We start from the raw sequence: 142373 nt of genomic DNA on the forward strand, positions 1-142373 counted from the left end.
TTCTGGGTGTTTACGCAAGAACTCTCCCTTTACCAAAAGTACAATATAAACTAAGGCCTTGAATAGGGTTTGAACAAGCAGCAAAACGTCTCTTCTAAGCATCAGTGTGTGCTACTAATGACTTAAAAAAATGATGCCAAAACATCTTTGGGAGCTTTGGAACTGTGGCCACAGTGACATTTATGAATGCTAAACAGACCAAACTGTTGATTTAAAGTAGTTTACAATAAAGCATTGGCTTCTTGAAGACTCTCTGATCTACAAAAAAAATCTGGATCATGTGATATCTCTATAATATCACAAAAAAATCAAATAGCATAGTCAGATAAGTGTGGGACATATACACCATTTTGTGCACATATTTGAAAATAATCAAAAACTACCCAATAGCTTATGCACCTCTGAAGAAAATATGCACTAAATGAGTCAGTGACTTCATTCCACTAGAAAAGCATGAGTCGACGTTCTCATCTATTTGGAGTAGGGATGCACCGAAAATTCGGCCACCAAAAAGTGCATTTTCAGTTTTCGGCCGAAGGACTTATAGCACTGGAATAACACAGTCGAAACCAGATGTGATGATGCAAGGTGACCAGAAGAGGCGCGTCTGAGAAAGATGGACAAAGAGTTGTATTAAGATGTGTAAAGTCGCATCTGTAAGGCGTTTCACAACATGGAATTTATCACATGCTGGTAATCTTGGCTGCATATAGCACTAAAGGCGAGCTCCTGCGATTTTAAAAGTGAACAACATCCTTCTTCTTGCTCCGTTCGAGCCACTAGCCTCAGAGAGAAGGCCCTCTCTGTCTGTGGCAGACACTGTTCTTTTAATTACAGGGGACCATGGAGTGAAAACAATGACAAGTACAGTCTTTTTAGGTAAATCTGTCAACACCCACTTCATCCATTCGGGTCTAAAGTGTAGTCATCCTTGAAGTAAACACTGTAAAACGCATGTTTTTATGAGTGAACATGTTTATTCATTTTGAGAAAATACTTCCTAAAAACACTGTAAATGCACAGCAACCATGTAAATGATCTTTTCTAGGTGTCAGTGAAACTAAACCACAGGCTTAACCACAGTCTAGACCACGTACAAACAGGTGTGGCTGCAGTTGAGGAAAGGTGAATACAAACAAATTCTGTCAAGTGACTCCCTCTATCATTCCCGTGCCGGTGTAACAACCCTCCTAAAGCCCGGGGCCAAGAGTCTCTTTGTTGAGGCCACTTCATGTAATATTCCAGATGACGACTCTACACGAGGCAAGGGTCGTATCAATGTCTCAGATCAGCTTTGCGTCACTCCGCCCACAGCCATGAATGGTTATCCCATTACTCAGACAAAGCAGGATTTACTGGGATGTAACTTAGGCCTGTACAAACATGGGGCACTTTCGTCAGTCGCTCCTCGCCTGTAACCAAACTGGGCAGCATTGCTAGGATACACACCCGCACCCCACACCAAATTCCAAAGCATATCAGTTTTTGTCTGAGGCTTGTCATTCACAATTTCACATACCCTTTTGGGCACCCTTATTCTATGACTTGTAGGCATCATATGTCACCTTCCACATCATCAATCAAATATATGTCAGACTTAGCACCCACACAAACCTCAAACCACAAATCGTAATCCAGATATCTGCATTGCTACATGTATTAGCATCAGTGCGTCAGACACAGCCCTCCAACTTTTCCATTCAAGATTGCGGTCGGACACAAAACTATCCTCAACAAGCAACACTGCAGGCGGATAAGGACAAAGAGGATACCCTTTTTGAAATATTAAAAACTGCAATCTACATAAAATCCTCCAGATATTTCTTTGAAGAATAACCAGACAGACATTCTTGATCAGGCAACACGGCCAAAAACCTGTCACAGTTGACACCAAGTGAACTTTTAGAACATCACAGAAGCTTTATTTTTTGATGTTGCACTATCATTTCTTTCATTTGGTAGATTGCTTTTGTAATTTCATTCTACTCTTTGATGTCTGGACCCACTTTTATTTTTCATCTTTACTCAAACTTGTAGCGGGATCACTGTCTAGTTCATATGCTTGAGTGCATTTTCAGGGTATTTCATCTTTAAAGGATCCCTGATAAAGTAATGGAACTGTGCACAAATATGGAGTATGAAAAGACCGTATATCATCAATGAAGTTGGAATTTGAATGCTGAATAAGTGTAAAACTGTTTCTAAGTGAATGCCAACTCAATGCCGTGTTAGGAAAAGCAAACTCCTGAGGCGCCACGTGATGACATCACAAGAGGATTATGATCTGTCTGATGTCATTTCAAGCAAACTCTTTAGCTTCTGTATGAATGAAGAAACGCCAGAACACTTTTCTTCAAACAAAAACAAACGGCTGAAGACGATATTAACTCAGTGGGCTGCGATCACTGCCTTGCTGTGAGACTCTGCAGTCTTAAGAAGCCCTGTGTGTTGCGTAGTGTCTCCTCCCCCACACTCACTCACTAACAGCATGTCCACATTGTGGAATTTTACTACAGTCTGTGATATAAAGTTTGCATCCTGCAGCAAAAAAAAAACCTCATCGGGGAAGCTCGAACGATTTCAACACAATAAATATAATACACCATTTAAAGAACAAGCACTTGACAAAGTATAGTGAGTTTTCGAGGTTCACGGCAGGAAATGAAAAGAAGACAGCTGGTTCAAATGCAGCAGTGAGGCGGCAGTGAGCACAGCCAACGGGTAGAAACCCTGGTCGCACAAGCGTGACAGCTCAGGAAAGCTAAGCAAATAAGCCGTAAAATAATGAATTTCACCCGGTTAGATGACCAGCCTTCCTCAGCCATGCCTTATACTCTCGCTCACTTGATGTAAATATTTAAGTGACGTAGCCTTGACAGAGCTCCACCACAGAGTGCGCTCATATTGAGCCAAATGTTTTTTAGTTCTCCTTTTGACTGAATGTGCCCCCAAGGTGTTTTTTTTCCTCTTGAAGAAGTGAATAACAACTTGTTTGTCCAAATTAAAGTTGTTGTTTTTCACATCATGTACCCATTTTGAGTACACAGTGAAAACCAATCCATGCGATTAGTATTGGGGATCCCTAATATTAGATTAGATTAGATTAGATGTCCTTTATTAGTCCCACAGTGAGGAAATTCAACATGTCACAGCAGCCAATGACAATAAAGACTCTGACACATTCCAAATAAATTATAGGTACACAACAAAGATCAAAGACGAAAAAAAAATATATCAACGTAGCATAACGGCATGACAGTATTTATTTATGGAGTGATCTACAGTATCTTGTCAGGCTATCATATGACAAACACAAAATGTCTCATTTCATCGTTGGACAGAAAATGGCCACGTCCGAACGATGACCTCGGGTGTACAATAATGAGGACAAACCTCAAAGTGACATTTATTGGTAGCCAAATGGCAGGCACAGCTTGTGGACAAATTGTGTAGGAAAAACAGAAAAAGGCCTGTAACAGATGGCGCTTGTGACTCGGTCAACGTGTGACACGGTCGGAGAATCGCTTACAGCACATTGACACAGAAAGAGGCCGAGAAGATTCTGAAGTTTCAGCGGTGTCACATTCGATGCGTCTATACTGACTGTAACAATGGTGGGTGACACGCACATGCACAGAGGACAGTGTAACTCGACGCTGGCAGGAGAGGAGGCACAGCAGTCTGTAGCCCGTTTGTGGCCAACACAGCGCTTTGTCACACCACATTAAGTTCAGTTTTATTCACCAATCCCGCTCATAATCAGCATAAATATCATTCTGCCCCTGAAACCACACACATAATGGTCTTTATTGTCTCTGTTATCCGTGCTGCTCTTTGCAATTAAACAAATGGTTCCACCATTATGAAGCTGGAGGGGCAACAAAACTGCAAACACACCAGGACTCACCCCTGACATTCTCAGTATGCCCTCAGAAAGAAACAGAAAATTACAGTTAAGGTCATAAAACTCAACTGGATCAATACATCTTTTAGTCAAGCTGCGCTGAAGGGCAACTTTTTTCATGAGGAAACTTTATTTTGAAACCCTGCCTTTGGCTACACGTTTCCAAACGAGACATGATATTTTCCTACACATAATGGTTCGCGGCTCAATCACTGCAACTGAAGACTGCTGACAAATCATTTTCGGCAGAACTACACAATCAGGACTATTGACGGGACGAGCTGCACGAGATAAAATTGATTTTCTTTCCAAATAAATAGGTTTTAAGACGCGCAAGGCCAGTCCAGGACAGAATCCGCCTCGGCTCTGAGACATCAATGCGGATGTAGTAAGTGGGTGATCTGAAAGCAGACTTGAATTTGTGTTTTTCTTTAGACCCATGGCATCTGCTTTTATCTGTTGGATGCTTTCCTCTCTCTGTAATCTGTGCGTGCGTTTTTGCTTCGATGATTAGAAGACATCAGCGGGTGGAAAACTTTGACACAAGCAGAAAAACACATGAAATATCTTCTGCACCATCCAATAAATCATGCAGCATCAAAGTTTAAGGTGCTATCCTTATTTAATATGGGACTCATATCTAAAACACTGCACACACTAGCAAGCAAACCACTTCACACAGTAGGTGTTAAATGGAGAACAGTGTGTAAGCCCTGGAGCCAGGGCTGACAGTAGTGGGCGAGTGAGGCTCCCGATGCAGGATTTACATCTATGTCCCAGAGAGCATGAATAGACAGGACAAGTTTCATTACCTCTACATGTGTACAGCTGCCTGTCATTCTGTATTAACTTAACATTATGTTGTGTTCTACACTTTTTCGTCTGAAACTTTCTTTGGTCTGTGGAAAAATACACTTAGCAAAGACCAGTGAGAAGGTTAAAAGTCTAAATTTAATTTGAGGCGACTCTGTGTTTGGAGTGAACCTGGATTCTCCTGGAGTTTGCTTAGGTTTCACCAGGGCAACCTTTCCAGGGTATCCACCCCTTTTAACCCAAGTCGCTGGGATAGGCTCCACCCTCATGGGACCCCACGATGAACTACGCAGCGGAACATAAATGAATGATTGATTGGAAATAGCCAAGTGTGGGGACAGAGAAAAGATGAACTGGGCTGTTGTTGAAATTCAAAACAGCAAACTACAACAGGGAATAGATCTGATGCAATATCAGAGTTCACCAGAAGATGGCATACTTTAACCAAGAAGAATAATTAGAACAGTATTTAGAAAAATATAATGCAAGTACAATATAATATGAAGCCTTATGCATGAGTCTAAGACATACATCATAACAAGGCCCAGCAACACAGACTAAGCATTGTTTTGGACGCTGAGTTTGAGGTTGTCTGACAGAATCAGAACAGCCAAACAAAGAAGCAGAAGAGTCCACAGGACCAAGGACGGACAGAGTGACATCACCAAGCTGGTTCAAAGCAGGCCGTATGCTTGGCTGCATCACTGGGATGACTCTGCTCACTTGTGTTCAGATAATCTGGATCATTAAAGACGTAGTCTAGGAAGGTAATATGTGCTCTTGATTACTGAATCAAATGGATTACAGTAATCCATTTCATCTGGTCGTCTGTGCGAGCAGTGGAGGACACGCTTTTATGCAGCACTTATTGAGTCAGTGGACTCATTTGTTTTCCACTGCACTTTTCTAATCAGATTTCCCTTTTTCATTAGGATAATTACAAAGGCAGACTGGGGCAAGACCAACTCCAGTAATTCAATTCCAAGACTTTCTTATACTCAGCTAAATTCGGACAACAACTGTAGCCAATCAGAGATGCAAAGAATTGGAGGGGCAAGGACTGGAATAGCAGGACATCGGACTGCAGCTGTGTGTAAAATGAGGTCATATTATCTACCTTCACAATATTGTATTTTAGGAGCAGTCACTTCTTCACAAAGATCATTCAAAACAACCAACCACCAACAGCAATGTGTGCATTGCCTTCAAGGTGCAGAGCCTTCAAGATAAGTAAAGAGACAGAACATTCCAACAGTACAGCAAAGAAAAACAGGTATTATCATGTTTATCTTTACATTGAGGAAAACAAGTTATGCGCTCTTTCCCACACTTGCACTACGTGATGATGTCACCCATCAGGCTGGGGCTGCCACAGCAAGTCATCCTCCTCCTGTCTACATTTTGAAGTGGTAGCAGTGGTGCTCGCAGATAAAATATTTTAGTAGCACAAAGATGTGCTGCTAAAATTCAAAGCATATCTGTATGGACAGTTAAAGTTGACACTATTGGGTAGCATATAATGAATTAAAGGAGTGATGCAATTTTCCATTCTCGGGGGGCCCCCCTCGTGCCATATCAGTCCAGAAGACACGGAGCGGTCACCATGGGGCTGATCTACCTTTACGTGATTATGCTGCAGCTTCTTTCATGCGACTTGACATTCAATATAATGGTGAAATATGAATGTATGTATGCAGCAGCGCAGGTGACAGCTCAACTGAGAGGAAGTTTTGGGCTGAAAAATAAAAGCTGTGATTCATTTGGACTGTTTGCTATGCTTAAATGACAGATGCAATAAACATAGTCAAGTTATGAAGCATCATATTTGGACATCTAATTTGGGTGCGATGCTTCAGGCTGGGACTGTTTCCAGAACCTAAATGAACAGTGGCAGATGATACTTCTATTTCACATTGTCTCAGGACTTTGGCATCGATAACAGAAAAAGCAGACTTAGGACCTCTTTTACCCTTTCTTGCCTGCACAAAGCTATAACGTTAATGGAACTGCAGTACTTAGAAGGCCTCATATATTTATAATATTTACAGATTAATGCCAAGAAAAGTTGTGAAATCAGAGTTGTTTTTGGAATGATTACTTTCTTTCATGTTTATCAACATGCAATATCGAAAAACATATAACATTTTGTTTTTTCACGGTGGTAAAACATCACACGTAGACACATCCGTACACACGTATATGATGGCTACTGCATCAGTCGCCGCTTGGTCCAACAGCCATCCAACCGGTGCGTCCCTATTATTACGGTTTCAACAGCCAGTGAATGGACGAGTATCAGCAGTTACTTGAAGTTGCAGCTCCATTTTAGAGATGTCACAACTGCCTCACAGGCATGCCATGGGAAGCATAGTTCATTTTCAACAGAACAATTTTATTAGCAACAAAAAGAATAAAAATGCGGACAATATTGTTGCACAGCACAGCTTTGCCTAACTCGTACACTTTAGACCAGGTATTTTCCACACTTACATCTAAATCATTCACTAGATAACAAAGGTAGTTCACAACAAAAGATGGGAAAAAGATCACAATTTCAAAAGAGACAAGATGTTCGGTAAAAACCTTTGTACTTTTGTTTTTTTGTGGCTGAAAGTTGTAGCAACGTACTGCATCTCTTTGGTTTGTTTTGAGGAAGGTGATAACATCGTCAGCATAACATTTTTAAAAGACTGCTCAATACATTGCTTGTTCAAAGTTTGCCATCTCACTTTGTTACGTCATGTGCCATGAAAGAAGTTACTGTTTTTTAACAGATCCACATCTACAATTACATTTTAGTGGAGGACAAAGACTGCCAGTAAACTTTATGAATCATCAGCTATGTTTTGTAACAACAGTTTATTACTCTGTCCTTTCTACTTAAGCAAGCAACATCTCCTATCTCAAGTAAACAGAGGTACGGAGCTGACTTTCTAGCGGGGAGACGTGACCAAAATCCGCCACCGGATGGTGCTGTTGGTTAAATGTAGGGCATTAAACAGTACCCCGTGCGCTTCCATTAACTTTGAAGTGTTTTCTGTAAACCCTCTCGCTCTTGACAAGACTATGTTTATGGAAAGTCATGAGAGAAGACAATAATGCCTCACACCATAACTCTCTGTAACTTTGATTCTTATCTGGAAGCCAAGGTCAAGTGGTGTGTCAGAGCACGGCCACAGACTTGTATGCCATTAAATGAAAACCTTCTGACTCAATTTTCCCTTTAACAGCAGCAATAAATCAGCTGGGCAGCACTGCTGTGCTGAGCGTGCCTCTCTTTCCCAGGGCTTGCCAGTTGTTTGCAGCTGGCCAGTTAGTCCAATATTGATTCTCTGCCTCCCGGTGATACCACTTCAACCACGTGACCTGTGAATACTGCGACTACTGCAGGACAGCACGGCGTAAATGTGACATCACGATCAGGCTGTTAAAAGGCCTAATGGCAGATACAGCTGTTGATCTACAGTCAAACATTCTCACGTAATCACTTTACTTTATGGCTTACAGCTTATTAAGTCGACACCACCTTTCATAACCGATAGAGCCACTGCTTGCAGTTTAGTGCACCTGAGTCATAAATCAATGGACACATGCAGCTAATAAGGCATGACATTGGGGAACCACCCTGGGGGGGGGACAAGAACGGCAATTTAGCGAGGTCAACATGTGTTTACGCAACCTGATCTCATTAACTTTTTCCCAGTTTTTCACTGACCAGTGGCAGTTTTATTGACACACACACGAACACAAGATCAGCACTGTCCACGTCCTTAACAGGCTTTTCTGTCCTTGTAAATGCAGCGATTCTCACATTCTTTCCGCCAGCAACAAGCAATACATTTGAGGATTTATCGTTCAGCACCAAGAAAGCTCCAAGGAAGTGAGTTGTTTTTAAGACACATTAAAAGGTGGTTATATACAAGTTCATCTTTCGCCCATTCTGTTTAAGGTCTTCATGGGGTCCATCTAATGATCTTCCCACAGAGCATCACGGACCCCTGCGCTAAGTGTAGTACCTCGCCTAGTCATTGAGCTTGCAGGTTTTGTCCTTGTCGATTCTTGCAGTCATTGTATTATGGTTTTCTACAAAACTACTTGGTAATTTCAAGAATATTTTCTGTACCCATAAAAGCACCTCACATAACTATAATTTGGCTGTCCAAAAAATCCTACGCAGCAAGATGCAACAGCTTTTATAACTTTACATTCACGTCAGCTTCTCCTTCACTAGCGGTTGACTAAGCTACATTTCAGACAGTTTCTTTTTAAAAAAGACAATAGGACCAATTTATATTTCATTATTCATGTGACCCCTTTTTTGCCTGTTTGTTTATTCTGTATTCAAAGCATCATTTGCATGTGTGCTTTACCTGTCATAAAAAAAAGTAGTTGTTCAATTGTGTGTGTGTGTGTGTGTGTGTGTGTGTGTGTGTGTGTGTGTGTGTGTGTGTGTGTGTGTGTGTATATATATACACACATATTCTTCAATGACCTACTAAACGTCAGTACTTTCACCACTTTATTAAAGGGTGGATCTATAAAGGCCTTACCACCTCCAGTCCACAGCCACAAGGCTGCATAGCTTAACCTGCTGGGTCAGGTTCTTACATTTAGAAATATGATGATTAGCTCGCTCAACCACAAGGTGTGTATGCTGATGGAGTCCAAACTGTGCAGAGGTAATTACACTCCTCCACGAGACTATGAACAACTAGAGACTTGCACACCTTGACTCATTCAAATGGATTTCTCACTAACTTAGAAAAATAATTTTCTATAATATACATGAAAAGTAAAATGTAAACAGTACATTATTATTATGATCACGTGAAAAGAACCTTTTTATTGCACGTGTATATCTGACTTGAAACCTCTCATATTCAGCGCAGGTGTGCAATGTGATTAAACACTGACATTAAATCTCATTTCATGAGTCGCTTTTTTCCTGATGAGAATATCAAGTGGCTTAAAGAAGCAACACAGTAAGAGTATAAAATGTTTTCAACACATTGCTTGTAAGAAGCTACTTTCCATTGCCATCTACAATTTAGTCTGCAACAACGGGATGTTAATTTGAGCATGACCTAGAATTTGTGAGCACACCCAAGGGCAGGGATGAAAATCAACCGGAAGACAGAGTTCAGCTTCGTCACCACATATGTAGTTCAGTCCTTCAGATGTTGTGCTCTCACTTGCAAACAAGGCCCCTCTGTACTCGCCAAAGTTATGTTTGCTCCGAGCTAACACTGAACACTTTCATCAAAGGATCTCCCGCAAATCCACCATTCGGATTCATGTTTAACCACTTATTTATACGTACTCTTGTTTGAACAATTAATAGAGTTCATATTTAAAACAGAAAAAGTGTGTCATTTTGGTTTCAGAAATTTCCATCAATTAAAAAAAATATTCAAGAGGAAGCTGGACGAATATTTCAAGCATAGCTTTCTCCAGATGGACAAATGATTGCAGGAGAATTTTCATTCTTTCCCATTATATATATATATATATATATATATATATATATATATATATATATATATATATATATATATATATATATGATGAATATCAGTATGTGGACTCTGTAAAACATTCATTTACATTGTATTATTCATGAGATAAACCATTAAAAATCCACTAAGCAGTAAGAGGTCCCGAAAACATACTTCAATTTCAACTTTACAAAGAAGACATGCAAGTGAAGTAGGCCTCATTTTGAGGAATTTATTAAATCCTTCTCAGCATCAATGTGATTTAATACAAGCAATGATGTTCATTGTTACAAAACAACTTAAGACTTCTGGAATCTTGAACTATGAAATCACCCAAACATAGAAAACAGTCACAGTTCGCACCAACATAAGCAATTCTTCTGCTTCACCAGATTGTGTGCGGAATTATAAGAACCTTAACTGCAGGAACTTGATGAACATTTTACCAGTAATTGAAAGATGAAGAATTAGGCTTTAAAAAAATAAAACTTTGTGACAAAAGGATTTAAATATATATACATTTTCTTTAAAAACAAACCACAAGTTATCAGCCCTGTCCTTAATCACTTTGTTCATACAACATAAACCAACAAATCATTGAGGAAATTTTATAGTGGAACAAGTTTTAAATAGTTCCATTCTGTCATGTGGTGTGATTGACTCATCTGCCATGTGTGTCATGGTGAAACAGGCGTGTGCGCTTGGGTGCATTCGTCCTTCCAGCTTGACAGCCCAGTTTATGTTATCATAAAAACATGAAGCAGTAACTCAATGCTAAAGGAATAAAACCTGACAAGTCCCATGATCCCAAAACTGCTGCCAATTTCAACTTCATCTGGTACAGTCTTTGAAATCAAATTTCAAAAGTTAGGAATATAGATTTGTTTTTGGTGACAATTCTGACCCAACTGTAGTGCTGTACACCCTTGATCTATAGCAGTAGGAGTGACGAAGCATACAATCATTTCCATTGACATTCAACATAACCATCTCAAGCTCATGTAAATATGTCAGCTTCTAATGAACACGGTGACTTAAAAGTAGCCCATCCACACAGTTCAGGTGTGAAGTCTCGATCACTGTACTATTGAAAACAGGAGTCCTGATTAAAAACAAGAGAATGAGTCAGTGTCTCTGTTGGGCGACATTCTCTTTGTGCTGTTCAGCGTCTTGGGGCATGTGCGTCTTCCTCAAAGGCCCTGTTGTCATAGAGATGTTCTGCACCTGTTAGTGGGACTTCATACAAGGGTTCCTGTCCGGTTACTGTGATGACAGTGACCTCTGCTGGTGGTTGGACTGAAACGTCCTCTTTGGGTTCCTCTTCCACCCCGAGGGCCTTCAGAATGTCACACTTGCACATGGGGCAGGTCCTCCTCTCCAGCAGCCAGGGCTCAATGCAGGTTTTATGGAAGATGTGGTCGCACGTGAGCACCGTCACCACTTCACCCGGCCTGTAGGATTCGATGCAGACAGCGCACATGTGCGAGTCCGAAGAAGTCTCCACGTCGTCTCTCTTCAGCGTACGGACTTGTAAGCGGGCAATCGCCTTCTTTGCTTGAGATCGGACCCGCCTTTCTTCACGTCTTTGAGAACGCAGGTTTAACAGGCGGTTGGCGGAGATAAAAACAAAGTAGGCGAGTGAGGCGGCAGTCACGACGAAGAATGCGATTGAGAGAAAATACAGCCAGTAGGTGTCAATCCACGGTCCATGAGGGCTGCCGACGTTGATGATCATGTAAACCTCCGTTCCATTTTTCACCAACTCATAAAACTCCCTGCCCTTGATGTTGCCAATCATGACGGCCACAATTTCGTCGGCCTCCGGGTGCGTCATGTGAGTCGTGCTGTTTCCAGTGCCGTCCACATTGTACACGATGACGCCGACGGCCCCCTGACGTTTGGCTGCTATGATCTTCTCGCTGAAGGTGCAGTTGCCCCTTTTGACCAGAGCGATCCAGGGAGGTGAGGTGAAGTTGCGGTTGTATATGTTATACAAGCCACAGCCTCTGGGGTCTCCCCTGGGAAGCGCAATGATACCCGAGGCTTTCTCAATCATGGAGTTACGGCCGTACACCCCACACTCGCAGAACTGGTCCACAGTCTTGTTGCTGCTGCTGTCAGTGTAGCTAGACTCAAGCACAGAGGTCCAAAAAACAAAAGCCGCCGAGCACTGAACAAGCCATGACAAACACAGCAAAAGCAACAAACCGTGTTGTGTCTTCCTATCCATGGCAACAGTCTTTCCAAAGAGCAGGAAGCAGTCTTTCTGTGAGTTCTTTGACAGTCCGTTGCGAGTTCCAGTTCCTGGTTGTTTGAGCCGCAGCGATCCCAAGACAAATATCGTTTCACCCAACCTGCTCACAGCAGTAACCTGATATGAGCCTCTGGTAACACAACACAAGCTGTGCGTCACTCACTCACCTCTCGTTATCTTCCTGAACCTTGGACACTCTGCCGTCTTCACAGAGGGCAGGGTTCTGTATTCAACAAGTTGCAGTACACTAAACCTACAGAGGCAGGCAGTTTTGAGAGTCAAGGAACAATCTTGGAAAAAGGGTGCAGTGATAAAAAAAAAAAAAAGATAAGAGGTATTTAGCGAAGAGATGTCAGCAGCGCTTGTGTCATGGTGAGAAAAGCAAAACAGATGGTTTTTCCGGTTCGACTTGTTTGCTTCCTCAAATTCTGCGTCTGAGGTCAGTCCTGAAACTAAGGCAAGAAGGAACTAGCATTGCATATGGATGCCTAAAAGATAGAAATGAATCTCAACTTAAGTCACAAAGACGTCACAACCAACAAAATTGTTTGTCTTTCTCCAGCCGCTCTGCTAAAAGCATTTTGCACTACAATGCTACACGACCGTGTCAGCTGAGATGGGGTGAAGTACCGTCAAGTTTCCATCGTATCCTGTTACAAGTGAAAGCACACACAACACACACAAACACACAGAGAAAAATAGGCTGCCAGTGACAAATGAGACGGAAAGACTCCCGTCCAAACTGTTTTACCCGAGTTCCCCAGCGAACACACACCAACTAGGTCTGTTGCTAAATAATGCAGCTCAGGTATCAATGAATATAGAGCAGATTTCCAAAGAAGAAAATGATCAACTACAAAGGAAATATATGTCCACATTTTTAACAAAGAGACAAAATTTATTTAAAAAAACATATCAATAACACAACAATAAATAACTACTGCTACAAGAGATAATAGTTACAATTATCCTCAAAATGAGGCACTGAAATAGATGAATTAACAAATTCTACTTGCTTTATTGAAATACCAGCACATTCTACACATTAATCATGAATTATAACTGTAAAAAAAAACTGTTTTCTAATTCACCCTGACCTCGAGGGATGAGGAATGACAGGGTTTTCAACAATTTAATATAAAATGTAGTGAATGAAATAGCAATCATTCTGCGGAGCGACACCCTTTGGTGGTTCTAGGAAACTACAGATGTGTCAGTCAGCCAAAAACCCAAACGCCCTGCTTCCTCACTAGTTTCATGATAATTTAATCATGCTTCATTGATTGGTTTAGCTCCCACAAAAGTAGGTAAAAAAAACCTACCAGGAGTTTAATGCCAAGTCTAATGTTAATATAAAAAACACTTAAAAGAAAAGTGTAATAACATAAAAGAACAAGTCCACCTCTGTTGAGAGCCACACAAAAGCACAGAGCAATTTCAATTCAAACAAGGGTCACATTTTTGCACAAGAGTTGAACGTGCTTTTAAAGTTAAATCGGTTGTCAGAAGAAGCATCAGAAACTAAACAGACCACAGGTCAACATCTGTTCCTGAATTAAAAAATGTCAGCACCAAAAACAGACATTAAACTGGACACACCAAAATAAAAAATAGTTTAATATAAAGAAAACTCAGGTGAAGTGAGGGTCAAATACAATATATTTTTGTGAGTGAATAGGCCTTCCAGTCGTTGTAATAGTTAGATTTCAGGTCCCATTTTATCTTAATTTAAGAGCGTTTTAAAATGATATCAAGCAAGGTAATATGTTACGTCTAACAAAAGTAGAGAAATGAATGGTCAGTCGCAGCACTCTGACCACGCCTCCTTAGGCCAGAGGCTGAGCCCCACTTGTGACAGCGAAGCACTTTTTTTTTTTTTTTTTTTAAACCAACATGTCAACATGGCTGATTGTAGTGTTGTAAATAGAATACACATAAATGTAAATGTATTATTTAATTTTTAAAAAATGTGTAAATTGTAGTAAACACTCACATAGTGTTCAATGATGCTTTGAAGCTTTATATTTGAATTATAATTAATCAAATGGGAAAAGGATATGTATGAAATGGTCCCATAATGGTCAACCAGTCGCTGCAGCCCCAAAGTGGTTCAACACAGTAATGAGAGCAGAATAACTGGGCAACTCTTATTTATTGTTCCAATATTTCTCCTCTCACCTATAGAAGAGGGAGAGGCTGGCTGTTGATCATTAACAAGAAAAATCAGATGTTTTCATGGGCCGCGTCCACCGTGTCCAAAGCAGTCACTGGCAATAACTCCTTATCTCCTGTTTATTACTGTCAACAATTTCCAAAGTTGTTCAACCACATCTAACCTTCATATATGGATGTTAACTAAGCCAGTCAGATGGGGAACAACAAACAATAAGATCACCAACATTCAACCTGACTCACCCACAAACAAAAGAAAACAACTCATCCAATGAGAAACAGTACATTGACATAAAAAAAAAACCTAGAGGTGTGGTTAACAGGTGAGGACAGGGCCACTGAAAATATGTTGACTCACGAGTGATCGGAATCAGCCAAACAAGATGAAACGCCCTCTCCAAGATATGTTTGTAAACGGATGAAGATGATCCTATCTTAGGGCCCAATAATGACTCAAACAGTTGGATTAAAATGTATCTGTCCCTGATTAAGGAGCTTAGTTTCTCTAAGTTTCTCCAAATTTGTGTCCTTAAAAAATGCAAATGGGGTCACAACTGCTACATCGAGCAGCGACTGAAATAAGGGAAGACCTTCACAGCATAAATACCTGCTTACACACACTGAGCATTTGTGACCAAGTGGGCAAAGACAATGTGCTTATACTAGAAGAGATTTCACTCGACTATAAACTTGTAAAAATACTTTACTTTTGACTGAGAAAATATTGGAATTTACACTCACGTAAAGCAAAGTTTCTGCTATTTCGAAAAAAAGTGAAGAAGGAATGTTGGGTATAAAAGCAAAGGATTTGGATTAAGTTTGTGTAGGAGATAATGTACTTCACGACAGTGTCACTAGAGGGCGACTGAGGGCAAACGGACCGGTGAAACCAGTATGGTTGACGGGGGTGTAGTACTGAATAATTTTGAACAATAAGTTATTTAAGCAATTATTGGAAGATTAGCAAACCAGCAATTCAGGGGGGCAACATAAGTTGGGAGACAATATATAGGAGACTTGACAGAGATGGTTTGGACACATAGAGAGAGACATGTTGGAATGTTGGATGAAGAATCTTAGTACTGGGTCAAAAAAAACAACCATACATGAGGTTCATGGAATGGGATAAAGAAAGAGAGAGGTGTGACTAGGGTGGACACAAAAGCCTGTCAAAAAGAGATGACTGATGGGAAATGCCACATGACCAACAATATATTTTTATTAGAATTTAGAATTAATAAACGTTCAAAAGTAATGAAATAAAGCCATACTTATTAGTTAAAGTAGATCTTAGGGAATTGTTTAAATCTGCTATTGAGCTTGTTTCATGCCCTTTTCCACAATCGTCACGTATATTGTCCTTTGTAGTTTGAATGTAAAAAAAAAAAAAAAAGAGTTTACTTGTCAATCTTTAGGGTCCATTAAAGACGGTTCCGTTCCTTTAACTCACAAACTCAGCGACTGTAACCAGTGTTCGAAGTGAAGAACTTTGGAATTATATTCCTGATAGCAATCTTAATAAATGATCCAATTGAGCACTGAGTAGTGCTCATAAAGGCTACAGGAAGGAAACACAACCATATAACTATGATAGACTGAAAAATAGTGAACAAAACACATGAGCTGGAGACGTCAGTTTCCTGTCAATCTCCACAAAGTTGGGTCCTCACTGAAGAACAAAACACCTGGTCCCCCTTCTTCAGAAATGATGACTTCACACTTTAATGTTTCACCTAACCACAAATGACATCAAATTTAAAATGTGTTTTGAAACAAACGCTCATTGTGAAATGTCCTTTCAATGCCCTTTCAATGTTTTGGATCCCCAGAAAGCGCACACACAACAAACACATCCACCTTGAATCAGATACTAAAAATGCTTTAGGGGCCCTCACACACATCTTTACGTGCCTTTTATGATATCTGACAAAAACACACTGAAGCGACCATGTGACGGGCCAATGACCTGTTCAAGTCGGTTCCCCAATTTCTCCCTCATGTAGCTAGGACAAGGATGGACTACGGGGTGGGAAAACAATCTGGGTATTTTAGGCCTAAGTCATGTCATTTAATGTGCACACATGCACAATACCATCAAGTGTCAACTAAGATGTCGCCCCCAGGGTCTGGAAAAAGAGCACCAATGCTAGAAGACCTGCTGACTATACATGGTCATAGAAAACAAACACAGCGATCATACATGTACCTTGAATCAACATTCTGTCAATATTAGTGATCTAAAATGTATTCATTTGTAACTTTAATAGCGCTGACAACGTGAGACAGAGAGCGACGGGTAAAGGGTTGTGCATCTCTTCGTTCAGAAATGAATATTTGAACTTATTAAATCTTATGAATACAAGTAGATATGACCTTAAAACACTCGGTTTCATCCCGAGAATGTTTGGACACCTGCTTGCAGGACTCGAATGTGTTTCATTCACCACCATAACTGGGTCTGTACCGTCTGTACCGTCTCTTACCTTTCTCCGCCAATTTAGACAATTGATCGCAGCTGCTTCAGGTGTTACAGGCCACGTGAACGAGTGGATTTTTCACGTATTGAACAGTATTTTACGGCAAGAAGGCATCAAAAGAGTAAATGAAAGGGTCCCACCTGAGTCTTCGAGGTGTCTACGAGGAGCGTGGACGCGAGTTGTGGGTGACTGGGGTGTTATTGAGGGTTTGGGGGGGAAACAAGCCCTAACATGCCCGACAAACCCCACTGCACCTGTAGCAGTTGCTGTTGGGCTGAAGTCGTCGCTGTTCGACTGCAGCAGGAATTTTAAGCGACTGTTTTTCTGTCAAGTGCCTTTTCATAAAGTTTCCGACTAGCAACAGTGTCACAACAACATATCAACGTAACGCTGCTAAGCTAAGTGAGCAAACACAATAGTTGGCTGCCGAAATATCACGAATCATTTTCTTGTATTTGTAGACATTTTTCACATTAATATTTATTCATATTTAACTATTTAATAATTAAGTAGCTCATCCAACCTCTCAAGAGGAACCTTGAGGCTTGAGCACGTTTTAGTATTTTAAAATAGTTTTGTATATTTCTTTACTAACTTAATCGTTGTTGGTGTTATAATGTTCATTCCGAGAAATTAATTTGCATTACATTATCTAAATAATTTAGAAGAATTAACTGTTTAACACAGTTTAAATATATATTGTGCATGTATGTTCGTGTTTAACAACTTAAAGCATCAATAGTTACAAAAATAAAATAGCTCTGTTAGTGCAAACAAAAAAAAAATGTGCCACAAGCAGCTGAGCGCAGCTGAAATGAAATCAGTTGGATTTTATGTTTTTCACATTGGATTATTTTAATAAATGGCTGGGCAAAGGGAAATGAAAAAGAAACATGAAGGAAGGAGAGGCAGTTTTCATGATGATCCACGTCTTCGGAGACTAGGATAAATGACTAGACCTGAAGACAACTGCCCTTCAGTTCTGAGATACAATACCTTTACACAGGCTCCAGAGTGGTCTGACAATCCTCAAGATGAGGTGGTCATGTGCTGAATGTAGACATCATCCCAGCCCCTGGCTTCATCACGTGGCCTGTTTCAAGCCTCCTCATTCAGCGCTGTAAAATAAAAGCAATTCAAAAGAAGACGAAACTGCTGCTTTTACCTTTCTTAACTCAGTTTGTTCCATTCAGGATTAGAACGTCCCATATTAACATGTTTTCAAGATCAGCCGTACAGCTGTGATGGGAAAAAAAGTAAACTTGCAACTTATAAATCGATTTTAGAATCTGACGTTGTGTACATACATTTTTATTACATTTTATTTTAAGAGTAATATGTTACCTAAAGTCACTCCACATGAGAGTTTTTCTTGAGCTGGTGCGGAAGAACATTGAATAAAAACAATTAAGGTCATACAAGGTCAAGACAAATAAAAATAATCTGCTGGGGATCCTTGAGATTAGACTGGAGTGCATCTGTCTTGATGTATAATATCCTTTTGCTTCATGTACAGCTTGTTTTATGGAGAAACGTGAACTGAAGCTAGAAATCTCTACACTACAAATCGTGTTGATCATGCCTCCATCGAATGCGTCGCGACGACTTTGAGCCTGGAAGCTGTTTTGACAGTGTCGCGGTCACGCTTAATCCAATTTCACTCTTGATCCAGATCCACACAGAGAACAGCATATCACTATTATTGAGCTTGCTGGGAGCAGAAGGTTGTGAATTCCCGCTGCTAATGTAATGTAGCAGGTTTGATTTCTCCACACGTCCATTCAGCCGGTTAAAGACAATGAACCTGTAACACTGCTGGGCTGATTTATCACTGAGTGGCTTTGGCAATTCATTTCCTCAACTCAAACAGTGTTAACAAGCTGTTCATGAAAACTCAAGGATTAATATCTTTAAATGTACCAGACATTTCATCATCACTTGATGGTATAGACCACCACCTACTAACACGTAAACAAACAAATTGTCATCCAGAAGTCCAACTGGCAGCAGAATCAGGTGCAAGTGATAGTCATCAAATTTACTGAAGAAAAAAGAGGGAAAAAATACACTTGATGCAAATGGCAAATGCATTGAAACTGAACGTCTCACTGTCACTCACAGCCCAACCGTGGGCCTCGGCTCTCTGGTTAACAATCCCTGGTATAGAGCATAAACCATTAGTTCCCCCTAAATGCGCTCAAATTGAAATGATGATTGTAGGGCTTGGGGTGTTTGAAAGTGTATCAATCGAATTCACCACATGCTGTAGCTGACATTTCATGGATGATGTGCCTCAGGCGTGAGTGTACTCAAGTGGAATGACTTGCAACTCGTGATACCCCCACTCTTTAAAGACTTTCCCTTCAGCCGTCTCTCCCTCTCTCTGGTTCTAGTGCGCTGAGGGTTTTAGATGTAGAGCTCCGACACACTTCTCATAGTTAGTTTATTTATTAGAGCCTATGATTCCAAGGAGGAGCGGATTATTCCATCTATTTGAGACAAATGGCCACATACCAGCTTGCGTCTATGCAGAAAAAGAAGAGGAAAGATTTCATCCCGTACTTCCTGGGGTTTGTGTTATTCTTGTATTGCACCGTCCATCTTGTGTCGTTCACAGCTAACACAGCTCAGGAAAAGCATTCTGCAAGGGTCCGCCGAGCCCTGGGTGAGTACATGTAACTTTCACTCTAAAGTCGGGTGATGTGTAGCATGTGGTGACCCAAGTGTGTAAATGAGCTGGAAACTAACAGAAAAGAGCGTAACTAAAGGCGTGTCATTTGAGGTGATTTTTTAAACCTGCCGTTTCAGAAAATGAGACGGAATGCATCAGACCTCAGTCTTCAGAGTTCCCTGAGGGGTTCTTCACGGTGCAGGAGAGGAAAGATGGAGGGCTTGTTATTTATTTTATGATCATTTTCTACATGCTGCTGGCGGTGTCCATCGTCTGCGATGACTACTTTCTTCCTTCACTGGAGGTGATCAGCGAGCGTAAGTCACGTTCTGTGTGCGTGAATTTTAGCGAGCTGTTCGTAACATGAAGTTTGTTTGGAGCTGGTGCGACAAATAAAAAAGCAAATACTGTTTGTCATGACTGAGGGTAGCAAAGTGCACCACACGTTATGTTGCCATAGGTCAGGCAGAAACCTTGCAAGAACCAGGCCAATGGAAGCCATATATGTAAGTAGTATAAAACAGTATGTACTAGCATCTTAATAACACCATCTGGAGTCTCAGCCACAGAATAAGAATGAGGTGTGTTTTACCCTCGACTTAAAGGCAATTTTTTTACATGGAGAATTGAAACACAAATAAAATCTGAATATTTTTTTTCCTGTTCTTGCTGATCAGAGCTGCTGTCCATTCACCTTAAAACTCAGGTATCAGTCTTTTGGGTGACACAACAGTGGGGCGGAGGGTTAAATATGAATACTTATTGGAGTATCAATGTTTTTGACAACTGTGCCGTCGTGTTAAAGTTGTGCTTCAATGACTTGTCAAGAGTGGAACTGCCAGAGCAGTTTACAGACCTAACTAATGGAAGCCCTGAGTAAGATTGGCGGGGTGTTATTTCACATTCCAAAGCGGGACCAGTCTGGACTGAGATTATGTATATCTGATGGAACACCAGAGTAATTCCCAGAGGAAGAAAAGCTGCTGTGGTGAAATGAAAAATACATCACTGTTGCTCACTGACGCATAAATAAAACACAGTTCGGGAATTAAGTTGCCATGACATTTTGGTTACTGGTGGAACTGCTGTCCGATGTAAAACTTAACATCGCTTCTCTTCAAACACTTAATATTTGAATGAAATTCAGTGTCATTTGAAATGAACAGCTGTGTGTTGTTGTTGAGCTGTTTGTGCCAGTCTTGTTTGGACAGGTGAGACACAGCAGCCCTGATTTTAGCTTCTTATTTTAGATGACTTGTAGAGATTATTTGGTATTTTCATTCTGTATTCATCATGATACAATTTTCTTGTTCAGCAGAACTTGGGGCAGGATTATTTACGTTCACAATTGAGGCAGATTATGGGTGTCTTTGGCCTCATATAGTGATGGTAATGTATAAGGTCAAGTCCACTTTTGAATCTGTATCGAAACATGGAACAAAAAAAAACACCCATGAGTATCATCATATCCAGCAATAAAATTAAAACTGCTTATCTCCTCACCGCTATCATGAAGTGAAACACCTCTCTTAAATTGTAAAAATATAGCACCAACAGTGAGATTTATTGACTGTTATCAAAACCCCCTTCATTCAAGGGGGTCACCGATTTAGATAAGATAAAATGTTAATGATATCATGGAAAGGAAAATCATGACGTGAAGACTGATACAAAGGTTATTACAGAGCAATTATCAAATGACACGTGTGGACGTTACACCGCCACTGGGTGAAAAAACGCTCTGAAATAAACAACATTTATTTCAGCGCACATTTGTTTTGTGTTTGGCTTCAGGTCTCGGACTCTCGCAGGATGTGGCAGGGGCCACTTTTATGGCAGCTGGGAGTTCAGCGCCTGAACTCGTCACCGCGTTCTTAGGTACATTACTGCTTCATATAAACCTACAATCATGCAGAGTACTTAGGTCATTGTCCTTTCAGGTGTGTTTGTGACCAAGGGAGACATTGGGGTCAGTACCATAGTGGGATCAGCCGTCTATAACCTCTTAGGAATCTGTGCGGCATGTGGGATCTTGGCGCCAATGGTGAATTCGCACACTCTGCTTATGTTGATGCTTATGTTATCGCCTTCTTTGCATGACCTACCTTTAATGCTATGCTTGCTACAAACAGATGCACACTTACTAACTAGGTCAGTGCTGGTAATGATTGTGTACATTGGGTTTTATCACCTGTAGAACATTTATTTTTGTTTCCTCTATCAGGCAGGTCGCCTCACTTGCTGGCCTCTGTTCAGGGACTGTCTGGCTTATGGCATCAGTGTTGCCGCTGTTATTGCTATAATCGCAGATAACAACGTGTACTGGTGAGTTACGACGCAAATAGAAAGTCAACTTTGCACTGTCATCTAGCACAATACTGGGAAAGGCAAATTAATGTGCTTTATGGCGTCCTCTTTGATCCATTGTCTTGCGACTGGAGATGGAAATAAACACTTGCAACACCAGTCCACTGACATCAATGCACAGACTGTAATGTACTTTAGTTTAAGACTCAAACTCACTGCCCTCGGGCCACATGAGGTCCTACATTGAATTACTCCTCTGATTCGATTTTTATTGTAAGAGTCAAAAGACGCCACTTATGAACCAACCCATCCTCAATCCCAAGGCGTCCTATACTGACGAAAAAGGTAGCCTTCAGCGTTGCATACTGACACATTGGCAGCGTGACACATGAAAAAAAAGTAGGGTGGAGTTCGGGTAAGCTATGAGATGGTGCTCCATTTGCTCTAGGTTTAAAGCCCATAAAATGGCCGTGCGTTGTGGTGCACTTCACGCTCCGTGACATGCAATCCACCCCTGGAGCTACATGGTAGCACGATGGAACGCACGGATCCATGCTGCCCCGCCTTTTACGCTGAAAGCTGCCTTTTTCGTCAGCATAAAGTCCACCTTCCCAACATCAGTGTATTATGCGATGAGAGTGAGGATGGGTTGTATGAACACGCCATCGTGGCAGTTGTTTTCAACAAGACAGACGGCCAACAGAGCGGCATGGTTGACAGACGGTCCACTTCACCCGCAGGTACGACGCTGCCAGCCTGCTGCTGGTCTACGGGGTCTACATTGTGGTTCTGTGTTTCGACCTGCGCATCAGTGAGTTTGTCCTGAGGAAGCTGAGCCCCTGCTGCACCTGCTTGGGCAAGGGCTCCGGAGAGAGGACGGAGAGGGAGCCTCTCATGGGCTGGAGCGATGACACGGGTCTTCGAGTCCACAGTCGATCCAGGACTGACAGTGGGATCTTCCAGGATGACTCTGGGTACTCGCATCTCTCACTCAGCCTGCATGGACTCAACGAGTTACCTGAAGGTAAAACACCACTGACTTCAGGGGGTCACACAATCTAAACATGCAAATATCATTGGTGGAAAATAATATGACATCCATGATGATCACTTGTTTAAATTCTTTGCTTAGCCACTGCACTGTTTATTATTCATGCTATACACATCACTGCCCGTGTATAGGGAATAGTGTTGCAGTCAAGGCCACACCAACCAAGAGACCAAGACATTATCGAGAAGGGAACATATCGAGACCGAGATAAACCAAGAGAGTGAGACGAGACCAAGTCGGTGTATATAAGGAGTATGAAAGTGATCCACAAATGAGAGGCAGTGGGTGCAGGTACACATTGGTGAACCAATCAGGTGTCTGCTGAAACAGCACCAGACAATTACCAATCTTCACTTAACTGGTAAAAGTTTGGAACAAAACATGCTCCCATTGTGGCCCTCTCATGGATTACTTTGAGACCGCAGATAAATATCGAGAAAAAATCGAAATCCATAGGCTGCACATGTATTTTGTATTTCAGATAGCACCCTGTGTTACGATCAAAGGCAAAACACGACATGAGACAGTTGCACTATAGGTATACTAACTCATTCATAAAACACACTACAGATGTGGCTTTTAGCCAGAACGACTTCTGTTTCGTCGACAACACGACTGTTTCCTATTGCGTTCAAGTGTTCTTTGAGAGCAGTCTATCCTACTCTGACACGGTTTTAACCCCCACAATAAAGGAGCCTTGTTTGTGTGACTGTTGCAGAGCAGAAGAGTGTGTTTGCCGTACCGGAGAATGACTTCAAGAGGATTCTTTGGGTTTTATCGCTGCCCATTATCCTCCTGCTCTTCCTGACCGTGCCCGACTGTAGAAGGAGGTTCTGGAAATCGTGGTTCATGGTCACCTTTTTCATGTCAGCCGTCTGGATCTCCGGCTTCACCTACGTCCTGGTGTGGATGGTCACTGTTGTTGGTAAGAGCCAGACTTCAGAAGCTGCCTGCTGTTCCCCTTCACCATGGTCTTGACATCAAAGTGGTTGTGTTAGCTAGGGATGCACGAGTCACCTTTGTTTTTAAGTTGAGCTGCAGATCATGTAAGCGCTTTGAGGATCATGTTGTGTGAAACTTGTGAGAGAAATTCTCAGAGTAGAATCACATGTTGGTCCGCTGGGTAATTCCTGAAATGCCATTGTCCTGAACAGTTAAGACGGGGGCTTGTTGTAGGTCCAGTGGGCCATGTGTTGAACCAGCCGCCCCAGGATTACAGCTCTGAGTACAGTCATGTGATGGCACACGGAACATCCACAGGCAGAATAGCACAAGCCTCCAACCAGACAAGTGAGATGGAAGCTAGGATTTGAGTCCAGTGCAGCCTTGTCATGTGACGCAGAGCAGAGGTTTACTGAAGAATCATTGTTATCCGGCGTGCATCACGCAGTCTCATGGGGCCGGCCAGTACATCAAGAGGGCAGGTGAAGTGTGATCATTTTCTGCAGCGGACCTGAGGTTTCTAATGAGAATGAAGACACAAATTCATATGTACACTAGTAGACTTGTATATTGCTGATGACATTTCGCAGTGACACTTTCGGTGATGGTTTGATTCCTATGCGGTCACAGGAGAGACACTGGGGATTCCAGACACCGTGATGGGACTCACCTTGCTAGCTGCTGGAACCAGTATCCCAGACACTGTTGCGAGTGTTTTGGTGGCCAGAGAAGGTATTATGATAATACAATAATTGAATTATCTAAGAGGAATTGTTCCATCTTGTTCTCCGTATAAGATAAATAAGGCTTGAGTTTATTTCATCTTAAAAAGACTGTAAAAACTGAATTCATTTTCCCTCTCCTACAGGGAAAGCCGACATGGCAATGTCCAACATCGTGGGTTCTAACGTATTCGACATGCTGTGCCTGGGCCTTCCGTGGTTCATCAAGACGGCCTTTTTGGACACAATTAATCCGGTGGAGGTCAACAGCACTGGATTGGTCTTCATTTCCGCAACACTCCTCTTTTCCATTGTCTTCCTTTTTGTTTCCGTTCATATTAACGGTTGGAAATTAGACTGGAAGTTAGGGGTCTGTTCTCTGGCCTTCTACATTCTTTTCGCCACACTGTCGATCCTTTACGAGCTGGGGATTATTGGAAATAATCCCATTAGGCTGTGTGGAGACTGATCCCCAACAAGTCCAGGATCTAAGACATGTTACAAGGAAACAACATAACTTCTGGAGCACAGCACTTTTGAAGCCGGTTTTCAGATTCTACAGAAGAATTTCTGTCAATACGGGTCTGCTCAAACAACCCACTACGTTTTCGCAACACACAATGTCATCTACACACACGGAGGTGTACCATCTCAACTCTAAAGCACAAGACCATTCTTACTTTGTTGAGGGAAGTAATAAAGTTTTTAAGTCAGCTTGTTTGGTCTTGATATTTTTTTCCAGGTGAGCCAACATGAACAAGAAAAAGGGATCAACGTCACTGATAAGCGTTTACGGGCAGCAGTTGACTCAAGCCAAGGAGGCCGAAGCCATAAATACCAAGGCACAAAATTTTCCACTCTTTTCCCTCTAAAAACAAAACCTCAATGATCAGGGAGGACGTGTGACTCGTCAACACCTGTTAAGCAACAAGTTTACAGATGAACCCGCTGGTTCCGATTCACTCGGGATTCAACTCAAGAGATGTCAGCCAGCAGGTTTAAAAATCAAGCTTTTATTTGTTCAAATAAACTGCCCTGCAAATTAAAAATGGTTTACAAAACAAACAATAAAAGCAATGCAAAGAATATCAACACAAAAGACAGACTTCATGGATGGTATGTGTGGTGTTTTTAAAACAAAACAAGAAATCACTGGCAGAAGGGCTGAATGTACAAGTGTGTCTGACACGCTCTAAAAAAAGTTTCACGCGTTGCGATCGAGGCGCACGTCCACCTCTCGGCCGTTGATCTTGGTGCCGTTCATCATCCGGCAGGCTTTCTCTGCGCTCTCTGGACAGTCAAACCTGACGGTTCCACAGCCCTTGGACTTGCCGTTCTCCATCTTGATCTCCGCATACATCACATGGCCTGCAATACATATCAAGTAAGCATCTCGGAAACGAAGATACAAACACTCAACCCAATGTTTTGCTGAAAAGAAGAACCACCTACCACATTGACTAAACTTCTCCTTTAACTTTTGCCAGGTCAGGTCATAAGAAAGCTGCAAGCAAAGACACTTTAGCACTGAAACAAATCCAAGCCTTCCATTCCTTAAGAATTGATGCTGAGTGAATAAATCAAATGTTTCAACAAAACAAATCTCGCTTACATTTCGCACAAAGATTTGACAGCCTCCTTTGGAGCCTCCGCCCATGTGGCCCCCTCCACCGCCTCCGAAGTTCCCAAATCCACGGTTCATGTCCATGCCCCCTGACATACCCATCCTGTCAAAGCCGGAGCCCATCCGGTCCATTGACATGTTGCCCATTCCCCCACCTGCAATTAATGCAGACAAAACCAATTCTAGATACAGAAAGAATATTAATCAACATTTTAGTAAATGAAATGTAAATCTACATGATGTCTCGAAACAATGCTCAGGTTTTGCATATATCCATTTTTAGTCGTTCATCCCATTTACACCTGCCATCAAAGTCATGCTACAATCCCAACCGCTGGGGCCTCTACAAACCTGCTGACTGTGTGAAACAATATTCACAATACAGGTGACTTAACAGACATGGCCTGTTCTGTCGTACATGATACTACTACTAATACTACTGATAAATCAGTCAATGTAATGACTGCATGTGGCGGGACAACAGTGGATGGTATGTACAACATAGTACCTACATGCTAACATCTATCTGGATACACTGGACAACCAGCAACAAAACACGACGGACAGTAGTGTCTGAGCGGCGACCGATGTATGTTTGAACGTCACAGTGTTTCATGCCAGTTGTAAATGGGAGGCATTTGAACATAGCTGAGACCAACTCTCTGACAAGCAACCGATTTTTCCGGCCTTCTACTGAGCATTGTTACGAACATTCAGAAACTTAAAAGGTACAACAGCTAATAGTGAAATTTAGTTACCTAAGCCAGCGCCCATGTTGCCCATGCCTCCATTACCCATTCCTCCTCCAAATCCACCACCTGCAACAACGGAAAGTCAGTGATGGTGGGACAGAAAACCCATTACACATGAAGGCGAAGAAGTGCTCAAAGTAGTCACCCATTTGTCCAAAATCTCCATATCCTCGATCCATCCCACCCATGGCAGAACGGAACATATCTTCAAAGGACAAAACAAAAAGGATCAAAAGGATTGTGGAGTCTAGTCACATCTAGATCAGGGGAGGGGAAACCGGTCCTCAAGGGTTTCTGTTCCAACCAAGCAAGTACACACAGTTTACCCAATGAGCAATCAGCCCAAACAAGAAACACCAGACTGACAATCAATTGACTACAGTCTTCAGACACCTGATGGGTGATGCGGTGTGTGCTAGTAAGGTTGCAACAAAACCTGCATCTGCACCACCCTGGCCATTTGAGGACCGGTACGATCATCCCTGATCTAGATGGCTTTAACTGTGGATTGAGATCACTGTCGTACCTCCCATTCTACCAGCACCCCCCATGTCTCTGCCTCCAAAACCACCCATGTTCGACATGTTGTCCATGCCGCCGAAGCCACCACCACCACCGCCGCCGCCACCTCCACTCATTCCTTCCAGGAAAAGAACATAGTCAGCACAGTTATCAGGACTCCATGAAAGGCTTCAGCAGATAGGTACCTCCTCCTCCTCCTCCTCCGAGTCTCATCATCCCACCAAAATTTGGACTGTCCATTCCTATTGGACAAGGCATTCCGTCATTCTCCATCACAAGTACAGGTTTATACAAAGTCCTTTTGCATGTATAGATCGCAGACATCCTGTCAACTTCTCAAGCATAATACTTGGCGAACATCTCAGTCACCCGCGGGTGACTCCAATGAGACCACAATCACAACAGGATCAAGGTCAGAAAGACAACTACCGCTTGATTCAGAACACAACTTCTGAACATTCCAATATCTTTTCATCTTGATCATGGCATTACATTCACCATCCACATGCATTAAAGGAGAAAGTGCATCTGAAATATCAACTTATAATCAAATACAATATAGATGCAAATGCCTCTATTTAGCAGGGATGCTGCTGTCAGGATTTTTGCTGCCAATTACATGGATTGACTATGAATTTGTGATCAAAATGATGAGTCCTTCTGTGGACATGTGAAAAAAATGCACTGTGAAATCATTTAAATTCAGACACGTTTTTATATAGCTCTTAAAGGAGAAGGAAAAACAGAAAAACCTTGCAGAGTGCAGCAACTATTCTGTCAAAAGGACAACTGAAAAACATTGAATTTATGCTTTGCTATTACACAAGATGGTTATGAACTGTGAGGAAGTCTCTGCTCCTGAGTTGCTAAAAAGGCTCTCAGGCTACATTCATACTGCAGGACTTAATGCTCAATTTGGATTTTTTTGAGAAATCCGATTTTTTTCAAGGTCGCTCACATTTCTAATGAAAAGTCATACTTTCTTGTATGTGTGAACTTTATATGCCTCTTTTATTACTCTATCGTCTGTTGGCGTTGTATTCGACTGTTCACATTCACATACATTTTTATTATTATTATTATTATTTTTAAATCAGACATGTAGCACAGTGCTAAAGCTTCCACTGACAGAAAAATGCCACTGACCTCCAGGACCACCTGAATTCATATTTCCTCCACCACTCAAGCGATTGGCGTTTATGGGCTGTCCACCAGGTCCAAGTCCCATTCCAATACCACCTAAGCCACCTAAACAGAGCAGACGAGCCGTTATGGAAATGCAACACTTGACAGGAAAACTGAAAGACTGAAAATTTGAGGCCATGCTTACGTGGTAGCTGCGGTGTTTTGTCACCTGAACGGAAATCATCAAGGGGTTGAGTTTTTTCATCCTATTAAGACAAAGAATCATGTTGCAGAAGTCACATTTCACTTAAAATGAACCGATTAGAATTAAAAGAACTCACCATTTTCACATGCATTGGTCGGTCAAATAGCATCTGCCCATTGAACATGGCTTTTTCCAGAGTCAAGGTAAACCAGACAAATGGCTGAACTGTTAAGCATGTGTACTTGGAAGGGCTAAGTATTGAACTCAAAGGATACATATCGCCTGCACAGCCTCGAGAGGCTGTTCAAAAGTCACAGTTCCCATCCCACGACTCTTTCCATCTTTATCCTCTTTCACATCGGCACGTTTAACCACACCGGCCATGCTAAAGACCTCCTTTAGCTTCTTCCAGCCCACCTTGAAATCAAGCTAAAAAGAAAAGACCGCATTTTAGTTTCCATGCTTAATGCGCACAACATTGATTTAGAGAAGTGTCTTCTCACATTGGCAACAAACACTGTATTGCCCAGACGCCCGGCTTGCAATCCCAGAATAATTTCTGGAGGGATGTTGGGATTATTCATGATGGAAGGGGGGATATTGATGCCTCCAGGTCCCATGTCCTGCATGCGCCCCACTTGTGGTCCACCAATGCGCTGCAGCACGCGACGAGCGTGTTCGCCATCAGGGTCCTGAAATGGTGACAACGTTGACACTACTGGTTGGACTTTTGCAATTCGATGATGCAGTAATGACAACGGTTTTCAGCACAATGTAGCAAAAGTGTACTACTTAAAGTCTGTGGTCTTCAAAGACAAATGAGCTTCTCCTGAAGCATGTGAATTCACAAGACTGTTGTTTGACATACCTCCTTGATGTAGAGTGGTCTTCCACTGAGATCATGCTTGTTCATTGTTTCAATTGCCTTTTTCACATATTCTTCATCTTTAAACTCCACCACACTATGGAATCAAAATAAAAAATTTCAATTAAACCAGTGAATTGGTAAACCTAAATGAAAATAATTATGTGCCATCTCTTACCCACAACCCTGAGGGAGGCCACATCAGGACGCAGAAGCACATCCAAAGAACAGGGTGCAGATGAGAGACAGTTAATAAACACATCCACAACTGCGGTCAGGTTGCTATTGATGTACTCCTATTTCACATCTACTTTGTTGGCCATAGTCAGTCCACTGGTGGGCTTTGGCCAGCAGTGCAACACATGCTTAAAAACATGTTCTCTGATAAATATTTAACCAGACATTGGTTATACAAAGAATTTTAACAACTGAAATCAGACGGCAGTGATAAAATTATTAAGCATTTTTCATAGCACGATAAAATTGTAACATCAGGTTTTCCATACATTTGTAAAAAGATATCTGGCGCATCTCAAAAATGCATGTCAGCTATTATATGTGTAGGGAGATATAAAAAGACAGACTCAACAATTCCATTTGGGAAATGGCCAAAGAAACAAAAAAGTACACCAATTAAAAACACAACAACAAAAGCTAAACTACAGTCTTGCATTTTAGCTTTCCAAAAATCAACAGGACATCTCCCTTGAAAGTGAATATCAATCATTAGCCAACTATCAGGCTCTAACAACATAGACTCTCCAGTACAGTGACATAGTAAGAGCCAAAGCACAAAAAGGACTAGATTGAAAAGAGCCACCTAATGGGCTAATAGAACCTGGTGCAGCAAGTTCGCCACTTCACTTACCCTTGACTTTCCTTCTCCATCCTTAAAGAGCTCCACGTATGTAACCTCACCAACTACATGAGACATACAAAGGAAAAAATACCAAAAGAACAAAATAATTTAAATCACCAAGTCTTCAAGATGCCGTGGGCCTTGGCAAAGCCTCTACAGATGGAGATGTCCCATTAATGATCAACAGTCACCCCAGACCAACATCCCACCACACAACACCATGCCTTTCTGGGCAGTGACTGATGCGCTCACAGGCCAAGGCCAGAGTACACAGCTACAGTTAACCTGGGAAATTCAAGACACTTCAACAGTGATCAGTTTTCAACAAATACCATTTGCAGCAGTTGATCATTAAGGCTCACCGTTCACCTTCGAGGGCACTACGGACCCACATCATAAAGCAGCAGATAGCAGTTATTTCATGTGTACAGTCAGGGTTCACCTTGCAACAGATGCAACACAAATCGTACGACAGTCTGTTCTTCATAAGACTGAAATTTTACGTTACAAAACTGACAATACCATAACGGCTCATTACAAAATTGCAGCTTCCTTTTCACACAGACATTACACCCCGACAAAATTCGGTTCCAAAATAAGGTTAGAATTCCAATAGCCATGAAGAAATCACACTATGCCCTGAGAACTAGTTGCATCCAAAGTAAGGTGGAACTGAGTGGTAGAACCTGGGGAATCTATGTATTTGTTAAACGGTGAGAAAGCCTCTTAATAAATTACCTTTTTCCCTCATTAGATCTTTAATTGCCTGCCACTTCACATCATATGGTATGTTGCTGACAAAAACACGGTTCCTTTGCAGAGCCTTCTTATCTCCAGCAGATTTGTCTTTGTAAGGATGGAAGCGATTTCCTCTTCGGTTTGACTTGTCTTTCGGGTCATACTTATCCGGCTGCGACTGGGAGTCCTCAGCATCCCTATAAATTAAACAGGGCAGAGTATTAAAGGGGGCAAACAAGAACGAGCATATCATGGTACATGTTAGGCCTGACATGTTTTTTCTGATTCAAATAAACATCGCCATATAACACAATGGGATTTTTGAATCACTAAGGCTGCAAAACAGAAAACAGAGGTGCACAAGAATGCGATAGAAAACCTAGCAACTTGCTGCACCAGTCACAGAGGTACCGCGACATGACAGCAGACTGATGACTAAGCAGGAGCAGTTCAACAACAGACAAATATTATCTGCCTTGTGTAACCCATTTCTCAAATGTTTGTTCTTTATTAGGTTATCACTTTCCTCCCAGTCCATGGTGTCAAGGGACAAGCGCAGACGGCGCTGTTGTTGTGCTAATGCTGCAGTATAAAGTGTGATTCAAAGTCTGCATGAAGAAAAATTATTTCCATTGTACACCACACTAACGTGAGACCCAGTCGAGACGTGGCAAAAATTAGAAGGCCCATGTGTAGGGAGTTTCGGTGAAATGGGTTGGATTTATACTATCCTTTTTTGTTTTCATGCGCTGCAGTGCGTTGTTCTTTTCTCTGATTTAATTTAATGATAATTATATGTTTTTACAAGGCTTGAAGTCAATTTTTTACAGTGTAGCAGTGAAACAAATACTTGAGTAATTTGAATGAAAAAAAAAAACGAATCCGATTTTTTTTGCCTAAAATTTCATTTTAAATTACAACAATCTTCGACAAAACTGACAAAAACTATCATAAGCATAAGAGCATTTCCGCCTTGATGGGAAGTGAAGACAAACACAATGACGGCTCCTCTCATCATCAGAACAGCACGTCTTTAATGCTGCGGGAGTTCGATCATAGGACTGTGGTCAAGTGAGCTTCCACCCAGCCAGCAGGCATCCAGATTGGAGCCATGGCCTTGGAGCAAGGTAAACTGAACAGTGCAACAGTGTAATCCATAGACATGTGCCCACTTCCAAACAATCATTTCAACTTCAGGGTAAATACTTGATTATTTCATGTGTTGCCAATTCTATTTGTGTTGTAAAACAAACACTGAAAAAAGGACATCACATCAAATTTGTAATTGCTCTTTAACTGAGAAGTTTTTTACCCCATTAATAGGAAATATTCTGTAGATTACTCAATGGCTGAATCAATCGAATGTTTTTTTTTTTCTTGTGGCAGTTCAATAGTTAAAGATATGCTATTCATATAAACACATGCGTCAATTCATCTCATTTCATCATCATGAATGATTTTCCCCACTGTTGATTATAACCGAGCTTGTGATGGTCATACTACATCATAATTTAAGGGCGAAAACAAATTCCCTCCCCAGGCACTGCAAAAATGTCAAAACCAGTCACAATTCAATACTTTCCCCAAATCGTTCAGCCCCACTATAAAAGCTAATAGAGTCCCTTTCACGCTACAGTTATTGTTTTTCCAACAACGAAGTCACCAACAGAGTACAGCAATGATTTTCAAATGCTTGTCCCCCATTTCAATCTTTGTTTATGCTCCAACTAAGAGGAGCATTTACATTGTGCAGTGCATTACAGTGTGCACTCGGTTAAACCAACCGAGTAATCATGAGTGAGATACTTGACTCATTCATATATATTCATATATATATATATATATATATATATATACATATATACATATATACATACAAGTAAATATCTAGCTAACGAATTATTTCGTGATGAGTTGTTCATTGATACGATGACTGAAACAATCCCCTCTGGAGGCCTGAGCCGCGTTGTTTACCGACTTTTGAAACCGTCGTGAATAAACGTGGGGTTTCCACAGTTAAGAAAGTATAAGTGTATTACAGTACGTGAAAGAGAAACAGCAAAACGGCACGATAGAGAGCAACAACAAGCTAAACAGCACAGCGGCTAATGGTGGCTAGCTACGACAGACCCATTTTAGCCAGGTTGGCTAACGGCAGCACAAAGAAGGAGGAGAAAGAAAACACTTATTCACGTTTTCACGCCGTTGGTAGTATCGTCCAAATGGTCATCCGGCCCTGAGGCAACAGCTTCGTTGAATTCTTCTAGTTTCAGGTCGTCAGGATTCAGGGCGTCTGCCATGTTGGGTTTGATTTAACGCAACACAAAATGCCCCAAACACGAGAGCTGCGCAGTTCAATATGAGCGGCAGGCGCGCGTTAAGCAAACATCGCGAGATTTGAGCGACGTTGCTAGGCAACATCACGTCGCGACTCACTCAAAGAGTGACAATTCTTTATTTTACATTTGTGTGTGTGTGTGTGTTATCACATTATACAAACAACACAAGTAAAGGAATGTAAAGAGTATAAATCCATCATGTGTGATTTTCACAGAGGCCAAAAAGGAGAAGGAAATTGGCTGCTGTCTTGTTTGAAATATGGACTCTGTCATAACAAAACTGACTTAACTTCACACTGTGCATAATTCAAAATAAATGAGCCAATGTGAAAACAAATATCATCACAACAACGAAGTGAAATCAAGATGAGATTAAATAAATACTATAATACAAAGCACACATACACTACATACCAGTGACTATGACAACACAACACTGTGAGTCAGGACAGTCACCGTCTGAGCTATAGATATTGGGCTCAGCAAAATCTGCACAGCATCATATCTGGGTTATTCATCAGGCTATGGCAGTAATACCTGTAATGTGCAATATTACAGGCAGCTAACTCACAGCGTCCAACAGTATTGATCCACAAACAGAGCCAAGCCAATTCATCATCCCTGCGACTTGTGATTGATATACTTTTTTTTTTTTTTTTTTTTTTTTTTTACCAGAGCGCAGATCATTGCATTTTCTTGGGACCCGAAAGACTCCTGAAAGTGAAAACATGCTTAACACAGCTATTGATTACAAAACCCATGAGTAAATAAATAATAGTGGTGGATATCTAACGATGGGTTGTTGCAAAATCATTAGTTGAATGAGGACACGTAGATTTTCTCTCTCACAGGCCAAGTTGAATCGTTTCAGCTCAGGGACCTGAGGATTAGTAATGATATAATCCCTTCAACTTCATCCCAGTAATTGAAGAAATGTTTTGTGGAGAGTTTAATCCAGTAATAAGTGTTAATGGTTCTGAGTGTGTCATTTTAAGAGTCAGTTTGGCAGGAGCTGACACTTAGCTTGACTGAGTCTAGATAGAAATATGCAAAATAGAAGAGTCTGTGTTCCAACAATGCCCAAATTCAAGCGAACAAACACACCTTTTACATTCACAACACATAAACAGCATATTTTACATAGGTACTGCAAGTGCAGGAATCAGTAATGGTGCTGTTCAGCCCATACATATGGAAAACAGGTGGTCAAAAGTGACCAAATAATGTGTGATGTAATGAGTGAAACAGTAAGAATTAAATTGCATAGGATTAAATACATTCATTTAAATTCAAAGAAGATGAATAAAAAGAAGAGGACAAAGATCAAGGGAGGTGAAAATATACTTTATATAAATATAATATAAAATAACAACAACAACAACAACAATAATAATAATACAACACCAAGCAAAAATGATATACACTTAATAAACACACTAAACAAAACCACTACCACAAACCACAACTATTTCAATATTCATTCATGTTAGAAATTCATAAACCTTGAGGATAGTTTTCTGATTCCCCTCGCCAAAAGACTCGTAAGGGATCATAGTTCACCTGTCAGCAGCTCCTAAATGTGCCCTTTGGCAAAGCAAAAAAAATACATTGCTTTGGAAACCTTACTGAAGCCGCCCCTCTCTCCATATCCCTAGGCATTGTAAAATTTCCATTAGCTCGCATATTGAACGGTTACATAAAGGTAATAAAGAGTATAGCATCAGAATCAACTTGAGATTAGAGCCATGGGTCAGATTAACCGATGACTTTGCAGGGTAATTGACCTTTACCACAGTACAGATATTTCTTTCCAGTAATCAGGTCAACGAACCTACACGCATTAGATATGTGTGAAGACATGCTTCAAGGCAAACTCAATTTGGAGTTATTTGAATAAAAGATGGCAAGCATTTAGATTCTAAAAAGAAATCTGATCATACCATCTTCAACAGAAATACTTCTTTCTTCTACTATCACTCTCCCCTAAATGCTCGAGTCATGAGAGAATACATTTATCAGTGTAAAAGGCTTAAATGCGCTTGCGGGAAGCTTTATTTTCTCCTTTGCAGAATGACAACTTTTCATCAGTCTGAGACCTGGAGTAGAGCCACTACTTTGCTGGTGACAATAGCTGGTTTTAACACAAAGTTTTTAATGTTTCACAGGGACAAAGAACCCATGGCACGGTGGAACTTGACGAAACATGTCCTACCCTTACAAATAAATGCTTCCTTTTTAAGAACATTCCGGATTCATTCTTGACACATCTCGTCTCTGCTTGCAAGAACACAAGATTTGAAAGATTACTGCGAGCCATGATAATGACATGCCCTGGAGGTGATCACATTTCTGCAGCATTTCATTTCTATTTTAATTTTTAATGTAATTTTTATCCAGCTATACATATTTTAGTTTTTAGCTTCATACCTCTAAGCATAAAATTTGAAGTCGAAGAGATGAAGTTAAGAACTCTTTAGTGCATTCTAATGCGTAGCGTGCTAATGGCAGGGCTACTAAATATTAATTTCAAGATGTGACATTGTTTTCTTGTTAGTTTTTTTGTTTTGTTTCAATTCTTGAAACAGTCAAGAATTTAGTTTTGTTCTTTTTGTTCTTCTTGTAAAAAATAAACCAAAATATCATTTTTATTTGTTTGTTTCTGTATAATGTAGCCACACCTTTTGAAATAAACATAAAAAACTATTTTTCATAATATTTTTAGGATGTCCGAAAGTTGTGGCCCATAGAATGTAATTTTTTGGCCTCTGTACTGCGACCTTGCTTGACCTTTGTTTTAGATAAAATCAGCACAATCTGAACACGTCCAGATAGTTGCTAATAGATATTCGCATGAAGCAATCTTTTTTAGATAGTTAAAAGGCCTTTACACCGTTTTACAAGTCAGATGTTGTGAAAGACATTTGACGGATTTATGAGGAAAACGCAAATATCGATACAGTTCAATAAAAATTCAGAGGCTTCGAAGCAAGCTGAGAAGATAATAGACATGCCAAGAGTGTTTTATTTTTTACTTTTGTCAGCATGAAAAAAAACAAGATGTGATGCCCGAAATGTGTGAGAGGTGCTACACGATTCAGATGAGCGTTTTGTCTTTTTTAAAAGACATCGCCATCCGAGTTGGAGGTCATTACAACGATAACTACATAATAATGACAACTACATTATAACATTTTATAATTAATAATTTGCAAGGAGAGATGGGATTTGTTAGACTAGAAATGTTGGAGATGAAGATACCAGGTGAAAGGGGATGAAAACGACCACAACCATGATGCAGTTAAGGTTGAGCAAGGAGAGGACAAATGTGACAGATAAAGGTCTGTTACAGTGGAGGAGACAGACTCTCTGAGGCAACTGCTGGATATGTGGCTTTATTTCTCTCCACTGTCTGCTTGTCTGCAGTCCACTTGGCCATAAACAAAATTAATACATTGATATAAACTCATGCAGAAAACCTCTTAAAAGGCTTTGCTCATGGCTATTCGCTGCATTTACTCTGGTTTGTGGGTTGCATTAAAAAAGCGTTACAGCTTTGACTAGTTTTGTTTTGCTTTATACAGGTGACTTGAACATTTTCTACCTCTTATGAAGATTACAATTAGCAACCCTTTTAGCAAGACCCGTCCATCTACTTCCGCATCATGGGACCTAAGTTAACAAAACTCTATGGAGTCAATGGAGAGATAAAAGCTACTTTTGGATCTGGCTTGAAATATCCCAAAGAGCTCACATGTGATGTCTGTGAATTTGAGGCTCATTTCTTTGCTGCTCTTCGACCGGCATCAGCAGGTGCTTGTGCGATATGTAGTCGTGAACTACAATGCTACAGGCGGGACAAGCTCTGCAGGTTTAGTGAGGTCAGCTCATGTTTGTTAGCTTCTACCTTTGATAGTTTAGCACCGCGAGCATCTGCCTTTGAGCCGGAGCGGTCGGATTCTGCTGTGACATCATCCAGGCAATGTTTCATTTGTAGTCTAAATAGTTACGTGTTCACTAACAATGAAATCATAAATTACAAGACAAACATAGTCAAAACTCACATCATTATTTGTCATTTAAATTGAGATACAGCATGTGTGTGATCCAGGGCATGAGGCGAAGTGGACCACATTCAGTGGACGTCCATTCATTTTTTTCCAATCTTAGGTCCGGAAGAGGCGTGGCCTTTATTTTATATATGATTTATCTCAGGATTTAAGATTGACTGGCACATTTTTTTTTGTTTTTGAATAGCCTCTTGACCTTGAATAACCATGTTGAGCAGACAAAGTAGAAGCTGTCTCAAGTGGGGACACATTTCTTCAAGGCAGCAGCACCAGAGTAGTTAGTTTTAGCCATTCTAAAGTAATAGACCACAATAACCAACTTGACGTCACAATAAAAGAAACAGTCTGTTTTCTCCATGGCTACGTCACACTGCGTCTGACCACTAAAAATACATCTCCAGCACCTTAGTGGCCTGTTTTCTGTTTGAAGAAGCAGCATTTCTAATCTTTAATTGAATCTTTCTCTCAGACCAGTACCCAAAAATACCTTTGCAGCAGCATTTACTGTCCCTGAGCGGTGAGAGGCAGCATTTCTTCTGCGGACCGGTGCTGTCAATCTCAATTCCATCTAGTCAGTTTGAAGAGCCAAATGAGACAGGCAGCCGTCAGCAAAGACAGCCAGTTTCTGCTGCTGCATCCTCGCTGGTGTTGCCGAGGGAGAGATGTTGTGAATGACTGAGACAGCAGAGCGTGAGACTAACAAGTGGTTGCCATGCAGCAGCAGGAGCAGCAGCAGCAGCAGCCACTGTGTATGAGTCTAGAGGCAGCGACAGAGGAAAGGAATGATAATGAGTAGGAGGCAGAAAGTAAGAGCATGAGAAGAGGAGCTGTATCTCTTAGAGGAGACACGCCAGCCCGGGATCCTGCCTCGCATCTTCTTTCTCATCCTGTTTTTTCTTCTGTTGAGCTAGCTGAGTCAGTGCTAGCGATGGATGCATTCAAGGACACATGTGTGGGTTCGCCGCGGCAGATCGTCCCTTCAGAAGGCAGTGGAGCAACAGGTCTGTGAGAAAGCCTTCGTGGAGACGGTGAGATACCTGCTTTTATTCTTCAGGTGACCTGGAGGAGCTGTCATTGCAGTCCCTCCCGCACCCCGCGTTCTGCCTCACCATCCATACTTGTGCCGTGTCCTCGCAGTCACTCAGCTTTACTCTGGTGTGTCTCTTTTGCAATACGTGTCCATCCACGGGCTGAAAGGCTGAAGCCACCTGCTGCTTGAGTTCATGCGATTGATTCGGAGAGCAATTATGACCAGCACTTTCCTAACTACGGCATCAGTGACACTTTCATGTCCAAATGAATAACACACAGAGAGCCAGTTAGGTGCAACAGGTACAGAGCTGAACATGCTTTCCATCGCGCTGTTAAGACAACAGACATTGTGAGTGCTTGTTCTATGCATGGCAGCTACCGATGCACTGCGACACGCGCTGCACTTCTAACCCACTGTGAGGCTTGTCGTCACGGTATTTTAATTCCTTTTGTGATGTCATGTCAGTGTTGTTCCCATGCCAACTCCTGTCATGTTTACTTTTTGAGAATTCCTGCTCGATCCCAGGGAGCGGGAGAGCGAAAGAGAGATGGAAGTCTCCGGACAGCTGATACATTCCAGAGAAGCTATTTTTAGATACCCGAACCATCCTCTTTCACGGCCGCAGAGCTGAAATTGGCCATTCCATTTGTTTGCCGCCAATGCACTCTTTGTTTTTTGCATTCTTTCAATGATTTACAAGGCACAGCGTTTATGATAAAAAGTCAATTGATTTGGTCGGAACACAAAAGAGGAGTGCTCTAAAGCTATGGCATCATCTCTGTCTAGGTAACACCAAGGCTTTTAAATGCCTGGCCCCATCAGATGAGAGATGAGGCACCTAGATGTTGGCTCACAATGTGTAGCGTCCACTACAACCACTCCCTTGCTGCCATGAGCGGAAACGAGATGATGGCGCACTCTCTGACTCTGGAACAGAAGACAGCGTTCGCCCTCGTGGGAATGCTACTCGTGTTCTTGGGACTGCTGATAGTTCGCTGTTTCAGGATCCTGTTGGACCCCTACAGCAGCATGCCATCATCCAACTGGGCCGATGGCATCGAGGGGCTGGAGAAGGGGACGTTTGAGTACGCCCTCACCTAACGCAGGGACATGCTCATCCCCTCGTAGAAGTCGTCATTGACACTCACATAGAACTACTGTACGTCATCGATGTGTCCTTACAAGCGAACGCAGGAGGAAGTCCTGTCGACATTGCACCTTACATCGTCAGATGTCTTTCTCTGATGGACACAAGGCTGTTAAATGTGTGAGCTTTCTTTTCTGTTTGTAAATGTACGTTTGTTGTGTGTGTGTTTGGCTTTTTTGCATCGTGGAAGTGGCCATATTCTGTCTTTCTTATTGTCTATTTCAAGATAACACGATAAACGCTTGAGGCTCCCTTTAACACTGCGGTACGGATGACTGTACTCAGCGGTGGTCAGAAGGAGACATTTTGGGGGTTAACATGATGCTTTTTGAAGACTCAGGGAAAAGCTTTGTAACGGGCCTATGAGCTAGGCGGTGGCGATTCCGGGGGCCCAGTACGTGATTGGATCCAGGGTATTAAATTGAATGCGTGCTTTATGTCGACAAATCAAAGTCAATTTCGTGACATTTAAGGGTTGCTGTTTCGAATTGTCTCGGCCCGTTTGAATGAACTAAAACTGTGATTTACATGAAGGTGTTACTCTTTATAATTGATGCAAAAACAACTTGGAGCCGCTGCTGTTTTTGGATGGACGGATGAAGCCTGTGGCCAAAAATCATTTTTCGGAATGAGTTAACCATTGCCAAGGAAGACCTAAGACAACGTTGATAGATGGACAACACATTTTCCTGTCACTGACTCTTATGAGAAAATGGATTTTATAATAAAGGGAAAGAATCTGCTTCTCAAAGTGCTGCTAGTTTTTGTTAGGAAAAGAGATACTACCTGTCTGCAGAGGAAACGCTCGACACTGACTTGGGATTTCTCTCAATACTTCAAGTGAAAGAACTACTCATCTTTATCTCAACTTTCCTCAGTCATCCACACCGGCTCCCTTAATTCCTGATACTGGAAGAGAGGACAGTTCTCGACAGTGAAAGAGTCTGGACTGAAATCTTGAATGTCTCTTTGCTATATCTGAATTCTCCCTTAGTGCTGTGAATCTGCCTTACTGTGACCTTCTATGGGTTTATGTGCCTTCATCTAGAGATATTAGAGCACTTGTTCCTGTGTGTGTCTTTTTGGCATTTCATGATGATGACAGATTGTTTGTCTATGGATGTTTTGTTTGCTCAGCTGGTGGTACAGATTTCTCATGGATTCAATAAAGTAAAATAAATTCACTTTAAAACGTGTGCGTGCTTTGTAGTCATTCCTCAGCATTGCACATTTGGGAACCGACTGCTGCTTTTGCGCTGTGATACTGCCAGTCTAAAGATTATTATGGCTGACCAGGCACATTTTGTTGCTGGTGTTTTTGGCTGATTTTCACTTGGTGCCTCAGTTCACGTCAAGCACCTTGCTGTTTTCCTGACTGGTCTTTCACTTCACACAGCATTTCCCAAATGTCACAGTAAACAGTCACATGTGTTTTCCAGTAACAAGCAATTGTTTGTATACGGTTTAACACAATCTTACTTCAGTATTTTAGATGTTGAATTCCAAAAAATGCATCTTGTATTTGGTACTCTTGTAAGAATATTGCCTGGTTTCACGTTCCTCTTGGTGAACTGTAACTGGAGTCCACATCCTGACCCAAGGTGCATTCAAATAGCTGAAGTTATGGTATGTAGTGTGTCAGATCTCATGCATGCTTTTTCAGCAGCAGTGTCCTTCCCCACTGCACACATTCATGCTCTCGGAATGCAATCGTTACCTCATCATCATCATCATCTGTGACAGAGCTTATCTAAAATCCATAAAAAGAGAAAAAAACACTTGCTCTCAAATTGAACAGCAATTCCGACAAGCAGCGCCATGTTTCATTGTTTTATGGTGTGTCGGTTTATATTTTAATGGCACACTTGCACAGTCAAATACGTCAGTGATGCTTTCACATTTTGTCCTATTTGAGTGTCACAGATACGTGATGTTCAGTGATAGGGAGAGCAAGCAGTTGTGACCTCTTTTGTTCTGGAGGAAATCCTTGATTGCTTTGTTAAAATCTCTACTGCAAAGTCGATTGAAAAAAACAAACAAAAACTGTTGGAGCCACATGACATTTGATAAAGGGCCATAAAAAGTTCATGACAGCAGCTTATTGATTTTTTAGAGTGAAAACTATAATTGTTTTAAGCATCCTTAAACATTAAAACATTACAATACTGTGGCAGCGCTGGGGTCTTCAAAGACCAGTATCAGAGCTGTGACATTAAATTTCATTCATTTCACTTCCTGTCACTTCTTTTTAGTAAATCATAAAACCTTAAGCGACTCATGTCGCTGCTTAGAAATCACAAATGAACTGAAACCAATGGCAAGGTAGGCTCACTCTTGAGCAGCCCGGGGCAGATTTTCTGATCGTTCTAATGGATGAGTAAATAATTATCTACTTACCTAATCCAACATTCATTCATAAATCATTAATAATTCATTTTTATTGACAGCAGCAACATTCATTGATCAATATTTGGATGAGAAGTTCTGCTTCACATAAGTTTTCCGGATTGTACCTCATGACATTTTGATGGTGCAAATGATTTCATATTACTACTGTCATGTCTTCAAATATGACGAAAATAAAACAAATATATCTGGATTTTATATCTGAAGGAAATAGTGTGAGAAAATGAAACTTCCAGGAACCTGAACATATATCTTCAGTTTAAACATGACATAGTTTATATGTATATAAGTTAATATGTGAACTTTTACAATCAAAACCCAATAAAAACAGATACATTATTTAGAAGCTCAAAACCTACAGAGCACCTATCAGACACACCTTCATAAAATTAGAAATTCTGCTCACTCGAGGAACAGAAAGGAAAAGGGTTTAAAATTCATGATGATTATTGAACACATTTTCAATTGCAACAGGACAGTTGTTTGTTGCTGTTAATTATTATTCAGCAAACGCAAAACATAAAATCATTTTGTCGGTCAACATACAATATACAGCTAGCCCCAAATGTTGGAAAAGCTTGACAGGAACAAATATATATATATATATATATATATATATATATATATACGAAAAGCATTTCAGTAAAAAAAAAACTGTACGTAATTATGTAACTGTCAACGCACCTATCACAACATGCTTTTATTTCATAACAAACATATTTTATAACAAAGCCAGGTAACTTTTACAAATCCAAGTTTGCAATAAAACTTCTTCATTGTGATTATGTCACGTTTTATGTCATTCATTCAACTCTGCCTTCTGTAACTCTGCTTTGTGCTTTTCATGAACCCATCTAAACAATATTCACAGTATTCTCACAGCAACTTAGGTTTTAAAACAGCAGACGAGGACAGTGACACAGATGAGGACACTGGCTGAAAAAGTGTTTTGAGTAACAATACTAAGAGAAAATGTGTGAGAATGACATTGAAAATCACGGTAAATCACTAGCTAAATAAGCTAACGTAAAAAAAAAAAAAAATCTGCCACTGTTCCATTCGATTCATATCCGCTTCATCTCTATACCAATACCAATAATGCTAATAAATCATTTTTTACGGTGTTACTGGACATCTTTTTGTCAGTTTTATCACTTTGTCCTTGAACTATTAATTTGTAGTTAATAGCTAGATACACAGTACTGACGTTCTAGAATGAGTGTTCATGCATGACAGCAGCATTTCAGGACAGTCGGGAATGGGACGGGTGTTTAGATGAATGAAATCTTTTTAAGATGCAGTTGAAAGTTGTAGTTTGGCTGACTTGCACTTTTACACCTAATACCATTTCTCATGTTGGAGTGCGGAGAAAAAGATGAAGAGTTTGGGGAAATTGCTGCAGTGGGCTGTTCCCTGGAGAATATTTGGAGCCCTATAGACATCAAATACAGTGCAGATGGTTTCAAGTTTTTCATGCTCTCCCTACAAAGCGTTCGCCCAGTGCTGAGGGCAGATCCTGCGGCAGATCTGCAGAGAAGGAAAAAAAACTATCTCTATGTGGAAAGAATAGAATCTCTCAATGTGTGGCCCTTTACTGATTTAAAGAAAAGTCTGTTGAGCTGTGAAAAACACTTGTTTTAAATTTGATTCAAGATTTCCTTTCTGCTCTGGAACTCTTCCGTCATAGCTGAAGCAGATGCCCCCCAATTTTTTCTATCACAAGATCAAATAGTCAGAAGCCAGTATTTACAAATGAACTAGAGGACATCGCCGTGGATGACGCCGATTCAACAAGACATAGAAACATAATTCCGGCTTTGAGTCTAAATGTAAACTGTTGTCTTCATGAGCAACTCTTTTGTTGTGCAACTGATTGTTGTTTATTCATGAAAACACGTGAGGGAGCATTTTCTTCCACTTGCAATAAATCCAAGGTCAGATTTACAGCCATTAGCCAGTCTTTCAAGTGTGCATAAATCACACAGGTGTATCAGTAATAAGGAAGTTTACCTGTCAAAAGTCATTTAGTGCCACTTCAGGAGTCATGTGGCCGCAGAGAGAGGCCTCTGGCGTGTTCCAATCATTCACGGTGTGTCATTAACTTCCATGCAATGGGCAGTTCTTCAGGAAAATTACTGGTGGCGTGATTATGACCAGTGGAACATGAACATGAATGTCAGTTATCTTGCCATGTGTCGGGCGCCAAGTTATACAACAAAGAGAATAATACCAGAGTTACTGGTTGACCCATATCACTGGGTGTCAGGGACCTTGAGACGGTGGCTGTGAACTTCCATGCGCCTCCTCATGATTCATCCCAGAGACCAAAGCGTCTGAGGAAACAGTTATCTGCTCTATAAAGGTTGGACGGCATGTGCGTGCACCCTGCACTTCTGACAATAATATTAGTAATCAATTCAACCGAGCTCGGGCAATGAGCGCCTTTATCTCACGTTAGGTGTTTATGACCTGGTTAATCGTTAAGCAATGTCTTTTGTGTCCCCTCGGATGGAGCAAGGACATAATTGACACCCCTGGCTCGCGTTTCCCTAGGGCTGATCCTGAGCCTCAGCCAATGGCGGGAAGGCAGTGTATGACCCTCTATAAAGGTGGGCCATCCGACATGAATCCAGGTTATGAGCAAGTGTCTCGGACCGGCTGAGGAACTCTTGACACTAGTACAGTGAATAAGACACACCACTTCAAGGGACTTGTTTTTTTCTGATGAATGAAGAGCTGGTTGACCCTTGAATCCGAGAGCCCCAAGCATTCCTGATGGAGAGGCAGGGGATGAATGGAGGGGAGCATGTGAACCCCGCTTACGATGCTACCCTCGATGAACCTCCAGGCTATGATTCATATGGGGACCACCGTCAAGTTCGCCCCTCAGTGGTCAGCGCCTTCGGTCATGACACCCTCGACCGGGTGCCAAATATTGACTTCTATCGCAATGCAGGGAGCGTCAGTGGCCACCGGGCTGTGAGACCATCCCTCCAGGAGCTTCATGACGTCTTCCAGAGGGTGAGTCTGCACACGTTTTCTACAACTTAAATTATTCTGCTCAGTTTCCCTTTGAGCTCCAAATAGCTGTTTTTGTTTTTCTTATGCTAGGACCTAAACCCAGGTCATACAGGCAGAGTTTCACAGACCATTCCACCTTGTCACTTGTTGTTGTTTGAAATTGAAGCTCATGGGATTTTTTTCCAACCAAATATTTTCAATAGTTATATCTTACATTGAGCACAGTTACTCATCACACTTTTATGGCTTCTTTATTGGACAGCCTTCCATTACGAAAGGATTAGGGTTATAGGTCATTTGATTTATAAAAGTTGAACTAAATTACTCCGTGAGAATTATTGTGTTCATAACAGAAGAAAGTTTTTTTTTTTTTAATTACTTAGGCAGGAGTTCTGTTACTCCACTTTACGGATCGATAGTGTACATCTGTGAGGTTCCTCTTCATCAGACTAGAAGCTCAGGAGTCGTTCAACAGTCTGTGTTTGGCTTTATAAAATTTGGAAATTAAATTTATCTTGTCCTCTTGGCGTTACTTTTGGTTCTCAAGGACAGACTCAGTGTAATGTCTGGGTAAAAGCGTTATCAATCTTCATCGACTTGCAACGCAGCGGCCCTCGCTTCTTAAATTCCTCTTGTGTGCTTCTGCGAGTGGAAGCCAAATACGCACAGTTCTTAATTAAAAAGATGACAGGCTGAATCTCCTCTGAGTCTGCAGAGTGGAACTTTACAATATCATGTTTTTATCCTTGGAACAAAAAAGTTTTTTTTTTCCCTGCGTTTTCTTTTAACAGAATGGAGCCATCTCAGTGCCAGATACGGTGGAGGACGACGACGAGGGGAGTGACAAGTCCCCCTCGGAGGACGTGGAGTCTGCTGCTGCTTTTGAGGCGGAGAAAGGGGCAGTAAAGTTTGGCTGGATAAGAGGAGTCCTGGTGAGTTATGTCGGGTCACGGCAGGATACGCCAGCAGAATAGATCAGGGGGTCGCTCGGCTGTAAACTCATGTCTTCTGGAGGCGTCGAGGTCAATAAGCAAATCATTGAAAAGAATTGGAAGAATCCATGAGTCAACATTTTCTAGTTGTAATTGATTCTCCACAAACACAGGCAGAAATATAACACAAACAAGTGGAAATGATGGAATTCCAGCATGGAACAATCAGTCTTCTCCCATGCTTGAAATGAACTCAGCCGTGAACACGAACGACCTTCACACTTGAGGGTCAGGGGGTTTCACAGACAGAGAAAGGAGTGACCGGCGGTGCGTGGATCTATAACTTTTAAAAGACCCTTTTACAACTCCCCAACTCCCACCTAATGAGCCTTTGTTAAAATGAAGACAAAAGAATTGAAGTGTTTCATTTGCCGCTGAACCAAACAAAATAAGTGGAATAACAATCTGAATATTCAGCCGAGGTCTGCGAGCGTTTCTCATCAGGAATTCGACTGACAGATATAAAAGGTGATCCACTTAGAAGATTAATGCCATTAAATTGCAGAAGCGGACCAATGTCTTCGACCCGTCTCCTCCGTCTAAGTTGCTCAATAAAAGTGTCAGCCAAATGAAATTAAATTGCTCTCTTTCAACCAGAGTCAGTCGACTTATAAATGTATTAAATGAGAAATGGTTGACAACAGGCTGACCTCTGTTTGTTTGGACGTGGGATTTGATCTTCTTCATGAGACTGAGTTACTTCATTGCATCTGCTTACTTTCTGATCCCAGTCTTTGATTTAATGCTATTTAATGCTCCATTTGCCAACAAATGGAGATTTAGAACACATACTCATGCATTTTTAAATGATTATTATCACTATAAGTCTTATTTAATTGTATTATTATTATTTTTAGATTTAACACACAAACTTCTATCTTATAAAAATGTAAGACCGAATGTTTTTCTGATTTCAAAATTAGCATTAATTTAAAGTCAATAAATAATCATGTCCTATGTGTATTGTAACAACAAACACTTGAGATGACTTACTTCAATAACAGGGTACAAAATAGTAAAACATTAGTACATAAATCATTAGTATCATTAGTATCATCAATCAAAAAAGTATATAAATATTAGTAATGACGCAGGAAATTGAATGATATGATACAGCATGGTAGTAAAAAAAATCTGGATCATTGGTTTATATTTCTCCTTTTTTTTCCTCAGATAAGATGTATGCTGAACATTTGGGGTGTGATGCTCTTCATCCGTCTGTCATGGGTGTTTGGACAAGCAGGGTGGGGTGAGTCAACCAGAAAAGTGATTTTATGGTATTCCATTATAGCATTAAAATAATTCATTCACAAAGCAAGTGAAGAGTGGCACTAATATCCCACAATGCAGCGTTGTAGTGATTTACAACTTAGAAAGAGGATTTCAAATACACTTTGATTCTCACTGCGGCTGTTAGATTTAAACTCATTTTCACCAGATTCGTTCAGAAAGTTTTTTTTTTTTTTTAATTTTGATTTTAAATGAATGTCTTCATGCCCGTGTCAGGTCTGGGAATCGTGGTTATCGCTCTGAGCTGCGTTGTGACCACGATAACTGGTCTGTCCATGTCAGCCATCTGCACCAACGGCGTCGTCAGGGGAGGTAAGTCAAACATGATGATATTAAAAGCTGATTCATTCATAATCACACTTCCCTCAAGGTATTTCAAACATCATATAATCAATGGTATTGACTGTTCAAACAATGCTGACAAATTGATCCAGGCAAAGCAAACACCCTCACGCTGACACAAAATCATTTCCTAACAAACTATGTCTCCTCCTCAAAGAGGTCATATGAGAAGTTCATGAGCAAATATGTCAACTTTCAGATGCAACACACTAAAAATGCTGCAGCCCAACAGCATTGCGATGTTTAGCTGAGAATAAGTTTAAATAAAGAAATGTTGCGACATCAATTTAAATCTAAAACAGCATGCTCTACAAGATGTTCAGCGCTGAAATATGAGATTCTCTCATGACAGGTTTACGGCCAGCTATAGAGCCTTATAGTCGCTGGCACACAGGAGCAAGGGGGCGAAGAAGCTCCACTCATTTCTTGATAAAAAAAAGCATGTGCTTGCTTAAGTGCCAACAAATAAAGCTTTTCAAATATTTACTTTTAACCAAAAGCGGAGCAGCTGATGGCTATTATAGATTCAGACCGCGCCATTCATTATTCCTCCGGCATGTGTGTGGTTTTAAGGGGGCGCCTACTACTTGATATCCCGAAGCTTGGGTCCAGAGTTCGGTGGGTCCATTGGCTTAATCTTCGCCTTCGCCAATGCGGTGGCTGTCGCCATGTATGTGGTGGGGTTCGCAGAAACGGTGGTGGAGCTGCTGGTGGTGAGTCGATGCGAACAGATGAGTCGCAGAGAAGGTGCCGGAACATGAATGCATGACCATTCTCTTCTTTTTTCAGGATCACGACGCACTAATGGTGGATCCTGTAAATGACATCCGAATCATAGGATGCATCACAGTTGTGCTGTTGCTGGGGATCTCCGTGGCTGGGATGGAGTGGGAGGCCAAGGTCTGATGGGTTTCCACAGAATTCTGGCTGATGCCAGCATCTTTCATTCCCTGCAACTCATGGTGCTCGTGCATCCACAGGCCCAGATTGTTCTGCTCATCATCTTGCTGGTCGCCATTGTCAACGTGTTTGTGGGAACATTCATTCCTGCGACGGAGAGCAAAAAGTCTCAGGGATTCTTCAATTACCGGGGTGAGGCTTTCTGGAAAGCAAACCAGTTTCACAGTCAGGTGAAGCCGGAAGATTATGGAGACTGTTGCTCCACCTTTGTGAAAAAAATGAAGCCGAGTCAAACTCTGCACCGTCCAATTTAGTTGCCTGGGTTCCCCAGGGGTCCGAGTCAGGTAATGTCCAAGAATTACATACGGGGATCTCATTTCCATTCCAGCCACGATCCTCACCTGGGCTTCAAACCACCCAAGTGATGTCCAGAGTTGTCAACCCTCACGCCACACTTGCCATTTCTCATGCATTTCTAGCCGCATGAATTCATAAGTTGTGGGAAGAACTTCACTCAAATCCCTTTCAATCTCTGTGAACTGTAAGAAGAAATTTGACAGTAGCAGTGTTATATGATGGTGTAGGATGGAGATGTCTCGTGTACTTGGACGAGATTGCAATAAGCATCGTCCATCAATGCTAGACATTTCTGACACATCGACACATCGCACTCGACACATCGCAGCTGGCAGCTCAGTCATAGAGCAAAAGGCAAAAATCCAAAGTGAATCTGAAAACGCTCCCAACCTGTCACATCTGGGAGACTTGATAAATTGATTTAAGATGCAAAATGAATTTGTATCAACCTGTTCTGAGTGATGTTGTATAAATGGGGGCATGTTGAACCATGGATGGGTATAGCAGTTTGTCAAGTTATGTGAGAGGCCTGCCTACAACAGAGAGTTAATTCAACTGCTAAACTAAACTGACAGTGACAGATGGCATATGGACCCATTCAACTTCAGTGAGGGTTCTAGTCCACAGCTGGAAAATCAGATCTGACCACCGACCACACAACAACCAGACATATATAGCTTCAGTTTTTCTGCTTTTTACTTGCACATGTATGAAGATCACTGGAGCAAAGAGTCACTTCCTTTAACTCTAAATGAGTCGATAGAGTTAGGAGTGAACACTAACTTTCAAATAGTAAAAAAAAAAATGAATTGAATGTAGCCTGCTTGACTGTCAAAACTAAATCTTCCTCTCTTTTGCAGAAAATATATTTTTAGAGAATTTTGCACCAGATTTTCGAGATGGCGAGTCGTTCTTCTCCGTCTTCTCCATCTTCTTCCCTGCTGCCACTGGAATCCTGGCTGGAGCGAACATCTCTGGAGACTTGAGGGTACATTTGAAACACTGTGAAAAAGAGGATTGTATTTTCCTCCGTTATCTAAGGCACCACTGCGCTCCATGTTTAGGATGCCCAGGCTGCGATACCCAAAGGAACCTTACTGGCCATTCTCATCACGGGTGTGACCTACCTGGCCGTGGCCCTCTGTGTCTGTGAGTCACTCTGGAGATCCTGTTTGTGTGTTGGCAGTCGCTAACATTGATGTATGTTTTAATCTCAGCTGCCTCTGTGGTACGTGATGCTACCGGTAATAGGAATGACACCATAGACATCATGCCATCCACCTGTGAGGGAAGCGCAGTAGCTGCCTGCGAACTCGGATACAATTTCACTTCGTGCTCTCTGGAAGGCGCAGACTGTAAATTCGGCCTGATGAATAACTTCCAGGTAAAGTCCAGTCCAGTTCAGCAGTTAAGTGTATTACTATTATGATTATTATTTATTGGGCTCACTCAGGTGATGACCATGGTCTCGGGATTTGGTCCCCTCATCATTGCCGGAACGTTCTCAGCCACGCTCTCCTCCGCTCTGGCGTCACTTGTCAGCGCTCCCAAAGTCTTCCAGGTCAGTCTTTGCTCAGACCAGCCCTCCTTTTGGGTCAGCACTTAACCAACACATTTTCAATGACGGAGACGTTTTACTGCTTCACCGAAGGCGCTGTGCAAGGACAACATCTACACGGCGCTGCACTTCTTCGCCAAGGGACACGGCAAGAACAACGAGCCCATTCGTGGTTACATCCTGACCTTCATCATCTCTGTGGCCTTCATTCTCATTGGTTAGAGACACTGACCATTTAACCGTCTGTAAACATGCGAGCACTACAGACTTATCTTTTGTCAAGGAACATTATATAATGCCAGTGATCATTGCAATGGCTAAAGTGATCTTTATCCAGTGTTTCACCAAACCTGCAGACTTGAATCATAAACCATAATTCTGCTTCAAAAGGTTCAGGTTTAGCAACAAGACCATTGCCACCAAGGTCACAGGAGTTAACTCAATTTAAAATATAGTTTCTATCGATGATAACATCATTTGGTGTCAAATATGAAAACAATTCAAGTAAGCTGCTTTGTTTAGTTTATTTTTTTAAACAGGCAAACCAACCGGGTTCAGTTTGGGTCTAAAACCAAGAAATTGAAATACATTTCATGAATGGCATATAAATAAAATCCAATATAATAAGGATGAACACATGAGATGTGTCCATTAGAGCTCAACAAGATATCAGTCAAATTGATGTTTTGGGATTTTAAATTGTAACAGTCTTTAAGAGAGCGACAATTGAAACGAAGAATTACAGTTGCAATTATTGAAACACATTTGATCATTTAAAAAAATTAAAGCCGATGAAATCATAATGACATTGGAAATAGATTTATGAAAATGAATCAAAAAAGCTGCATTGGATCGACATTTGCTGGGAATTTGTTGGGCGAGTCTTTGGCTTTACTTTAAAACATGTCATGAGTTAAGCACATTCCGCAGTCTGACCCTGATAAACACCCACATGTCATGGCAAGACAGACTCTCGTGTGTTCGGATAGAAATGTTGACTCCTCTGTGCTCTCCATGCAGGAGATCTCAACGCCATTGCACCAATCATTTCCAACTTCTTCCTGGCATCTTATGCCCTCATCAACTTCTCATGCTTCCACGCCTCCTGGGCCAAGTCACCAGGTGAGTTTCCAAGGCAACAGAGCGCCTCTAACATCAACCGTGGAGCCGGAGAATTTGAATATGATATGAGAATATTCAACAGTACCATTGACACGATTTGTTTTTTTAGTAAGCAAATTCAACTCTAACCTGAATTTCAAAACTAACAATAACATCTTATCGGAAAGTAATCCAGGCCTTCCATCCTAAGCCAATTACTTTCATTTTGAACATCATTATTTGCAACATAATATTTATCCCACTAACAAAAAGATGAGTTGTAGTCGTAGTCAGTGTCGAACCAGCATCATTCCAGGAAGAATTAAGGTAAAGAAAGTCTTGAAATAGTTCTATATATTTTTAATCATGGTTTAGAAATGAGCGGCAATATTATTTATTGAATCTGTTGTAATTTTGAAGCATATCTGGTCCATAATAAGTACAATTAGACGGGCCTCTAGGGGAAATTCAAGGTGTCAGCTACTGACAACAAAAACACAGACACATACCAAAGACATGAAAGATCAAAGACAACCACAAAGCATTAGCATTAGATAAATAAATTAATTACATATAGTTCTAAGTAAATAGATATAAATAAAATATCAATTAAGTGAGACGAAAAGCTGGTGTCTAAATTGTGTAGATGAAGTGAAACAACGTTTCTATAGTTTGTAAACTGCTCATACTTTGTTGTGAACTAGGTTGGAGGCCCGCGTACAAATTCTACAACATGTGGCTGTCTCTGCTGGGCGCGCTGCTCTGCTGTGTGGTCATGTTTGTCATCAACTGGTGGGCCGCACTTCTCACGTACGGCATCGAGATCCTCCTTTACGTCTACGTCACGGTGAAGAAGCCAGGTGCGACACATGCGCCTACTACTGCATAACACCTCTTTTACAAGCTTTCCTTCCTGACTCTCGACGTACGTGTTCTCTGCAGATGTCAACTGGGGCTCGTCCACTCAGGCGGTGACCTTCATCAGCGCGGTCAGTAATGCTCTGTCCCTGACTGGAGTCGAAGACCACGTCAAGAACTTCAGGTATATGAGAAGCACACAGAACAAGCCACACTTTATATTAGTGCCCTCTAAAACCTTTTGAATTATTGGAAAACAATATGGCTACAATACAAAGAAACCATATTCTGGCTATCTTCTTTGTCAGGCCTCAGATTCTTGTGTTGAATGGTTCAGCCCGGACCAGACCCGCTTTGCTTGACCTTGCCAATGCCTTTACCAAGAACTTTGGACTCTGTATCACCTCTGAAGTGTTTGTGGTAAGTTGTTTCAGATGATGACAGGCAGAAAATACTCTGGGTTAAACGTTTTTATGACTAATTTCATGACCTGCATTAAAATAGCTTCATCCACCATCGATATTATTGTTCAATATTTGAACTCAAATGCGATGAATCATTTGCTCATTTGATATATGACTGTGTGCTGACTTCAGGGACAGAAACTGGAAGCGCTCCAGCTGAAGAACATCAGCATGGAGAAGAATCAGGAGTGGTTAAGGAAGACCAACCGGAAGGCCTTCTACACCGCGGTGGCCTGTGAGAACTACAGAGAAGGAGCCAACTATCTGCTGCAGGTGACTTGACATGTAGCACAGCTAACAGAGCGCCAGCTTCTCAACGCCGAAAAGAAGAGACTCCTTGAATGATTGTGAGAAAATTGCATTTTAAAACCTGTTTTATGGTCCGAGCCTTCCAACTCAGTGTGACATGGTTAAACAAGAGGCAGACCAACAATCCAATGACCCGGACTCTCCTGCTCAGGAGATAACGGCTCAGTTCATCGCCAGGATCACTCAGTTCAAACACGGCGGCAGATTAGCAGCATTATTGATTAACACAGTTTAGAGCGAGCCGCTGGGATTCAGAGGAATGATAAGGCACAGCTCATAAAAATGCCAAAACCTCAAGGATCACCCTCTAAATCAAGTCACATTTTCACTCCGATCATTTGAACATATGCTTTAAACAGGTCACTGGTCTGGGACGCATGAAGCCAAACACACTCATGGTCGGATTCATGAGGAGGTGGAGGAAGATGAGCTCGCAGGAAGTGCAGAACTATGTGGGGGTCCTGCAGTAAGTTCCAGACACTCAACCACAACACGACAGAAACAATGACCTGCATCGAGAAACAGATACACTGGCTTTCTTATACGACAACACTGCATCATTTCAGATCGTAAAGTCTCACTTTCCCAAAGTTTGCTTTTTTTCCCCCCAAGATCCAAACTGAAGTGCAGTTGCCAAATTGAAATTGACGTACTTCCACAAAGTAAAGAACTTTTTTTTGCTTGACAATATTGGCTCCGTGTTTGTAAAACTACATCAGCAGAATATCAACAGTCTTCAGTTTAAAAAAGCATCCCCTCTGTAAAAGCAGTATATTTCCCTGAACTACATGCTTTTTGTTAAAAACAAATACTACTTTCTTCTCTGACAGTGACGCCTTTGACATGGAGTTTGGAACCGTGATGCTACGGATAAATCAGGGTCTGGACGTGTCTCATTTGGTGGAGGCAGACGGTGAGCAGAGCCATGCGCTTGATCATGATTTATTGCTTATGTTCCAGATCTTTCTGACAAAGAGGCAGTGTAGAGAAGAAAAAAGAGCTGTGTCAATTGATTCATCTCTCTACACACAATGCTGCAGGGAGAATATATATATATATATATTTTTTTTTTCTCCTTTTTTTTTCTCCTCCAAAAGGCGCTATTACACTGAACGCTCTGAAGCTAATCGTACACTATAGTTATCTGAACTTCTATAAACATTATCGATTAACAACAAAGTAATACCACCATGTACATTACCGTGTGTTATTACCGTGTTATGAAGTGTTATTAACGGTCAATAATCTGTAATCGTCATGCTGCTTAGAGTGAACATTTGGTCACCAGTCCTGGGTAAAACAAGACAATAATATGCACGCAATAATGCTGAATTCCAGGCTAATATGCTGATAATACACGTGCAAATAAGTCGTTTATTGATGGCAATTCATGTTCCCTAATGGAAAAAGAGCCAAAAAGAAGTCATGGTGAAGGACAGCTATTAGTTGTTGTAGCAATAACTCAGCCTTGGTCAACAAGTCAGAGACACTTTGTTCTGTAGATTAGAATATCAGTCCACATCTGCTAATAAACCGATAAGCAGCTCATATCTGGTTTAAAATGACCAAGAGAAATGTGAACTGGGTGCACGTGTGCGCACATGACTCTAACAGGACCTGAGTACAAACTCTCCTCCCCATAAATGCACTAATATCCTCAGTAATTTATTTAGACACTAAACACCAGCCCAGTAATCATTTTGATATCTTCAGTGGTCATAAAATGTTGCTCTTCACTTCAGACGAAACGATGAAGGCCGCAAAGGAGCAAATGATGTCGGACGACGACATTAATATCGGCGGGGGAAAATCAAAGGGGCTGTTCAGGAGGTCCCGAAATTCTTCTCAGCAGATCCTGGCCACCAGAGGTGAGGCCTTCTCTCTGTCCTGACTCTGCTGCCACATTACAGCGAATGATCAAAGCCCTTAGTCTGGAAGTGGACACGTTGCTTGGTTAAGTGGTCAAAAGTGAGTGTGATGTGCAGCCAAGCAGAAGAGGAGGGGTCAGTGGGGGGGATGCGGCACTGCAGCAGGACACTTTAACTGAATCAGTCGCTCCCACTTAAGACATCTCTGAGGGTGTAACCCAATAATGTGGCGGCTCTGGCTCCAAATATCTGTCCGGCAGCTATTTAACCCCCCCACCTTCCCACTGGCTAAACAACCCATCAGTCTGCAAATCCGCCTCCAGCCAATTCCAATGTGATGTATATCAGTCAAACTGAATCTGCCAAACCTTCACTCTGCCAGTGTCAGTGTGCGGACCGCCGCCCACCAACGTGGTCATGAAGAACGAGAAGCTGAAGGAGGCCAGTGCTCAGTTCAAGATGAAGCAGCAGAAGGGCACCATTGATGTGTGGTGGATGTTTGACGATGGAGGTGAGTACAGAGACACTCTTGTGTGTTCTGCAGTGAACAGCAGCACAACGTAGCTCAGAGACAAAATCTAGGACCTCGAGCGGTTGAGACATCACTCAAGACTTCTTTTGCCCAGCGATTTAAAGGTTAAGACATTCAAAAGACAACAAAGCCCCATGTGAAACATGAATAGTTTGATCAAAAGAAGACATTCAGTAAAGGACACTTTAGTTCTCCTGCTCAAAAACACTTGCTGACAATAGCATGGATGAATCATGACCGCACAACAGCAGATCTGCAGAAAGCCACATACACAACAGTCTTGCTCACACTGCGGCACATACTTAAGAATGGGGCACAAACACCTGGGAGGTGTCAAGGTCAGGACATCCTCACGCCTTAAGCTTTGTGACCAAAGCACCTAATGGCTTTCACAAGTTAAGGCCAACATAAAAGAGAGTTCTGGAATCTGGAATTCTGGAATCCAAATAATAAACTGTGGAATCACAGGAGATGTTTTCAAATGAAGTCTGCCTCACGCAGACAGACAAGGGACAAGTTCATAAAATGACTGAAAGACGACACTCCTTGGCAGAGGAGAGATATGAACTCATGGCTTGAGTTAGTCTGTTTCATTGATGATCTCCTTATGATTGATGCTCTTTGTCACCTTCCCAGGTCTGACGCTGCTGCTGCCCTACATCCTCACCACCAGGAAGAAGTGGAAGGACTGCAAGTTAAGGGTTTTTGTGCCCGGCCAGCCTGGACGCACCGAGCAGGATAAAGAGGAGTGAGTGTGGAGGGCAAATGTACCGTGCATGTTTGGAAGTAGCTGCGCAGCATTCATCTCCTTCATCAATCATTGTTTTTCTTGTGTCGCAGGATGAGGATGCTCTTGAAGAAGTTCAGAATCGAGTGCAAAGACATCACGGTCATCGACGACCTCAACGTCAAACCCAGCAATCAGAGGTGCGTCCGACTCTACACGGCATATTTTAAGTTTAAGAATATAGTGATGAATCATTTGCTCTGATGATGTCCAGCCTGAAGATCTTGGAGGATATGATCGAGCCTTTCCGCCTGCATGAGCGTGCGAAGAGGGCTGCTGAGGTGGAAGTCATGCGGCGACAGCAGCCTTGGAAGATCACGGATGAAGAGCTGGATGCCTTTGAGGAAAAGGTGACAGCTCATTCATACAAGTTAGACACGCAGGTCACTCCTACTGACTCCGTCGCTATTGCCGAGCACAGGCTTTTAGCTTGAACGACTGAACTGCAAAACATGAAAAAATGGACACCCTATATTTCCGATTATTAGTGCCTGTACAGTGCCATACTAGAAGTGTCATCACACTGGTTTCCATGAAGTGTTTCCGCCGATCTTGGCCGCCATATTTGTTTACGGGCGTACGCTCACCGTTATCCTCATCTTGCGAGTCGGATGTCTGACATTGATGACAGGAGGAAACGGATAAGTTCCACACTTTCACAACATCTGTTCACAAAACTAACTCTGAGCTTTTTAATCGGAGGAGTATTTTGGCGTTTTTTGCCACGAAGCTAGCTCCCCGGTGCAGGGTCACATTGTGCTTGCCAATTGTGAGCAAAATAGCTTAGCAGGGATCAAAAGTGCTTCGATTTATTAAATCAAAAGGCAAGATGGTGGACAAGATTATGGACAACACTGCCGACACAATAGCTTGTAGTAATTGGATAGAATTTTTTTTTTTTTTTCATAAATCAGGGTCAGCCAAGTAAAACAACTACTCAGGAGACTCCTGCATTCGAAAGTGTCATCGTTGCAAGAGTTACTGAGTTCATCTCTGTTAATGTTTGTCACTTGAATCCGATGTTTATTTGTTGTTTATTTTTTTTTTTTTTGACAAATAGATGTTTGCAGCTTCTTTTTTACAAAGCAAATTGTGAAGTCAGTTGTTGGGAGGGCAATCGGCCGGGGGGCGGGGCTTTGGATGTTCTGTTTCAAAATCCTACTTGGCCATTTCCTCCTGTGTACCTGGCTGGAGCCTGTCCTGGATGCCTGTGGTGGGACTTGTGGGACGCTTTGTGGGCAGGTCAATGACTGGGCACATATAGACAGTATTATAATGATAACATGTAATTCCAGTCTCTTGATCTGTTCACAGGTTTTATCATTGTGATTAACCTCATTTTGAATATTCGACAATGGAATGACAAAATTTAAGTTGAATCTGTTCGCATCAGAAGTAAACCCCCGTAACGGGCGACCACTTTACAGTATCAAGTGCACAGATTGTTTTTCAATTTCATTTTCCCTCCATCAGCACAATCTCATTCAGTCTACTTCAACAGGGATGTTTTGGTTATGACATCACATTTCATGTTCCCTGCCAAAGACGCACGCTCCCAATCCTGACGTACACATATATGGTTAGAACCCCCTGAACTGAGGATATTCAAAGTGCCGTCATCGATGACCATCTGTGAAATTTAAGGACATAGATGCTTCTGGTTTTGCTTCCAGTTTGTGCACTATAGTTGAGAAAACTCATGGATTGTCTCTTTTCCTCAGACCCACCTGCAGGTGCGCTTGAATGAGCTCCTTCGGCAACACTCTCAGTCCGCCAACTTGATCATTGTGTAAGTATTGAACGCACCGACCGGGCGAGTCAGGTGTTGAGGGCATGTGTGACCGGCTCTCTCTCTCTCTCTCTCCACTTGCAGGAGCATGCCCATAGCTCGGAAGGAAACCATCTCTGACTATCTCTACATGGCCTGGCTGGACGTTCTGACCAAAGATCTTCCTCCCACTGTGCTGATCAGAGGGAATCACAAGAGTGTGCTGACATTCTACTCCTGAGCACCGTCAGCGTGACACCACACGTGGAAAACCAAGCACCTGGAAGTGTCTGAAGTCAACATGGCCTCATTTTGAGCAGCAATGCTGCGTGGAAATACGCATTTTCATTCATTCAAGGGAAACAAAGTATTTCAGCAGCTCCAGAGAGGAGGTTAGAAAGGGGACACATGATATATTGCCTGAAGAGATTGTGACAATGCTAGCTTTGTTAAACTTGCAGTTAAAGTTTGCTCTCGTCTCAGCACGCTCAGCCACGTGAAACAGAGGCCTTATTCTATGATCAAAGCTGAGGGGAAGCATGGAAAAATAAAATGCAGAATAAATGAAGAGGAAAAATAAGAAGCGAAGGACTTGAATGGTTTCAGCAGGTGATGTCTGCTATTGTCTGTAAATGAATGGTGTGATTACTATTCATTATCAAGTGTTAGCAACAATGTAGGTTTAGCTCTGAATAACTTTGACTGCGCCTTTATTTAGCACCATATACTATTTCTTGTCTTATTTAAGGTTGTTTCTCATGTTGCTTGAGGGAAACTGGAATTAATAGACTGTAAATAAACTGGGGTTTGGATTGTCTGTTGTTTTTAATCTCAGTACTTTTACAGTATGAGACCCAACACTCAATGATGTTTCAGAAGCAAATATTTTGAAACAGGCCTTGGTGGAGATGGCCTTGTGTTTTATCTCCTCATGTAAATAGGTGTGATTTTCTGGAATAAAAAGCTAAATAAAATGTTACAAACCGAAGCGTTTGAGTATGTTTGTTAAGAAAAGGGCATCCAATTGCATCTCACACTTCTAGACTTCAGTTTGTTAACATCTTTCGCCGGTTTTGTCTGAGGTCCTCTCATGTTCTCAAGCGTGGGTGTGTTTCCACACTGGAAAAAGTGAAAAGAGGAAAAAACATTATTAATATGTCTCTTTTAAATGGCAAATCATAACTTTTCCCAACATGATTATTGCCATGAAATGTATGTCAAAAGGTTAAACCATCACCATATGCAATGAGACTTCTACATGACAGAAGACCACAACAAAAACCCAGTGACCAATGAGAGTTTAAATGCAATGTATCAAGTCACTCCTTGTAAAAGTGGGCGCTTGTCCTATAGATGCACCATAAAAGAATTGATCAAATGTCTTGAAGAACAGTCCACGATTCTCGCTCGAACCACGCCATAAACTGTTCCCAACTTGGCCGTTGGGGGGAGCCAGATCTCCAAAACGATCTGCAGCGTTTTGAAGCGTCGCTCGCAGCTGGACTCGGATAGAACATGGACGGATGAATATTCTCAAACTGTGGGGAGTTAAACAGCGGCTCTCTCCGTGCCTGGGTGCTGCTCTCGGGACTGTAGCTCGGGACATTCACACTCGGATGGCAGCTCTGATGCAGAGTGAGTGAGTAGCATTAGCGCCTGGTGTTAGCCATGTCCGGAGATGAGAATAACATCACGCTATTTGTTCATACTGTGACACGTGCGCCCATTTTACTTCCATCAACTACGCTGTCGTTGTCATTTAAACCACCCAAACTGAGCCGCAGCCTTATTTAACCCCTAAAACGTTTTAGTAACGTGTATAGCAGGTAGTCTCGTTCTCGCGATAATGTGACGTCATATTTTATTTTATTTTTCTTTCTTTATAAACGATTTTGAATTCCAAACAATGATACCGGTCGGTTTATTCGAGGGGTTTTGGTGTAAATACGAGTGTTTTTCAGTAAAATAAATAAAAGTACATTTTCGGAGGAGGAGCTCTTTTAACGCGGGAAGATCAACGCGGGAAGTCACACGCGTCTGAAGCGAGCGGCTGTGTTTTGTTCCACTGACCTTACAAACCACAGAAAAATGCCCGTCCTAGATGCCATTGATGCCTCCGCTGTTTCTCCAACCAAGCGGGCGCGAGCGGAGGCGAGGGCTGCCGAGGAGACGCCGGTGCTGAGGTTCGCTAAACTTTCCGAACACGCCACGACTCCCACCAGAGGGTCGCTGAGAGCCGCTGGATATGACCTGTACAGGTTTGTTCACGTGTGAATGTGACCGGTCTGGCCGTCGCTTGTTTCATCTGTGGCGGTGAACTCCCGCAGCGCCTACGATTACACCATCGAGCCCATGGGCAAGGCGGTTGTGAAGACAGACATCCAGATCGCGGTTCCTCACGGCTGCTATGGCAGAGTTGGTGAGTTGCAACACATCGGACCACATGTGTGTAAAGTCAACCTGGCATCAGCCTGGATGAGCTACGACAGTCACGTGACATGACTCACCTACTGTTTATTAGTTTTGACTAGGTGGTGTGGTGTGGTGAAGTGTTCACGACCCGCTCATGTGTGAAGCTCACACACACACACACACACACACACACACCACACTGAGGGACAGCGATGAAGTCATTGTGATGGTAATCCTGACTTGTCTCAACTGACTCTTGCAGCACCCAGGTCTGGCCTCGCCGTGAAACACTTCATTGACGTCGGTGGTGAGTCCACGTTCATCCATCTTTGAGCTTCCAAACCAGGTTTGTAGCAGTAACCAAGTACTTCTCTTTGATCAGCTGGAGTGGTGGACGAGGACTACAGAGGCAACGTTGGCGTTGTTCTGTTCAACTTCAACAGCCAACCCTTTGAAGGTGAGCTGTGCAATGTGTGTTGACATTCAGCTCTAGTTTGTCTGGAGAAATAAGAAATATTGAGTCGTTTCTGAAAAAATGTTAAGACAAGTTTGCCACGTTTGTTCAGCCACGCGATGTGAGAATTTTGCCACCGTCATTCTGAAATGCAGCGGACGACATAACGTCGCTATTTTCAACAAATGTGTCGCCTCCTGTAACAAGAACTGGAGCAGAATGGTGATGTGAAAAGTGAACTGACTGCAAATGTTCTGCTTGGCTGGCAGTGAAAAAGGGCGACCGAGTGGCTCAGTTGGTTTGTGAGAGAATCTTTTACCCTGAACTGGTGGAAGAAAAGGTAAAAATATCTTCTGGATGACTCTCACATCTGTGTTTACCCCGGTCCCATGAATGCACCGTTTCTTTCAGACTTTGGATGAGACCGAACGAGGGGCCGGTGGATTTGGGTCTACTGGACGCAACTGACTGGGTTTAATAGTCAAGTTCTCAGGTGTCTTCAATTAGTTGTTAATAAAGTCAATTTTATATGAAACTGTCTCTATTATTGGAATTATAGTGAAGAGTCAGAACTAGTTTGAAGCTACTGGGGTTCCGTTGCTGTTCCACAAAGGGTCCACACGGTGGCAGTGCAAGGCTGTAGTGACTCTCCATCGTGTCTCCATAAATACAACGGTGTTTTTTTTATTTTTTATTGTGAATTTACATGAAAACCCTCACGGATGTGAGCATGAACCCAGACTGGGGTCCGCGGTAACGCAGCACTGATAGTACATGTGAGAGAACGTGCGGCCGTGGAGACCTCAGTGCATAATCATGAAGGCCCAGGTTTGGCATCATCAGCATGTGTGTGAGTGTGTGTGTGTGTGAGTGTGTGTACACATTAACAAAGGAAGTAGTTGGTCATTACAAGCACCATTACAAACCCTTCTAATCCAGGGGCTTCCTCTGCTTTACAAATGCTTCATAGATTAAAAGTGGCGTTGATTATTACATATAAACACAATTTACATGGCGCGTAGAGGAGAGCAGGCGGCGGATATGGACGTTAGCTGTTGCACAGACGGCGTCTTCAGAACCACAGATCAGGCTGTTTGTATAGTAGTACAGTGCATTCAAGAGTCTATATGCTTTCGTCGCTAGCACCAGTAAATATGAAGTATTGTAGTCTGTAGAAAAAAAAAACAAAACAAAAAAAAGAAAGGCAAAGTTTAAATACGCAGTAGGAGTCGTTCAAGCTCAGTCATGGCCACATGACTCAATAGTCCACCACGCCTTCCTTCCCTCTCCTGACACTCAGTTCAATTAATATCCAATGAAGCGAAACGGTTTGATTCCATATCTGCTCAGTCTTTGACCTGAGGGGAGGAAATGAATTGATTTCAGACTATCGGGAACCTTCGTCTTATTCAGGAAGCCACAGTGCTTCTCACAGTGCCTCGGACTGGCACCTGATTCCACATATCATTATACAACATAATTAAAAAAACATATTCACACACTGGTTTTGTGCTTCCCACAAATTTTCCAATTGTATCCATGATATGTAGAATCACCTTTGGCAATGAAACGGTGCAGTCTCCAGTCCCCCTGGGAGGAAGTTCACCGCTGACCCAGAGTCAGAGAAGCCAGCGATCTTTCGTGGGACGGTGAGCTGACCCTGGATCAGCAGCAGCCCTCGACACCCGCTTGCTTCGGTCGGCGACGGTTAATGGAGGAGGATCTGCACCCTCATCTTCAGAGTGTCTCCCAGCTGTCCTGTGAGGTAGTCTTTATCATGCTGGTCCTCCAGCACAGCCAGCTCCTTCTTCCTGTAGAGGGGGACGCTGCTGATGTGAAGCTCGTAGGCTCCGGGGGCGAGGCTCTTCCTCTTGCTCAGGTGCAGGTAGCTGACGCCGTCTCTTTGGTTGATCTTGAAGCAGCCCTCCTCGTTCCCGTAGTCGATGCTGTAGCGCACGTGGTCGCTGAGGGCGGACAAGGCTGGCGTGAACTCCAGGATGTGGTCCCGGTTGCTCAGGTCGCTGATGTTCAAGTGGAACGTGAGCGTGTCGTCCAGGTCCACGCTGGCCAGGCTGATGACTTCTTGGGTCTCCTGCCAGCAGAACGTGTTTTAAAAAATCTCAAAATAGTCAAACAGCTCATGCAGCAACAGACTGGGGGGGGCTTTTTTTCCATGACAACAACGTGATGTACAGGTCGGCGACAAATGCGGCTACAAAATAACAAACCTCATGTGGCACCTGAGGGCTGACTGTGGTGAGAGTTCGTCTCAACAGTCGCAACAAGTTGACAAGTCAACACACCATATGTGTGTGTATGGTGCTCGACTGATATCACAGTATCAGTCGAGCTGTGATACTGAGCTGCCATAACTGCCGTACGTAATGCCGGGCTGCTACGTGCTGCGGTGCCAGACATTGAATTAAAAAAAAAAGCATCTGCTGGCCGTGGTCGTAGGTACGTTTGGACGTCCAGCAGGTCGTATGTCGGACGTTACTGGTATCTAGGGATGTCGGGGCACAATGTTGTCAGCACAAGTGAAAAAACAAAAAAAAATCTCAACATCTGAGATACTTTATAATATTGGCCAATGTGATGTGTTGAAACACATCATTTTGCCCAAATGAAAATGCGTGTGTGTGTTATATACGTGATACTCAAGTGCAAGGCCCACCACAAACATCATCACAGAAGCTTGAATTATTTTTTTCTGAATGTCCCATCAGGGGTTGCCACAGGAAGTCAGTCTCCTCCACCTGAACCTATTCCACGCCTCTTCATGTCCTCCTCCATCACATCCATATAGATGAAAGAATCTTTCATCCACAGCTAATTCAGCCATCGTGATCCACACAGAGAAGAATGTTCAAGGTTTGCAGTTTGAAGCAGCAGAAGTCACCAGTGAATAAAGAAAACAGTGAAACATGGAAGGGTAGTGACTGAATGACGGGACAACATTAACATACATTAACATCAGTGTTTAAAATTCTGGCTCTTGGCATGACTGAAGTTGACCTGACCTGAGTGCTTCTTTGGTTCACTCATTTCCTGACTAGCTGTCCATGACTTCTTATCCCACCACTTGAAATGCACCTACGTCAACACACACCCTTCACAACAGGATGTGAGTGCGCCCCTCATGACTCGGCCACCTTTTTGTTTTGTACCTGCACGTGCTCTTCTTCGGTTGAATTGGTACTTCGACGTTTGCGTCCTTTCTTGGGGTAGCCGTTGATCTTGCATTCATAGCAGGCCTCAGGTGACAAGGAGTTGTCGTCGCCTTCTCCACCCTGTGGAGCAGCAGTAGTCGACCCTCCAGCACCAAAGCCCAGACCTGAGACACAGTGCCTGCAACACGGAGCGTGGAGTCAGTCATCTTCCTGACACACTGGCACCCCGTAGTCACCACGCACCCTTGCCCTGCTCTAAAGTAGCCCGGCGGACAGCCGCAGAGGTATCCTCCATCAGTGTTGGAGCAGCCGAACTTGCAGGGGTTCTGGGCGGTGGAACACTCGTTGACGTCGGAGCAGCCCCCGTGCGCCTGCTCGTAGTTGAAGCCGGTGGGGCAGAGGCAGCGGAAGCTTCCCAGGGTGTTGTGGCACGAAGCGCCGCCACAGATCTGACTGTTCAGACACTCGTTCTCATCTGGGAAGCAGAAGTCACCATTATTGTTTTGCCGTTTTGTTAGACCTGGATGCCACCTGCTTCACTATTAAGAAACTTGAATGTGCATTCGCAGGTTGTCGTATATCAGTTTCTACTTTTATTTTCAGATGACTTCACGCTAAATTGTATAAATTGAGGTCAAGGGTCAAATGGACTCAACAGACGACGGAAAAACTAAGTTCTGCCTGCAGCCAGATGGTTTAGCTTTTTGGATTTTCACTGCAGGACTGAATGAAAATATGTCAACTATTTCGTAACCATTGCGATTTCACTGTTGCTCACCAACACACTGGTTCCACTGGTAGTGCTGCAGGTAACCCTGAGGACAGCTGCAGCGATATCCACCCACCAAGTTCTGGCAGCCATGTTGGCACCTGTGATTGCCGTCACATTCATCCATATCTGTCAGAGGAAACAAACCGTCTTTAGAGCACCTTTCTGGACCATAAGAAGAGATGCCACCTCATGTCTGCTCACCTTCACAGTTTTGACCGTTGGCGTCCAGAGAAAATCCTCTCTGGCAATCGCAGTTGTAGCTCCCTGGGGAGTTTTGGCACACGCCATTGGCTCCGCACAGATTCGGGTCAGTCGCACATTCGTTGTTGTCTGTGTAGTAGAACATCAGAACCTCGGATTGACTGGTTGCTAGGGTATTTATAAGTCGTGAAAGTGAGCACAGGACATCAAATTTGTTTCATATCCGTCCACTTGTTGAAGGTCAGCAAACCTGTTCAAAGTTGAAATGTATTTTTCAAATCAATCTTTGAGACTACGAGTGAAAATATGACGTGAGGTGAGCGTTTAAGGTAAGGAGCCAGCTGTGCTTATGCAACACAGGCACAGGCAGGGGCTGTGTTTGGGGTCTGACATTTCAATGACAGAAATGAGCTGGTGACCTACATCCCGCAGTTTCATCAGGAATCCCAACCATTTCTACTTCAGATGGGTGTTTCAGTGTTGGAGTATTGCCCACTGGTGCCAGTGCTAATGTGGGCAACATCCAGCACCAACTCCAACAGCTACACTTTCTGAATGAAACTGCCATCCCAACTTTCAACTGACAGTTCTTCATGCTCTGTTTCCTCAGTCTGCCACTGACTTACTAACTTCATTCCTGCAAGTGTTTATATGACAACCAAGAAAGACTGAGGCTCCAGTGTCTCCAACCTGACGTGAGGTCATGGGAGCAGCTTTATGGGCTGGAAAAAAATAAGCTGGTCGTCAGACGATCCATTACAACGTTCCATGACAAAGCATCACTAAGCTGCCGTGCCAACCAACCAGAATAGCCTCATAAGATATGTGTGATATAAACTGGGACCAGGAGTTACAAGGGTGTGAAAACCCTGAGACGCAGCAAGGTCGCCCTGTACTCTGAGACACTGAATATGCATTAAAAACATAGAGATCTGTACTTGCCGATGCAGGCGGTGTGATGCTGAGTGAAGCCAGGGGGGCATTTGCAGGTGAAGCCCCCGATGGTGTTCACACACAAAAACTGACAGTTGTGTTGCTTGGTGGAGCACTCGTCCAAATCTGCAAGACACAAAACCAGCTGCAGTCAGCTCAAAGGGTGTTGGACATTCGGTTTATTAGACCTAGGGGTGGGACTTAGTGGGATTTAAAAAGAAACAATGTAGTAGCATCCGCTTGGCTAATTGCATTTACATATTTGACACCGGAATGATCACAGTTAAGTACAAAAAAGCGTCAACATCAGATGAGCGAAATCATTGCTACAGTATTTTGTGTCCACGGATTAGTACTTTGTTCCTTCAACTTAGTATTTAGTGCCCATTAATTCGTACTTCGCTCCCTCGAACTGGTACTATGTTCCCTCGAATAAAGTACTTCAAATTTGTATTTTGCGTCCACGGATTAGTACTTTGTTCCTTCGAATTACTACTTTGCTCCCTCCACTTGGTATTTTGTACCATCGTATTAGTACTTTGTTCCCACGAATTAGTACTTTTTCGCCTTGTATTAGTATTTTGTGCCCATGAATTAGTATTCCAGGCGTATGGTTTCAGTTATTTCATGCCCACGATTTTTTTTTTTTTTTTGCCATGTCAGGTGTGGGGTTCATATTGGATGTTTTTATGGGATGCACCTAGAAATCTGTGCACTGAGAAGTGCAAAACGTCCATACTGAACCCCACACCTGACATGCCATGGAAGACCCTAACAGAGAAGTCAAACCCCTCCCCAGGGATTCATTGTTCAGGAGGGGTATTATACTGAATGAACACCATTTCGGACAACTATGATCATCCATACACTGACTTACTAACTTCACTATGGCCATCCATTAGTAATTCAGATGGAGACGTACTGTTGCTCGGATCACCTCCCCAGTATGTGGGAATGATTGTGTTGTTTTCAGTCAGAGTATTTTGTGTTTCCACAGGATGAACATGAGTCAGCCTTTCCTCGGCTCTTGTCACGGACCTAAAGACGTCTCCCTGGAGACGGAAACAGAGCGAAGCAGCCGTTCGTTCAGACTGGAGTGCGCAGACACCTCGATCCTAATTACGCTGTGAGCAGAACTTTGGCTCGGCCCGCTCATCGCTACTGGATCTCTGAGTGTTGAAACCCGGTCAAGCGAGACCGGCTACTGAGCTCATCTGAGTGTTTTACCTCGGCAGCTCTTCCCGTCCTCCTGCAGGATGTAGCCCCGCGGGCAGGAGCAGAGGTAGCCCCCCTCCGTGTTCTTGCAGATAAAGTTACAAGGCTTGGGTGCCTGGATGCACTCGTCCACGTCTGGACGGAGAAGAGGGTGGATTGTTAGCACCAGAACGTCCATTGAGGCCAAGAGGAAGAGTCTCGGAGCAGCAGAATAGGGAGGCCTACCAACACACTGAGTGCCGCTGATGTCCGTGGTGTAGCCAACAGAGCAAGTGCAGGAGTAGGAGCCCAACGAGTTGATGCACTGACCGTTCTTGCACAGGTTCCCCATCACACGACACTCGTCAATATCTGGGCAAAATCAATAACCACTTGTCACAAATTGCTTAACATTCTATCACATTTTTTTTCATTTAACAGCAGTTTTTTTCCCGTTAAATTTCAAGATGAATATTTACTTCTTAGCTCTGCATAGATTATAAAATAAATCCAGTTGGAGAAAAAAAGTGGAGAAAATAAAATAAAAATTAACACCATTTAGGACAATGTTTGTTTTTGTTCAGGGATGTTTTCACAATGGCCAGGGTTTCCACTACTCTGAATGTTCTTGAAAGTCTCATACAAATATTTTCAAGACATTAAAAGAGCTTTAGTTTAAATAAGGTGAGATAAAAACTTGAATATAGCCACCATCGTGAGTTATTCTGCTATTATTGTCTACTGTAACTGTAACTGATGCAAAATAAACAATATTTTGTTGTTTAAATGTATATATGGGTCCATCATTTGATTCAGTAATATAGCAAATTCATTCAAATTGAAAAATGTGGCTTCTTGTGGCAAATATTCTTACACCATTGAACTGTGATTCACTGAGATTAATTCATCACAAAATCTAGCAAGGCGATAAAGAATGAAAAGTACCTCTGCCGTCGGTGGTGTACCCAGGTCCGAGGGGACACATCTTCTTGAAGTGGGTGGTCCCGGGCAGCGGGCACAGCTCACAGTTGGTACCCCAGCCTCGGCCACCGTCGCAGCAGCACTCAGACTTGGTCACCAGGTTTCTGTTACTTGACGTCATCTGACACAGAGTGGTCAGAACTTCGGTGAAACAGAAGCCCTGGCGGTTATCTGGATGACAAAAGACCAAGGCAAGACAATGTGAGAGCGAGACAGGCAGGCCAACAAAGAGGTGGCGGAGCAAAACAGATCAAACCACCCAGGCAGGACTTGACCTCAGAGAGCCAGACGCGAGCAGATAACTGCACTGTTCTGTCGTGGCTGTCCATCACAGGCCAGATAGTCGCCGGAGTATCTCACCAGCTTTAGCACATCACTCTGCTCCAGACATATATATTTAGATTTGGGAGGAAGCCTTTGAAAGCTTTACATCCCCCTATCTTGACAGCAACACACATGGTTCGTAACAAGATAGGACGCCACTCAAAGAAATATATTCAAACCTTCTTTTTTGAGAAAAATCTGTTCATTAAGACTGGTTTTGTTTTTGACGTTCCTGGCGCATCCAAGGAAACACAACTCACCAATACATTCCGTCTGTGTGGGGTTCGCCACAAATCCCTGGTCACATTTGCAGCGGAAACTTCCGACTGTGTTCTCACAGCGGCCATTCTTACAGACGCCGGGTTTGGCAGTGCATTCGTTCAGATCTGTCAGTAATGTAAAAGAACAATTTTGGTTAAAGGACATGTTAACCATTAATACACTAAATACATGCTTGTTTACTGGTAAATATGGTGAACTAGAAAGGGCAAAATATAGTCTGGCTAAACAAGACACAACAATTGCAGGCTAATATGTTGCTAAACACACATAAGTAGATTATTTTGTAATATATGTTCTTTACTTCCACTGTTTTTCACAACCTTAAAACAAAAAGATTTGATAAAAAATCAGATGCACAAAACTAGATGCACATCAAGTTCCATATCCATATCATGACAAACATAAATGAGACAGAAATAAACTTGAATTTCACATTCTTTATGAAAAATCTCTGATTCTGTTTCTGTGTGACGTGTTCGTCTCTTCTTCTCTGGTGCAAAAAAATTCTGTTTAACTGCAGTGTTGACTGCGTGGCAAAGAAAAACAGAGGGCCGGACAGGCTGCAGTCTCACCCATGCATCCATCTCCAGCGGGCTGGCGAGTGTATCCAGGGGAGCAGATGCACATGTAGGTACCGATCAGATTCTTACAGGTCATGCCTCTGCTGGCACAATCGTCAATACCATCCTCACACTCGTTCTGGTCTGAAAGAGATGCATGCGTACATGATGCAACCATTACAGTGATGATGTCACGCAGATGCCCTGGATCACTCTCCAAGTCGGAGCGTGCAGCCAAATGCGAGCCCCGGCTGTGAAGTGCTAACAGGCGTGGAGTGGGAGAGTTGGTGGTCTGTTTGGAGGGTGAAGTAAACTATGACGATAGAGACACTGACTGGTTCCTCCTGTCTCAGCTCTTCACTCCAAACACCACCGTTGCCATGGAGCCCCAACTGGCTGACAGCATAGGTGTAAACAGTGGCTCAGCCAGCTATAGTTTCGAGAGTGTATATACAACATCGGAGACAAAGAAGTCTCGAGGATGCTTCGCAGATATAGCGTTACGTAACTTTATAGTGAGGCCCGTCTCTCTGTGGTAGTTTGTCTGCCAGCACTTTTCAGTTAATGGACCTTGGCTAAAGGAGAAGAGTTTACAAGTGAGTCATAGAGCTGTGGTACCTTTACACATCCTCTTGTCTTCTCGGAGCACGTAGCCGGTCGGACATTTGCACTCGTAAGAGCCCACTACATTCACACAGCGGAAGGCGCACAGCAGGGGATTCTGGGCACACTCATTGATGTCTGCACCACAAACATGGGACGGTTGGTTACATAACAAGCACAAACGCTTCAGAGATGAGTCCCTCGGCACAAACCTTCACATGTCATCATTGAGCCGGGTTCGAAGCCATCGTCGCACGCGCACTCAAAACCGCCAATTACGTTGGTGCACGTTCCATTGCCGCAGGGGTTACCGATGTCACACTCGTTGGTATCTGAGCCGAACAATTCATAGTGGGTAAGTGCGTCACATCACTGGGAAAAGTGAGCTTTAAAACGTAAACACCATCAAACGTGCCTACACAGGTGACTCCGCTGATGTCGAGCCGGTATCCCAGCGGACATTCACAGCGGAACGAGCCGTCTGTGTTGATGCACTGTCCGTTGATGCACGGGTCGTTGACGCATTCATCAATATCTGAGGGAAAAATGTATAAGTCCATTGATATGATTTGAGAATAAAGAATCCTGAGAAAGCTGTTTTACCTTTCGGATTATCGTCATCATCTCCCCGTTGATATCCGATTTTGGAGCAGAGAATTGGGAAGGCCTCTGAAAGGCCCATGCAGAAAGATCATTCAGATGAATGTACATGGATGTTTATCACTGCTGCTTGAGAAAACATACCCTCTCCTTTGGTCGGGCAAATTTCACACGGGTCTCCCCAACCCTGAGCAGGCATTCCAGTGCAGCAACACTCCTCTTTGGTGGTGTTTTGAGGTTTCGGAGCCTGGCAGCGTCCGTTTTCAAACTTGGTGTAGCAGTAGTTAACCCGCGCATCTGTGAAGAGGAAGTAAAGCCAATGCCTTTTATTGCTGACAAAAATCCGAGTGTCAATGTTCAATTCCACGAACAGTTATTCATCGGTTGGTTTGGTTTGGACACCAAGTGAAGCTGTGGGACCTGGGTGTGAAGTTGTGATCAGGCACGACAAGTTGAAAAGTTGCGAAACATCCTTCAAACTTGGACTGAAGAGCGCGGTACTGTGTGCATCTACGTGCTGGAAGCACGCTGCTCAGAAAGAGGCCCAATTAAAACATCAAACCACTTCAGCTGCCACAAAGAATTCATTTGACATTCGGGCGCAACAAGTTGATATTCTGGAGCGACTTCAATATGAACAGGGTGTTTTCATCAAATCAATGGGGCTGATAGCATTTTTTCCAGTGACACACTAAACTACTAATTAATGTCATCTGAAACCTCTGCAGGAGCTTTGATCCCAAAAGCCTGAATCTATTGAGCTTGACAAAGTCCTCTTTTTACTAAGCAGACTAATCTCACGCAGCATCTCCTTGGATCTCTGTGCCCATACCATTCATCCTTGGTGTCAAAACACAGACAGTCAAGTCAACCTGAGGGTTTCTGAACCTCAAAGTTGGACTTTGGATGAATCCATCCATCTCAATTCTTTTTCACATAAAATCAAACGGTACTACTTTTGTTACTAGAACCCATCCTAGTGATAGTGAGCGGAGGAGTAGGCTATTTTCCAAGCCGCACCTGAACAAATCATGGTGTAACGGCGCTGGAACCTGCAGAGCCTGTCACGCAGTTTGCAGCCGTTTAGCGCGTTTGCATGAAGCAGCGAAATTATTTACAAACATTCTGCTACATGGATTCGTAGTTCTCGGCTTATACGCTATATGTTAGTCAGTTGGAACCTAAAGTACCTGTAAATTAGGTGTTTACAAAGAGCGCGGGGGACCCGTGAGTTTTCCAGAATGTTCATCGCAGCTTGACATCACGTTGGAGTTCCAGTGAGTCATCTTCGTCGGCTCCAGGTAAATATGTCGAGCGTGTATGATTTGAATCGCACTAGTGATCATGATCAGCTCAGTTCCTCTTAGTTTGCAACGTCAATGTAAATGCTAGTTTTCAGTCTCACTAGAGGGCAGATGTTTGTCACAACGCTGCGACTACATTTGTGGTGACAGAAATGTTGCACTTCACTCCTGTGGGTTCAATGTGAGCATGGGAGAAAAAAAAACCCACTGTACAATAACGTAATAACTGTAAATAAATATGTTCATTTAAAAAAGATTTAAAGTTGTTAACATATTACCACACAAAAGTCCCGAAAATTAGTACTGTTGGGGTTCTCAAGTTCCCAGGTACCGGATAGCGGCACGGTATTGGTTCAAATGTGAAAGGTAACACAAATTCCTCCGAATTAGTTGATGCTACCGCTATAGATTGTTCACTTATATAATGCTGGATTTTTGGCCCGAACACCAGCATGACGTGAAGTTGTTGACCAAAAGCACAGGAATTGAACTGGCAGTTAACCACAGAGAACTTGAAGTTTCTAAAGTTATTTCTGAAATCAAAACAGAGTCTACATTCACGTCAGACCTCTATATGTTCAATGACTTGAGCTACCCCTCCTCCTGCTGTTCCTGAAGCTGGACTGTGTACCACTGACCCTGGAGAAAAAAAATGAAGACACCAACTTTAAACCACCTCATTGAACTGATGATGTCATCACATCAGTGTTTGAGGGGGAACTCCCTAACTCGGTGAACCACCGCCCAAATCCAGAAACACACGTGCAAAAAAAAAAAAAAAAAAAAAGCATGTACAAGTGAGGAAATGGAAAAGTGATCCTCTTGCAGCAACCTTTGCCCTTGTTTAAGGAGCCACCAGGCAGCTGGTGGAACAAAGCCTGTTATCTACACGGTGCAGGAAAAGTAGTAACTGCTGCGTATTCTCCACAAACACTCAGAGACAGACTACACAGATCCAACTTCAGTTTACTCTTTGAACTCTGCAACAGCACTTCGTCTTTTTTTTCTCCTCTGAAAGACGTTCATTGACTTTTTTATTTTCAGTTTCCGTCAGTAACTTATGAATGTGTGACGACCTGAAACCAAAATAGAACACGCTCGCACTCACCCAGACATCTCCGCCCAGAAGTGGACAGCTGAAAGCCCGGAGGACACAAGCAGGTGAAGCTTCCCTCTGTGTTGGAGCAGGTTCCAAACATACAGATCTCGGGAAGCTGGGAGCACTCATCAATATCTGAGGATGAAACAAGGAGAGCCACGTAATTCTCAACACTGTAACACCACCACTTCAGGAAATGTTTTTAAATCAGTCTGATGGACAATCTCTCAGAAGAACTGTATATAAGCGGAGAGGTTCAGCAGAATTCAACGCCACAAATAAGTCATTGAGCAAACTCATTTTACGTCCAATAGCCTTAATGTCACATACTAAGCCGTCTCAATGACCAGCTGTTGCTATTATTGATGCTAAGAATTGAGTGTTCTTCCAGGAACAGAGACTTAAGCAGGAATGTGTTGAAGTCTGCCGAATATCTCTTCATCAGCTCAACTGTATAAACAATCCAGGCCTTCTAGCATGGGCCCACTCCCACATGTGAAAAAGAAAGGAACCGTTTTTTGCAGCAGTGGGGAAATCGAAGAAGCACAGCAGACGCTGCCCTTCACTTTCTGCTTGTGCAGCAAAGGAAAGCTAGAATGCATACAAATGTATACGGCACCTGTTTCACCTACAAAGTTGACCGTACCGTTATTGACCATCTTCTACACCTGTTTCCACAGTTACAGTAAGAGGCTCAATTTCAACTACTGGTGATGGCCGATCGTACGCGATATATTGCCGAAAATAGAATTTTAGAAATAGAATGTATCGCATTATATATTTGATAAACACATGGCGCACTCGCTGCATTCGACTTGCACACATGAATCCAGCTCCAACACCGGCGTGTGACACTTGTGGAGTGTTTGGTGGACTTTGGTTCACGATCGTAGTTGTCAACTTACAGTATTCTTAATACAGAAAACTTTCTATGTCACTGGTCTGCTCTGAGTTTCTGAATCGCCGTTGGTTTTATTAGATGGAGTGGTCCTAATAGGCTTTCTGATGCTTTATCGCTTTGGTTCACATCAAGACATGCAGGGTGTCATGGCACCTTGGCAAACTTCCATGTTAAAAACAGTTGGATATTCGGACAGAACCTCACAGGCAGCACTAATGCTACAACCCTGTATCAGTTAGGGACCATCAACAAATTCAGATTCAGTCAAAGTGTTCATGAAATCTTCAAACATGGCAATGAAAAAAAACTATCTTTGTGAAAAGATTCTTCATCACACTACACAAAGGGCTGACAGTTTGATTTCGAGAATGGCAATTGCATCGAGGAAATTTGTCCAGACTGGTCCACAGTTAAAGTAAACTGTTAAGAGACATGAGATACAGCAGAGAGACGGCTCTATTTAACCCCTAAATAAAACTGGCAGTCAGTCAGACATGTCCCGGTTCTACGAGTGAAACACTGAATTTATATCTAAACAGAAACAAATAATGGTGTTGGAGACAAACTCCACTAATAAGTTTCATGATAAAAAGACTGCAGTGTGTCCAACACAAGGAAAAGAATGAAAATGTATTTATCATGATAATTATCGTTATTGCCAAAATGACAACATTTGTCATGATATATTTTTTGTCCATATCGTCTATCCCTAGCTGCATCTGCTGGTCAGAGAACTAGTTATCAGTGAAAGGTATGGACAAACAGGGAAGAGGTAACAGTACCTTCACAGGTTTCCTCATGGAGATAGTAGCCAGGTGGGCAGATGCACCTGTAGGATCCATCCAGATTCAGGCAAGTCCCTGCGCCACACGTGCCGGGATTTATTGCACACTCATTGATATCTGGAAAAAAACAGAGCAACAATGATCAGACGACAACTATGACACAGGTTGTATTTCATAGTTCAGCTAGTTTATGGTGAACCTGCACACATCCTGCCGTCGGGTGTGAGCTCGTAGCCGTCATTGCAAATGCAAAGGAAGCTTCCCACGTGGTTGACACACTGGCCGTCACGACACAGGCCCCTCTGAGTTGCACACTCATCGATGTCTGGTGGATAAAAGATGTGCATCTGTACTTTGTCTCTTCAGACGCTGCTCTTAATAACGCCTGCAATGTGACGGTACCTATGCAGTCACTGTTGTGAGAGTTCTGGAAGCCGGGGTAGCAGAGGCAGTTGTAGGAGCCCACGGTGTTCTTACACGTCCCGTTTCCACATGGCTGTCTCTCACACTCATCGACGTCTGCAGCCAAATGGTGTCACAACCAACAGATGCAGCAAAATGTTTGGGAACGAGCTATTCTTACCAACACACATGGACTGGTCGCGTGACGGTTTGAAGCCGTTTGGACAGAGGCAGCGGTAGCTTCCCAAGGTGTCGATGCATTGACCCGGATTACAAATGCCAGGAATCTCCATACACTCATTGCGATCTAGAAACAGAAATATTGAAATCATCCACTTTTGTTGCCATAAATTTGATAAAATAATAAACAATTAAACAATTTATATTGTGTCATGATGAATTCTGTGTCGTCGATATGTGTAAAAAAATGTACTGGACTCCATTGAAAAGTCATGATGGACTCATTCACATTACATTAATAAAGTTAGATTCTGAAAATATACTGATAAGAGGCATAAATGATGGTCCGCAGAAAGCAATTCCCATTTTCACTGTACTGAAGGTGTTCAGCAGTTCAGCCAAGATTTCCGTCAGAGGAAGAAGATCAGGCCAGCACATGGAGCAGGATGACTCCCAGTCAGTCGTGTGTTACCACTCCTTGTCAAGATGGAGACATTGTTCTACGGTATATTTGGGATCCCTGACTGAGGGAACTGCCGGAGACGTCCATGACCAACGTGATTCTTCCATCCGACTGTACAGCTAGATTGTTGACATCTTTACATCGGGCCCATACTGACGGATATATAACGGCTGAACAGCATCATGAGCGGTTGTTTTGGTGTCCTGTCCTACGGCACGTCACGCTTTCTTTTGTCAAACGCCCGAGAATGTCGAAGGGTATGGCATTGACGGGGCGAACATTGTCATCAGGACTGTGATGTGCAGACACATCGCTGGGCTGGAGGCAGCACTTTGGTGTGGAGAGGCATCTGCTACTGTCACAGAACCGCTCTGCTTGTTCGCCATAGCCGACTGAATGCCCTTCATCTACAAAAGAGTCTGAACTCCATAGCAATTGCTCATTTTTGCTCTTGGTAATGCACACTTCAAGAAGTGCATTTTCAATGGAGCTTGGAATATAAGCATATTCAGACCAAACTCGCACTCTTTTCGCCCTTAAAGCCATTAGAGTCTGTCTGTCCTAGTTGGTGATACAGGAAATCAAATTAGACAAATCATTCTCTATCTTCCAGGAAGTTGCATAAATTTACCATCTCTCATCAGACCACAGCTAGGATCCGCTCTCGCTGCAGCCGGACCCTGATTTCTTGTTAGTACTTGGCAAGAGTCGCAACCAAAACAGGATGTTACATTTGTTCTTATCAGTTTGGTCCTCCAAACTGACAGTGACATGACTCAGATATTCCACTCAACGGCTGCAAACTAAATATCTCATTCAGATTTTTGTTTATTTGTTCCGCGATGTACCAGGAGCTGCATTCCGAAGCCAGCGTTTTCACAAAGATGAAACGCTTCACAAAGCGAGTCCTAGTGGTGTGTTCTCTTATTTTGGCCCCTGTTTCTGCTGTTAACAAAATTGCAGGTCGGAATTAATTTACAGTGTCTACAAAATCAAAAATGACTGTGCCCATTAAGGCTACAACACATAACAAAGCAGAAAATGACAAACTGAAAAATCCAAACGGCATTTTTCTGCCCTCTCTTGCACATGTTCAATAAGTAGGTAGCCAGTTTGTTAGCTAATCGACTGAACTGATCAATAAGATAGGTGCAGATAGATTGAATCTTACCCAGACATTGTCCAGTGGGAGTGAAGCGATATCCATGTTTGCAGTCGCACCTGAAACTTCCCGGCATGTTCAGACAGACAGCATTCTGCTGACACACAGGCCCGTTCTGGCACTCATCAATATCTAACAAGAGGAAGTGGCCACATTAAAATCGATGAGAGATCTCTGAAGAATGCATCCACCAATATTGGAGAAGGGCAGACAGAGGCCTACCTTCGCAGATCAGGAGCTTGTCGTTGTAGACAAAACCGATGGGACACTCGCACCTGAAGCTGCCGATCATGTTGATGCAGACGCCGTTCTCACACACCCCTGGGATTTCCCTGCACTCGTCAATATCTTGAAAAAGGGACAGACTTCAGAACATAAAAGACTGATCAGGCTGACTCCACGCACGGTTACCTATGACACGTCCAGTGGTGATGTCAATATAGAATCCTGGCCTCTCACTACCGCACAGCAGGGCAAACTCATCTGCAAACAAACGCGTTCATTTTCACCTCTCACAGTGCTTCAGTGTGCTGCCACGAGAACCTACCGCTGCTGGGAGCAGGACACTCCTCACAGGGTTTATTCCAGGCACGACCAATGTTGTAGGAGCAGCAGCACATCTTTTTGGTCATGTTGAAGGTCAGTTCTCCATCGCATGTCCGGTTGTCTGAGTAGAAGTTCCTAAAGCAGTAGCTTTTACGCATGTCTATATGTTAAATGAGAGAAGGAAACGCTTTTTTAGAAGCACAATAACGTTGTCATCTCAGCGTCACAAGAAGATCTACCCATGCAGTTGTTCCCTCCATTCACTTGCATGTAGTCCACGGGACAGATGCAGGTGTAGTTCCCAATGGTGTTGTAGCACTGGCCTGGACCACAGATGCCTGGTTGCTCACATTCATTGATATCTGTGCATGAGAGTTTCAGAGACAGACAGCGTTTTGGTGTCACTGATTGTTTATGGGTCATCTTGTGCCGGAGTGAACATGAACATCCTTCACAGGGCGTTGACGCATCATCTCAAAACGCTTTTCATCTTAGAAACACTCTCGGTCACCAGTTTGAATGCCTTGGCTGGGCCCTCCTCATGTCATCTCATCCGTCTGCTGGGTCTCAGTGTCCTTCCCAGTGGGGAGGCCAGACCACATCAGAGCCTCGCCCGCCCTTTAGGAGCAGTGTTTTTAAATTCCCATCAGCAGGAAAAATAAAGAGTGCAAGTCAAGCTAGAATGAAGTGAATTGTTCTTCAGCCGTCCAAGACTTCATCTGGTTGTCTTCGCTGTCAGCAAAGACTCAAACAAATGGGCTGAATTTCCTTCTCATGACTCATGGCAGAGAGAGGGGGACACGGAGCAGCGTTTTCTTGTCGCCTCTTCAAATGTTTGCCGGATGTCGGTGAACCCGATACCTTCACAGACTCTTGTTTCCTCGTCCAGCGCGTAGCCCCTCGGACATTCGCAGTGGAAGCTGCCGAAAGTGTTGATGCACTTTCCTCCCTGGCACACGACTGGCAGCTCCAGGCACTCATTAATGTCTGAAAGAGAAACAGCTGACTCGGCTGCTTTTGCCACCTTCGACAAACATGATCACTGACCTTCCAGGAGGACGGTGATAGGGTTGGGTCTGAAGCCTTCTCCTCCAGGACACAAGGTCCTGTACTCCGCTGTAACACAGACCAAAACACTAAATCTAGTGCCACATTTACAAAAAAACATATTATCACGATACTGTCACGTTTGTCTTTTCAGATTTCTCAGCTTACCAAGTCCACCACACCGAAATGGTTCCCAGAAATAAAAATTTAAAAACTGCTTGTTCTTGACATTGATGTGAGAACTTTCTCTAACTGAGTCATTCTTCTTAAGACGCCATCTGTTGTCAATTTTCAAATAAGCTTTGCATCGCTGCCTCACTTTTACCAGCCACACCAATTACACCAAACATACGCTCACTCCAAGATGAGAGCGAGCAGCACGAAGCCTCCACACTGGCAGAGAAAGTAGAGGACAACACATTATCAGATTTGACAGACGCCACTTTTTTTTGTTATTTTGGTGAGGATTTTTCCCAGCTGCGGCCTGCAAGATGAGAAACCCAGATGAGGAGAAGTTAAAAACTAACCATTGAATGATTAACAGAATACCTTTGCACCTATTTTGACATTGAGTCCAAATGGCAGATGTGGGGGCATATTTTTAACCCCCCCTTATGTAATCGGACCACACACATTCAGAGTGGCTTTGCATCAAAATGAAAATATAAATGTAGCTTTTAACAACTTATCATTAGTTGGTCGCCACACTCGACCCAGTTTCATGACAAAAACGGCACCAATGCAGTGTTCCAACTGCCTCGAAAGTGGGAAGTCAGAGGTGGGAATGACATCACCATGGAGTTCAGCATGTTCCAGTCAAGTCAAAAGAAGCATTAAAGCTATTGCAATACAAGCAACTTCTTGATAAATATGTGCTCCATTTACAACTGTAAAACTGGAAGTGGTGTATTTCATTTATTCAATCTACTTCCAGTTCAAATATGTGGAGACCATCTAGGACTGAGTAGTAGGTTTGGTGAGGATTCTCCAACTTGGAAATCCTACATCAGGTGACGTAAGCGGGTCAGTGTGAATGGGAATTTTTGCGAGCAGAAGTGGAATGTAGTGCCAGAAGTGTTTCTGTTCTCTTCCTCACTCAGGTAATGTTGTGTTCAGTCTGAAAGAGAGTTTGTAGGTGTTTTATACATGAACGAACTCAGCCATGTTGGTGTCATGAAATACATAAATAATACAAGTAGGGGAATGTCATGTACTGTGCAAGCTTATTTTTAAAACTATGCCCAAAAGTAAAGCTTTACGTGACACTTTATCATGCTAACACTGAAGACATCTCTTAAAACAAATAATTGTTTAAATGCAATAGATAGATAAATAGATGAATGATTTTTCAATTACAAAAATGATTCTATTATTTTTCTAGATTCGCTGTAAATATGTGGAATCAAGTAATGGAAACTGTAGAATAAACACCATAGAAAGAATCAACACAATGTAACTGTGGCCATGGCCATGTGAGGAAGAGCATGAGACGTGTTTCAAGCTGTGCAGACTCACTGGAGTTAACAGAGGGACAGGTTTCACATGGATTTCCCCATCCCCGGCCCAGAGAGCAGCAGCAAGATGCCTTGGAAACACCAACTCCAATCTCATTGGTGCAATCCAAACTCTCCGATGAATCCCCTCGGAAACGATAATCCAAGTAGCAGCTTCCAGACCGAGGGTCTGTAGATAAATAGTATTAGAACAAGCCCATCTCAGCCACAGGTGGACTGTGTCTTCTGGAGTCTCACCCACACAGCCCACACGGCTGGGACTGAGTTCAAAGTCTGGCGGGCAGTCGCACAGGTAGCTTCCAGGGATGTTCACACACACTCCACTGATGCAGATTGTGGGGTTGAAACATTCATTGATATCTATTAGAGACAAATACAAGACTGACAACCTGTCGGGCACTTTTTTTGAAGCGTCTGTGGACAACAGGGAAATATCAAGCCTGGATTTCACAACCAACGTACCTGTGCAGTTGCCGCCGCTCCTATCAAGCTCATAACCAATGTCACATTCACACTTGAAAAGGCCCGGAATGTTTTCACAGCGTCCGTTTACACAAATGTTGGAGAAGCTACACTCATCTATGTCTGCAAAGAAGAAGGAAAACACAGAGGTTGTTAAGAGGAAGGCGATGGAGGAAGAGAGAGAAGTCCAGCTGTTAGGGATTAGTGGATCACGGGATCACACTGGGAAACTGGCAGCCAGCAGTAGGAAGTGAAGGCAGCTCACCTCGGTGGAAGAACGACAGTTCCGGGGCAAGAGACATGAGGCAGACACACATACACTCTCAGAGAACCTGCCAGTGTTACATAATTGTCCTATTCCACATCATTAGGCCATTACCACCCTGAACCGAGGCAGGCTTTGAGGAAGGTCGTATGTCGACCTTTAAACAAGTTGTCGGTCAGGAATTTGGAGAAATGAATATTATTTAATGGAAAAAAATCCCTCCCTTAAAATAGATAAAAGACAGTGGGTGGTAAATACAGTGTATTCTAGTGCCGTTATATCAAAATTAACCAATTGCATAGTTCTGCTCACAAAATATATACACTTATTCATGAAGAGAATCATGATATAAAATCTATAAAAAGTGAAATAATATGCAACCAGATTATGTATTTTAGGCATATAATGTCATGACCAAAGTATTCCTTTCTCCATTTTAAATTACACATATATTGAGTTTGTTATATTAAACATCTGTCTCACAAAACTGAAGTTACATTTAAGATCCATTTTCCTGTCCTTCTGTTATTTGGCTTGACAGCAAGGAAATTAAACTGCCCACTATTGCACAATGCCAGTGATGGGGCAATCATAACAGTGTGAGATCATTTGTTATTATCTCCCACATGATTGTTCATTAATCAAAATTACAACCAAACACTGGGCAATTTGACATGCTAGGAATATGAAAAGACTTTTTGGGGCGATGACTTCAATTGTTTACTTAGCTAAGGAACTGGCTCACAGTCATTTGCAACACAACACATGCAACACTTAACAACGTCATATTCATGTGAGGCGGGTTCCCACAACTGAAGCCACTTTAAATACTGAGCATTTTACATGGCTGACTCTCCAGTTCCCATCCCCGCATCTCATGAGTTTCATTTGAAGGCAGCATTTGTTTGGGTGGTTTGTTTCTTATTAGAGGAGAAACAAGCAGCTATTCAGGCACTTTTGAATGTCTTAACAAAATTCAGGACGCTGAGGTCTGAGACAGGGATGAGCAGGACGGAAGTGGTGGTGTCTTACCCTTGCAGGCCTTCTCATCGGGGGTGGACATAAAGCCCATGTCACACTCGCAGCGGTAGCCTCCCGGCATGTTCAGGCAGTGGCCGCTTTCACACAGGTTACTGTTCTCTGCACACTCATCGGTGTCTGCAGTTGGGCACACAAGTCCAGAGAAATCAGCAGACTGAGAATGGAAAGACAGTCGGCGTGCGTAGTCCTGGTTCGGAATTCTAACCTGAGCAGTAGAATCCATCCCCGGAGTATCCATCCTTGCAGGCACAGCGATAAGACCCCATGGTGTTTAAACAGTCGGCATTGTTGCTGCACATGTGAGTCCCATTTGAGCACTCGTCCAGGTCTACAATGATTCCAAAACACAAAAAGTTTAATTCACTTTGTTCACATGTCGTTGAGGCTTATGCCAGAAATAAAATGTTATTACAGTTGCACTTCAGATTCGGGAACATACTGTATCTAGTGCCATAAACCAAGTGTTTATTCATATGTGCATTAGCATTAGTCATTACAGTACAGTACAAGTACTGCTTTATGTTTTGCTCAGCCAGACAATATTTCTGGATGGAAGTTTGATTGAGAGTCCTGGTTCCTGGAGTCGGAATACAAACATGTATGTACGTTAGTAGTGTAAGAAAATATGAATATGCCCAAATATTGCAATACTTGATGGTACCATGTTGTCTTCATATTTTATGTCGGCTATATGAATATACAATAGATATCAATATACATAGATACTTGGCTATGCTGCTGCATTGTGACAAGATGTTTTCTCTCAGTACACTGGAGTTATTTTGTCGATTCATTCCTCTGTCGGGTGCAAAATTTAACTGACAGTCAAACTGGACTGACATCATGGCAAGAAACTTGTTTTCATGCACACATAATATTGTACTGAATTATCTGATTTCCCTCTCTTAAAATGATGATTCTTGTTACTTATTAATATACTTCTGAACTTACACTATTGCAATATATTGCAATGTATCGTATCACCCATCCCGTGTCGTGGTACATATCAATACGCAGCGCTAGTGTATGTGTGTGTGAGTGCAAAAATGGAAATATGGTCTGGAGTGGTGGTATATATCGTGTGATACACGGTACAAAAACTATTCGTCCTACTGCCTTGACGGGTTACTGATGCTAAAAACCACCATCCTACAATGTCCCATTGTGAAAGTCACGACCAGTGTAAATACCTGTGCATTTCAGGCCGTCACCGATCCACCCCGGGGCGCAGCTGCATTTAAAGCTGCCGGCTGTATTGGTGCATGTGGCGTGTCTGTCACAGTTGTGCGCTCCGATTTCACACTCATTTATATCTGTCAATGACAAAATAAATACGTTACAAAGAGAAACTGATGGGAATCACAAAGTCTGATGGTCTTGGTCGGAGTATTCTTCCTGGCGTGTGTACTCTGGCACCGAGCGGCGTGTTGGAGCTGGGACTGAAGTGTGTTTATACAGAAGGAGATGACAGAACTGAGTCACACAGGCTTCATCCATCCAAGACATGTTCGCGTCCCCCACATCAAAAGGCACATTCTTCACTTTCCAGAGGAATATATTCATGACCAAATTGAGAAAATGACACCCCACGTGCTAATACCTCGATTTTCGGTTCAGGCCTATTTTCCTCATTAAAGACAGAAATTGCACTTCCTATTAAAGTCACACATAATACACCCTGGCTCTCTGCTGCAACACTTTGCCAACCCTCAAATTGAAACTCTCTCAACCATTTTTTGTTCTTTACACAGTCAGTGTTTTTTGTCTTCTGTTGATATTTTCATGCCACGGAGAGCTAGCTTGCATAAAGTTTCAGACCTGCAATTGTGGAAGTTTAAACAGCACGCGTCGGATTTGTCTGTACAGCAAGAGGCCGTGCTATAAACACCTTCAAGATGCGAAGATTTACCAGCCAATGGGACACAGTCCTCTTTGTACGACTGCCCTTGAGAGGGTAGTAATTCAAAACACTGTCAATTAGAGATCAGTGCTTCTGGTTTATAGTTTGCCTGAAGAGAGGGCACAGCTTATTTACACTACATTTAATGATGGGGTTAATATGAGGACTGGCAAGGAATGAATCTTCTGAGATTACAGAGAAAATTAAAGATAATTTCCCCCCCAGCCTTTGATGATAAAACGCCTCACACACGCATTCAAGTTTAGTCACACATACACAGTGGACTTGCCAAAGGCGAACAAGGTTGTCAAACTATAGACCAGGACCAAATGTATGACCACTGAAAAGAAACAGGCCAAAAAGAGGGCTTGAATTGTAGCTGGAGTCAGAGTCTGACAAGACCAAACTTGTAAAAAAGAGTCAATCGGAAGCAATACACCTAGATGTCAACCAACAGAATGTCAGTTCGTGAGCAACTTTATCATTTTTTTAACTGAAATGTGTGATGTAGAGACAATATTCCAGCTTCAGGACCATAAATGTATACATCAATTGTGTGAAAACAAAAAATAAGCATGAAATCAAACCATGCCTATTTAAATCAAAATGTTGTCCTCTTCCCGTTGACATCCATGGGCTGGACACGAGGTGCTGACAGTCAAACTTGCTTACTTAGTCAGATGACATCTGATGGTGTCACGGATGACGCTCTTATCAACAGAAGCACATCGTCTGCAAGAGCACCTTAAAAAAAATATGGGCTCAGAGAAAAGGCACGACCCAAGAAAATGCCAAAAGAAAGACGGACCGGATGCTCGATACCCACAAAAACAGCTGCTTGATCCATGCCCTGAACACAACCCATTTCCTTGTCATATAGCGCAAGTTAAAAGGATGTAAACCAGCAGTCTGCGTCTCTAAACTACGTCACTTCAAACCAACAAACAACACAACATGGGTGTAGTTTATTTTCATTTTTCCCAATTCCTCCTGGACTCTCATTTGCATATGTTCTTCATCTAAATGTTGGTGACTTCGTCGCTCCTTATGCGCTAATAAAAAAGTTGAAAAGCCGTGCGCGCTCACACAGATACACACCCTGCCCTTGAGTGTAAACTGGTGTCGAATGAAATATTGAGATAATTCTTGCGGGATTCACCCACAGCTGGAATTAATCTCGGCCAGAGACACACAGCTACAGAGCGTGACACACATAGGCACAAATGCATCCAGATATTACATCTAGATTTGAATGTAGTTACCAACAACAACAGGGTTTTTTCTAGTTTGTCCAGATTATTTTTCAACCTCCTGTTGGCCTGTGAGGATTCAGTCTCCCAATTCTTTTGTATTTCAAGGCTGTAATGTCTGTAATGGAAATGAGTCAGAGCCATTTCATGGGTTTTGTATGGGAAAGTGAGCACGTGTGACGGAGCAGGTATGTTTATGTGCGAGTTATCAAAATAAGACATGCTGTTCCTGTAACCGTCTTCTCAGTTACAAGCTCTGACATTGAACCTGACATGTCTTGGCGAGCAGTGGCCAGCTTTATTAGGTTTCAGCAGACCAGTCTGTATTTATTTGGTCTGGAATCCTTTCCAGGTGATCGCACGGGCCAGACCTTCTGCAACCATCAAGTTATGTTCAACTGACCATAATGAAAGAGTAACTCCAGAATCAAAAGCAAGGTGAGGCGCACAGTACGTGCAGTTCAGAGTGAAGCCAGTGCTAGTGATGTCACAACTGCAAAGGTATGTGTTTGGGAATGTGATACTCATCTAATCAAACAGAAGCTTTTGAAGTAGCAAGACTTCATGCTGCAGCTGCGTCCGCGGAGCTATTGCTCCGGAGAGATGTTTTTCCCATGTGTTGTGTTCCTGCAACTCACCCGTGCATCCTGTTGTTCCCTTCCGTACGGAGTATCCCATGTCACAGTGGCAGATGAAGGATCCTTTGGTGTTCTCGCAATTCCCACTCAGACAGATGTTTGGATTCAGTTCACATTCATCCACATCTACGTCACGCAGAGGAGAAGAATGTAGAACGTTGTAGGAACATTTAGGCACGTTAAAAATGTATAACAGGCTACATTATCAATGTCAATGTCGAGATTCACCACTGAGGAAATAGAAAGTCCAGAGTTAATATTTAATAAACTCAATATTGAGGGAGGCCATGTTTGGACTCTAATGAAAGACGACAAGGGTTTTGTTTTCCTTTTACAAAAACCAGACATTCAAATGTCAAGCATTCCTCTCCACTTACCCAGTCTAACACAATGTTCGCTTTAAATAAACAACAACACATTACTCATTACTCACTCGTGCTCAAATATCTGAGTCACATCACACTCTCCAGTGATTGACTGCTCTCTTGCCATTTGGATATTCCCCTACTCTCGACAGGATTTCTCACCCAGGCAGGTCTTCATATCTTCAGAAGCCATGAAGCCATCGAAACAGAGACACTGGTAGGTTCCTGGAGTGTTCGTGCACTGGCCTCCATCACAGACTTCTGGATTTTCCTCACATTCGTCGATATCTGGGAAATGTAGTCATTTGGAGAGAACCATAAACGGTGAAACAGTATTTTATACGCGACATCAATATACACAAACGTTTCCTTTAAACATGTTTTTTGAGGCAAATGGGGCTCAAACATATATCTTCGTTCAACCATCGATCATAACGGGAAGTAAAATGAGCTTGTTTTCCATCAACAGCCTGTCATCCTCCCATTCCACCCCGAGAAAAAGACTTCTTGCATATCCGTTTCTTCCTGTCTTCAACCCTTTCACAAAACATTCTGAATCTTCTTCTCCGAAAATCCATTCACTAAAGAAATATTCATCTGTTCTATTGGAAGCCATAGTCTTTGATAGATTTACTTTATCGATCACAGGCCTGGAAAGTAATGACAGTTTTCCTCCACTTGCTTCTTTACTGACCAAAACGTCTGGTGTCCCACCCATCTAATTCCAACATTGTACTCTCTTGATGCTTCTGGCATCATGGCTTTCTCTTTCAGACCAAAATCCAACTCCATATGACCATTCAATTTTCATCTTGTCTTACCAGGCTGAACTTTCCAATGTTCTCTTTAGATATTCATATAAAACATGTCTAATTAAATTCCTCGTGATCTCAAAAACCAAGAAAAGATGCTCCATGGATATATCTAAATCAAATACCACACACATAGTTTGTCTTCATTAAAACTCAATATTTTCCCTTTTTTTCTTCCACTTTGTACCGTTGGGTCTATTACGGAGCATATTTGACCCCTGATGAAGTAATAGTTGATACGTACATATAGACCTAATTGAAGGAATAGTCGCTCAAGGAGGACCTGTTGTAGGCCACTGTTGTCTTTTTCCTTTAACTCACTGTTTTCCAGCCAAAATTACAGACTCGTAGTTTTAGATCCTACTGGATCCATCCCCACTCCCACTCCTTTATATGAGCTTTCCGTTGCAGTTTTCACTTTCCCAACCAGGCCATAACATGTCCCTGTTAACAACGGCATTCAAAGCTGTAACAAATGAAACCTCTAACTTTTTATTCAACATTCGCTCATTATCCCACAGGCAGCAGATTTGAAACATATAAAGTTTGATTTCAGAACCTAAAATCTGTCATAAAACACTTTCCAAATTAGGCTTGGCAGATAAAAGCAGGACTCACCAGTGCAACTCCTCAGGTCTGGCATGAGCGCGTACCCACTCAGGCAGCTACACTCATAGCTGCCCTCGGAGTTGGTGCAAAAATTCTCACAGCCTCCGTTCTCGATGGTGCACTCATCGATGTCTGTCAGTTAGAAACAAACGCTTATATGAAAAGTTGACCCACAGCTTCTAGGCAGCACGACAAGAAAAACCTGACATACCAACACACTCCACTCGGCTCTCGGTTGACTTGTAGCCAGTGCTGCAAATGCACTGGTAGCTGCCCACCATGTTGACACATTGTCCATTCCTGCACAGCCGGTCACTCAACTCGCATTCATTAATATCTGAGGGCAGACGAAGAATGAGGTCAGTCCTGATCAGGAAGGAATTAAAACCACGTTACATCACAAAATTATGCCGAGCAACAAAAGATGTCTCACAAAGGTTTGATAATCCCTAATGAATCTGTCTGCAGGACCCAGGGTTTATTACACTCCTCTGCTCTGGCCCCATTAATGCCTTACATCATCAGATAATGGAGACAATTACCAGGCCAAAGTTTTCATTAATACATTCTTCCGCTGCTTGAGCTGCAGATAAAAGGAATACACAAAGTGAAGAACAAAGTGAAGCATGAGGTCATGATGTGAATGGCACAAAGTATTAGGTCACTGGCCTCACACTCCAGAGAGAACTAGTTTTGTGCGGAACCAAAACAGCAGGATAACTATAACTTTTACCTTCATAGTTCTTTCATTGGGATTATCGTATTCTCCACGTTTATTACACATCTATTACATTCGTAGTCCTGCAGTAAATAAAGTCAAAAAAGCCAAAATGTATTTTCGCAGTGAACTGATGTACCACTGAATGGTCATGTGTTAGTGTCTTCATCAATATTATTTTGCAGACTTTCCAGGCTGAGATTCAAAATAGAAGAAGGAAGGCAACATATGAATGAAGGCAGTAACCCGACTCTTGCTTTACCAGCACAGCACTCACCAAGACACGCCGACCCGTCAGGTGCGATCTCATGACCGTCAGGGCAAATGCACTGAAAGCTGCCTTCGTTGTTGACACATTCTCCTCCACGGCACAGCAGGGGGTTACGCTCACACTCGTCAATGTCTGTTGGAGGCACGACAAACACATCCATTACAACAATGAATACTTGGACTGACTTTGAGTAGATTGGTTACACTGTACGGCTCATGACAAACTACATCAATGAGTAACGAAAGTCAATGCATTTTCTCCTCGGAGGGAGAAAAACCTACTCACCCATGCAGTTCTTCATCATCATGAAGCCGCTCTCGTATCCTTCAAAGCACTCACATTCAAAATCTCCTGCTGTGTTTACACACCTGCCCTGTCCACACAAGTCAGGGGAGATCCTGCATTCATCAATGTCTGCGGATGAAAGAAACAGTTGAGCAAAAGTTCAATCTAAAATGGAAAGATTGAATGAGGAGCTGGAAATGTGGAGTTCATCATGGCAGCTGCAAACCATGCCGTTTTTTTTTTTTGTTTTCTGAAGCGTCATTTGATTCAATCATTGCACCACTCATCCTGCACAGCTAAATCCTTAATCTGATGGCTGAATCGGAATGTAAATCAGAGGTATAGGAAAACTCGTGAAGATGGATATCCCTAGCCATAATACAATGATTTAATAAGAAAAAAAATGATGCAAAGTTGGCAGCCAAACAGCAAATGCATATGTCTCTGCTGAATATAATCCACCTTTTGATAGGCAGATGTATACATTTAGACTTTTTACGTATGGAACAAAAATGGACTTGAGGATTACACTGGGGCACTAGAGGAGAATAAAAGAAACAGAGAACGGAGTTTGATCATCGCAGCACTCAAGCTAAGGGGGGATGGAGAGGGGTGGCATCCCTCCGTCATATGCCACACTTTATACATAAATGTTGGAAATATAATAGAGTTACCTTTAAGCCAAGACAGGAATCAATACGAGTGGATGTCTATTATTATTATTATTATACTATTATTATTATCCAACACCTCTCACCCTACACGCCATCACACGCATATTTTGGGCTTGAGCTGGTGCTCAAGCCAGGATTGAGTCATATTGTTGGTGTCACTGAATAACCAACTTTAATTTGTCTATTTTGACCACGCACAATATTTAGAGTTAATTTGAATGAAACTGGTCAATGGCCTTGTGGTCAGCGTGTATCGCTGCGATGTTGCCGGTTCACATCCAACCTAGGACTTTTTAATTTACTGATGAACTGATGAGAGAGTAACTGTTTTTCCTCAAGAATGAAAGAATTAAGAAAGGAAAAAAAAGGGGACTTTTATCATGCAGGGAAAAAGGTTGGTCAAACCCAATAACAATTGAGTTTGAATGACACATTAAGTACATTAAGACATGTACTCACCAGTGCAGTTTCGCTCATCTGCATCCAGGGAATAGCCATTATCACAGCGACAGCGGAAACTGCCGATAGTATTTCGGCACCTCCCATTTGAACAAAGCGTGTTTATCATTCTACACTCATTTATATCTGTCAGGAGTGAAAATAAGATGGTATCAGGGAGATGAGTGTTGATGTTTGTACGTGCCACACATCTCACTCAACACTACCTTTGAGGAAAGGTCTGCCATTAATGAAGTCACCCCGGTGTGAGAAGCCCGGTCCACGAGGGCACAGTTGGGTATACTCTGGTGAGCCTTTCTCTGGACATTCGTCACACTCAGGGCCCCAAGCCACACCCACTGAGCAACAGCAAGCATCCACTCGATGTTTCCCGGGTATTGCAGCCCCGCAGCGTTCGTCCTCGTGGGTCAGGTAACAGTATTCAGTCCGCAGGTCTAGAGGTCACAGAGGAATACAGTTTGAAGCCCATCCTTGTCCATAAAGGTACTGTACAAGGGACGGCTTGTAGCACAGAAGGTCCCTTACATGATGTGAGGTAGGCAAATATATCTGAACTCAGTTCTCACCAATGCAGGTTCTGCCACTGATATCAACAGTCATTCCTGGAGGGCACTGGCAGACGAAGGACCCCGGTGTGTTGACGCACTTCCCATTGATGCACACACCAGGAAACACCTGACACTCGTCCACATCTGCCAGCAGAGGCAAACAGAAAAACATTGCGGGAGTCAATGAAATAACTCCCTGGATAAGCAGATGTAGTTTCCTCTACCTTCACAAGTGTTCCCCCGAGCGCGGGCAAATCCTTTCCCGCAGATTGAATCTGAAGGTCAAAGCAGATTGTCAGTTTGGATGGCGCTGCTGACGGGACGCGTTCGGTGCTCACCCTTTTCACATTTGGTGCAGGGGCTGTTCCAGGCTTCCCCGAGCGTGGCGCAACAGTGAGACTTGAGCGTGGCCCCATTGATGTTGACCTCACAGCGACCGTTGATCATCTTAAGCCAACATGTGCTTTTAACTGTTTCTGTTATAACCAAAGATTCCAAACTTTATGGAGTGACTCTCACTGCATGCTCAACGTCCTGACTTCCTGGTCACCTACCTATGCATTCCAGCCCCGAGCTGTCGATGGTACTTCCCGCAGAACATGTGCACACAAATGACCCTCGGTTGTTCTTACAGTCCCCATTGATGCATGGGCTGGACTCACATTCATCCACATCTGTAGGGAGCATAACGTTACTGAACCAACGATATAATGACATTGGTGGCAAGACAATAAGAGGACGACGATCGACACTGACCCTCACAAACATCTGCATCAGGATCGAAACGGTACCCTTTTGGACAGTGACAGGTGAAACTGCCAGGCGTGTTTCTGCACTGACCATTGTCACACAGCTGTCTGTTTATCAGGCACTCATTAATATCTGAGGGACACAATACATCAGCAGGTGTGAGGTTTCTCTTTTTCTCTCATGCTCTTTTTTAAAGTGGCAAAGAATGGAAAGAGTTCACCTACCCACGCAGTTCTTGCCTGACAGGTCGATCTCAAAGCCTTCATTGCAGGCACATTTGTAAGTCCTCAGCATATTCTCACAAACTCCATTCTGGCAGATGTCGGGGTCCAGGGCACACTCATTGATATCTGGGAACACCAAGACACAGATGAATGCTGTCCAACACTACTTTGCACGGTGTTTTCTAAATGATATGAACCCATCTCATGCACTACCTCTTCCGTCGCCAGTTGTTCCGAGGCCACTTGGGCACAAAGTAAGAAACTCCGCTGAAATGAAACACAAACATTTGATAACTCAGTTGAAAACCTATCACATTTGCCCACATGCGAAAACTTTGGTATTTGATACTCCACTGTTATCCTTCGCTTTGCCTTTAATTTGGGCTGGATGTGTATTCAAGTCCTCTTAATGTGGCACAATGTTGGCTTTCTCTGATAGAGAAGTTGAATTAGATGTGCTAATGACAAGCGACTAAAAGGCCGTCTTGTAACAGTGGGCGTTGGTGTTACGCAGAGTGAGCTCCCTCCTAACAAAATGTGGTGAAACGGCAGCGCGCTGCTCTGCTTCTGTCAGCGAGTGAGTTTGTCTTGCTATTCACACACTTGTATTCAGTTCGTTTTCAGTATTCGTTTTAAGCATCAGCACCTCGGAGGAGCAGACACTTATCCGGCCTTCTGACTTATAACAGCAGTGGCAGCTGCTTGTTGAAGATATTCTGGAAGAATAATGATTATTTGGAAGTGGATCAGTGGATCACAACAATCGCTCAGGCTCAAGTTAACATGTGGTGAATAAACCAAGCGCGTGTGTCACTGTACGCTGGAGTGTAGAAGGAGCGCTGAAGTACAGAAGTAGTATAATCAAAGGCGTGACTTCTTCTATAAAGGATCTCACAACAATGATAAAAATGCTTGACCTGTGAAATCAGACCTTATTACAGAGTAGATATCTATGACCAAATAGTCTTACAGCTTAAGTAACTTGTTCAAGTAATTTTGAAAGAGTTTAATACAATGTTGTTACGTTTATTTCTGTTTAGTTAGTATATATTTGTGGGGTTTTTTTCATTAAAAAATCAGTCTTTGGTCCTGAAATAAGTGATAAGAGAATAAAAAAATTATAAAACTGTATAAAATCATGAATCCATTTTTTGTGAACAACTCAGAGATTTTGTTTTCCGGCCATGTCGCCCATGTAGTAACAATCTGACAAGGTAGCTGACTTTGCACAGACTGTGCAAGGTGAGGTCAGGAATAGTGTTTCATTTTCACTGTGGCTGATTTTATGCAGAGCTTGTGTGTGTGTATGGTGAGGAGCAATGGAAAAGTCTTACCAGAATTCAGAGGCGGGCAGGGTTGGCATGGTTCACCGTAGGCATACTCAGTATTGGCACAACAGCACTCAGATTTGGTCACAGCGCCAAATAAAGGGTTAACACACTGCCCTCGCCTGTAGCCACCGTAACATGTACTCCTCATGTGTGTGTCTATTTAAAAGGAGAAAGCAAGCGAGAGTTAGAGTGACTCGAAGGAGGGAGAGGTTTTTTGGAGAAAGCAAACATGGAACAACAGCTGAAATCATCATGAGGGTGGTTTCAACTTAATACCGAATGTATTATTCATTGTCATGTGCTGATATCATTCGGCAAACTCTGCTGTGAAGGACAAGATTTTGATCATTTGCGCACAATGCACAAAGTGACGTCACAGGGGAAGTGCTGCAATGTTCATGGAATCATGTTAAGAATTGAGGTCAAAAAGGGACCTGCTAATACAACAATTTCAGTTTTGTCAAGCAAAGACGATGAGGTTTGCTTGTGAAAGCTTCAACAATAATTGACCATTGTGGTAAAATGAAATAAATAAGAGGGAACCATGCAGAGAAGCCTGGCAAAATAACTGATACACTACCACACTCGTGAAGTGTGGTAACATACGATATTTTGTGAAATTAAAAATAAATTGATGTGTGCAACCACATTTTGACTTTTCTGTCATAAACTAATGAAATGTGTATCTATTTTAATCCTCTAAATATAGAGGACATTTCATGCCTCATAACATAATAAGAGTTTTGCATGGTTTTCCTTGAACAGATGTAATACGAATTACGCACTGGGTTAACCACTCTGCAACAAATGAAACATTCGATGAAACCCAAAACATCACGTGCGTTACACTGAGACTGAAGCAGATGCATCGGTAGATATATCAGAGAATGCTGGAAGGAGCGAGAGGGTTGTGGTTTTAGCTCAGTTCTTTGTCTCTGTGAAGATGAAGCAAACTTTGACGTACCCACACAGACACGTCCATCCAGTCCTACTGCCATCCCGGCCATGCACTCACATCGGAAAGACCCCTCCGTGTTCACGCAGTGGCCATTCATGCACATGCCGGGAGTCTCGCACTCATCAACGTCTGAACGCAGATACAAGAGAACAGAGACAGTGTTACAAATAAACTGACAACTGAAAAACAACAGCTTTTCACACTGCAATACAAAAAATGCTTGACAGTTGAAAAACGGATTGTGGTGAAACATCCACACACACAGCTACTGATGGGAATGGAACTAAATGAGAGTAAGGCATGTGTTTGAGTTTCAACCTGATGAAGCATGTCGGGGCCTCATTGGACAAAAGAATTCCCTCATGATTCTGTATAGCATCACACCCAACTCAGCTATTTATTTATTTAATTTCCTCTGAACTGGGTCAACCTCTGAGATGATCTTGAAAGAATGTTTGAAAAAACAGGACAAGCGGAGCAAGTGTGTAGCTAACAACTTTAGTTCACTTTATGTATTCATCAGTGAATTCAAAAGTTCTTCAGCTATTTCTTAGAAAATAGGCAGTTCTAAATAAAAAAAGTCAACCTTCTCTGTTCACTGACAACGTTTGGGGAAGCCTTGTCTTCCTGTGAGAGTGGGCGGGCTCCGGCCGTCCACATGTCCAGCAATCCTGCCAGGATGGCAAGGGATTTTTCCAAGGCTTTTAGGGGGATTTCGCCACTGGGCAGGTCCCAGATGATAAAAGGACATACATACCAGGGGGATGGTTACCTCCCAAATAAATTGTGCAACACTGGTGATATGGTGAGCAATTCAGTTGAAGATGCATGACAAGCCCACCTACACACATGCGTCCACTGGAGTCCAACAGAAAGCCAGGTCTGCAGATGCATTTGAAACTACCATCTTCGTTGATGCACAGTCCTTTCAGACACATGTTTCTGATCAGGCACTCATTCTGGTCTGTAAAGTGGAGAGTCATATACAGTTAAGAACAGCCTTCAAGTCAAAACAGTCAACATGTACACTGCATGGAGCATTTACAGCAGTTTATGGGAATGTTTCATTCCTCCAGCAAGTGGGTTGAACTCAACCCCCGAGTTGGTGTTACCTTGACTTTCATATACTAACGTTTGTCAGAGTGAGACCGTGTAGCTGAGGCCCCTCCACAAGTGGCCCATTCCAAAGGAGTATTGGAGATAAAATTGAAGATATGTTCACTGTTATAAACTTACAACGCTCTCATCATTAAGAAACACAAAAAATATAATATAGTACAGTTAGTTGTACTGGAAAATACCCTCTGAATGATGCTAATAGGAGCTTGGCTTCATTTCATTTAAGATTATTTAGTTGAGTGAGTACAGTTGTGTCTGAGGTGAAGTGTGCGCACAGTTCTTGAATATCAGCACTTTACTGGAATTATTGAGAGGACATTGAAAAGTGCAACTCCTCTACATATGTTATTCATGTGGTTTAGTCAGGCAACAATTCTGCGTTCAGTCACACGGGCCACGGTCTTCAATGATCAACAGCAAATCTTTAGCAAGTCACGTCATTATTGCCGGTTGAGGTTTTCACATGACGTGCATTCTGACGGTTTATTTGGCACCGCTTCATTTTGAAAAAGCTCTTTTACTTCCTTCAAACTGGAAGTACACATGTCCTTTCGACAAAGTTCTTCGGCTTGATATCAATGTGACGCAGATGTCTGACGGAGTCAAGTGAGAACATTGTCTCAAAATCCATTTTGTTATCGTTGTTCGCTGTGGTACTGCGGAAAATGGGACGACCTGCTGTCAATGGAGTCTAGAGTCATAACCAATAACCTGGCATACCAATGGCACTCTCGCAATTAATGGACACTTATAGGATTTTTTCTTATTTTAAAAAATCATCACGTCATAATGACAGAAAAACTCTTTTCAATAATGAGAGAAAGAACTCGTGTTTTGAGTGGGGATCATTCGATCATAAACGTGTGGAAATTTATTTTAGTGGCTGCGGTAATTTGGAAAAGTTTGGTCCAAATGTAAAATATATGTTTTTGAGTTAATGGTCTGAAACCAGCTCAGTCGCTCAATATCCTGCCCATAAAAGTGAACGTCTCATTAGGGCTTTTGGGTTTAATTCTCATTACGTCTTAATACGAGTTCTACTGCACATGAAAATAACAATTTATAAAAGTCATCTTTTAATAACAGGGTAGACTGTTAAATTGGCCAGACCTTCACAGTTTTTGCCGTCGGCGGAGATCTCAAATCCAGCGTTGCAAACACAGTGGAAGCTGCCCTCGGTGTTCACACAACGGCCATTGTTGCAGATGCGACCGTTGGCCACGCACTCGTCAAGATCTGGAATGACCTCCAGCAATTAAAATACAGACAAGTGCTACAGGTGGGTGTGGATGTCTTTTACCTCGGCACTCGGTTCTGGTAGCAGTGGACTGGAAACCAGGAGGACAGCGACAGATGTAGGAACCCGGAGTGTTGACACACTCACCGTGGACACACGGGCTTCTCTCGCACTCATCATCATCTGAGGAACACACGTCGATGACAACTTCACGTCTGTATCTGGTGAAGGACCCTTCTCCTCGGGCCACAGACTCACCGATGCATTCTCCCCTGCCATCCAATTTGAAGCCCATGTTGCATTCACATCGGTATCCGACTCCACCAGCTGTGGGAACACACCTGCCGTTCAGGCAGAGGTTGCGATAGGCCTGACACATGTTGGTGATATTGCGAGTTTGGATTATACCGGAACCTGCCAGAGACAAATGACGGGGAAAAAATGGGGTGGAAGAAACTGGTATCAAGACATATTTTACACACATATTCAATCAGTTCAAATCAATTCCATCTGTTCCTTTGAAAGACAACGACAAAATTATTTTTTTCTCAAGCTGCATTAAAAATGTAAGTGAAAATATGACCAATAAATTGTACATATCAAGTAACTAATAATAACAATTGTGGCAATAATTGAAGGAGAATTTTGATATCACTGGAGGAGTCCACTGAAGATTACATTTTATAGTTTTCTCTTTGCCAGTTGAAACAGACATTATTTCTGTGTATTAAAGGCTTAATGGTATTTGTTTTGTTTATTTTTAAATGAAACATTTCCATCAATAACCCTTTCTGCAAAGCAAGAAAGCTGGTACCTCCAGGTGGAACAGGAATTGGTCCGGGGTATTGTCCTGGAATGAACTGCCCAGGGATTTGTCCTGGAGTTTGACCATTGGGCCCAGGAACCTGCAGAGGGATTTGTGGAGGCACTTGACCAGGTGGTTGTTCAGGAAAGGGACCTGGGTAGATGCCAGGAAAATCAGGACCACCAGGAACACGGCCAGGTATCGGCCTTCCACCATTGGCATCTGGCATCTGAGCGCATAGTTTCTTGTATTCTTCTACAAGTAACAATGAAGAAGGATGTTGGCAAATCACAAGAACAAAACAGGATTCAAAAGCTCTGTGTTTAACATAGCACCTGTTCCAGGAATTGGACACATTTCAGGGGTGGATCCGTCGGACCAGCAGCGCCCACTATCACAGCAGCACTGTATTTTTGTCATCAGTTGGGAGTTCTGGTTGGCACAGCGTCCATTTAGAAGGCCTGCGTAGCAGTATCCCCCTCGAGCATCTTTCACAAATAACATTTATTACAGTCATTCCAACTCCACAGCTTTAAAAAAAAAACACATTTTAACCAGTGGACACAGCAAATCAGATCATAAATTCAGATGAATATGCTTCACAAGACATCTTATTTAAAAAAACAGAGGCAGGAAGACAGTCGACTGTACAAGAGGAGTAACTGGACTGAACAGAATACAAAACAAAATACTTTCCTTAAAAGATGAATTAAGTTGCTTTTCATGTTATTAGCTGTTCAAGCAGAAGCCAGACTGTGATCGAAATGTAACGCTGCTTGCTTCATCATTACCTTTCATTTATGAAAAACTGTACTTGCTTATATGAATGAACACATAAAGTGTGTTAAATTTTACGGCCAGGCCATCAAACCCAAACCCTGACAAGTCTTTCAGCTTAGTGAGGTTTGACAGACAGCCCTAAAGTCGGCTGGAGAAACATCAGCAAAGCCCCTCACAGGTCAGAGTGGATGTTTCTACTTAAGGGTCTGCATGGGAAACAGATTTTGGCATGAGGTTTCTTCTGGATCGAAAGTCTGAAATTCCTTCCTCGCAAACATTCCCTCTTGGGGGTGGGAGGGCAGGGGGTGGTGTTATAAGAATGTGCTCGCATATGTTTGTGAGTATGCATGAGTGAATGCAAATTTAATGGACGATACTGACCCAAATTCCTGGCTGATATGTTATGGGTCAGTGAGGCCCGAGTTTACCAAATCTAGCTATTGGAGTGACTCTTTGTCTGTCTGCATTAATGGGAAAGCAAATATTGGATTCCAGTTGGTGAAGTAGTCCAGATCCCAAGTTGCTGTTTTTACACAGTGGGAGATAAACAGACTCCATCCCAGTGTTGCAGTTACTCATGGTTTTTTCTGTAAAAACCTGTGTCTGTCCTGCCGACATTTACACAAATTGTGAGCATCCATTATAATCCCTAAAAATGGATTGTATTGATCAAGTCTACCTTGAAGAGGGTGTATTGAAATCATTTACTTACTTACTCTTTACCATTTAAAGAAATATTACTATCGATTACATTTTTAGAGTCCGACTCATCCCTCCTGGGTGCATCATAAAACTCCAGCGCAACTCATTCCTGCCTGCTGCCACCAGGCTTTCCAACACCTGACTATGATGCTGGCGGCACTGTGTTGGTGTAAATAATAGCCCTTCATGGCGTGGCACAGATGGAGCCCCTTGCTTATGTAATACTGGACTGTAAATGCTTTCATTGTAGTTACTTTTGTCACATTTGGATCTACAACAGTAACACATAGCGATTTACCTTTGGGGATTAACAGAGTAGTTCTCAACCTGATCTTACTTAAAGTTGTACAATTCATTTATTAATCCAGAGTTTTTAAGCCACACTTTGTTCAATGAAAATTATCCCGAGACACACCACCAAAGGAACCTCGGCCAACGTGCAACTGTGCTCAGTCAATGATCCTGTAGAAAAGCCATTTTAATTTACTTTAAATAAGTGTTTCAATTTTGTCACTATCTCTTTTGCATGATTTTATTCCCCAGTTGGGAGAGTTTCCAGACATATCTACAACATTCTTTGCCTCAACTTGCTTCATAACAACAATCTTTCTCTAAGTCAGAGAATAACTTTGTAATAAAGTGGTTCTTATTACTTCATTAACGTAACTGTAACTACGAGCAAGGGCTAGTACAGTTGTTTGTTATTTATCTTTTCATGCTTATAAATATTGTGTCTTTAGGTCCACATTATTTTATGATCGATAAATACAACATAATAACGGCACAATAGAGCCACAAATATTAGAGCTGCAGATGACTGTCTACAACATGTGGTTGCATGTAGGTGTATGAATATGCTTGTAAATGTAACAGTTCGGACTCACACATCAGTGTGTTAAGTGTGGGTTTGAGTCCCGTGTGGGGAACATGAGGTGTCCATCATGTGTGGATCCACTAAGAAAAGCAGTCACGCAGGTCCACTTCAGTATGCGGGTTTGTAACTTTGGTTGTCTGACACAGTTTTATTTCCCTTCTTTCAGTCTGGCTAGTTGCTGTTTGAGAAACATCTACCTATTGCTGTCACCGTTTTGCATATGGCAGTGGCCAATTACAACCTTGTCATCAAAAACCAAGGCGTCTGCGCAGTCATGAGCCTGACACCCATCAGCAGCTAGTTCAGCTCCTCTCATCATTTCCTTACAACTCATTACTGTGGAGCCAGAAACAAACAGGTGACTGCTGACCTAAATTCTACCAGCTGGAAAGTTGGGAGAGATTCTATTTTTCCTGAGCTCAAAGTGCCAGGGAAAGAGTGAGGGGAAACCAAAGTGAAGTGGAAATGGGAGACACAATGTGGAGGCAGCCTTTATGCTTGACTGATCTGTTACATGTGTTTTGGACCGAACAGCAATCAGCAAAAGTCAATACAGACATATCTAAACTTGCTCACCTATACATCTGGATCCGTCTACTGACGTGTAATATCCCTGAGGACACTTGCAGAAGAAACTGCCAGCCGTGTTGGAGCACTCACCAACTCCACAGAGACCCGGAATGTTTGAGCACTCGTCCATATCTAGGGTGAAAAAAAGGATAGGAAGAAACATGTTTCAGAAAATATCTATCATTTACTTACTTTATCATCAGCATCATGAACAAAATGTTTGAGTGACAAAGCTTGTGCTGGAGCCAGAAGACTAGTTGACCTCAGAGGCTGTACTTCTACTGTGGATCTTCAGTGTTGAGCAGCAAGTACCTGTCGCTCACAGACTTGTTTCTCACTCAAGACATTTTCCATCAATGACTTTTGGACATCAAAAAGCACATATTTCACAGTGCAAAATGAATAAATTCCAAAACTGTCATGACCTTACTTTGGGAGCGATTTTTTTTTTTTCTGCAATATTTCAAGGAGTAATCACATCACATTAAGGCATCATTTCAAAGCTGAAACTAAAGTGTGAAAGGTGTTGATTTGATTTAATGCACAGTATTTTGCCTCAGTACTTATCAGTGAACCACAATGTGATGGAGCTCAGTGGCTTAAATACCCGAGTGACACTTGACTTCTCGGTCATTGACGTTCACAAGGCAGACGCGCTTTTACTTTGACTGTTCTGAAGCCGTTCTTACCTTCACATTTCTGTGAGATCTCATTGAACTTGTGCCCAGCAGGGCATTTGCATTCGAAGGACCCGACTGTGTTGATGCAGATTCCTCCTTGACAGATGCCTGGGATGGCCTGGCACTCGTCCACATCTGCCACAGGGAGCGCAAAATTAAACCTGGCTCTCACATTCCTACATATTCACTGAAGTCGAATGTCTAACTGTCACCTTAGGTGCGACTAACATAACTCATCAAGTAAGTTTGCCACGCTTCCAGATGGCAACTGCATGTGTCAAGACAAGTAGCAAAGAAATCCAGACCTAAAAACCAGACTAAAACTCTCATTTAAATGATATGACCTTGACTTGATTTCTAAAATGAATGTCCCTGATGTATCCTGAACAAAAACGTGATCCTTCTGGATAATAATTATTTGTAAAAACTGGAACGATGTTCTGGTGCTTTATTAGTATTAAACCAAATACTTCAAACAAGAAACAAGCTCAATAAAAGAATAACAAAATCGAGACTTGCAAATAGCCTGACAAAAGAAATCTGCCCCAACAGATGCTTGATGATTTATTTTCTTAACAGTCTGGTACTTCTTGTGATCAACAGGGTAATAAAGAAAAAACATAGCTGGAGTGGAATGTCTCCTGTGAGAGGGACACAAATTGAAGCCAAGTCAACCAAGGAAGAGATAAAACCAGTGAGACGAATACAGAAAAGGGAAGATCGACAGTGAAACAGATGGTTCCAGTTGTGGAAAAACATTCTCTGATCTTCCTCTGAATTCATTCAGTCACTGTTGTCACTTCTCTGTTTGCATTTATAAACTTTATGAAGCATTCGGATTGCGTGTTTCTGCGTGATTACCAAGTGGGTGATTAGGGCAAAAGCTTGCTGGATTTTTGGGGGCTGTTACAGTGCTCCATGTTCTTCTGGCTCGGCTCAGCGTCCCCTGCAGAGGTTCTGTTGTTGTTGGGTCTGGGGCATGCAGGCTGAAGGCCATCTAACTAAAAATGAGCTCTCCCACGTGGCACCACAACTGACCCGTGTTACTGACTCTGACAAGTCCGACCACAGCGGGTGTTTGTGGGCATTCCACACACATGTGGGAGGCACAGCCACCCACCCCAATTTAACCCAATTAGAACTAATCCTCTGGAGAGTTGATGCTGCTTAGAAATGAGGAAATGACGGAGACGGAGAAGTTAAAGCAGACCTTAAAAAAAAGAGAGAGACTACCTTACCCTGACATGCTCCGGTGCGGTGGTTTGGGATGAAGCCTCGCCTGCAAGGGTGAGGTTGTGCAGGGCACATCTCGCACGGGTGTCCCCAGGCCCGTCCAACTGTCGCACAACACAAGGTCTTGGTGCACACAATCCCTGTAAGTTGACCTTGGCACATCTGGTTGTTGACTGATGCGAAGCAAGGCCCCGTACGGTAGTCTGCAGGCAACAACAACCAAAAATATATTCATCAAAATGACAAAAAAAAAATTCTAACAGTCAACATTACATCACGTAACTCACGTAAGATAAATTCAAGATTTTCTCGGATTAAAAACAGAATCACACGCACGACAAAACTACTGAAGACCTCTCTAGAGGTTCACTGCAGTCTTATTACTGTCTAGTGTAGTAGTTGTGTAGCATTCTTAGTCATCAGGTAAGAGTGATGCGAGTTTTAATCAATAAAACATTGATTTAAAAAAAAAAAACACTTTTTCAACACCAGACATTGCATTATAGGTTAGGAGTTTAAATATTTTTTCACACTTCAGATTAGCGAACATATATTGCCTTAGATAAACTACTTATTGCTACGTGTATTAGCAGCATATTAATCATTATAAAGTACTTAATAGCACAGGGGGGGCCAACCAGTCAGAGGATAAGAGCCACGTTGTTTTACTGTGTTGCTGAAAAGAGCCACATCCTACAAACGTCCCTGTGTGTCACAAGGTTTGTTGGTTCACGTCCGGCGTATGTCTCTTGTGCATGTATTTTAAAAATTCATACATTTTACCATGATCCTCCTGGAAATATCAAGCGGCGTAGATAGAAATGTGCGCGCCATTTATTTTACTTATATATAGTGTTACGTGGCTCATGCCACCAACAACGTGCCCCCGTTCTGTGTATGTGAGGAACGCTGCAGCATCTCATCTTCAGTCCACTGAATTAAACAGACTTCACCACCATCAACAATGAATAACAGGTGAAACACATGGCATACGTTTAGCTTAGGTAATGACAAAGTGAAATGTGGAACTGAGTCATGTTGATCGTGGATCTGACGACGGTCCAAGTCTTAGGACCGCAACTCACATCAGCATTGTGCAGCGAGGTTTATTGTTTATGTTTCAAAGTTAAACGCAAGTCAAAGTCTCTCAACAATATTTTGACATTTCGCCAGAATAGCTCTTACTTTTTCGCCTCATTTCCTGTATAAATGATCATCCCAACAGCAACTTGACCAAAATCGCAGCCAGTTTGGCGGCTCATTTGCTGAAGAGCTGCATGAAACTGGGGAAAGAGCCGCAGGTTGGCCAGGCCTGTAATAGCGCCTTGTTAAGCCTGACGGCATTTTACCCAGGAATGGACACCAAAATTTCAGAAGAGTAGTTTTTTGTCCTTCATATATTAATGTTGGATGAGTACTGTGGCAATTTAGTTGCACAAAGCAAAGTCTTCTCTGGCCCTGTCGTGGTCTCATACCCGAATGGGTCAAAAGCTCAGTGTTGCTCTGAAGAAACAAACCTCATATAGTATAAAAAAAACCTATAGCACAATCTTGGACCTGTTTCAAGGAGTGACTATCTCTTTGAAGTACTCAGACAGAAAGGCTGGGGAATAAAGAAAGAATGTACCTTAGGATGACATCTTCAACTCTACAATTTACATCGTACAGTACGTGATGAAAGCTCTGTTGAGCGGACAGTAACACACCCCATAAAGAATGCCTTGTCTGGTCCAGGCATTTTAATCAGTCTGGCTTTCAGGTGCACGTGTGCGCTTGTGTGTGTGTGCGCTTTGGTGTGTGACACTGGACAGGGGAAACTTATAAACTGTATATGGCAGTTTTACATGAGTAAAGACAATAACTATAACCACATTTAAGTTCATGGAGCATGAAATCATAAAAAACTAGGATGATAACGTCGCTACTTTCTTCAGCTAGAATAACCACGTATATTGCTCATTGTGATCGAACTGAAGAGGGGAAATAAGCCACTGCAGCAGAAGGCTGGCCCACTGGGTGTGTCTTTGGAGCAGAGAAGGTGATTTCCACACCAGCTGCGGCAATCGAGAAATAAAAGTCATTAGCTTCCAATACACGTGAGTGCAAGATTTTCCCTCATTCTTGAGCTGCTGAAATCAACCCCAAAGCTTGCTTTATAAATCACAGCAGAGTCAGGGAGGAAGACAGGAGGAAACTCATCCCAGATAAAAATAATCATCTGGAGCGGCTCCAAAAGCCGACATTACAGAGCAGACGACAAAAAAATCCGTCGAGAAAAAGGGAGAGACGAAATTGAAGTGTGCCGTCCTTTCAAACAAACGAGACATTGTGTGTTTCCCGTGTGGACCGGGGCCCAGCCCAGGCCCGTCACGTGCAGCACAGCTGAAGCGGCGTCTCTGCCTCTGGCTTCAACACTGTTTGAACAGAAATGGGTCATCTCGCTTTCACTCTCCCTCCTGCTTTGCTTTACTGGAGATCGAATGCTTTCAATTCCCTCATGAGAAGCTCTTTTTTCCCCCCCCTAACTCTTTTCCATCCAAGATGGAATCAATTTTAAGGTCATGTATCGTACGTGTATCGTGCCGCTTCACTTCCAGAAGTTCAGAAGACGGGGATTAGCTTATTATTTGTCAGAAGAAAGCAGATAATGTAAAACACAGATGTCATTTTCAAGAAAAAGAAAAACTAGAAAATTAAGCAGCAGCTGGTACTAGCAAACCTTATGCAACTTGATGTTTCTTCAATTACTTATTAAATATCAACGTCAACCTAGTTTAGGTTTAAAGGCCTGAAAATGGACATAAAACAACAAATAATGAGACTATGGAATTAACACTATACCTTAACTTTAACAGCCTGGGGAAGAATACACTGACCGTAAAGAAGACGCTATTTTGATATTCCGATCAATAACTATCTAATATAGCAGATTAATGGTAGTAGTTTATTAAGGTTAAGTTCCTTAATCTATATATTACTATGTATCCACAGCTTGGGTGATGTTAGTTGACAGGTATGTCATAGGATGTGTGTTTGTTCATTATACTATTAGCATTAGCTCTTACTCCATGACCAAAAATGACCAATAAATGGGATATGAAAGGGATCATCACTTTTTAGAAGAGGCTGTCAGCTGTTAAATGTTGGCCACTCCCTTGTCCATCTCAGTTCCATACACAGTTTCACACACCGCCCAGCTATTGTCATGGCCGCCTCCAGCTGGTGCAGGTGAGAGACGGCTGTCTATACACAATAATGCAAAGAGGTGAATGCAAGCGACGGACTTAAACATTTGGCTGAGGTAAGCAGGGAGAGGCGGACAGCTGTCGGGTGAAAGTGGTGTCATTTCATTCGTCATCTTACTGTCTCCACGAACAGAGCACAGCTGGGGGATCCACCCATGTCCTGTACATCTGGGAGCTATCGCACACAATTGTTCTCAAGCACACACACATATGGAATCCAACTCCTTATTTGCAGTCAAGTCAGATGAATAAATGAAAACATAAAGCATTGAGAAACTCGCTTTTGCAGGAGGAAGATATGCACATACGAACCACTCAGCTGTCGAAAGAAAAATGCTCTGAGGTGGTGAGTTTATTTACAAACACGCCTTGGTGTGAACAGGAAGTAACCCTGACAGGAAATAGGTCAAACAAAAATACTGGATAGATGCCAAAGACACGGAAAAAATGAGTCCATCTGTGCCAAATCCACCCTTCCTCAGAACCTTATTTTTTCCTTTGCAGGTCAGAGGCACAATCACATACAGTATACCTTTCTGTGTAAACACTTGAGTGCAACGTGTGGTAATGGGTTTGGAGACCCGAGGTGGGGCAAACCAAAGATTTTATCACCCGCCTCAGAGCAAATACACACACGCAGACACACATTAGGTTATCGCTCTTTGGGGACTTGCATTGGCCTAGAACCGATAACAAGAGTCCCTCGCCTAATTTCACCATTAAAGTCAGGTGGCTGGGTCACGTGTAACAGCATTTAAGCTCAGTCTTGCTCTCTCCAGTCGGACTCCACGGCCTGACATGATCTCAAAGCCATCACAGCGAAAGCTTTGAGTCATTGATTCAGAACTGAGACGGTTTGCGGCAGGAGCCAAGAGCTCTGCATGCAATCATCTGCACTGGAGCAGGATCTCACCAAATCCACATTCCAGCCCAAATCACATTTGTAAGCAACAAAGAAAACGTTGATTTGTCAAGCTGCCTTTCCACAGCGGTCAGCTGTGGCCGGCGACGGGGCCACCGGTCAGCAGATCACCAATTACTTTGGCCAGTGACTCACAAGTCACACTGTTCTGCAGCAGTCACTTCCCTTCGCAGAAACGGTCCCCATCCTGGAGTGCAGCTCTGACGCTGTCAGGTCACGTGTCGGTGGAGAACCTCATGTTCTCCCATACATCACAACATTTCATTGACTTCATTTCAGCACCATTGCGTGGAGCTACATGGGTATTCAAGAATGTGCGAACAAATGTACTGTGCTCAGGTTCAGTTTCTGAAGGACACAGATGCGAAGGGAATTCCAGTAAAAACACCACAGCCCAGCAAGCACCTGGTCCAAAGCTTTCTTCACCGCTCTTAGAAACACACAAAGCTGGCTTCTTTACCACAACAGAGTACAAGACAAGTGATAACCCTTCGCAATTCTCAGACCACCAGCCACAGGCAGATTGCTTAGCATTTTTTAGGCTTAGAAATGACCCCTCAGTTGCAGATATCACTGTCCCATCTCTCATACTTAAAGAGTTGGCCAGTCAAATGTGTCCTCTAAGTAGTGATTCTCGACCATAGGGTCGACCATAGGTCGTGCCCATGGTTGGGCCGCGGCCGCCGACGAGGGGGCCGCTAAAAGTTTTTTTGTTTTACACCTTTGGGCCGTGAGGGCCGCAAGACGCTCAGCTTTAGCCACATATGGTGGCAGTAGTGAGTCACTGCATTGACTTAACAACTATGGAGAAGTTCCTGAAAAGAAAAAATGATAAAGAAAGTGATGCTGCTCCCCCATAACAGTAAAAACTGTTTATGAAAGCACCTGTTGAAGCAGTTTTGAAAATTAATTAGAACATTTTATGGTGATACTTTCATTTATACTTTAATTATATCTCATAATATGGAGTTCATAGAAAATATTCTTTTTATTTTATGATGTTTAGACATGGTTTTATTATATTTTACAACGCAAATTCTACTGATTCAAACAGCTAGATACATGGAGACAAGCGCCTCTACTGGTCAGGGGTGAACTCAATGGTGCAGCCAACCAGAAGCTGAAGATGGTGGAGATGACTGGGAGCCACACCTTAACTCACCCAAGTAGCAGAAGGTTGTGTAGTCTGAGAGGAAGGAAACTAGCTATATGATGCTATTCCTCCGTGACCTGCGACGTGCACCCAGAACTGCAGCCGACAACCTTCTCACCCTGGACATCACACTCTCAAACTGCGACCCTGGGGATGAGATCTCTCCTGCTCACTTCGCGATCATGGCCCTCACTTCCAGCAGCCATTGACACATGGACATGTTTCATGTGTTTTAGTTACAGACCAAACCTTTTGTTTTGCTGATGCTTTTTTTCCCCCAAAGCTACTTCCTGGTACTGACCGGTGCATGCCGACACTATTCTTACTCGGATTAATGGTGTGCCACTCTGGGAGAAACTTTTCACAGCGCAAAGTCCCACCCTCAATTTTACATCCACTGTAATGTACTGTAATGTTAATGACAGTAACATTTCAACAACTGAGAATTAGGAATCCTCCATCTTGGATTCTTTGGCAGTCATGATAAGCATGATAGAAAGGAGTATCTAAACTTTAATAATGGCAGTTGTTTTATGAAAAAATATGAATATGCATGGAAGTTTAGGAGAGAATATAATATTAATAATAATAATAATAATAAACATGGTGTCCAATCTGAGGATAAGCTGCGGATATTATGTAAAATAAACTTCAGAAAAAGATTATCAGAGAGCAAAACTCAAGATTTGTATAAAGTACTGGAAACAAAGGCTTCTTGGTAAACAAATAAACTAACAAACCAGACCCAAACATGCCATTTGGTATAGAAACCAAGGTTTAAAATAAGCTGAGACCAAATGAATGAACAGCCTCAACAATTCCAACAGGACCATACTTTTGTTTCCGCACACACACAGCTATCCTTGTGAGTTTATCAACAGTCTGACCGAGCCATCACATGACCAAGAGGACACCAAGAGCCAAAACATTAGCCAGCAAGTGTCGGCAGCAGATAAGGCCGACTATTATCCTTCAAGCGAAAACTGTTCCGTCTAACTTGAACAAATAAACCCGACGACAAAGCCTAATTCTGTCCTGACTTTGTGAAGCCCAGTTCGGTTGCAGAGGAGGACTAATTAGAAGCTCATCCGCTACTCTAAATATTAGCTTTACAAGGTCACCACTTTGAACTCTGGGGGTCACGATCCTGACACACATATAGGTTGCGATCCAACTGTCGCAGTTTCTCCATGCTCGTGTGTGTACTGGAGCCTAGCTTGTGCCGGCTCACACCCACAGGCTGCCGAGAGGTCCTCAGTTAACAAACAGCCATATTTACAAAGACATTACATTCTCCAGAGCCCCTTTTGAGAGCAGATGTGGAAAAAAATGGTCATTTCTGGACTGGGGCTCATACAAATGTTCCACAACAAACCACATTCCTCGAGCCAGCGGCATGACTAAGCAGGAAATGTGTTCTGTCACAAAAACAATTGAACATCCAGTCACGTTTTCACTGTGACTAAAAGGCACTTGAGAAAAGGTGATGTCGAGACCGAGGGAGCAAGAAATGAAAGGACTGAGAAGACAGCCTCATTGAGCTCATGGTTACCTCTTTCACACTGAGCCCCGGTGAAGCCGTAGGTGCAGACACATCTGTTGGGAGCCACACACCGTCCTCCATTTTGACACCCATTTTCACACACGGCTGGGGAAGGAGATCAAAACCAAGAGTTAAAAGTGAGAGCCAAAGATGTGTCACTGTTTAATGATGAAGTTGCTGGAAAGATGAGGCGGTCACTATCAAAATGCAGGACTCCATCCTTACATTTACTTTGAGGGAAGTGTAATTACAGGTAAGTATTGCATCAATTCATGAGGAGAGTGATCCTTACGTTGGCCACAGTGATTTCCCACATAGCCTTTCTGACACTGGCAGTGGTCCTCGGCACATGATCCCCCGTTCATACATCGGATGTTGCAATTCGTGACTGTGGTCAGAGCAATATAAGCAAAATGAAAATGGTAACAAGCATTGTAGAATAGAATCCTGACACCAACATATGTACATAACAAAGCAAAACATGCAATGCATCTAAAATGCTGAATTCAGTTGTGTCTACTTGACTATCCACATACAGTATATTGGTTGCCTGTTGCTTGTTTGGTTGTTCAATGGAACCCACCATTCACATCAGTCACTGGATTTCAAACACTCGCCCCACTACTGACATCACTCGGACAATACTGCCCTCAACACACGCTGAAAATGCCTGATGAGAAAAGACATAGGAGCTGCAACACAACCTGACTTGGATCCACATGAGGCCGCAATCTGACCGTTGGGACAGGTACACATGTTGGGTCTGGAGCAGAAACCATCTCCACATGAACTCCGACAGATTGCTGCGCAGAGAGACAGAGCACTCCATCATACACGATAAGAAGACTCCATGGCAGGTGAAACACTTAATAACGCAGGAGGGAGTGAGCATTCATCTCGCTTACACATGAGGAAATCTAAGTTATGATTCTGGTGCGTGTTTAAACGTTCACGTTTGTCTTCCTCACAGGGCAACTGAGGTCAGACACTGAACCCATACTGAACTCTTCATATCGTTTCACAATCTCAAAGAGACCACAGACCAAACATGGTCGACTTTTCTCATCGTGGTTAAGTTATAGAATTGCATCTGGCAGGCGCGTAGAGCTGTTTTCTTCTCTGCCGCTGTAAAGGTTTGTCAGTATTTTAGTGCAGAATGTTTTTCCCCACTCCTTCTCATTCCCACAGACTGCTGTTGGCACAATCCCCGGCCCACGCCTCCCATCAGGTAAAGTCCAGGAACTGACCCCTTCTCCCAGAACCCCGTTGCCAAACAATGCCATTAGAGCTGGGACAAACCTCATGCCAGAGAGCAGTCACACAACTCTTCCTGTCGACTTTGGGAAGGTGAGAAATATGAGGAAAACCAGACAAAGATCCCAAAAGAAAAGATCTTAAACTCACTACATGTCAGACACACGTATTATCATGTGACTGTCCAGAAAGTAGACGACATGAGGAGCCTCTGAATTTACTGACTTGCCAACAACATACAGAAATATTTAAAACGGTTCAAGATAAGTATTTACGAGGAAGTCAAAAAGTGACCTGAGCTAACCATCGGTTCAGGCATTTGTAACTTCAACTCAGATCCTAGTCTATTAAAGGTGTTCCATTTCAGAATTTCAACTCGACAGAAAGAAAAACATTTAAGGCACAAAATGACTTGAACAGGTTTCTTTTCGAAGAGCGCTGTCATGGGTACAGTTAACTTTAACTCAAAATTTCCCTTTAAAAAACATGCAACAACATCTAGTAAACCATTTCTAGTAAGCTTGAATCATTTTGACAATATACATTTTTTAAATACTTTAATGTTCAATATTACATTTCTCAAACCATCACAGTTCAACATTTAATTTTCATTCATTTTTTTCAACAACTTCAGATTCAGATATGAAAAACAAGGTTAGTAAATGTTATCTTAACTCAGTAGTTCAGAAGTGTAACAATATTTTCTTTCACTATTACACGAGTTTGAATGAAAACATCTTGCATGTGTAACTGCTATGCAATCTTGTCTGATGTATATTGGACATGATAAAAATGTATTCATTTATTTAAATGCTGAAGGCAGTTCTTATTTTGTGTTAGCAGGTTGTTTAATAAGACTTGTTTTCCAAACAAATCAACTGTTGCCTGAGTCTACGTCCGAATAACTAAAAGAAGCAAGTACTCACGAACAATGCACTGATTTCCTCCCGTGAGCGTCTTCCAGCCGGGACAACAGTAAGCGTTGTTTCTTGATCCGCAGACATTTGGTCTGTGCAGTAACAACAAGAGTGTTTACAATATGCAGCACTGGACAATGAGCTTAGTCTGAATGGCACACTGGCATCATAAACCTCTCACCAGTGGTGGAGCCATGTTGATATTCCAAATGGGTTAAATTCTCATCAGGCCTTGTAGAAAAATGCTCCACTATATCTGGACTCCACTTTAATATCACCTCACCACTGTAGCTCTTAACATTATAGACTGACATGGATCGTAACTACTTTGTGGTTTAAATAGAAGTGTTTCATTCAGAGATCATCTAGACTGACATGACCAAGTCGCAGAGTTCACACTGATTTCCAGGGTTTACGCTGAAAAGTTGAACTTCTTAAGTCAAAACACTTCCTATCTAACTGTATCAGCTTGACGAGAGGAAGCTCAGTCATCCACAGAGACTCAGTTAAGAGCAATTGCTCATCCAAGTTGGAGCAGTTGAGGTAGTGCGGTCAACTGAACAGGCATGTTCAGCGGGAGGGCTTGAGGTTGCTGACGGCACCATCAACCCAGCAGGACAGAAGCAATTGTAACTACAATAGAGTCACCAACAGTGGTTCAGCATCTTTCTAGATATTCCACACAGATCCACCAGCTACAACGGCAAAGCCAACCGTAGGTCTGAGACAATGTCGCACTGACTTTTCTTAAACAGGAAAGTCAGTTCGACATTGCACACAACCAATGTCCTTCCTGTCTCAGAAGCCAGGCGTCCAGGCAGAAAACTGCGCACGTTGAAGGGATGAAAGTAAGACAGCCATCATGTGCTGTTTTGTCATTTTCTTCACTGCCCTGTCTTTTGTTTTTGCTTCTGCCTCTGTCCCTCTTTCACTCTCTCTGTCTTTATCACACGCACGCGCACACACAGAATAAACCTCTCCAGCAGTGACCCACTGTGTACAGCTGCAGATGTGATTTATCCACAAATGGGGTGTGGTGTTTTTTGGCGAGGAAACTAATTTATTTCTCTCTTTCGTTCCCACTCTTTCTCTGCCACAGCCACACACGACCAACAGGCTTCTTTGTTAGCATTTCGTGTATTATTGAAGGCAGCAGGAATGTAATATTCTTGCCAATATTTAATTACCACATTTTTCTTCCAGCTTCCCATCACATACAGCGTCAATCAGGGTCTCAACTATTAAAGCTGCAGTATGTCCTGTAACACCAGCTAATACAGCCACTAAACTCAGATGAAAGCCACGTTTTGGCCACTTAGATTCAGACTGGTTAGCATCACAAGCATCGAAAAGATTGAAGTAGAAGCTTATCAAATGATCACGAGACAGCAAGAGCAAATGCCTTTTTAGGGCACGACCTCCCAAAAAATATGAGCTGAACAATTATCAGTATTGTTTTAAACAGGTTTGTCACTTGTAGTATTATATATCTAAATAAACATTTAAATCAAGTACTGTACAATGAGCACTGCTTCAAAATGGAAAGTTTATTTGAAAACACAGCAGTAAGAAAAGTATTATAGACTCACTTATTGCACTCAGTAGGACTGATATTGTTGTTTATTAAAGCTTTTGCTGCAAGGTTCCACCTGTATGGGCTGTATTGTTACTGACTAGCCAGTCTCCTCCCAGAACAATCCACAGCCAGTCAGGAGATTTTAATGGTTCCATCAGGTTCAAATTAAAAGAGCAAGTTACATCTTATAAGACTTAACCAACTGTTTATGTTTAACAAAAGAAGGGGTGGAGACAGAGCGTCAGACCTGGACCAACCAGCAGGTGACAAGGGCAGCTCAGGTAAGGCCTGAAGGTTAGTTTGGTCAGTACAGCATGGCAGCTTTTAAAGCAACTCATGATGGCAGGAAACACATTTTAACCCACATTTTTTTCCGTGAATCCGACCCCTCACTTTCAAAACAAACCACTCTTCTTCACTCATACTTGGACAAGCCCAAATATTGAAGTCCTTCCCTTGAAGAGATAGATTTAGAAAAAAAACTAAGTATTATGCTACGACATGGCCGTCGTCCAAGAAAAAATGTATTCATTTCACTCCATCGTAGTCAGTTGAAAAGTCGAAATGTAAATATTCAAATGCATTTAAAAGCAATCTAGACACCTGCTAACGCCAAAGCGAAGGTGACAGTAACGTTACCCGCGCAGAACGTCCGATCCTCCTCTTCTTTTGGCTCGACTTGCTCTGGAGTCGGTCTGCTTGCTAACCAAGTCGGAGTCCCCGGTGTCCTGCAGCACCTCTGCGGTGTCCTGGCCGTGGACGAGGAGCGGCAGCAGGGCCACCAGAGCCACTGCCAGGCGCAGCAGCCGGCGTCCGCGCAGAAGGTCGGGCATCTCCACAGCTCAACCCCGAACCCTTTCAAGGAAAAAGCCTCTGCAGTCTGGAGTCAAAGCTGCAAAACAATGGGAAAGCTGACTTAAACAGTGGCACAAAGTTCGAAAGAAAGTGTGTCCCAACTGTTGCGGGGACCGACCTTGTCTCCTGGACAGGAGAGTCGCCTGAGACCGGACAGAGGAGTGATCCTCTGTTGCTTGCAGGTATGGCTGAATAAATACACGAGAAGGAGAAAAAGTATCAAATTCCCGATAAGCCGCTAAAAATAGACGCGCATGGCAACGTGTGCAGTCCGACAGAGCGCATCCAGTTGTGTGTTGACTTAGCGCAGTTCAGCCTGACACATTCCAGATGATGAGAAACCAACTCCGTCTCCCCGTCACTGCTGACTTCTCCTCATCCCAGCGCTTTCCTCAACTTTTTCCACTGATCTCGCGATACAAAAGCTCCGGTGCAAAAAAAAAAAAATGCCAGACTGTGGCCATGACTTTTTTTTAACCCTTTCTCCTGAAATATCGATGTAACTCAAGTATTATCCGAGAGGTCTTCCCTGTGCTTCTGTGACAAGAACGTTTGAATACATTCATGCTTAAATACATTTGAATATCTGGATCTGGGCCCCAAATTCAGCCAATCGAATGAGGCTTTAATGCTGTCCTTTTTATGAGTCAACACTACTTTAAAGTGCACAAAAACCAGCAGAAAGCAGATGCATGTTTCAGTGGTTTTGTGTCAAATGGAGGCAGATATTGCTTTCTGTTTAGACTGTCATTTCCTGTTATGGCTGCCACAATAAATATAAATCTTGTTCCCATGTTGCCTATTAGTGTTTATTTAAAATTGTGTTTGCGTGATTGAGTACAACACAAGAGAGAAACCATTCAGATAATATTTATACAGAAATAATAATATATAAATAAAGGGGGAGGAGTTACAGTATGTTAACATCTCAGTGGAAGAATGTTGGGGTAACACTGGGGGAACCTTTAGGAGCAGATGCACAGGAACCTCCCTGCAAACTCACAGTCACGTGGAGAACTTGCAGACTGTAGCAAAGGCCCACAATTCATTGTTGAACTGGAATCCTCTGAGGGCCCACGTGACAATATCAACATGCCATGTATCTGAACAGGGTGTCAGCAGGTTGCTCTTGAAGAAGGCTCTGGACAGTCTGGGCCCTGACAGATGGAGTGCTAAACTCAACTGCGCACAGGTCGCTAGACATCTACTGAACTGTCTGCAAGTGTTGTGTTCTTTGGTTGGAAGAGTAATGGATGCCAGGGTGTCCACTTTAAAGCTCAAACATTCCTCCTCTTTCCCATCTTTCGTTGAATTCCCTCCCACCTGAATCAATTGTTAGGATTTTCCCAGAGTAACTTTTGATATTTCCAATCTCATGAACATAATCTTTGTCAGTCATATCAACGTACTTTGAGTTCAACTCTATCAGCTGTGATTATTGCTCTTGCGGGCCACCTGACATGACCATCCACATCAGGTGGCCGGTCCCTGTGTGAGCTCTCGTGGGTCCGACTGTCCGAATCTGGTCCAAGATTTTAATGTTCAGTCCAGCAACATGGAAATGACTTGGTCATTAGACAATACCAAGCCATCCATCAGGTTAGAAACTTTAACCTCTTAATCCAGCCACAGCATTCAGATCCTCTAAATGATCCATCTATTCTCCAGCAAACAAGCATTGAAAAGTCAAGCAAACATGGCACATCTGCCAACTGACTCTGCGCCACACGAACCACGAGGGCCATTCAAAAGTACAGCCATCGGTCGCCACTGTCGACGACTTCAATTAATACTTCCAAGGTTCTGAGGTGGCCACCAAGGGAGTCCAGGTGCTGAGCAGATTGAGGATTTGAGTGATTAGAAGGATAAGAATTTGTGTAATAACCAGACTCAGCTGCAGCAACAGATGGCTTTGAAAAAGAGCTCAAAATTGTCAGCTTAAAGGGTCCTGACAAATATTCATTTGACAGCAATAACTCTCAACTGTCCAGGTCCTATACCCTTGAATTACATCCTGTGAATATTTACACTGCGCCTGGTGTGAGTTTGGAGGAATTTGACCAGAGCAGTGATAGTTTTCACACACACTGCTCCGTGGCTGTGGCCACACCCAGCAAATAAAGAGGCAGCCCACCTCCAACCATTCCTCAATAATTCTAAAACCAGAAGAGATTTCTTCACTCTTAATACAAGACAGTCATTTCAGTTTTTACAAAACACTTTCAGCTGCTCTAGGCTTTTAATATGGCCTGCACACGTGGCCGTTGCTGTAATTTGCACTGAACGTTTTTCAGAAACTACAAAGATGAAAAACACAGGGATAAAAACAAGGGTTTTTTTTCTTCTTTGTTGAGACTTTATTTGTAAGATATTTCTGGAAAAATTGAGAGATGAACTGGGTCCGCCCCAGTGCCTCCTCCTCGCTAGACAATCCAGAAAAATGGGTAAGACTCAACCCAACAAGCTTCTCATCCTACGCACTTGAATCTTCACCACAGCTTTACCTTCACCAGGACAATCAGACGCACCACTCAATCTCACATTCCATCCTTCCCTCACTCTTTCTATCCATCAAGGTTGCGAACAGCTCCACTGGTGAGAGGCATTTAATCCAGTTACCGTCTATGGTACGTTATTTAAAATTCCTGCATCAATGGAGCATGTAAAGGAACGTGCAGGTCATTTGCAACGTAGAAATCTGGTTTAGGAGATTACAAAGTTTTAAAGGAATTAAGACAGTCGCTGGCTAGAGTACAAGGCATCCTTGAAATGTAGCAAAAAAAAAAAATCTCTCTGAGGTCAAGCGATTACAGTCAACAGTACTGCCGTAGCTTGAAATGACAGAAATAAGTCTGAAAAAAAGCTCTTTTCATCATGACAGGATTTACAGGTTCATCCTCACTACCTAATGCAAAAACTATCTTCAGACAAAGCAGTGAATGAGTCAACGGGATCAAGTTTTCTTTTGGACAAAAGAGAAAGGATCCTGAACCCCTCACGTGGAAGGGTCACCCTGACATTCAGTGGATTGACTACATTAATGTCAGGGCTCAGACTGACACTCAGTACACAAACAAAAGTGCATCAGCTGGGGAGCAACTGGAATGAAAAGAGTGAAGCCTGTCAGAAGCAACCTAGTGGTTAGAGCAAATCCAAGGTTTAAGTTCATGTTTTATTTGACGTTAAACGCAAAATAGTTCTGGCATAGCAGATCATGTGACGGTACCACATTCACTGCATGTGTCTAGCTTGAGGCGCAAGGCTGGATATTGGCAAGGTGATGAGAATAATGCTCAATTTTGTGCTTTAAGAGAGAAAAAAAGTGTCTTTTGTGTCAAGACTGTTGGTGGTGTTGCCTCTAAATAAGTGCATTTAGCCTCCAAAACAACACCCAATAATTTAAAGATTAAAGTTTCAATTTCTTTTGTCTCATATTTCTGGTCAGCAATTGCAGAGTGTTCCGTTGGCTGTGTTTCAAGGTCTGGATCCTTGTGTGATTGAGTTTGACACCGCTGACTTATACTCTCAAGATGATTTAAATTGTCTCCTCAAGTGCACGTCCATGTCTTGACCCCGGTCAGCTCAGCAGGAATCTTACTCCCTGCCACGTTCCACGCTCACCAGTTCAACGGTCGCTGGTTTTACTTCTTGGTCAGAGGCACCGGAGGTGGAGATATAAAATGGAACCTTGCTCGTGTAAAAGCACTGGGCTTGTCCTCAGCTCTCCCTCGGCATAGACGAGACGTCATTTATAAGGCCGTCTCCGCTCCACCTCCTCATGTGTCTCCCCCATCTGCTTCTTGGCTGAAAAGCTTTATTTCACTCTGAGTTTTCTTTCTTGACCAAAAAAGGTTGTTCCTAAAATAGCCTGCAGGTTTGCTAAACATTTAAATGAGTTCACCAAAACACTGTGTCATCGAACAAAGTATCTGCTGTCACCCCTTCCTGTAGTGTTTCTCCACATCACAACTCTTCCTCTATCTGTGTATATACTGTATATATACAAATATAGATATATATATATTTATCTATTACTCACAGTGTTCAAGTCTGCCCCGAGGCAGTTTCTAATAGCTCCGAGTTGACAGTGCAGTGGGCTGTAACTTTAGCTAGACTTTCTCACACACTGTGTTGTCTTTGGCTCCGGCTGCCACGGTTCATTTCCTTTTGTCTTTTGCAGCACAACTGCTGCCAATATTAATGCGAAATATTTCTAGAAAATGAGCTGCAGCAGAGAGGAGCCTCCTTCTATTTCATACAAACACGCACAGCAGTCTACTCTGTACGGTCGCCCCGATTTACTGCCGCTGCTGATGAGCCGCCCGCGTAACATATCGAATGCTCGTCCTTTTATCATCACACATGGTCTTCGTCACCGACGCACGGCATCGGTGGTGCAAGGCGGGAGGACAAAGTTGAAAACAACAGCAATAAAAACGTTGGGAAACCCCTTGAATGAATCATTTGATGATGAACATTCATTCCTCCAAAAAGCCGTCATCTGTTTACTGACTTTTCATGAAGCTTGTGAGGTGAAGGACCTGGAGGACGACTGGATGCAGTTCAACCCACTTGGCTCCCAGAATCAGAACGCATTAACAGGACGGGACAGTGAAACATAAGGCATGGATCAAGGCACGGACATTCTGGACCCTCACTCATGTGAATATTGGACTGAAGAATACTATTTATATTTATCATCTCGGAATGTTGGCTCATGACAGGTGTTGACCAGACAGGTCTTGACCGCTGGCAGCTTAATATGGCAGCCTGCCCTAAATCTGACACTTCCACTTGTAGTTTATCTCAGTGGCGTTGCTGTGTATTCAAACCTGAGTTTGAGTTCATCATGTTGAGCCACAGGTCTCCTTAACTAAAATCAACACTCAGAAAAAGGTGCAAAACCAAACCGATACGAACTTGTAATAATTCTACAGATGACTGGCTACATATTCTGCCATTGCAGTGTTGTTACCATGGTGACAATACTCTTAAAGTTTTGGAGGCTGTCAACAGACTCAAAGCACTCATGGCGAATACTAAAGCTTTGTCAGACGTCTTCGATACGTTATATGCTGTGGAAGCTTTAAATGCTGTCAGAACAACCTGCTCTGCCCAAGAGTTGCACTCTGATATGAGAGGGACGTTGCCCAATTTTGCCATTATTGGCTAAAATGTGGCATGAGTGTGAGCCCAAACGCTCATCTGCTTGGTGATCATGTTGTTGAGTTCCTGGAGCACAAGAATCATGGTCTAAGGCGCAGAAGAGGTCTTGGGTTTTGGTCTGAGCAGGCTGAGCAAGTGGACTCAGACTTTGAAAAAGTTAGATTTTGGATTGCTAGAAGCAACAAAAGGGACCTGGACCACCCAGAATACAGGTCAAAACAAAGGCTGCAATGGTAGAAAATGCAGCTAGTCATCTGTAGGATTATTATTATTTATTTGTGCAAGAATTATTAGAATAGACATTAGGCCTAAAACTCCTTCATGGTCCTTTAGAAATGGAAAAAAATGAATCCTTCACCTTTTAAAACCCTAGAAAAGTCACAAAAATGTCAAAATTGATATAAAAAAATGATATTTGTAATTGACTGATCATGAGAAAATAGAGCAAAAAGGCTAGTTTAAATCTTTGAGTGACATACCATTCTGAAAACCTCACACATATGGATAGGCAAGCAATGAAAGTGAAACAAAGCTCCGGTGGCAAGGCAACCTGAATGGCAGCATAAACCAAAATTCAAACTGTAAACTTTGGAAAACAAAATATGACTGGGACAAAACAAAGAAGGGAAGACTCACAGTGGAGTGAAAGAAGCTTTAATTCAGCTGCTTCACAACCAGAACCAACTACAAGAGAAACTTTCTGACTTGGAAGGAATATCACCACGTAACAATATATGAATCTACAGTATAGGAATACCAGAGGATGTGGAGGGGTCTTCCGTGACAATGTTTGTCAAAAATCTGATCCGGCCAGACCTGGGGGATTTGGGACCTGGGAATTGAACGACTTCAGCCTTTACGCCGCAGGGAGGTGCGCCCCAAGATCCATTGTGGTTCGGTTCCTACGGTTCACCTTCAAAGACAAAGGTTCTCCGAGGCTTGTAGAAAAAAACTGTACATGTTTAACAGAAACAAGTTTTCTTTGACAATGATTATTCTGAGAGTGTAGTGCAAAAGAGAAAGGAAAATAACCCTTTTTAAAAAAGTGACATACAGTCGCCTCCGACTGGTGTATGAAGCTTGGATTCTGACTGTTGTGGACAGTTCTCTGTGTTTGAAATGCTACATCAGAGAAGCAACTTCCTCAACTCCAAATCTATGAAGAATGACTTCCCCTCTATTCCATGACACCCCCAACCTCCAAAGGCCTCTTATTTAAATCCTCAAATTCAAGGATGGTCAGGATCACAGAGGTACTACTAAAACATTACCCCCTTATTTGTTGAAAAGACATTGGCATGTAACTGACAAAAACAGCAACGATTACAGAACAATCCTGCACAACAAAGTGGAACCACTTTCCCCTGACAGTTGCAACTATGTTCTCACAGCCACTGAGACACATGCAAAGCTCTGCCTTTTGTCCTGAGTCTCCCATCACTCTCACACACGCTCACCCGACTGCACATATTCATTCACATCACTCCCATGTCTCTCCTCACGCAGCATGCCCTCACTGGTTCCTGACTTGTGGGAACAGGAAATAGGACGGAGGACAAAAAGCAATTTGTCATTTTGCTTTGTTTGCAGAAGGCACATGACATTCTGGCTCCTCTTTTCACCATTTACAGAGGACCACATGTCTCCTTTTATCAAAAACACGCGGGAGAATTTTGTCATTTCGGTGGGCCACGCTGAATTATGGTGCAGTTCAGACCCCGCACACTTCCTGGTGCCATTGATTGTTCCATTTGCCTTTCCTGTTGTTGACACCGGCCTTGACCTGGCCTCTTATGAAGTCAGTGGATTCCTGCCCATATTCTTGGATCTGTGGGCGTCCAGTAAATCTCATACACCTTCTGCTGGGAACACCCACTGACCCAATTTCTTCACATCAGCCCCAGCACTGAACCAAGTGCTCCCTGTGCACGTATCACGAAGACCTTTAAGGGTCTGGTAGTGTTTTGTCATCTGAAGTCTATGTCCTCTGTGTCATCAGCACTCAGCTGCGTCTGCACTCCATCACGCTAATTCTTCTGTCTTCTCAACTTGTTCCCTTCCACTCTTACCCCCTGCTGGAGAGGCTGAGGGCGGGATCCTCGACCAGGTCACCAGCCTTTTGCAGGGCATGTTTAGTCACACAGTAAGGACACAGGTTGACTCCAACTCATTGGAGATGAGCCAATGACCATCTTGTGTGTGAGCCACTAACCACAACATCACCATGCTGCCTGACTTTCACTCTTTTTACAAACAATTACATAAAAAAATGCATTATCAGGCACTTCTCAGTCAATTTTTTTGACACTCACCAAGTCCTTTGCTGTCGCTCCTGCAGGTCAAAAACACCCATCCATGATATTGTTGTCATCGATCTGTGAGTAAACAGACAATTACTTTGTGTTTTGACTGGACCACATCTTAGACATCCATCTTCCTCAACCAACCATTTGGATGGCCATCTCCCATGGGCAGATTGAGGTGACCATGATGCAAAACTGAAACTCCTTCACTGTCTCTTTAACCATCACAGCTCAGAGCTGAATCTGCACTGCTCCTTTTCCTCTGACTCCACATCATCAACTGCCTCCAAAAAGTAGCCAGACTAGGCCATCAATGAAAGTAACTGGGATTAGCTCCTGTTTCTCTGGCGCCACATGACAAAGTGTTAAGTCATGTTCCTACTGAACTCCCAGTCACTTGGTAATGTTATCATACCTTTTCCCGTTAAAACAGCGCCACGTTGGAGCTCTGCACTTTCACTCATTTTCATAATAATGCAGTGGAGCTCTGGAATCAATTGTTAGCAGATGACCGTGCATGTCTTTCATTAAAAAGCACTATGACTCCCACATGACTCAGTATATACAGCAATAATGAGAGGTTTTAGAATCAATTTCATCTTCCTGATGAAACTCCTCAGCTGACACAACTCATACTCAACTATATTAAATGCATAGATGCATAATAATGATTGAAAATCAAAGCATCCTGTGCTTTAGTATATTGATCAATGATCAAATTCTATTTTTTCATTGGTGGTGAGGTGTTAACAATCCACTTTTTAACATTAGGGCTCAATATGAAATGTAACACACTGACCTGGTGCGACAATTGGAACATCTGGTGGCGGTCCGGCGGTGACCTCACACGCCTGACATCATGTGACCATCAGCAGAGCTCACATGTCTGGCGTCAGACACTAGGTCATTGTTGTTTTTGGTGAGTATTTTGGGGCGAGGTACGTGTGAGTCAGCGGGATCCCAGAGGGATGAAGTGGAGCTTGGAAATAAGAAAAACGTGTTAATTTTCCGCTAATGGCCATGTTCTGGCCTTTAAGAGGATTAGATTTTTATATGATGGGCCTTTTAACTTTTGGTTTCCATCATTCACTACCTTGGGCAGCGACTCTCCTTGACTGCACACAGGGCTGTTTTAATGTGGGTGCAACCCTGCGAGCCTCTCTCCACGGATGCTCTTGGCTCAGACTCCGCCGAAGCATTCTTCCAGCATAAAATCATCTCGGAGCGAAGCTGCTGTTCATGCTTTCAGAGCTCCACAGGCCCAATCAGCCAGATACTTATGCTGATCAGTCATAACATTATGTTATATTGTCGGGTCGGCCTCCCTTCGCTGCCAAAACTGCAGCTCCCATGGGCAGGTCCGGGTTATTGTGTTCCAAGAGAGGAGAATGCAGGTTTTCAGGTCAGGAGCAGACATTGCTTCTGAGACCGGGGGAGAAGCTCGGCTTGACAGACTGTTGCAAAGCGAAATGTCAATAAATGAACACAGGGTGAAGCTCAGGATACTTTTCCGGTGGTGTGTAACAGGTGACAGGCCTTTTGGAGAGAATAAAAATAATAATTCCTCTACTGATCAATGTCACCGTCACTGTCAATCGACTTGACAAAATTAGATTGTAGAAAAAAAAATAGCGCAGACTGCACAGTCTGCTGGGTTTTCTTCATCCAGAGAACCGAAGTACAAGAACCTACTGAAGTGCTGTTTTGAGTCCATTATTTTGAGGACAATCAGAACTTTAATAGTGTCACATAGCTGTAGTATGTACTTCAATTCCACTTCGACTTCCGTTGCCTTGAACCACGCCAGTGGCTTTAAGCTTTTATTTTGAAAGAACCAGTCCGTAGGTAGATTCTATATCCTTCACAACAGGAAACAGGTGGCCACAAATTGAATTCCATGTAAACTAAAGCAGGAGTGTTTTTTTTCTTTTTTGGGAGTTATTGTTTAATTCCGTGCCGGGTAGTAAGCAAGTGTGGCATGTTCTTACCGTGTCAGACGACGAAAAAGGTGGGCGAATGTAGTGTCGCGATTGCGCGTGCGCACGCACACTGAGGACTGAGGAAGTAAACGGACTGACAGCGCCACCTTGTGGACTAAGAAGACAACACAAAGCTACGTCCTGAAAGTGAGAAGGTCATGAGCTCTGACCACTGAGGCTTGAGTGTCTGTCCAGATCAGGATGGTGTTAGAAAACACAAGATAATTCCGCTGTTCCCTGGGGTGTCAGTCATTATGACCTGCAGGGGACGATGGTGTGGCATCTGACATGGAGCAGTTTCTATAGACTAGAGCAGGATGTTGGAGAGACACCTGGGCACAGATGGGTTCATCAGAAAACTGTCAGCCCCAAAATACGTGGACCACTTATCACTTCTATATTTTGCAGGAAGAACTTGGATGAATCACTCTTACTAATGTTGCGTCCTTTTCACTCCCCTCCGCTGCATTCCACACGTCCTTTTCCCCAGGAATAACATTGCAGTACTTGGGATGCGGATGACAAGTCTTTCTTCTGTTCCCCGACCAGACTGATTCCTCCAGGCTCAGGAGGTCACACACTCTCCTCCTGCGCACAGAATGATTCATGTTATGGCAAGTTAACTCAAAACACATGCGGTCATGAGATGGCCACGTTGGATTTATGCTGATAAATAACATAAAAACATGGACAAAAATTCTTACAGGAGTGAGGCTAGTGGCCGTAAACACAAATATAATAAACCGTGACACTAAGTAACTCAAAAGAAAAGAATATATATATATATATATATATATATATATATATATATATGTATATACTGGTTTGACTTTTCGATGAATAATACGTTTGTGATGATCACATGGTTTCATGTTATTTCACAAGGTTTTTATCTGCTTACGTGTAAGAAGATTGAATGTGGTTGTTGAACACAAGTGAAATCAAATGTAATGAATCAGTTCTATTCCTCAAATGGGCCTCGAGCTGAATTGTAATGGAAAAGTTGGGCCCCAGGATCAAAAAGGTTAAGAACCCCTGGTCTAAAAGGATATCCATCTATCTAAGAAAGAGGGAAAAAAATGCATGAAAATACATTTGTAGTTTAATTTCAATGTTTTTTGAGGAACAAGAAATACTCACAAAAATGATGTAAAGAAGAAAAAGGACAAAATTTAGTCTTCAAACAAAGAACACGTTATTGTAAAAAATTAAGTAGTAATGGCTCAAAAGAGACAGGACAAAGAAAATTACTACAGTTTCATCATGAGGGCCACAAAAATACAGGCAAAGGGCCACATATGGCCCCCAGGCTCCATTTTGCCCAGGTCTTGTATACACAGTGCTGTGTTTGGATTGACTACATCTCAAATTAAAAAAGATTTGAGGTTCTCGATTGATCAAATCTCAGAAGAACCATTCTAAAAACAAAAAGAAACAGCATGCATGGAGTGGTGCACAGGCCTCTGATGACAGAAGGGGAGAAAAACAACAAATGAATATAAAGTTCAGACACAGATTTCAGAAGATGCGACGGGACACCTGCAGTGAGGAGGCGGACATCATAGTCATGCCCTCAGACCAGACGGCGAGGATGACCTTTCTGCCAGAGAACTTTTCCTCTCCCAAGATGGAAGTCAGGGTGTTGCCTTCAGACTGTCCACAAGACATTCTTCAGACTGAGCAAAATGATTTTAATGCAGACGTGAACTCACCTGTTTTGTTCTCTTTGGCTCGGCATAATCTGCTGATCGACTGAGGAAACATAGCACAAAAAGTTCCTCTCATTCTTGGCACCGTAGGAGGTTGACAGGTGCCAGCAGGAAAATATTTTACTCTTCTAAAATACAGCACTGCATGTGCAATAATGAGATAGAAAATCCGAAATAGTTAAGCAAGTCTTCTACAATATATATATATATATATATATATATATATATATATATATATATATATATATATATATATATATATATATATATATATCTGCATGTTCATATAGATTGTTTAACTTTTAATTTAATGTGTTCTGATGTCATTTATTACGTAATTTTCAGTGTCTTTTCAATTTTATTTTCCCTTGTATTTAGTTTATGTCAACTGCTTGTTTATTCTGCATGTTTTTGAAGTTGTTAAAAAAAAAAAACATAAATACAATACAAAAAGAAAAGAAAAAACAATTGATATCGACTCTGGGGAGAAATATATGGACATCCATATGGACACATGTCCCCGTGGCTATGATTTACTGCTGCCTTACAGCATGACAACTCTCCCTTAGTAATAATGTATTTGCCTGTAGAAGCAGTTTAATCCAAATTAGAAAGAGGAAATTCATAAAATTGGATTTCTTACAGCTGCATTGAAAAACAGCGGTGGCATCTTCCTCCACTTTTGAGGGACGGATGTTGGGACATATTAAACTTTTTAAACTAATTTCCTGCTTCTGAACATTTCAAATGAGCCATGTCAAGTGGCTTAAACCATGTTTCCTTTCACCAAAAATGAAGGAGCAGATCTTGCTGAGGATGATGGACTGACACTCATGAGGCCTCCTCCTTCAGCTCTTGCACTGCAGTCCAGGGTTCTCATGGAGCGCTTCACCTCCACGCTGCCCATGTACTGAGAAACACAATGAACACTCATCTGCGATAACATTGCCTGAAAACTGTGCTTTCTTCATCTTAAAAACTGCTCAAAAAGAGTGTATTTTCCACTGGTTACATCAGAGTTCACTGAAGTGTGATGCCAGTTGTACTAATAATCAACAAGCATCTATGACAGGAGCTGAACAGCTTACAATTCAATGAACAGTAGCAGTACTCAGTTGTCAAGGGGCACCTTGATGTGATGGTGGAACACTTTGCTGTCTTCCTCATTGGACGCAGCTGAAGAGCGACGACTGGTGTCCCGTGCGCAGCTGGAGTTCACCGTCAGTCGATGTTCTGTTTTGACTGAAGAGGTGTCAGTTTGTGGCTGAATGGGAGTGTGACATGTCTGCCCCTTCATGTCCGGGTCACAAGTCAGTCCAGCGCTACTGGTTCCACCGGTAAAAAAGTTCTTCAAAAAGGAGGGTCTGGTCACAGGCAGCGGTCTCTGAGGAAAGTCGCTGAAAGTGGTCAGTGGGTCACTGTACAGACTGTACTTGCTGCACTTAAGCATTTCTACAAATCAGATTAAAAAAAAAAAAAGAGGACATTATTGCTCTGTGTATTGTATTGATAGATTGATAACACAGGATCATAACACAGACATGAAGACAAAACAACTCACCAGCTCTGGTCAAACAAACTCCAGTCATGGCGTAGTTTTCATGAATGAACTTACTCAGTGTTGAGTGCAGTTGTCCCTCCCCCACTGATGCAGCGAGCAGACAGACGGATCTGACTGGCAGCTACGGCACACATTCCCTATGTCATCTGAACGTCCAAACAGAAGCCAGTATGCTGGGTTATACTACAAAATGGCACGCAACCACATATGCACTTCTGTCTTAGTGAGGACACATACCATTACTCTTAACCAAACTGAAGAATCCTGAAACTATTCACTGTTATTGACAAACATTTGTTTTTTTAACATACAACTGAGAATAAAGGATAATTTTTTTTGTACGTACAACTGAGATGAAAGGAGAGATTTGTTTGTTTTTTTTTACATAAAACAACATTTTAATGATGTTAATCATCAATCCATATAGTTTTTTGAGTGACAAGAGTATGAGAAACAGTCTCCAACAACATGGCTAGTGACCGAAAGAGTCATAAATATATAAAGACAGAGATCACACTGAAAAAGTACTTCATATAACCATTTTGGGGATGGGGGGATTTTTGTGTTTTGTTCACATTAGTTACAAGAATCCAATAGCAGTACTGTATGTACATAGTGCAAAAAACACACTTTCTATCCACGGACATACTTCACACACTAAGATGGAAGTGATGGCAATTGATCACAGACGCAGGGTACCGTCCATCACACAAAAGGAAAAAGCTTGCAGGAGCTCAAGTATGATATCCAGTACACGGCTGTTTCCACTCACAGCGCTGCAGGTTTCTTACAGCTCCACGTCAATGCTGAATTCTCAACATCATATCCCATTATTATATTGGATTCCAACTGATACAAAGTTATCAAATGGCTTTAAGAATAGGGCTGTTCTGTTCCTCCCGAAATATGATTTTAAAAAAAAAAGTGATTTCCTTTGTACACTTGTATTTACAAGGTGTCATCCGTTTCTCATCCAAGAAAACTCATTCAAATTCAGATGGGTCTCCTTCGGCTGCCGAAAAATAGTCAGTTTGTCATTTTAAACTTCATACAACACCGACTTGGATGATCACTTATAGTTAATACTGGTCAGAAAAAAGCTTCAATCTTGTTACTTATATTCCAGAAACACAGAGAGAGAACAAGAATTTAAAAGGCCTAGGTAGTGATTTCCCAAAAGCACAATTTCAAATTGTCAGTGGCCTTTTGGAGCGACTACTTAAGTACACAAACCAGCAGGGAGCAAACAGCAACAAGGGGAACTAAACAGACACGTTATGAAGCACACATACAGCATCTTGGAACTTGAAACCACTCTGGTCAGAAAAAAAACAAAAAAAAAACAAATACACTTTAACACTAGGCAAGAGCGGAAGGACAAATCCAACACACCTAAAAGGGTTATACACACACCGTCTTTGCTTCTTAGAAGTTAAATATTCTTAATGACCAGAGAATAGCTTGTAAGAGGTGCTGCAAAGACTGTTAACTGGGCAAAACAAGACCCCTGACACTGTAATACTCTGGAGGTAAACCTGATAGGAACTAACAAAGAACTGCTGTGATGAAGTGACGTCAAACACAAATGATGAACCACTTTAGTGTGGAACACTGCAAAACAAAGCAAACTAAGACCACACCTGCGGCGCCGCTTTCCCTTGGTGACAACTAACAATGTTTCCTCTGATTCAAGTGTTGCAGGCCATGGAGCAAACAGGTCTGAAGAAGTGGTCAGTTGGTCGGGAGTTCTGGTCTGGGCTGGTGTGGGGTGGGGTGGGCGGTGGTCCATAGGGTGGATACCTGAGATTATGCTTGGTGTCAGGGGAAACAGACAAACGGAAGGAAAAAAACTGCTGGTTCCATACAGACGGAGGACGTGCGATGACATGTTAGGAGACACGGAGAGACAACGTCAACCAGTCGCTTTCCGAAGCTCTTCCGGTGCTTTGTTTTCTTCATCCGTCTCTGTCATGTCAGAAGAACTGGGTGCTTCCTCTTCATCGCTCTGCGCCTGCTCTTCCTCATCATCCTCGTCTTCCTCATCCTCGTCCGTGCTGTCCTGACTCTTTCCCAGCTGAAGGTTCTCCAAGGTGTTTGTGACCCAGGATTCGATGCGACTGATGAGGGTCGGCACCTCCACGGAGATGGGCTCAGGAGTGTAATCTTCCTCCTCCTCTTCCTCCTCCTCCGCCTCCTCCAACATCCCAGGCACAAGGGTGGAGGTGGTGGAGGTGATGGAGCAGTTCAGCGGGCCCCTGCAGCTGCCGTCCAACGAGCCGGTCTCCGTGCTCTGTTGTGAGGCCAGTTCGAGACGGTCGTCCACTCGGACCTCGTCTTTCTCACTCGGAGGCACCGACCCGGTCCTGGGTGGAAGTGCAGCGGTGCTCACTGGGGCAGCAGGTGTATCTACATCTTTCTGTGCGGCTGCAGTTGGAGGCGGACGGGTCTTCTCCACCTCCTCAGGCTCTGGGGCATCGGAGCTCTCCACCATACTCCTCCAGTTGGTTTCTGAATGGAAAACAAGATTAATTTGGCCCAACAACTGCAGATCACATACATATGTCGGGAAAGAAAGCATGGAACTCTCACCATACTCCTTCTCATTGACCTCTGATATGGGTTCAGAGAAGACGGAGCAGAAGGAGATGGCGGAAGCAGCGGAGTGGTTTCGGGAATGTCCCATGTGGTGAGGGACCTTCTTGTCATTCTTCAGAGCCTCCTCCGCCTGCTCCTGCTCCAGAGCCGACACCATGTCCTTGTAGGCTTTCCGAGCCTCCTCCGTCAGAGACACAAGTCGGTTGAACAGACCCTGAAGGAGACCAAACACAGAAGTCCTTCATCTTGTTCTTAGCAAATCTGCATTTATGTGGAAAGGGAGGAGTCAGACCTCAGCTCCTGAATAATTAAAGATTCCGACCACGCTGACGGGGACTAGTTTGTTGACGCAGCGACCCAAAGCCTTCCGGCCCAAGGCAAAGACAAAGGGAATCTCCTGCTCCCTCGCCATGGCAATGACGTTGTAAAGTGCTTCGTCCAGGCCTCCTGAAAGAGACTTGTTTGAGTCCATCGCCCAGGAGCAAACCTTGATTTTAAATGTACCTTTGGCCTGGATCTTCTCGCAGTTGGGAGATATAATAACACACTTAATCTTATTCAGCTTCATGTGTTTGGTGACCTCTCTCAGGCCCATAACCAGCCGGCGCTTGGACTTGGCCTTGTTGGGGTCTTTCTGATAGACCTGTTCCTGGAAACGGACCAGCTCCTGTAACAGCAGGGTCACACTTTCGTCGATGTCCTTGCTCAGCACCTGATTACAGTACCTGGAGATGGAGGGAAATAAGACGTCAAAGTCATTTATAAACATGATCCATAAAACGCTTTGTCAGCATGTGCGCATGTCTACGTCAATCCACTAAAGCGCCTGAATATATTTCATTCAGAATCTATTTCAAAGAGCTTGTAGGAGCGAATATTGATAAAAGATGTTTCATATAATTAGCTATTCCATATATATATACAGTGTATCAAACATCTTGGGAGTTAAATGTAAAGGTCAACGAGTTCAGAATAGCTTGAACCCAGTGTGAAGACCAGGCATCTCAGTGGACAGAGAAGAGAGAGGGCGTTCATATACAGAGGCCTTTTTGGAGGCTAAACACTACTGGACATGGAAAAAGGAAGAACAATAGGCCCACAGGAAAGAGAGGTCAGCCAAGGACAAAGGCATTTTTGTGACCGCCGGCATACAGTTTTGCTGATGGAGGACATTGTACCCAACATCTGTGGCACACAATTCTGTATTGTACAGATTCCAAATGTCCACTAGCATCAGAGGGAAGCCTGGGCCGTGTTGTTCTTGGAGAAACATTGCCGTACAACATACGGTACGTTTAGAAATATTCAACTGAGAGAGTGGCTAAGTTTGTACTTACTCTCTGAAACGCCGACTGTGTATTTTTGTGATGGCGTTTGTGGCCATTGGACTCCCAATGCCTGAGCTGGAAGGAGAACCCTGAGATACAGGGGTGATGCTGTACGGAGAGTTCTGACTGGCAGGAGAGAGGGAGGTGTCACTGGGCACGCTCAGACCGCTTTCTGCAAGTCAAACAAGGGTGGCGTTAGTCAGAAACTGCACACATTTCCTCACCCAAAGGACTTTAGTTAAGCTACAAATATTCAATGGCCCTGTCTTTTGCCACTTTGAACAGTACTGTCACAAGAACACAACTCAACATGCGTTTATTCTGATGTATAAAAAAACTTTACCCTCTTGTGACGCAGGCTCTCGTGCAAGATCTTCACTGAAATTCAGAGACTCATCCCCCTGCTCATCTTTGCCGGAAGGTTCTTGCTCTGTGCTTGTTTTTCCCTTTTTGCCCTCTCGCTCTTTCAGAATGATCTACGGGAACATGACATTGAGCTGAAACATGGCCTCCGAACTCAGAACATAAAGCAGTTCACATAATTTAAGAGTAAAGTAAATCACTTGAACTAGCACCCATGATGAGTTTGAGCCACAAAACAAGTGAAAAGGTCAAGTTTTCTTTGGATAGCGGAAATAGTTCAACTGTTTCATCTAGGATCTTCCAGTTACCTTCTTCAGGGCTGTTGGTCGTTTCACTTTAGGGATCTCTCTCTCCTTCCCCTTCTTGATACGGGGAGTGTATTCCAGAACTCCCAGTGAGCTACATGGCTGCTGGTGACCCTTCAACATGGACGCCAAACTTGTTGACCCCGAGCTATGAAAGGATGTAGTTGTTCCCACTGGAAATGGAACAGCATTTAGCAGGACAACATGAGTTTCTTTTCTCCAAAAAGGTTTTAAGTAAAGACCAATTGAAGAGGGAAATGAAGACAAAAATGACAGGATAGGATGAAACAATTATTATGGTCTAAGTCATAAACTCCTAGGAATCTCTTCACACACATGTACTGTACTTACCAGTAAAGGAGAGTGGCTTGGTGTTGGTCAACTGCCGGGCCTTCATAGCTTGTTGGTGTTTTTCCAAAGCTGCCAGCATGTCTCCAAGGTCCAATTCTACTGGAGTTTTGCTCTTTCTACCTGCTGCTTTGGTCAGTGCTTCCTGCAGTTACAAAAAAACCCAGAACGGTTTCATGGACAATTCCGACAAAAGCGTGAAACTGGACAGAAATGTACCTTTAATTTCTGCTGTTCCATGCTGATTTCAGAATACTCCTGTGCAGTGGCCACGGCAGCAGCCAGTGCTTTCTTCCTCTGACTCTTGGCTCTCTTGGGGACTGATGTGTTGATAGGAATCGGTGTCTGCACAATGTTGATGGGCGAGTTTTCTGGTAGATTATCAAGCTGTTTACGGTTAAAGAGGCACAGGTTTGTTGAACTGAGTTCATCAGATGGCCAGAAAACAAGACAAGCATACCAGGTTTTTGGAGAAGTTAGACTGTCCGTGTGTTGGGGAAGTGTCAGCTTTGGTGCAGCGCTGGGCTGTCCCACCTGAAGCTAAATCGGGAAACTCCTCTTCATCCTGCAGAGAAATTAGACTCATAAATGATGTATGACTTGCAAAATATCAAACTCACTCACTAACTGTTTTACACCAGTCACCTCAAAGTACAGGGGCTCTGGAGCGAGCTCACTGCCAGGGACAATCGCTGCCTGCTGTTTTTTGTCCGACTGCATATTTGCGGCACGACCTTGATAGCCATTTTGAAAATCCTGGAAACAGAACTCATGCTAAAACACGTTTCTGCGATCGCTCATACAAGATCATTAAACACTTAGAGAGGACCTATCCTACTGACTTGGGTGCCTTTTAATATGATATTGGACCCCTTTCGAGTACATCTGTGTGTGTCTGTTTGCACAAAACTCTATGATTTGGAATATTTCCATGGGAAAATGAGCCTAAGTCCCGCCTATCGAAAACGCTTTATTTCGGACCTGAAATCTCATCACCCCAGCCACGCCCACTCTGCTATGATTGGTCAGGATGAAACCTTCAGCCTGCCTGTGCTGACAGCTGCAGTCATGAACGCCTCCTACATGAAACAGGAGCTTGTCGCTGCGCCGCTAAACTCCATGTAACCTGTAAGGTGAAATCACTCGCAGCCAAAGTCCCTTTCTTACTACACCATCTGTAATCATTAGCAAGAATGAAAAATGTGATGTGTACTTGTGGAATACCATTTATCATCCAAAATCATATACTGTATATGAAGCTATTCAGAAAAGTGTACTAAACTGATGCTCTTGAAGTGGCTTTAAACAGTTCTATACTCAAAACAAACTTCTAATCGTGCGCGAGAGAGGAGTCAGCAGTATTAATGTTCTCTCCATAACAGTAATGTCAAATTTCCCCACTGTGGGACAAATAAAAGATATCTGACTTAATCTGTCTCTGCTTTTGTGCTTAATATCACCTGTGAGACGGGTTTCTGCTCAACTCCTTTTCTCAGGTCTGATCTGTGGAAAGTGCCGTTTCTTTCGCTCCAGGTTTTCTGTGCGGGCTGAGCAGCCATGTTTACCCAGTTACCAGCTGGAGGACAAGAATAAGGTTTTATAGCCTCTTAAAATCAGGAAAATGAGTACAGATATACATTATTCTTTCTGAAAAAGTGAACAAAAAAAATAACATACCTGTCATTACACTGGCTTCAATTCCCTAAAGACAGAAACAAAAAAAAATTACAAGTACAAATATACCTTGCATTATCTCATTACTATTGTAGCACATTAAAAAACTGAGACTTTAGTGGTAAGAAACACCATGTAATTCCATTGCTATTACGTGAGAATTTCAAATATTCACTCGCTGTAGCCTGCTAGTCTCAGCATGTTGTGGGCATGCTGAACATAATTCTACCTCTGACTGTGTGAGCAGTAATAAGACAAACCTTACTAGTAATTTTCACACATATGGACAACATGAGCTGGTCCGAATGCATATTTTTAAACTGTGGAAAAGAACAAAGCAAGCACAGAACTGAACAGTCCCCGTTGGAATAAGACCACAAGACATTCTTGTGGTCTATGTAGGAATACAAAGTAAAATTTGACATGACTGGAAGACCAATTGACCCACACCACATTGTTTCTGAGAATCACCATCATTAACAGGCCAACTACAGGATGCTAGTTTTAGCTAGATAAGAAAAAGAGGAGTCGTACCGTCGCTGCTACAGAGGTCTCTGCTGCACGCAGTGCTACTCCTGCTCCTTGGTTGTGTTTGGGGCTACAGTAGCCACTGTCACTATCAATATCAACTTCGCTAGCCCCCTGCTCCAAGTAGCCATCAGCTGGATGAGAAGGCCGCCTTCTCTTTGTTCGGCTTTTCCACAGCTGTGGACTTACTCGCTCAGCAGCACAGCGCCCCGATATCTCACCGGGTAAATCTGTGGACACAATTTGGAGAAAGAAGAGCGATAAAGACATGGATCAATTAAATAGTTCTCTACCCTGCAGTCATTCGTTAACTTAGAAATAAACTATTAATAGAAGGCGACGTCACAAGAACTGAGCACACGACAAACTAGAAACTCCACATTGCTGTTCTCTCCGATGTAGAGCACAAACTTTCCCGGCATTGACCAGTCAAACCTGACACCTGACACTGATCAGAAACTTCAGTAATAACTCAAACACGACAGGTGTCAGACAATGGAACAACACTAACAAAAGTACATCTAAACCCATAGATATGTTGAAGCTGATGTTTCTGCTGGAATCCCCCAAATTTCATGTGGAACAAGGTGAATGGTCATAGCTTCAGAATCAGAATCAGAAAAAACTTTATTAATCCCAAGGGAAATTATGCTCGTAACATGCTCTGTACTCAACATATCACAATAAATTAAAAAGAAATAATAATACAAAGTGCAAAAAAGCTACACTAAAGAGCTTAGAAAATGTGAACAAAGTGCAAGAAAATGCAGTTCAAGAAGAATCCCTCATTGTGATTTTTTTCAGTAATGAATTGTACGTTTTTATTGCCACAGGAAGAAAGGACCTCCTGTGGCGCTCAGTCTTTGAGTTGGGTAGTCTCAGTCTGTTGGCCCATGTGCTTCTGTATTGGACCAGGAGCTCATGGAGGGGGTGGGTGATGTTGTCCAGGATGCTCCTTAGTTTCAGGAGCATCCTTCTCTCCATAACCGTCTCCATCGAGTCCAGTTTCACCCCCACCACATCTTGTGTATCATTGCAGTGAACGTTTTGCCCAGTGCATGCAGCAGATTTCTTTTACAGTCCGCTCCATGCAACAGGGACATAAGCATTTCAGATGTGGCCCCATGACTACAGAAGCTGTGTTCCCCTGCTAAATGTATCGAAGGCGAGTCTGCGTGAACAACACATATCTTACCAGTCTGCTGAGCTGCATCCACAAGCATGACAGTTTTAGTTCTCCCATCCAGTCCAATGGTGCACACCTCCTTCTGCACAGCTACATTCCTGGTGGGGGGCCGGCGACCTCTCGGAGCCTGGCAAGCACCTTGCTGTTGCTGTGTGCAAAAAGGAAAGAGAAGGGACACAGCCATTAATAATGGATGACACTGTGGCCACTTCAGAACATGTCAGAGCAGTGAAGACACAAATAATGATCATGGTCGACGTTTGGGTGTACCTTAGGGAGAATATTAGGCCGGGCTATGCCTCTCCCACGCTGGCTTGCCACCCCATACACTGGCCCCAGTGGCAAAGGCCTTTCACCAACATCAGTTGAAACTTGGTTCACGACTCCAGCTTGCATGGGTCCCGCATAGGTTCCGGGGAAGGGCTGGTAAAAGCCCATGACTGGTGCGCACGGAGCAGGCATAATTTGGTAATAGGCATATTCATTCGACACAGGGGGCTGTGGAGAGGACAGGAAGGGGTATGCCAGGTACGGCCCACTTGGGTTGGGGTTAGGCTGCTGCCAGCGCAGCTCCCCTCCATTATACATGGGATGATGTCTAAAAAGTAGAAGAAAGACATAGTAATGTTTCATGTGACAAAGGGAAACGCCTGGAAATAAGACTGAACACAGTAAATCTTGTTGACTAGAATAAAGCACTCTGCAGGCAGAGTTTCTGGTCAGTGCTACCCTGCATTCAACAAAAGAAGGACATTGACTGGGACAAATGAGAACCAACACACAAGTGTCTGGCATATGGCATGCCATCCCCTGCAGAGCAACACATTTTTCCTGAATATGTATGCATTCGTAACGTGGGAAGAAACAAAGAACACCCACAGAATTGACTGACAGCCTCATACTGCATGCTCTTCCGTCACTGAAAAAGAAGCATCTCTAGAAAGTCTTACAATTACCCTTATTGTACACATAGCATTTGTTTCTTTTTACTTTAAATGATTCATTTTTCCTTGCGTGTATAAAAAGCAGTACGCCGCAGCATTTCAGCTTATATCATCATTGAAGCAGTGTTTGGTGGCTTGTTCAACAGAATGGCTCCTTCTTATTTGTCCAACCTTTTACTATACAGTATATTGTTTCATTCACAGACTTATCATGCATGGGTCATTAACCTATGATTGAGATGAGCCTTTTTAGAAGACACTTAAGTAATCTTCAGTTTCAGTTTTACAAAAAGGCTAAAAGGTCACAAACAGAACTTCAGACAAGAAATTCCCTTAACACTGAATGGAAGGAAATAAAATCACTTCACAATTCTGCAAAATATGTTCATCATAACACATGTTAAGTGAATTTAAATCACTTTTTAGACATGCAGCAGGAGTCCTACTCACAAAAGTCAATGTGTTTCTGTAAAACATCGTGAAATATGACGAAACACTCTTCCAATGATGACACAATGCCCATAATAACACGAGTAGAGAGGTAGTTCCTAAGGTCTGCGCAGCCCCCAGAAATGTGAGATCCCGATTATATTTTCACAGCCAACTTTCCTTTGCAGGCATTTCCTTGTATTCAAATAGGTCAGAAACAAAGAGCGGATGTGTGTAGGATATAGCAGATTACTCAAGACAAAGAGAGAAACACAGCAAGTACAGATAGTCGTCCAGTGTAAACTATGAGCTTTCCATTCATTATTTACAAGCCTAGAAGTGAAGATATATTTAATTGGCCTAATGCAGCGCATTGTTTACTTCTGGCAGTAAGCGCCAGGACAAGATGTCCTGGTCTAAATAAAGGCACAGGCATTATTAGTACTTCTCTAAACAAAAAAGGAGTAACTAGTGACAGCCCGACTTCAAAAGATGGAAAACAAATTTCTGACATATGAAAGATGCTTTGAGAAGAGAAGCATAGACTGAACCAATAACTAAGTTGTAGCAGGTAATGCAGCCAAGAGTTGGAGTTGTACCTGTTAGGTTGGTTCTCCTGGACAAAGGGGTAGCAGGTGATGAGGTAGCTCGGTATGGGAGTGGTTTCCACCCCTCCGCTGCCCCCACCAAGACCTCCACCACCTCCTCCGACACCATTAGCCTCTCCAGAAAGACTCATCGTAAAGAGGGATCCTTCGAGACCTTTCTTCTGCGGGATGAATGGTTCTACTTCCGGTGACAGCTTCACATCCTAAAGAGGAACATTTGTTTCATAAATGCCAACAGTTTGCAGCTTCTGCTACATTATACATCATTCAACATGGCATCCGTCTTAACATAGTCGTAAATGAAAGGTTTTGAGGTTTGATGAAGAATGACTTTAAACCATTATTAGTGGCTCAAAAGCTTTAAACTGAAATTAAACATCAGTTCAGTCAATGATTATTACCTTTAACTGTGAGGTAGCGAACAAGCTAATACTTTCAAGAACATTTCTTTTTTATTCAGGACAAAAAAGTCAGAAATCAAACATATTTTTCAGCTAGACCTTCACTATAAGCTCGCCGTCACTATATCAGTGCATATTTTATGACACAGGAGGTATATTTGGACAAACAAACCAATTGCAAACACACACAAGCTTTCGGTAATTCCATCCAATAATAGCTGCCTTTAAGTTCCGTGTCAAAACAGGAACATAACCTTAAATGTAGCAATTGATGGGGATATGTCTGAACTTGGAAACTGGTGGTTAAACCTGGTTTTATATATATATATATATATATATATATATATATATATATATATATATATATATATATATATATATATATATATATATATATATATATATATATATAATTCCACATTTTGTCTATGGGATTAATTCCATCAGAAATAACACTAATGCAAGAGATTCAATGCAACACTGATGAAATTGTTAATTAAAGGATGTATCTTGGACAATACGTGACATATCAACTCCAAACTTCTATGAAGCATAGACGCTGCTCACATCAGCTACTCATTTCATTAGCAAATAAACTGCATGTCAGAATATAGGATTACATAGAAGAAAGCATGAACTGCTCTTGCCTTTCCTAGGAAATCTGAATAATGCCTATGACAATGTGCCGTCTTTCACAACAGTGTCACAAGGCATGACTAAATCCCAAAAATGTCTTCCTGTGCAATACTGCAAGATTAAAAATAACAAAAAACTGCTTCTCGATTAACAAATCAGCAACACTGACACAGCAAAAACCAGTGTCACAAAAAAACAAAGGCATGTGGCATAATTATTCAGACGGATAGTATATTTATTCTTTCTCCTTGTACATAGTAGATATGAAAATGACATACATTCATGCTCTTCACACCTCCACCAAGTACAGATACATGGCTACATGAGGCAGAGGTACGGCCTGCATCGAGTTCCCGTATAGTGGCTGGTAATGGATTATGTTTGAGAGGATAAAGGATAGACGCAGGATTAGCTAATTATACCACTTTCTGAGTGACCAACGTAGTTCAGCAGGCGATGATAGGTACAATACTTTCCTGCAACACACAAGAATGCCTACATGTGTGTGTGTTTGTGTGAAGCATAAAGGCAATGATTGTGTAAAGTGGCAATGAGGTCAGGCCAAGATGTGAATCGTCAGGGATGGGAGAGCTCTGAGAGATGAGCACTGATCTCACAAGCCTTTGTTGTTTGTACATGCATTTACCATTCAGTTTCTTGTGTTGAACGCATACATCGGAGCTCAGCTGAGTGAGCGACCGATCGAAAAGTTGCAAATACAAATCCCCATCACGTGATGAAGTCTGCCACCCTCTTTTATCTTGTCATGATGGAATGGCGATATGCGGACGACTTGTGAACTCATAACCCAAGTTAACATGGTTTCCAGTAACTCACGTACACGGAGTGCTCACATTTCGGGGAACTTCCAAGCATGTGTAAACACCTGGGTGCTGCCAAACCTAACTTTCAGCATAGCACCCATGGAATGTCATGCACGCAGAAGAACCGGATGATCAACGAAACCTCTCCTGACAACACACTCCCGCACACCTAACGGGAAATCCATTTAGGCGGCATATCGGTGGAAATAATCAAAAAAAGAAACATCACTAGTTGATCTACTCGTTTGACATTCCCACCATACAAATGTCGCCATCAATGCCAGCGGAAATGCTTAGCGGAGGAAAGCTACGAGCGCTAACGCGAAATAGATTCCTCTAATGTGGAAAGAAAAACCACTGCGTTCGATCCACCGGCTGGTCACCGAAACACAACGACATCCCGGTAGCTGTCAAGCTTTGTTTTGTTTGCTAGAACTGAGCCGGAATGTGGGTAACGTTAGCCCTGTTGACATTAGCCTGCAGCTAATGATAGTTCTCAGGCTACCATCGTGCTATTCAATGGCTAGTGCCCTAATTAGCTTTAAAAGGCAGCCCGTATACAGCCCAACGCCTTTATGGAACAATATATACGGACTCAAAGGGTCGGCAGACTAAAAAAGCCATCGACTACATGCTAACGCTTTAGCAGGACCCAACCAAAACATATATGAAATTGACTACCTTAATGTCACTTGCGTCCATGTCAGTCCAGAACGCCGGAGGAGATCGTCATTGGCCACCGTGTGGTCGTCAGGAAAAGGGGCATTTTATTTTCTTCATCGCAAATGACATAAGACCCGATGTCTTCGACCGAGCGTCTTTTAAGTAAAGGCAGCGGTAAACAGGCGCTGGATGCTGCTGCGTCAGCTCGCTGCTCCCAGTGAGGACAACTGTTGGTGGGGAAATGGGAGTCACTTGAGCGAACGGAAGCCGCCAAGGCCCAGAAAAGCACGCTTCAAACACGTAAACATCACTGAAACGCCCATGTATCACTAAAGCATGTTTCCTTCAGCGTAATCACGTTGTTGTTACATTGTTGACACATTAAGGCGTTTGTATCATGACATGGAGGAACTTTAATCCAGGCATGAACCATTTCAGTGCTGAGAGGAATCTGTTTATTACCAACAGGCAACAGTATACATTAAAATACTGTGTACACCTTTATACACATCAGAACTATATTTTCAAACAATTGAAGCATTTGTGTTGCACATGGAAAGGATCTGCCAATCAGGAACATGAAAAGCAAAAATGAGCAAATGTGATTTCCTTGTCCTCGGGGGAGGAAGAGGGTGAACACCTTGAACGTGTTCTCCATTTTTTAAGAGTCTTCTCGGTGTGGGGTTGCATTCACAAAAAGTGTGCTGTGTCTCTCGTCTCAGACCATATACTCTAAGAAGCACAGTAGCATTCTTTGTGGATGTATTCAAACATGCCATTTTTCCTTGTCTCTTGATCTTGAATGCTATCATGTGAGCTTGCTAACAATGGCTTGGTTGAGTGAGTTCAGCTGGTTTGTCCATTTGTCTAAAGCTGTGTAGCGAGCGCCTCCCCTCTTCTGGTAGTCCAGTTCTAGTAGTTGGTTGACTTGGTCAATGCGACCGTGGATTGTGCTGAGGAAAAACACAGGATGAGAGATGAGTACATCAATAGTAACACCTCACAATACCAAGACGACGTCAATGTGAAAGTCACGCTTGCTTCAGGCTTTGTTTCACAAAAATAAAATGTATTGCCCCACCTTTCGGTTACCACTATAGAAGTGTGAAGGCAAGATGCTTGGGTAGAATTAATGTTCACACTTCTGAAGTACAAGGAAATGATCATATTTATTTCAGTTTCTGATGTGCCAATTCACTGCTGATGACCTTATCGTCACAATTGCGATTGAATCCGCGATCAATTAATCTTGATTGAAAACCCTTAACATACAGATGGAATCACAATTTTTCCCAAGTCTGGAGTCACTCCATTAATTGCATCCCAAAAATAACCACTGTCACGAGTGTGGTGGTCAGCAAAGCAGCATCATTTGCATAGAGGTCAACATGTCAAGATTCAGACGGTACTAGAATTATCATAAGATCACAGCCATGTTATCTTGGGGTGAAGCGAGGCAAACTATGAGGCATTTCTGTTTCATGATAACATTCTCAGTACCACACAAACAGACACTGAACACTTACTTGTCCAAGATACACTGCACCAGCAAACTTTCCACATCACATACGTCAATATTCAGCTCCTACAAATAAACAGGCAGCATTTAAAATAATACAGGATATGTTGTTTTAATTGAACGAAGTACAGAAGTGACAACAAACTCAGTATAAAACTACAATCAAACATTGATCAAAAATCTCAAAATACAAGACAAACACAATTGTGAAGTCAACTTGCTTAAACTGCAGCTTTAACTGCATTACAACAGCCATCAACAGAAAAAAACATTTGGAAAAAAAACTATTGATATGGCACTTATGTATGCCTCGATAGTTAAAGTAAACAGTTATTTTTAAGGCCAACAAGCTTCAAATTCATCATTCATTCATCTTAAAATATATGCTAACTACCAACTATATTTGGACTCTGACTGGCTATGTTACTCAAGCACAAAAAATAAGTATAGGCCACAGTGAGTTCCTGAAACCTACGGTCAAGGAAATCACTTGTTAGTTACTATGTAGTACGAAACTGAATACTGCACTGTCTGTAGATACAGCTTAGGGGCACTAGTAAAAACAACATATCAAAGTGTTGACAGAATTAACCATGACAAACTGAAGATGTATGTATGTACAAAAACACACCATGAGGCATGAGGCTTTTTAGCCCACCTTCTAAAATCAGACCCTAACATCTTAAATCTTAAAAACCTTTCCATGACTTACCTTAGAAATGAATGGGATATGTATTCTTGTGTATGGTTTGATGAGTTTGATAAGTACTTGAGTTCTAATGTTCCGCAGGAGTTCTGCAATGAACCACAACGACCAAAATCATTTTCAGTGACCCCACATTGTAAACATGCTTCTTCATTTCACACAATGCCCAACAATAAATCCCCACTGACCTTCTATGTGCTCCCTGATGAAGGGGTCATCCATGATGTTACTGTGATTTGTTTTCAATATTTTCTCGAATTCAGTGATGTCATTGTTCTGGTAGGCGCTGTTATGGAATAAACATTCCAAGCCATTAAAACTTTATTGTCTCCCAATCAGCCACACCAAACCTTTCACCCACACAGCTCAAGCAAAGTCGAAACATTACATGAGTCGAATAAAAAATTGAATAAAAACCCTGTATTTCACCAGTCAAATATGACTAATGAATATGTCCTAGAGCAGACTGAGCCTTAAACTTGTGAGAATTAAACCTTCAGTATATAAATTAGACATATTTTACACTGACAAAGTTTTAAATTTGTTTAAAAAATAATGTAAAATTAGAGTTTGTTGGACATCCACTTCATAAAATTCCTCAATTTCTAAACAAGATGAAGATGAACCTGGTAAAGACAACAATCTTGATCACCAGCCTGTACTGACACCCACATTTGCTAACAACAGTGGGTCTTACAGGGTCCATTATCTCAAACAGTATCTAGCAGGTATGTTCTTAAACGGAAGGAAGCATTCAACATTGTTCACATGGAAGCATTTTCATTGCTCATGAACAGAAACAATAAGAGAACTGAGTTGCTTACCTTACTAAGTTTGTCATGGCTAGGATCTCGGGGTCATTTTTGTAGGGTTTGGCCTGAATAAAGAAGAAGAAGAAGAAAATTGTGACTTTGTCAAATGTGACTTTATTTACAATGGCTGTAGTACGAGTAATGGTTCAATACCTCTTGTGAGTCAAAGGGGTTGATTCCAGATTTCATTAGCATGTTTGCAAGAACCAGGTACTTTAGGCAAGTTGTCCTTCTT

General features: G+C 42.6%; 9 protein-coding genes and 1 long non-coding RNA gene across 13 annotated transcripts in view; 4 read left to right on the forward strand and 6 right to left on the reverse strand.

The window, feature by feature from the left end:
- Positions 1 to 10401: 10401 nt before the first annotated feature.
- Positions 10402 to 17411, reverse strand: LOC128758979 (E3 ubiquitin-protein ligase RNF128-like). The gene is made up of 3 exons (XM_053865520.1): positions 17256 to 17411; positions 12634 to 12719; positions 10402 to 12566 (listed from the first exon to the last, which is right to left on the reverse strand). Exon 3 carries the CDS (start codon positions 12440 to 12442, stop codon positions 11375 to 11377), a length of 1068 nt encoding a protein of 355 aa, XP_053721495.1. The 5' UTR covers positions 12443 to 12566; positions 12634 to 12719; positions 17256 to 17411; the 3' UTR covers positions 10402 to 11374.
- A 1939-nt stretch (positions 17412 to 19350) lies between these two features.
- slc24a5 (solute carrier family 24 member 5) lies at positions 19351 to 25556 on the forward strand. The gene is made up of 9 exons (XM_053865886.1): positions 19351 to 19780; positions 19924 to 20103; positions 21581 to 21664; positions 21727 to 21830; positions 22011 to 22111; positions 22834 to 23117; positions 23863 to 24069; positions 24717 to 24818; positions 24955 to 25556. Exons 1-9 carry the CDS (start codon positions 19618 to 19620, stop codon positions 25275 to 25277), a joined length of 1548 nt encoding a protein of 515 aa, XP_053721861.1. The 5' UTR covers positions 19351 to 19617; the 3' UTR covers positions 25278 to 25556.
- A 249-nt stretch (positions 25557 to 25805) lies between these two features.
- On the reverse strand, positions 25806 to 33856 carry myef2 (myelin expression factor 2). Its single transcript, XM_053865887.1, has 17 exons — positions 33692 to 33856; positions 31499 to 31695; positions 30770 to 30822; positions 30080 to 30087; positions 29905 to 29998; positions 29540 to 29728; positions 29312 to 29465; positions 29173 to 29222; positions 29037 to 29097; positions 28853 to 28954; positions 27892 to 27948; positions 27711 to 27824; positions 27297 to 27389; positions 27191 to 27250; positions 26421 to 26587; positions 26261 to 26312; positions 25806 to 26176 (listed from the first exon to the last, which is right to left on the reverse strand). The coding sequence occupies exons 1-17, from the start codon at positions 33796 to 33798 to the stop codon at positions 26013 to 26015; spliced, it is 1722 nt and encodes a 573-aa protein (XP_053721862.1). The 5' UTR covers positions 33799 to 33856; the 3' UTR covers positions 25806 to 26012.
- A 4705-nt stretch (positions 33857 to 38561) lies between these two features.
- On the forward strand, positions 38562 to 41217 carry ctxn2 (cortexin 2). Of its 2 annotated transcripts, XM_053865982.1 has the most exons (3): positions 38607 to 38710; positions 38816 to 38932; positions 39724 to 41217. In XM_053865982.1, exons 2-3 carry the CDS (start codon positions 38837 to 38839, stop codon positions 40036 to 40038), a joined length of 411 nt encoding a protein of 136 aa, XP_053721957.1. In that variant the 5' UTR covers positions 38607 to 38710; positions 38816 to 38836; the 3' UTR covers positions 40039 to 41217. The 2 variants fall into 2 exon arrangements, with proteins under 2 accessions (XP_053721956.1, XP_053721957.1); XM_053865981.1 differs by having other exon boundaries at positions 38562 to 38932.
- A 4048-nt stretch (positions 41218 to 45265) lies between these two features.
- On the forward strand, positions 45266 to 59615 carry slc12a1 (solute carrier family 12 member 1). Of its 2 annotated transcripts, XM_053864454.1 has the most exons (27): positions 45266 to 45511; positions 45865 to 45870; positions 46303 to 46443; positions 47677 to 47752; positions 48010 to 48105; positions 48709 to 48848; positions 48925 to 49035; positions 49116 to 49227; positions 50253 to 50380; positions 50457 to 50541; positions 50610 to 50776; positions 50846 to 50953; positions 51044 to 51167; positions 51971 to 52072; positions 52756 to 52911; positions 52994 to 53093; positions 53218 to 53329; positions 53506 to 53646; positions 54042 to 54148; positions 54513 to 54595; positions 55425 to 55550; positions 55933 to 56061; positions 56719 to 56830; positions 56923 to 57009; positions 57084 to 57219; positions 58591 to 58658; positions 58743 to 59615. In XM_053864454.1, the coding sequence occupies exons 1-27, from the start codon at positions 45266 to 45268 to the stop codon at positions 58876 to 58878; spliced, it is 3135 nt and encodes a 1044-aa protein (XP_053720429.1). In that variant the 3' UTR covers positions 58879 to 59615. The 2 variants fall into 2 exon arrangements, with proteins under 2 accessions (XP_053720429.1, XP_053720428.1); XM_053864453.1 differs by lacking the exon at positions 45865 to 45870.
- A 479-nt stretch (positions 59616 to 60094) lies between these two features.
- Positions 60095 to 62032, forward strand: dut (deoxyuridine triphosphatase). 2 transcript variants are annotated; one of them, XM_053865801.1, is made up of 7 exons: positions 60095 to 60272; positions 60722 to 60895; positions 60965 to 61056; positions 61312 to 61356; positions 61432 to 61506; positions 61773 to 61843; positions 61915 to 62032. In XM_053865801.1, the coding sequence occupies exons 2-7, from the start codon at positions 60726 to 60728 to the stop codon at positions 61969 to 61971; spliced, it is 510 nt and encodes a 169-aa protein (XP_053721776.1). In that variant the 5' UTR covers positions 60095 to 60272; positions 60722 to 60725; the 3' UTR covers positions 61972 to 62032. The 2 variants fall into 2 exon arrangements, with proteins under 2 accessions (XP_053721776.1, XP_053721775.1); XM_053865800.1 differs by having other exon boundaries at positions 60739 to 60895.
- Positions 62033 to 62204: 172 nt separating this feature from the next.
- On the reverse strand, positions 62205 to 113952 carry fbn1 (fibrillin 1). The gene is made up of 66 exons (XM_053864795.1): positions 113670 to 113952; positions 113336 to 113588; positions 111130 to 111212; positions 109654 to 109752; positions 109242 to 109337; positions 108959 to 109054; positions 102092 to 102289; positions 100863 to 100988; positions 100180 to 100305; positions 97583 to 97735; positions 97257 to 97502; positions 96701 to 96856; positions 96506 to 96625; positions 96316 to 96441; positions 94928 to 95050; positions 94093 to 94215; positions 93132 to 93284; positions 92011 to 92064; positions 91798 to 91923; positions 91580 to 91705; positions 91378 to 91497; positions 91162 to 91299; positions 91048 to 91098; positions 90842 to 90967; positions 90482 to 90709; positions 90276 to 90401; positions 89143 to 89271; positions 88864 to 88989; positions 88080 to 88205; positions 87878 to 88000; positions 86610 to 86735; positions 86083 to 86208; positions 83485 to 83607; positions 82500 to 82622; positions 82286 to 82411; positions 80989 to 81111; positions 80764 to 80886; positions 80528 to 80695; positions 79013 to 79081; positions 78827 to 78952; positions 78205 to 78327; positions 77967 to 78125; positions 77831 to 77902; positions 77642 to 77767; positions 77429 to 77551; positions 75796 to 75921; positions 75615 to 75731; positions 75412 to 75537; positions 75210 to 75329; positions 73536 to 73661; positions 71268 to 71420; positions 71127 to 71192; positions 70939 to 71058; positions 70736 to 70855; positions 70539 to 70661; positions 69933 to 70064; positions 69339 to 69464; positions 68719 to 68925; positions 68020 to 68145; positions 67807 to 67929; positions 66589 to 66705; positions 65647 to 65775; positions 65452 to 65571; positions 64917 to 65148; positions 64671 to 64851; positions 62205 to 63595 (listed from the first exon to the last, which is right to left on the reverse strand). Exons 2-66 carry the CDS (start codon positions 113527 to 113529, stop codon positions 63212 to 63214), a joined length of 8727 nt encoding a protein of 2908 aa, XP_053720770.1. The 5' UTR covers positions 113530 to 113588; positions 113670 to 113952; the 3' UTR covers positions 62205 to 63211.
- An 8434-nt stretch (positions 113953 to 122386) lies between these two features.
- On the reverse strand, positions 122387 to 124656 carry LOC128759385 (uncharacterized). Its single transcript, XR_008414574.1, has 3 exons — positions 124539 to 124656; positions 123434 to 123587; positions 122387 to 123331 (listed from the first exon to the last, which is right to left on the reverse strand). It is a non-coding gene; the product is annotated as an uncharacterized LOC128759385 (long non-coding RNA).
- A 1947-nt stretch (positions 124657 to 126603) lies between these two features.
- On the reverse strand, positions 126604 to 139347 carry secisbp2l (SECIS binding protein 2-like). The gene is made up of 18 exons (XM_053866515.1): positions 139120 to 139347; positions 136569 to 136780; positions 134867 to 135194; positions 134606 to 134744; positions 133417 to 133640; positions 132886 to 132910; positions 132669 to 132784; positions 131854 to 131964; positions 131669 to 131773; positions 131428 to 131595; positions 131212 to 131353; positions 130864 to 131033; positions 130536 to 130668; positions 130202 to 130364; positions 129369 to 129589; positions 129157 to 129311; positions 128859 to 129078; positions 126604 to 128777 (listed from the first exon to the last, which is right to left on the reverse strand). The coding sequence occupies exons 1-18, from the start codon at positions 139138 to 139140 to the stop codon at positions 128182 to 128184; spliced, it is 3249 nt and encodes a 1082-aa protein (XP_053722490.1). The 5' UTR covers positions 139141 to 139347; the 3' UTR covers positions 126604 to 128181.
- A 199-nt stretch (positions 139348 to 139546) lies between these two features.
- cops2 (COP9 signalosome subunit 2) overlaps positions 139547 to 142373 on the reverse strand; it is a 5777-nt gene continuing 2950 nt past the window's right edge. Inside the window, exons 8-13 of the mRNA XM_053865398.1 lie at positions 142292 to 142373; positions 142151 to 142203; positions 141515 to 141612; positions 141333 to 141415; positions 140628 to 140686; positions 139547 to 140054 (exon numbers count right to left, since the gene is read on the reverse strand). The exon at positions 142292 to 142373 is cut by the window's right edge and continues 97 nt beyond it. Coding sequence (XP_053721373.1) covers positions 139910 to 140054; positions 140628 to 140686; positions 141333 to 141415; positions 141515 to 141612; positions 142151 to 142203; positions 142292 to 142373 — 520 coding nt within the window. The 3' untranslated portion in view covers positions 139547 to 139909. The remainder of the gene's footprint in view (positions 140055 to 140627; positions 140687 to 141332; positions 141416 to 141514; positions 141613 to 142150; positions 142204 to 142291) is intronic.

Source organism: Synchiropus splendidus, chromosome 5 (genome assembly GCF_027744825.2).
Source record: "Synchiropus splendidus isolate RoL2022-P1 chromosome 5, RoL_Sspl_1.0, whole genome shotgun sequence".
Taxonomy (NCBI): domain Eukaryota; kingdom Metazoa; phylum Chordata; class Actinopteri; order Syngnathiformes; family Callionymidae; genus Synchiropus; species Synchiropus splendidus.

Excerpts from the sequence above, each read along its gene's own strand:
- LOC128758979 (XM_053865520.1), bottom strand. The coding sequence starts at position 12,442 with ATGGATAGGAAGACACAACACGGTTTGTTGCTTTTGCTGTGTTTGTCA.
- slc24a5 (XM_053865886.1), top strand. The coding sequence starts at position 19,618 with ATGGCCACATACCAGCTTGCGTCTATGCAGAAAAAGAAGAGGAAAGAT. Across the intron at positions 22,112-22,833 it reads GCAGATAACAACGTGTACTG|GTACGACGCTGCCAGCCTGC; the intron begins GTGAGTTACGAC and ends CTTCACCCGCAG. Across the intron at positions 24,819-24,954 it reads TGTTTTGGTGGCCAGAGAAG|GGAAAGCCGACATGGCAATG; the intron begins GTATTATGATAA and ends CCTCTCCTACAG.
- myef2 (XM_053865887.1), bottom strand. The coding sequence starts at position 33,798 with ATGGCAGACGCCCTGAATCCTGACGACCTGAAACTAGAAGAATTCAAC. Across the intron at positions 27,825-27,891 it reads CGGAGGAGGAGGAGGAGGAG|GAATGAGTGGAGGTGGCGGC; the intron begins GTACCTATCTGC and ends TTTTCCTGGAAG. Across the intron at positions 27,251-27,296 it reads GCACTTCTTCGCCTTCATGT|GTGGTGGATTTGGAGGAGGA; the intron begins GTAATGGGTTTT and ends CCGTTGTTGCAG.
- ctxn2 (XM_053865981.1), top strand. The coding sequence starts at position 38,837 with ATGCATTCAAGGACACATGTGTGGGTTCGCCGCGGCAGATCGTCCCTT. Across the intron at positions 38,933-39,723 it reads AGAAAGCCTTCGTGGAGACG|GTAACACCAAGGCTTTTAAA; the intron begins GTGAGATACCTG and ends ATCTCTGTCTAG.
- slc12a1 (XM_053864454.1), top strand. The coding sequence starts at position 45,266 with ATGGAGAGGCAGGGGATGAATGGAGGGGAGCATGTGAACCCCGCTTAC. Across the intron at positions 50,381-50,456 it reads ACATCTCTGGAGACTTGAGG|GATGCCCAGGCTGCGATACC; the intron begins GTACATTTGAAA and ends CTCCATGTTTAG. Across the intron at positions 55,551-55,932 it reads GCAGATCCTGGCCACCAGAG|TGTCAGTGTGCGGACCGCCG; the intron begins GTGAGGCCTTCT and ends TCACTCTGCCAG.
- dut (XM_053865800.1), top strand. The coding sequence starts at position 60,161 with ATGAATATTCTCAAACTGTGGGGAGTTAAACAGCGGCTCTCTCCGTGC. Across the intron at positions 60,273-60,738 it reads GATGGCAGCTCTGATGCAGA|ATGCCATTGATGCCTCCGCT; the intron begins GTGAGTGAGTAG and ends TGCCCGTCCTAG. Across the intron at positions 61,357-61,431 it reads ACACTTCATTGACGTCGGTG|CTGGAGTGGTGGACGAGGAC; the intron begins GTGAGTCCACGT and ends CTCTTTGATCAG.
- fbn1 (XM_053864795.1), bottom strand. The coding sequence starts at position 113,529 with ATGCCCGACCTTCTGCGCGGACGCCGGCTGCTGCGCCTGGCAGTGGCT. Across the intron at positions 109,753-111,129 it reads AGGAAATCAGTGCATTGTTC|CAATCTGTCGGAGTTCATGT; the intron begins GTGAGTACTTGC and ends CTCTCTGCGCAG. Across the intron at positions 78,126-78,204 it reads TGGAGGGAACAACTGCATGG|ACATGCGTAAAAGCTACTGC; the intron begins GTAGATCTTCTT and ends TTTAACATATAG.
- secisbp2l (XM_053866515.1), bottom strand. The coding sequence starts at position 139,140 with ATGGACGCAAGTGACATTAAG. Across the intron at positions 133,641-134,605 it reads GGATGCAGCTCAGCAGACTG|ATTTACCCGGTGAGATATCG; the intron begins GTAAGATATGTG and ends TTGTGTCCACAG. Across the intron at positions 131,596-131,668 it reads CTAACTTCTCCAAAAACCTG|CTTGATAATCTACCAGAAAA; the intron begins GTATGCTTGTCT and ends AACCGTAAACAG.